At 33.8% G+C, this 144,179-nt stretch overlaps 7 protein-coding genes, 5 long non-coding RNA genes and 1 pseudogene across 18 annotated transcripts in view; 8 read left to right on the top strand and 5 right to left on the bottom strand.

Annotated features, from left to right (window-relative positions):
• LOC18607198 (DExH-box ATP-dependent RNA helicase DExH7, chloroplastic) overlaps positions 1-4,656 on the bottom strand; it is a 19,472-nt gene extending 14,816 nt beyond the window's left edge. For 4 of the 5 annotated variants that reach the window (XR_001926748.1, XM_018116018.1, XM_018116019.1 and 1 more), the window contains exons 1-9: positions 4,284-4,656; positions 4,054-4,159; positions 3,771-3,961; positions 3,543-3,596; positions 2,792-2,942; positions 2,292-2,707; positions 1,803-2,021; positions 755-866; positions 252-443 (exon numbers count right to left, since the gene is read on the bottom strand). Coding sequence is in view for 4 of the 5 variants with exons in the window: in XM_018116018.1 (XP_017971507.1) it covers positions 252-443; positions 755-866; positions 1,803-2,021; positions 2,292-2,707; positions 2,792-2,942; positions 3,543-3,596; positions 3,771-3,961; positions 4,054-4,159; positions 4,284-4,580 (1,738 nt within the window). In the remaining variant the exon portion in view is untranslated. The remainder of the gene's footprint in view (positions 1-251; positions 444-754; positions 867-1,802; positions 2,022-2,291; positions 2,708-2,791; positions 2,943-3,542; positions 3,597-3,770; positions 3,962-4,053; positions 4,160-4,283) is intronic. The other variant, XM_018116020.1, reaches the window with a different exon arrangement.
• LOC18607196 (WEB family protein At1g75720) lies at positions 9,145-10,121 on the top strand. Its single transcript, XM_018115092.1, has one exon. The coding sequence runs from the start codon at positions 9,252-9,254 to the stop codon at positions 9,963-9,965; it is 714 nt and encodes a 237-aa protein (XP_017970581.1). The 5' UTR covers positions 9,145-9,251; the 3' UTR covers positions 9,966-10,121.
• On the top strand, positions 11,111-14,006 carry LOC18607195 (nifU-like protein 2, chloroplastic). Its single transcript, XM_007041228.2, has 4 exons — positions 11,111-11,462; positions 11,542-11,653; positions 12,149-12,459; positions 13,605-14,006. The coding sequence occupies exons 1-4, from the start codon at positions 11,376-11,378 to the stop codon at positions 13,791-13,793; spliced, it is 699 nt and encodes a 232-aa protein (XP_007041290.2). The 5' UTR covers positions 11,111-11,375; the 3' UTR covers positions 13,794-14,006.
• LOC108660977 lies at positions 29,105-35,077 on the bottom strand. Its single transcript, XR_001926813.1, has 2 exons — positions 34,843-35,077; positions 29,105-33,708 (listed from the first exon to the last, which is right to left on the bottom strand). It is a non-coding gene; the product is annotated as an uncharacterized LOC108660977 (long non-coding RNA).
• LOC18607179 (integumentary mucin B.1) lies at positions 79,457-80,925 on the bottom strand. Its single transcript, XM_018114817.1, has 3 exons — positions 80,715-80,925; positions 79,793-80,581; positions 79,457-79,725 (listed from the first exon to the last, which is right to left on the bottom strand). The coding sequence occupies exons 1-3, from the start codon at positions 80,923-80,925 to the stop codon at positions 79,457-79,459; spliced, it is 1,269 nt and encodes a 422-aa protein (XP_017970306.1).
• LOC108660461 lies at positions 80,943-83,325 on the bottom strand (annotated as a pseudogene).
• LOC18607177 lies at positions 88,593-89,886 on the top strand. Its single transcript, XM_018115188.1, has 2 exons — positions 88,593-89,013; positions 89,101-89,886. The coding sequence occupies exons 1-2, from the start codon at positions 88,639-88,641 to the stop codon at positions 89,587-89,589; spliced, it is 864 nt and encodes a 287-aa protein (XP_017970677.1). The 5' UTR covers positions 88,593-88,638; the 3' UTR covers positions 89,590-89,886.
• Positions 90,531-92,388, top strand: LOC18607176. 2 transcript variants are annotated; one of them, XR_001926641.1, is made up of 4 exons: positions 90,531-90,884; positions 91,507-91,575; positions 91,787-91,986; positions 92,073-92,388. It is a non-coding gene; the product is annotated as an uncharacterized LOC18607176 (long non-coding RNA). The 2 variants fall into 2 exon arrangements; XR_001926640.1 differs by having other exon boundaries at positions 90,531-90,941.
• LOC18607172 lies at positions 109,889-111,018 on the top strand. The gene is made up of 3 exons (XR_001926639.1): positions 109,889-110,174; positions 110,649-110,724; positions 110,820-111,018. It is a non-coding gene; the product is annotated as an uncharacterized LOC18607172 (long non-coding RNA).
• Positions 111,788-123,723, top strand: LOC18607171. 2 transcript variants are annotated; one of them, XM_018115345.1, is made up of 7 exons: positions 111,788-112,474; positions 113,185-113,292; positions 116,226-116,408; positions 116,495-116,677; positions 116,764-116,946; positions 122,697-122,870; positions 122,957-123,723. In XM_018115345.1, the coding sequence occupies exons 1-7, from the start codon at positions 112,373-112,375 to the stop codon at positions 123,419-123,421; spliced, it is 1,398 nt and encodes a 465-aa protein (XP_017970834.1). In that variant the 5' UTR covers positions 111,788-112,372; the 3' UTR covers positions 123,422-123,723. The 2 variants fall into 2 exon arrangements, with proteins under 2 accessions (XP_017970834.1, XP_017970835.1); XM_018115346.1 differs by lacking the exons at positions 122,697-122,870; positions 122,957-123,723 and adding an exon at positions 117,033-117,689.
• On the bottom strand, positions 118,257-136,870 carry LOC18607165. Its single transcript, XR_001926637.1, has 3 exons — positions 136,842-136,870; positions 136,448-136,511; positions 118,257-118,355 (listed from the first exon to the last, which is right to left on the bottom strand). It is a non-coding gene; the product is annotated as an uncharacterized LOC18607165 (long non-coding RNA).
• Positions 129,828-130,052, top strand: LOC108660925. The gene is made up of 2 exons (XR_001926636.1): positions 129,828-129,858; positions 129,953-130,052. It is a non-coding gene; the product is annotated as an uncharacterized LOC108660925 (long non-coding RNA).
• Positions 133,078-135,619, top strand: LOC18607166. The gene is made up of 4 exons (XM_007041197.2): positions 133,078-133,338; positions 134,175-134,357; positions 134,444-134,602; positions 134,967-135,619. The coding sequence occupies exons 1-4, from the start codon at positions 133,243-133,245 to the stop codon at positions 135,132-135,134; spliced, it is 606 nt and encodes a 201-aa protein (XP_007041259.2). The 5' UTR covers positions 133,078-133,242; the 3' UTR covers positions 135,135-135,619.

Below are 144,179 nucleotides of genomic sequence, written 5' to 3'. Positions count from 1 at the left end.
TCAATTCTAACTACTCTGCATAGATTCTTTCAGGAATGGATAAAAAAAAAAGGCACTTCCATTGGAGGAAAGAACAGAAAGAATGAACATAAACTTTCAAGAAAAAGAGAAAAAGAAGAGACCATGCTATGCAAAGACAGGACAATAAAAGAAAAGGTTAAAATGCCTAAACCATTTTATATTCCCTATCAGCAGCAAATCTGACCAAAATAATTCAAAGTAAATGACCAAATTAGAATACAAGAACATACTTTCAGCTATTGGATCAGCTACAGCAGAACTCAAGGTTTTATTTTCTTCAATGTAGGGCTTTTGGAACTCATCTAAAGCAGATTTATTATCACTAGGAGCCTTTAATCTGGAATCATCAGCATTCAACAACCAATCCACAAAACCAGCCCTTCGATCTTCCTCACTGTCTTCTATTTTGGTCAAAGATTCCCCTGAAAGTATTCAAATATTTTAAGAAACGTTAACAGCAGCAGCAACTTGGTTTCAGCAATCTGATACATATCCTTTGTTTTACTACTATTTTTTTTCTTTAAAAGTAAAAGTCCTTATGTGGTATTGATAGAAAACATCAACACAAACAAACTTTTTTTTGCTAACAACACAAACAAACTAAACCAGTAGAATGGAAGAGGATACAGCACAACATTGAAAAAGATGCCATAATAACATTTGCATAAATAAGACAAATTATAACAGAGTTCTTTTGCATTTCTGAATACAACATAGTTGTCTAAACCATCACCTTCTTTCCATCGAAAACTGAGAGAAGAATAAGGCTCAGTGACTACAAGTTGAATGGGTAGATCTGGAAACAGCTGACAAAGAGCATATGCTGCAACTCTATTTTGTGCATCCTGTAACAGAAAAATACAAGCAGCAGCTAAATAAACATTATTACATATTTTATCCATAAGTCACACATAATTGACTGGATAAGAAAGAAAAAGGAACAAGTTCACATTCAGTCATATACCCATTCTATGAGAACTAACATATGAACACAGCCTTAAAAGAACAGAGGCACCATAGATGGAGGAAATGAGGCAAAGGGACACAAATAAGCCTGGGAATGGTCAGTCCAAAAAAAGCAGGATATAACCTAAAATCATATTCGCGGTTATCAGCTTAAATTATAAGAACACTGTTGGTAACGCCCTCCCATGCATCATGCTCATAAGAAGTTATTTAACAAATCAGTAACAAAATAGTTTTCACAATAATAAATAAATATTGAAAAAGAACAAGAGAAAGTGGTGACTGCTACTAACGTGAAATTAGTATGTCTACTAAGCATCTGAGACCATTTATTCATCAAAACATCATAGAAGGGCGTAATAAAATGAGTTTTAGTGCCTGCCTTATATCCAATTAAAAACCAATAAATGCTGTCAATCCATAGACAATCTAGAAAAGAACATTTCAAATCCATTGCTATAATCACTATTCTTGAAGAGAAGTGCCTAAAAATATGGTTGATCGTCCTGAGGACCAGACACCACCAAACACAGTAAAAAAGTCTTAATTCACCATTAACTTAATGGGAAAAAACATGTTTTTTATTTGTTACATTTGCATGCTGCATAAGTCTGTATATCTGCATTAAAAGATAGCTAGTTATTTATCCAAGTTTCTAGGATCTAGAATTGAATGTAAGAACTAAGTACTTTCCTCAAAAAGTTCTCCAAGAATGTTCATCTTCTAATTTGTTTGACACCAGTGGCATTGTACTGAACATTCTTAACCACAGTATCTCAAATTATCAGCATGAAGCCATAAGGACAAACGAGTACCTCAGCTGATTCAAAAGCTTCTTGCTCATGAGGAAGCTGAAGGGTTATCAGCCCCCCAGCTTTTCGACTCTTGCCCCTCCCACTAGCTTTACGCAACACGCTAACAGAATAGGCAAAAGTTTTACCTTTCCCAGGCATTTTATTAAATTTTGGTGCTTCCCACCCTGATCTTTGACATAATTGATGAAGAACAGCCTTAGGAATCTTTTTTGGTTCCCCCTATTATATCAAAAAAGAAGTCAGAACATATTCCAATAAAACAAGGGCCAAAATTAAATATTTAAAGTTTGGAAGTGGATCAATGATGGCACTAAAAATTGAAAACTACAAATAAATAATCATACTGAGCAGCTTTCTAAATAAGTCACACTGCAATTTGACACTCAGATATATAAAGTTATGGGAGATACATGCTAAGTCCCAGAAAATGCATTATTATCAACAACCGGTAATATTAGCCTCACAAGATCATCACAAAATGGATATTACCTTCTTCCAGATTCCATCCAATTTCTCCAAATTTTTCTCACTGTATAATTCTTTCATCTTTTCTTTCTTCTGCAATTTTAGTACTTCAGAAAGCAGAGCATCATTAGTTGAATCATCCTCTAAGAAGAAATCACCAATCTCCACATCTTCTGACATGTTTTCAGAGACAACTTCTTGAGCAGGTAACAAAGAAGGAATAGATTTGGTGGAAAACTCTTCAGAGGACTCTGTATCATTCACATCATCTGTTGCTTCACCAAAAAACATAACAGAAGCTGCTGAATCACCTTCTTCATCACCTAAAGATATTACCTCAGGGTGCTCTGCAGGGATGGACCTAGTTAACATGCCCTCAGACACACAAGCAGATGCACGTTCATACAAAAAATCTGATGCTAAGATATCATCTGATAATCCTGTTTAGTAAATTAAACAACTCATTATGAAAATATCAAGTGACAAATCTTTTAAAATAAATCATAAAAGGAACTAAAGTTGACCTAAAGCAGACAGCTCCTGCTTGAGTTTGCGGATTATATTGCCTGCCTTTTCCTGGCCCTTTTTATCCCCCCTTTCCTTGGCATTTGTAGCTTCTAATCGTGCTGCATGGTATTCTTTTGCGATAACATCATAAGGCCTTGGTCCAGAGACCTATTAACAAAAAGAACAACATAAGAATGAAAATGAGCCTTGTCTAAGGAAGTACCTAAGCTTAAATGTAGCACTTACCATGAAAAAAAAAAAAAGAGTAAATAGATTTCCAAGTCTAAACTTACAAATAAATTGCCAGTTTACCATCCCTATATAAAAGGGTAAAGTTTTACAACAAAGACAACAAACCAGTGCACAACAAATTCTAGAAGCTGCAACAAGAATATTAGATGATTGAAATGTTATTCATCAAGTGGGACTCCTTAACCATATTAAGCAATTGAGATTAGTTTTCTATCCCCCAACAAGATATATTAAACACATGCATCATCTAAAAAAGAAAGAGAATGAAAAACGAGTCATATTTAATCCCTGGTGCTAATATGTGAAGGCCAGTGCATCCAAAGCTCTCCTTTCAAAGCCACACAGAGAAATTTGCACAATCCTTTCACTATTCATTACATCCCTACTACCTTCATCACAACCAAACAACAAAAACACACACAAACAAAGAGAGAAAAAATCTCATGCACCTTTGATTATTTTCTATATTCTAAAACTGAGAGATCGAGAAAAAATTGAATAAGATGTTTGCAATACCTCCTTGACAGAATCCTCATCACTTGTTTCATCTTCCCAAGTTTTAGATTCATCCTGCAAGACAAAAACTATTTGCTAAAACCATTTTAAACAAATTTCAAAAAAAAAAAAAGCATTATCATCAAAGGTAAATATATTTCAATAAAAGAAATCCTTAAATCCAAACAGCAGAGAATAGACTAAAGTCAGTGAATACTATGCCATAAACAGTTCATTCTATTAGCTTACCTCTTCCTGCTGTTCCATATATTGCCGAATCCAATCAGCTTGCGATGGTTGGCATGTATTTAGAGAATTCTCATCCGCACTCCCCTTGGTTCTAACAGAAAGTCCTTGTAAGTTTTCCTTAATCCTCGTCGAAGCGTCCACAGAAGGAGTCCAATCTTCATGTTTAAATGATATAACACTGATAGGCCCTACTAACAGAATACATCACATGATACAAACATCAGTTCCCAGAAACACCAAGCATTGCATTTGATCGTTAAATTTATTAGAAATTCATATGTACCTCCATCTGATTGAAAAGAAGTTCCACTAGAAAACTTCAAAGGAAGCTCGTTTTGAGGTAAGTTCAAGCATAACCAATCAAGAGCCGCCTCAAAAGTAGCGCCATCCTACTCAATATAAGGATGCCAACTGCTCGATCAATATATTCATAACAAAATACGATAATATTGAAAATAAACTCAAATTTCATTTCCTATTTTTTTTTAAATAATAAGAATTAAATGATATAACCTTGAGAGAAGAGAGAGCGAATTCAATTTGATCATTAGAGAAACCTTCGCAAGAAAGCTTCTCGTAAACGGCTTTAAGCTTCTTCGCCTTTTGGGGCTTTGAGAGAGAATCTTGGACCGGATTCGAATCGGTTTGGGATTGGGCAGAGTGGCCGGAATTGAGTAAGAGTCGACGAAGGCGGTTCTCGTTCTCCGCCGATATCTGGAGGCGCGGAGCCGACGATGACGCTTGGCTGGCTTTCGATGATGAATTAGGTTTCCTGTTGCTTTGCTTCTGTGGCTTCTTTTTAGGAGCCATTTTTTTCCCTTCCCTTCCCCTTTTTGAAGGTTTCCCCCCTGAGAACCAGAGATGGCGTTTTATTGCCGTGAAAGAGAGTGGGAAATAGGCTAGTCATTTTTTTTTACAAATAATAAATAACAAATGATAATAATATCTAAAACATTTAATTCAAAATTACTATTAATCAGTCATGAGGTGCTAATTTATTAACCACTTAATTACCAATTAATTAGCCTTCTCACGCACGAGAAAATGAGCAAATGAATTATCTCATAATCTTTCGCGTTCAACCAAAGTATAATCTCGGTCATGATTAAGGTCAAGCTCAGTACAAACCAGTTAAGCAACATAAATGAGGGCTTTAAAATTTAAAAAAATATATTAAAATAAACCATAGTAGATTAGTTCTCCCTCTGTTTTTTTCTTTAAATGTTTATATTTTTAATTTTTATAAAAATTAATATTTTTTAATATAAAATTTTTCAAAATTTATAAAAAAAATTATAATATAAAAATAAAAATATTAGATATTTAAATATTTAAGAAAAAATTAAATTGCCAATATCAACAAAAGAAGATGAATAAAAAAGAAGTAAGGAAAGAAGTACAATTTTGTACATTCATAGCTAAATTATAAAATATTAAACACAAATGGTTTATTCTTTGTCATGATTTACATTTGAAATCATAGCAACAATATAGATACGTACGTACTTCCCTCTAAATAAATTAACAAAAAATTTTAAATAAATTTTTATCTTTAATTATATTTAATAAATTTTTTTATGAATAAAATAAAATTTTTATTATTAATAATTTATTAATTATTATTAATCAAAATATCAACTCATGTGATATGCTATCGTATTGTAACAGATGCTAATATGATGTAATAGCCACTACGTCATATTAAAATGTTACTCAACTCTGTGTGATTTGGGGATTTTCACCCACGTAATATTAAAGTGTTGCCTAACCTTATGTCCGTGCAGCTTAAACTCTAAAATATAATTTAAGTAAGTATACAAATCACGTATTATGGATCGAAACTTAAATTTAATTTCGTATTGCTTAAACTTTAAAAATAGAGTTATCTTATCTTTCATGGATAAAATTCATACTCATATGGTCATAAGTTTAAAAATAGAATTTAAGTAAGCTTATAAATTACGAATTTATATTTTTAACTCAAAATACATATATGATAGACTATAAAAAATTTATATTTATATATTTAATATTTATCTTATTTTTTACTGATATAATATTCGTATATGGATATAAAATAATAATAATATTTTAATTAAATTATTAATCATAAAAAACATATTTCATCAAAATAAAAATACATCAGCTTAATTAAATACGATAGAAAAACAAAAATTTATGGGACAGGTGCCTTTCTGTGTTTTGTCACATTTGGGGGTGGGTGAGTGTGGATGTTTTCTTTACGGGGTGGACGGAACGGCCTTTTTCTCTCCTTATCAATGGCTCCTTCTGTCGGTCTTGGGACGCTCCTTTTTCGGGTTGTAAGGGTTCTCCTTTTCGGGCTGTAAGGGCTCATTCCTTTTTTGAGCTTTTTTTTTTTTTGGTGAAGGGGTGGGGGATCTTTCTCTCTTGAAGGGGTGAGTGGGGGGCATGGGAACTGGATTGTCGCGTTCCTGCTCAAGGGGGTATTCCTTGCAATGGGGTTCTGTTTGCGAGATCCTTTTTGTTTGCTCTTCTCCTTTGTCACCTGTAGTTTGGTCAAGGAAGTTAAGGGAATTTTAGTTATCCCCTCAGGTCTTTCCTTTAGGTTTGTCTTCCTTCTTTCTACGTTTAGGACTATGCTGTCTATGCTTTGTTAAATTTAATGGATTTAATTATATTAATTTATAAAAAAAAAAGAAAAAGAAAAGTGAAAAAGAGTAAAAAACAAAAGAGAAAAGAAAAGAAGAAAAAAAAAAGGACTATGCTGTCTACGTTTAGGCTGTGCCGGGGTTTCGACTGGAATGATTCAGTTGTTGGATTGGAAGTTTTTCGGTCTGGGCAACATAGGCTCCTCACTTATTTTATCACTCTGACTCATCTTTCAAAAAAAAAGAAAAAAAAATTTATTTAATTTTTTTTAAATAGTTTAAGAATTTTAAGTAAGATTTACACAGAGTAGAAGTCACGATTTACACAAACAGTAGACACTTAATCATTAACACGGCTTTAACATAGAAATCATGGTTATTTATTTACATGGAAATGAACAGAAAGCTCCAAGCATCATCTTCATCCGTGAGCGGGTGCATAACCAATGATAGCTCCAAATACCTTGACAGGTTTCTTCACTTTAATCATGTACTCTCCTCCTGGTTCACCGTAAAACTTGATCTTATCACTCACTTCAAGCTTATTGCTCCTCACAAATTCAACCCAACCTCTAAAAACAACAGGCTTCAGATATTTTCCTTTTCGGATGGAGCACTGAAGAGGCCACACTTTCCCACTTTCATCTATAGCCCGAAAGTTCACTGCATGGCCACCTTGGAAGCACGGGAAGGACTTCAGATGCTTAGTGGGAATCGACAATCTCTTCTCTACGTCGGTCTTAGTAAGAATTTTGGAGAAGATAATCGCCATTGATACTACTGTTTTCTTCTCTGCAAATGAATCTGATTTTATAAGTGGCATGGGAAAGCATTCTGAGCTCAAAAGGAGACAAGTTTGTAGTTTGTCCTTAATGTTTCCTACAGCCAAACATCTGGATTTGTCTCGATTCAGGGAGGATATTCTGTTCTTCTGCATGAACAAATTTTTAGTATAAACACATCGGAGTCGTTAAAAGACTGGTCAAAACCATTTTGTCGTTTGATCATCATATGAATTTGTTTGAAGCTTTTGTATTTTACCCAGGAAGAAGGAAAGCCCAAAACGCACATCTTATCGTGAAAAGGATTGGTTGTAAGCATCTCAAAGTTATTGATGGAACTATACATAAAGAAAATATATAGCAATGCTATTGTTAATTTAAAACTAGTGTAACTACTTGAAAGATAAGACAAGCTTGAGAATATTAGTCTTCCAAATTCTTTGCGACCGGCCGCGTTTCTAAACGGATAATAAGTACTTGACGAAAGCCAGCTTAAGATTAAAACTATTATAATAAATTTAAGGCATAATGATAAAATAAAATAAACCATCTAAAATTCTTACTATTTTATTTAAAAGAGTCCATGAATGATGGGAACTTTGAAGGAAAAATATAATTAATTCAATGTAATGGTATCGACGTTTGTCATATCATAGTACGTGATTGTTCCAAAATCAAGTTATTATTTTAAAAAAATATAAAGAATTAAGGGTTTAATTATTTTTAATAAAAAATGAAAATTTAATTATATTTCAACGACCTACTTTATATGTTTAAAATTAAGAATTTTTTATCCTTTGATCCGCCTTGGTAGCTTTCGGTAAGTGTAAAAGGTTGGTCAATGGATTAGAATTTACTTTGTTATAAAAGCTGCAATTAAGTTGGATGCTCTGGACATTATAAAAAAAAGGGCTTTAATGCTAATAGCCATCCCATTACTCCAATGGCAGAATGAAAATTACCCTTTTTTTTGGCATGCTTACTGCTTGGGGGTTTTTTACTACCAAAGATTGTCAAATGGAAGAGCTTGTTAAGCTATGCAGTACCAGTTAGTAAGCAAAATTATTTAGATTTTAATTTAAATTTATCTCGAATTTATAATAAAAATATCTAAAATTAATCTTGTACAGGGATCCTTATTTGTAAGTAAACACTAATTAAGCTGCTTAATACGTACACCAAACCACACTTCAAGTTCACCTTCGTGAGAAGCATGCAAACCACACTTCAAAGTACTCCAAACCACACCAAACCAAACGTTGAAATTTATATTATAAAAAACATTTCAATATATTAAACTTACCTTATATATGATGCATGATATGATAGTATGTAATTTTGGAAATTAATACCATAGTTTCAGTGAGTTACTTATAAATCAAAATCTGTAATATTATTTTTTTCATATATACATCAAATATTATAATATTAATTTTTTTAGTAGTTTAATACTTTGTATTTAGCAATTACATTTCATTAAATTCGTGAAGTGGTAAGACAATAAAGCTCGTCCTTTTACTATTTAAGAGCTCTCTCTCTCATGACATTGCCGACGTTAATCATATCTTTGCCCAAGCAATTGACCTCCATGAACAGATTACAATGGAAGAGGTACTTGTTCAATTAGCAACGACTCTAGTAGTTTTCAACAGTCTTCCTTTTGTGTTTAACTTACAGTTCGGCGTTGTGTTATCTTCTTCCAGGATGTGACACAAACAATGATTCCCTTTAATCTGATTGACTCACTGATCATTGCAAATTACAAAGCACCTAAAAGCAGCTTCAAAGCATGGGGTCAGGGGCCGTCTCCCTGATGCGCCGCACGTGTGGCCGGACGTGACTGTTACCCCTATTGGTTAACCAGTCCACTTCACGTACCCCCTAGGCTTAACCTTCAAACAACAATCTGCTCATTTCCATATCTCCCCTCCTTTACCTTTCTACCTCTCTCTCTGCGTGATATTTTGTAGTAAAAGCAAAGAAATCTCAAACCAAACTCGTTATCAAATATTCCCACTCCCTCTTCTCCATAGTCCCATACGCAAAAACTCTTTCATTCTCTAGGTACTATGGAAACCCAAGCTCCTATTCCGTCTCCAAAGCCACCCAAAGACTATCGCTCCAACGTTGACACTTCGCGCCCTTTTCGCTCTGTCAAAGAAGCGGTCGCAGTTTTTGGTGAGCGCCTTCTCGTTGGGGAGATATACACTCCGAAGTCTTACACTTACAGCCGCCCTCCTAGCCAAGAAATCACCTGGTTTTCACCAAGTCCCCAAAGCCGTAAAGAACATGATCACGAGGAGAGTAACCATCAAGGAGTTCTGGACACCTTGAAGAAACTCGAGGCTGAGCTGCAGGAAACAAAGGCGGACCTGAAGTTGCTGAAGGAGAGAGAATCCGAGACAGAAATAGCGTTGGCTTCTCTTAACGCCGAACTTCACAAGAACATGTCTAAGTTGGCTCAAGCTGAGGCGGCGGCGGCTAAAAGTGCAGCGACGTCGACGTCAATACCAAGAACCGTGAGTTTCGATGTGGGAAACGGAGAAGACATAGCGAGAGAGGAAGAGCGGAGGAGGGAGTTGAAGAAAAGAATGGAGAACAACCCAACGTTGTCTCAGATATTGAGCTTCGGCGAGAAGGAAGGATACTTCGGGGGCAAAAGGGAGAGAAAGATGATGAAGAAGAAGCCCATCGTTCCTCTCGTGGGAGATTGGCTTTTCAAGAAAAAAGGATCGCCTACTACCCTTCACAACCCTCTCTTCTCATCTCCTCAAATGTACTGAATTAAAAGACAAAAGGGTTCGATGTTTTCACAAAGTGTTTGTTTTATTTGGTTTAATTTTCTCTCATATTTCGCTTTTATGGAAGGTTTGTTCGTATTTGTCCAATGTAATTAAACAAATTCATGTTTCATGTTAAAAAATAATGTGCTTCTCTACTTCTTGGTAAACCAGGCAATCCGCCTATGATCTACCAGTATTACGTTTTATCACTACTTGAAAAATTTCGACAAATTTGCAACTAAAATTTGACGAAATAGATATTGATACATTATCGATAGAATTTTGACGAAATTTTATATATACATACAATCAAATCAAAATATAATATTATCAATAAATCAATTATCAAACCAATAAATTGTTTATATACAAGTATAAATTTTTTTTAAAGCATAAAATATTTTTTTTGCGAGGTGAAAATTGAAAGGATAACTCCAATTTATAAATATTCATAAAAAAATCTTTTATTCTAATTTTATTGGCCTTCATTAAAATTTTATTTTCTTAGATACTTGATAGCGAAAATTAGAAAAAAAACGTAAAGATAAATTCCATTAAATGCACATATAATACAAAAAAAAATGATGAATTATATTATAAATTAGGCTTTATCAAAGCATAGCACCAAAAGGAAATAAGAGAATGTTGTTTTTCATTTAAAAAATTTTGAGGTTGAATAAGGATCATCTCGACATAAACTATTTGAATCCAAGGCAAAACTCAAAATTCAATCAAATTGACTAATTAGGTCATATAGCTTTGACTCATATTCAAATTTTGATTTTTTTTTATTTTTTTTAAAAGAATAAGGTTTTTTTTTTATCAAATTTTAAAGTAAATTTCACTTGCTTTTTTGTAATTTTAAATTGTTTTTTACATATCATACGGTATTCTTTTTTTAGTTAATTTTTATAAATAAAATTTTTTTGAATGAGTTATATAGTTAAATTTTTAATAAAATTATTAAAATATTTTTAAATTTGAGTATAAATAAAAAAATTAATTTATAAATTAATGATATTTTGATAATTTTGTTACTAAATAAAATTATTGATTTATAACATTTTTTTGAAACAAAATTTATTATTAAAAGATAAATTAAAAAAAAGAAAAGAAAATGAAGAAGAAAACTTTAATTTGTAGAAGCTAACTAGATGCTGAGCTAAGGGCTCTTGTCAGCTTGCGCTTGGAGGACCGAAAAGCTTCAAATATCCCCCACCGCACAATCACCGCAAACATAAAATTCATTCCTAGATTCCAGCCAAACATCATCTGAAACTCGTTCAAACTAGAAATCCACCAGGAAAATTTTTGAAGTTTAGAAACGAAAGGAGTGATCAATCGCAAATTTGTTTTGATTACTTATCAGCTTTATCCGTCCAAATCAAATATTTTTTGATTGATTTGGAGATGCAAGCCGTGGTTGTTAGTCCAACATATTGCTGCAGGGCCCATCAAACCCTAGAACCTTCCTGCTCTCGTCCCACGACTACCAAGGTTTGTTCTCTCTGCTATCTTTTTCTGAAAATTTGATTCGAATTTTCGAGATTGTGATAATAATTTCTGATATGCCCAGCCCTCGAGCTTCTTTGGCACCAGAGTTTCTCTCGCGAAGGGGCGTAATCCGGCGCGGCGCAGTTCATGGCGTTGTGTGCGGATTCGATCACCTGCTCTCACGCGGAGGACAGGTCAGTTTCTTTCCTTTCCGATTTGTTTGTTCTAATTTTAGATTAATTTTGAAGCCTGTTACCTCTAATTAGTTAGGGAAAAATCATTCGTTACAGCTTGAATGTTGAAATGTTATCTCTCTTCACCTAAAGAGCATAGTTGGAGCTGGCTCTTTTTCATTTATTGTTTTTCAATATTTTATTTTATCAATATATATGTAGATTGCTATTGCTTTATTTATTTATTTTTCTTTTAAATTCCTGCAAATGATTATGTTAAAAACTAGAGTTTATTGCTTTCGACAATTAGATGTTTAGTTTATCTGCATATGCAGTACGTGAACAATTTTTAACATGTTCAGCACATGGTTTATGAATATTTTTTTGAATAATTAAATACCTATTTGATTTAGATGGTCATAGATGCAAATATCTTCTTCCTATTTTTCCCTTTGAATTGTTGGATCGTTTAAGGTGTTCTGAATCTATAGAAGCTTGTTTTGTCGGTTCTTGCAGTTGTCAAGGCTGTAGCTACTCCTGATTCAGCCTTGGAATTGCCACTAACAGCAGAGAATGTCGAAAGTGTGTTGGATGAAGTTCGACCATATCTCATTGCTGATGGGGGGAATGTGGCATTACATGAGATTGATGGCAATGTTGTAAGGTTGAAGCTACAAGGAGCGTGTGGCTCCTGTCCGAGTTCTGTTATGACAATGAAGATGGGTATTGAGAAACGTTTAATGGAAAAGATACCTGAAATTGTTGCAGTGGAACCGATAACTGATGAAGAAACTGGCCTTGAGCTGAATGAAGAAAATATTGAGATGGTAATTGCAGCACAGCCTTATTAGCTCTAAATACTTATATTCTCCTTTCATCTCTACCATATATGGAAACCTGCATCTTGCTTCACATTTTATACTTTTACTAAGAAAGAATGATTGACAGAGTAAGTCAATATGGTGAAAGCATAAGTGATCTGTTGATTTTCTGAAGACCAACTAAATAAATGGAACCGACTGGCTGGGAAAATGAATCTAGAGGATTTGAGGATGCAGACTGGATTTGAGCTCTGTAGTTCAAGACTTGTTACAATTCTTTGATTGTTTTTTTCCCCTTTCTTCTAGTTGAGGGATAATACCTAAGGTTTTGGTATTGAAAAAGAGTACTAATGAAGAAACCTCAATGAAAATTTTCACTGATTCTTAAATCATGTGAACAAGTTTCTAAACCATCCATAAGGTTTTAGAGTTGTAAGGGAAAGAGTACCAATGGAGGAAACTAGGTGAAACTTTGCAGTAATAATCTCATCACTGGCAAACATCTTTTGAATTCATCCCTTGAGTTGACAAACATGAAAAATATGTTTATTGTGTACCGTATCTGGCATTCCAATTTAATCACCATATTAAATCATTTCTGTAGATTAATTAATTGAATTGTGGCAGCCAGGCGAACCTTCTTTTCAATTTTATTGTTTCCTAGTTCAAACTTTCACTGGGTTCCCAATCAACATTATCCTTGTGCTGTTGATTCTTGCAGAACTGAGAGTAATTTAGATTTCTAGGATAACTTTTGATGCCCACTTGCTCTAAGTTTAACATATTTCTGTCCTAGTATATTGCTTGAATTGGCCATCCTCCGTTTCACCTGAATGAGTGTAATTGTGTTTACATATGGTTTAGGCTTTTTGTCCTCTGTTTAATTTTCTCATTCCTTCCATTTGGCTTAAATCCTTAGTCAAAGTATGGCATTGTTTTTTATTGTTGATTGGCCCTATTTTCACTTCTATTTATGGACATATATTCTTCTAGCTATGTGGCTGCATCTTTGCCACTATTTACCGTCATATAGAACCCAAAATTGAAGTGTAATCATTGGTATTAATAATAAGATATCGTGCACTTGCATATCATGTTGTGAAGAAATTAGAAATACATTGTTAACTTATTGTGCACTTGTTTATGTTCAGGTGCTTGAAGAAATTAGGCCCTACCTTGTCGGGGCAGCGGGTGGTTCTCTTGAATTAGTTGCCATTGAGGAGCCAATAGTGAAAGTTCGAATCACGGGTCCAGCAGCAGGGGTCATGACAGTTAGAGTGGCTGTTACCCAGAAATTGCGAGAGAAAATTCCAGCCATAGCCGCTGTTCAACTTCTATAACTTGCATTCAAGTTCTCATTAACGATATTGCTCTCAAAGAAAAACCTGTATGAATAGTGGAATCCTGGTGTATAGTTTCTGATATATATATTTAGTTGGATGCCAGTGTTAAAATAAAAGTTTTCAGAATTCTGTTACAGGAATATAGGATGAAATGATGAAAACCATTTTTGTCTGAATATCGGACTCTCGGTACCCAGTTTCTATTTTTAATGACACTATATATCATGACACCCCTTATCAGAAAAGAAGAACAGGCAGAAAAATAGTAACAGAGGACCAGGGACAAGATCTTGAGCATTTGCCGATAAGCTTCCAACAAGGACAGCAGTACATTAGTAAATTGCTTATGACTGTTTTGCCAATTTATAGCATTCTAGTGCATGGATGTCTTTATTCTTCTTCTTTGTTTTAATTCCTGCAGTCGGCTCAGCAATATTGTCGACAGAGACCTATCGAAGTTCAACTTTAGCAATACGGACTAACAGGTTTGATGTTAATTAGTACATCTCCGGCTTGCTAGAGGTTTAGGATCCCAATTCCTAACAATGTAAAGCATATATCATGAAGGTGAATGAACCCGAGTTTAAACTTGTGCAATCAGAAGACACTGTCTCAGTCCATTTATCCCGTTCTAATATAAATATGCTCCTAGTTTTGGCTAGGTATGTCATGATCAAAACTTATGACAATTGACAGGCACCAAGAAAAATAACAATTGAAGGAAGCAATATGAGATGTAAATTACAGCTTAAACATCTTTAGTCTTCTAGAGAAAACGAGGCTAAAGAAGTCACTGATCACTGATCAAGATGGGGACTGGGGCACTTAGATTGGAAAAATGTCGCCTACGCGAGGCATATTGGTCTGTATTCATATTGTCTAACATGCTTTAAATGCTCTGAAAGCTTCATGGATTGACTGGTCCTACAAGTTGTCGCACACTCAAAGAGAGAGAGAGAGAGAGAGAGGTGAAACGGTGTTTGACTAATGTGTGGTTTTGTTGTTACCTTCTTTGTTCACATTCGCAACGCTTTTCAGTTTCTTTGTTCATATTTAACGTAATATAAACTAGAGAAACTATAGTAGGGGTACATGGTAGAGGCCCAACTTTTTTCTTTCGCCTTCTTCCCATTCGTTTTCTATGAGAAAGATGACTAGACTCTCTCACCGAAATTTTGTCTATTTCTCACCTAAGATTGTCGAGATGAATTTCCATGGCCTCTGTCTCTGTTTCACAGCTCTCTGACCAGGGGCACGCGGATAGAGCTTCAATATTGATCATTTGTAATTTCTAGCAGATTAAAAGACTTTTAGACTCTTAATTCGCATCTCAATTGCTTGTTTTAATTGTTATCGTTTCTTGGAGCCACTCATACCTTGTTGTACGTGTTTTCGTCAATCACATACGTAAGGTGCATGTACAGTTTGGCGAGGAGCAAAATATAATATATTTTACTCGGAGAATTTCCGTTGAGTAATATAACAAGCATCTACTTTAATGAAGAATCATCTTTGTTGCCCAAAAAGCAAAAAGAAACAAAAACTGTAGACCCTTGGCTCACAAGTTTATATCTTACTCTATTATATGATTTACATCAACAGCGCAATAAAACAAAAAACAGAACCTTAAAGATTAAAAAGCATATTGGATATTAATATTACTCCTATAGTATTCTCCACAATCCTAATCTAGATTAAAAAGTAACGGGAAATAAAAAAAGACGAGACTATACGAAATTGGACCGATCAACACAAGGACTTATTCTGCAGAGTTCACTTTAGACTATGATCCTCGACCGTGGTAGGCTTGGAAAGCTCTAGCACTGCGTGACCAAATACGGTGCTTCATGTCCTCTAGCGAGTATCGACAATGGACTGCACCAAAGTCAAATCTAGATTCACTGCTCAGTTATATGGACTGGGTTGTCCCAGAACCAAGTCCAAGCTAATCCTTCCTGTACTCTTGTAATATGCTTCTCCAGTAGCTTGACTAGTGCCAAATGCGGCCAGTGAACCACTTTCATTGAGATCAAAGGGAGCCTTGATGTCCCTCTCTTCTTTGGTCATATAGCATGCACGGGGCGGTGGTTCACCCATGCCAAAGATCTCCATTTCTGTCTCATGTTCAGGCTTGAAATGAGCCTTGCTAGTCGCTTCACCACTAACACCAGTCCCAAATATCCTGCCAGTTGGTTTGGCAATAACATGATCAACGAAAGGTACTGGCGCATCAGCTGCAGCATCGGCTAGCTCCATGATAGCTCCCTCCTGTTTGACCAGTGCATCAGCCTTAAGCGGTTGCTCTTGCTGGTGCTTAAAGTTGCTGAATTTTTTGGGGCTTGTGACAGTGGTTTCATTGACCTCATGATTCAAAGAGAGAGCCCGAGCAGAAAGAGCGACGGATGGTGTGGCTAGCTTATCCACCTCAACCCTATAGTGGAAAGAGCCCGCTTCATCTTGCACTTTGTACAACGTGAGTTCCTCACCAACATGGAAGTCATTACAAATAACAAAATTTCTCCAACCACCAGAGAAAACAGGTTTCTTGTACCCAGTTTTGCGGATAGAGCAGACAATTGGCCACATCCTTGTTCCATACATAAGGTGAATTGTCACGGCATGGCTTCCATTGAAATATGGTAAGGAAGGCAGGATATTAGCCGGGATCACTAACCTTTTTTTGATGTCAGTTTCAGTCAATGACTTTGAGAAGATTTTTATTGCTTGAGGCATGGTGGATGGTGGGTAAAGGCTGTCTGAAAGTTTTACTACTACTAGGATAGGAAGAGAGAGCGGTACTAAATCCTTTTGATATGAGCTATATATATAGTATGCACAAACCGGATGCATCAAACGTACTTACATTTAGCGTTTCCTTTTAAAGGAATTCATGCTAAATCCAATAAGAGATGGAAGAGTTTTCGAGGGCTAAAACGGCATAAAGAATTCATTATATGTCACATCATCATATCAAATGTCACATCATCAAAATATAACACGTTAACGATAATATCATTATTGACGTCAACGATGATCATGTCATCATTAACGTCATCATTGATGATGTTATAATTGACTTCAACGATGATGTTATCTTTAATAATAAAATTGAATGTCGTTAAGAAAATAGATTAAATTGACGTAATTTTTAAAATTAAAAAAATAAATTATTTTAATTTTGAATAAAGAGATTAAATTGAATAAAATTAAAGAGTGCAGATATAAGAGTGGTCTTTTGACCAATTTTAATTTGGCAAGATAAACGTAATGGGGATGAGAATATCAGAAGAAGAGCACAAGCTGCACTTGATACAACTGCTGCTAGGTCAGCAGAACAGGTATCAAGTGCAGCAATCGGTTCTGCTTGTGATCTTCCTCTTATAGAGAATAGGTGGGTGTTTCAGGCTTTGGAGCGTGGATATGAAAAAAAAAAAACCAGAGCATAGTGTTATATGCTAGCAATACCGTCCAGGTGTCCATTGGTTTGTTTTTGGTTCAAAGTGTGAAAGTGCTAACCTACCAAAAAAAATTGCCCCTCTTTTCTTGTCAGAGGAGGTCGTGAAATCGTTAGGGGTAAGCGTGTAAATCTCATTACAAAGATTCTTTTTTTCTCAAATAAAAGCAATCATTTACAAAGAATTATGCCTATTTTTTTTTTTTGAAAAGCAAAGCATTATGCTTATTAATTTCACATGCTTATTCCAGGTCGACGACCGCCAGCCATTGTCAATTCTTTGTTAAGAGTTGAAAAGGTCAATTTCATTTTTTGTTTAGGAGTCCTAACAATTGATGTCGGGCACCAATTTCCTTTTGGTAGTATTATCTTTTTCCATAACTTGATTTGATATGTTGTTACAATTATTTTATTTTTTTAGCTCAAGACTTGATATGACACCTCTTGTTCTTTTTATAAAAGGTTATCGTTGTGGATTCAGCAGAGTAGGACTTCCGGATGCAATTGCATTCACAAACATAAAACAGAAAATGCCATTTCTCCTCCCAAATTCACATAATTCAACAGAGGAAAAAGACTACTTTTTGAAAGTTGACGGTTAAATTTGTAAAAATCCATTTTCAAACGTCATCCGTATGTACAAAGTCATGACATCGCCTCTATTTGTTTAATATTTTGGAGCTTTGATCAATCAAAAAGGATAATTGGAGAGCTTAGTATACGGAATCTAATTTGCTTCACATTTCAATGCCAAAAAGTTCAAAGAATAACGTACTATCAAGCTCAAAGGCCCATTAAGCACTTGAAAAGTTCAAATGATAATCGAAGAAATTAGGAACAAGAGAGAGGTGGTAAAGGTAGCTACACTTTACGGTGGCAATTGGCAGTATTTTATCTCTGATTCGAGGGTTCAAAGCTACACAATGTATGGCATGTGATTAGTAGAAAGTTTGCTTGCACTAACGACGATGATGATACCATCAATCTGCTAATACCTACTTGCACTAATGCCCCCTTCCTTTCTAAATGCAAGTGGTAAGTGGTAACTAAGTTTATCTACGTCCTCAGGAATCTGGGACTTTACTTCCCATCTGATTTATTCAGGTGTATATATTATATTACTTTGGATGTGTCAATATCCTTCCAAAAGGAACTCATTGCTCAAAAAGAGACTATCAATTGATCCTAACAGTCTACGTTGCAATCCTTTTAATTTGCTTTTGTTTTTTGTTGGTGTCCGGTCTGGTCTTGTTGTCATGGGAAAATTCCATAGTTGCATGCCATTTTTGGCATCTTGTAAATGGAGTACGACAATTCCTCTGGTTATTCATCGTTTCTCTCGCTGTCCAATCGACTGGTTCAAAGCATCGTTTTTTTTTTTTAATATTAGTCTTGAACATATTTTGTCAAATGAAGTTGTTAACTAACTTTACTAAAGGACAGACTAATCAATACAGGATATTAGTATTCTTTTTTCTTTGTTTTATAAGCTAGCTAGATCCCGTTTGAGTTGACAATCAACTAGATTCGTACTTGCTTCCTATAAAAATTATAAGCTTCCTTTTTATATATATCTTTAAAATTTGTCCTTTATAGATGTACTACAATTGCTGCCATTTATAAGGTTGGAACTATTCAAGCAGAAATTGTAGCTATACATACTCCTAGAGAATTAAGATCCTAATTAAAAATGGAAACCCAAGATTCTAGCTAATTTTGTTAGGGCAAGCATTATTTTCCTTTTTAGAACAAAAAGTAAAAAGTTTTATCAGATTTGTCAACAGCTAAGTAATAGTAATTAGATATCTTATTCTCCCAATAGTTTGATGTAAGTAGTTTTAAGTACATAGTAATAGTATTGTTAAGAATTACTTGCACACTACTCTTTTTTTCATTTGATAAACACCATCACAAGAGCTGAATTAGTTTTTGGTTGATTATAATCCAATGAAATCTAGCTTAATTAGAAGACAGTTGAGATATTTCAAGCTAATATTTGAATTTAAAGGTTTATTAATTATTGAATCAGACTCAAAGTTATGATTTCTTGCATATGTGATAAGGGATAAAAGACATGGATTTATCGGTACATATTCAATGAATTTGACTACGGGTTAAAAGAAATTGAGAATTTAGATTTTGTGCACATCTATTAGAAATTAAATATTTTTATCAACTCATATAAAATTTAAAATAAATAGAAATAATCGTATAAAGTTTGTGAATTAACATTTCATGTAAAAAAAGTTATCTTAATCAACTTACTATTCATTGATAAAGACAAGTTCATATCTATGAAATCCACTTCGAGCTTGATATTAGAAATTAAGCAGTTCTTTTATTGTTTATGGTTTTCACAATTCAGATTCTTATACATGTTTACTTATTTATATGTCAAAAATTTCATCTTAATTTACTCTTCTTGGTCTATACAGATGACTTTTTGCATCAGCGTGTAAACAAATTCTCACTTTAAATATTTTGGTACACTAATTTTTTTTTTTTGGATGTTGAGGTTAGATCAACATTACAAGCAAGTTTTTATCACAGCACAAGTACATTAAAGATGTTTGTTTTTCTTTTACAGAAATTAGACGTGGATAATGCTAAAGAAGTCATTACACCAATGACTACCAGTGTCGAATCTCAATTGAAAGATAGTACTGTTGCATTAGATCAAGCTCAGTAGAAGATCAACATCTGACAGAAGTTTAGCAATTGAAATTCAGCAGTAGCAGCAGACAATTCCAAGACTAAATCAACAAATCATGTAGATATGCAGCAAGCTCAGAAGACAAAGTTTAGAACAAGCTAATCACAAGATTTTCAATCTGTTCATATTAGATCATCAAATCATACTTCACATCTTTTTATTGTTTGATGAGAAGGGAGATATGCAAGGATGATAGAACATGGGACAAGGAAATTAGAAATGTCAGGTAGACAAAGCAATACATAATCGGATTTTTTGCCCTTTTTTGTTTAATTTCCTCTTTCCTTCCATTTGGCTTAAATCCCTAGTCAAAATATGGCATTGTTTTTGATTGTTGATGGCCTGTTTTCACTTCTATTTATGGACATTTATCACTTTAGCTATGACCTTTGCTGGGGCAGCAGGCATTTCTCTTGAATTTATTGCCACTAAGGAGCCAATAGTGAAAGTTCGTCCAGCAGCAGGGGTCATGACAGTAAAGAGTGGCTGTTACGCAGAAATTGCGAGAGAAAATTCCAGCCATTGCCGCTGTTCAACTTCTATAATTCGCATTCAAGCTTTCATTAACAATACTGTTCTCAAATTTAAAAAATTGCTTGCTAGGTTTGTTATACCTGTACAAATAGTGGAATCCTGGTGTATAGTTTCTAATATATATATATATATAGTTGGATGCCACTGTCCAAATAATATTTGGGAATTCAATTACAGGACTGTGGGATGAAAAGTTGAACACCATTTTGGTCTGAATATATATTGCACTCCCCTTCTCAGAAAAGAATAATTAACAAGCAGAGAATAAAAAGCAGCGGCCAGGAACACGATCTTGAGCACTTGCCAATAAGCTTCCGATCGAAAAGGAAAGCAGTAGAGTAGTAAATTGTTTATGGCTGTTTTGTCAGTTTATAACATTCTGGTGGATGGATGCCTTTCTTCTTCTTCTTTTCTTCTTTGTTTAAACTTACCCCGCAGTCCGCAGAGCAATATTGCCCACGTAGACCTCTGGGGATTCAACTTTAGCAATACGGACTAACAGGCTGAGGTTAATTGGTCCATACCCGGCTTGTAAAGGTTTAGGCTCCCAAGTACAAACACTAACTGAGATGCTAAAATCCCAAATGGAGAAAGTGAGAGGAGTCAGCTGACTAAAAAATTAAGCCCTGATCGGCCCAAGTTTGTATTTTCCTTGAATGAAGCCCAAGTACATCATGGTAGAGACAGCACACTTCCATCATTGGACTGAATCAAGTGAGTGGAATTAATAGTTTTGTTCAATTTTCAACGGTCAATGTGGGTTTTGATTGGCCACTAAGCACACGTGCAGCGTATTCCCAGTTGCTTACGAACCAATAAAACATCTTCTGCCACAGGCCTCGGATGTTAAGAAGAACATCAGAATCTTCTTTCTTTTCTATTTTTGCTTCGCTTCCAATGTTGAGTGTAACTACTACGCACTTAGCTGTGGAGTGGATCCCCCAGCAGCTGCAAGCTTGCCATGGTTTTGTCCAAATTGGGAATGTTTCGACAGATGGTGTAGGCGACTCGCGTGGGGTAAGGGTCTTTTTGGGGTTCATGTACGCCCATCGCCCCATATAGTTGAATATTAAATAAATGTAAGAGATTGCTAGCTTTGCTCAGTCCATTCGGCCTGTGACTTGCCTTATTCATTTCTCTTTGAAACAATATTTGTTCATTTGATATATATGTTAAGTATGAATTTGTTGTCAGTTAAACTTCTTGACTTTTCTCTTTCGCTTTGAAGCTCTTTCATGCAAATTTGTGAAAGTTCTATTTCTGGCAGAACATGAACCCCAAACCACAACTAATTAACAAAGAATAGAAGAATTAATCCCTAACTTCCAGAAAGATGAACATTCAACCTAGTCTTGACAAAGTACTTAATCGGTCTAAAATAGGCAGCCAAGAAAATGCTATAATTGTAGATCCATTAATTGACCAAATTAACCATTTAAGAAGATAAAAGATTTAATCAATTATAAAAAGAAAAAGAAAAGAAAAGGTAAAAGAAGAGATGGAAATTTTAAACTAGAAAACCTTGTAAGCCTACCATAGTGCAAGTGATTGGCAACATATGTAAGATGCTTCAATATTGGGTTAACTACTTGAATTGTTGACAAATCAAATGACTTTTCTACTAAAATTATATCTCCAAAGTAATTTCTGAAGACAAAAAGAATTGTACATAAAATCGAACTGAACATCAACAAGAGATTAAAATTAAATACGCTCAGCGAGTAACTAATTAGTTGATACTACTGTATTTGGCAAGCTAAACGTAAGGGGATGAGAATATCAGAAGAAGAGAACTAGCTGCACTTGATACAACTGCTGCTAAGTCAGCAGAATAAGTATCAAGTACAGCAATCGGTTATTCTTGTGCTCTTCCTCTGATAGAGAATAGGTGGGTGTTTCATGCTTTGGAGCAAGGATATGAAAAAAAAAAACCAGAATATGGAGCTTTAATCATTCATAGCAAGCATCTAGGAAATTGGGTAGCTGGGTGTTTCCCCAAGAAAACAACCAGAAATAAAGCAAATGCTAATTAATTTACGAAAAACAAAACAAAATCACCTAAAGAACTCACTGATTTGGATGAAACAAGCAGATAGTTAGCTCCATATCATGTTGGAAAGGGTTGAATTTTGCCGACCAACGAATTGGCAGTAGAGTTGGATCTGATTAAACCGCCGGAATCCCTTTGAGGATCAAGGGAGAAGGCAGAAAAGCAGGTCAACGAGGTGAACAACGACTTTGGCTTGAGAAAGACTAAAAAACTAAGTCATATTATATGGGGCTTTTCACTCAAATCAAAAAGTGAAATCAAGCACTACTTTAATGAATCATCTCCACTGGCCAAAAAGGAAATCTATCATCTTTAAAAATACCAAAAAAAAAAAAGAAAAAAAGAGAAACTTAAAAGGAACAAAAACTGGTGACCCTTAATTCACACGTTAATTATTATTACTGTATTATATGATTCATATCAAGAACATATAATAAAACCAAGAACAGAACCCAAAAGATTACAAAGCATATACTACTCGTACAGTTTTCTCCACAATCCAAATCTCCAAAGGTAGCAGGATAAGAAACTCTAGTAGCGGGGAAATAAAATAGACAAGAGAAACGGAGTCGATCGGATTGATCAACACAAGGACTTATTCAGCAGAGTTCACTTTAGACTATGACCCTCGACCATGACAGGTTTGGAAGAGCTCCCGCGCTGTTGTTCTAGCTCTCTTCGGTCTCATAACTTCCTACTGTGGTTTTGAGTGAGCAAATACAGTGCTTGGAGTATCGGCAAGGGCCTGCGCCAAAGTCAAATCTAAATTCACTGCTCCATTATGTGGGTTTCGTTGTCCCAGAACCAAGATAAGCCTTTTTGTGCTTTCGGAACATGCTTCTTCAGTAGCTTGACTAGTGCCAAAGACGGCCAGTGAACCACCCCCATTGAGATCAAAGGGAGCCTTGATGTCTCTCTCTTCTTTGGTTAGATTTGGTTGTCCCAGAACCAAGTCCAAGTTAAGGCTTACCGTACTCTCGGACGCATTGAGATCAAATGGAGCCTTGACGAGCGGTGGTTCAACCAAGCCAATACCCATCGTAACGCCAAAGAACTTCATTTTTGTCTCATGTTCAGGCTTGAAGCTAGTGTTTTTAGTCGCTTCATCACTCACAGCAGTCCCAAATATCATGCCAGGTGGTTTGGCAATGACATGATCAACGAAAGGGACCGGCGCATTGGCTGCAGCATCTGCTTGCTCCATGGTAGCTCCCTCCTGTATGACCGGTGCATCAGCCTTAGGCAGTTGCTCTTGATCGTGCTGAAAGTTGCTGATTTTTGTGCGGCTTGTGCCAGTGGTTTCATCTACCTCATGATTCAAAGAGAGAGCCCGAGCAGAAAGAGCCACGGATGGTGTGGCTAGCTTCTCCACTTCAACCCTATAGTGGAAAGAGCCCTCTTCATCTTGCACTTTGTACAACGTGAGTACCTCGCCAACATGGAAATCATTGCAAATAACAAAATTTCTCCAACCATCGGAGAAACAGGTTTCTTGTACCCAGTTTTGCGGACGGAGCAAACAATTGGCCACGTTCTTGTGCCGTACATAAGGTGAATTGTCACGGCATGGCTTCCATTAAAATCTGGTAAGGAAGGCAGGATTTTAGCCGGTATCGCCAACCTTTTTTTGATGTCAGTGTCAGTCAGTGACTTTGAGAAGATCTTTGTTGCTTGAGGCATGGTGGCTGGTGGGTGAAGGCTGTCTGAAAATTTTAGTACTACTAGCTTAGGAAGAGATAGTTGTACTAAATCCTTTCGAAATCAGCTGATATATATAGATACAGAAAGGAGATGCATCTACTGTACTTAGCGTGTATTTTATTTGGCGTAAGTCGGCTCCAAGCGATCAGTATTATGTAAGTCGGCTCCAAGCGTGCATTTTATTTGGCGTAAGTCGGCTCCAAGCGTTCATTATGAGGTGTAAGTAGGGAAGAGTTTCTGTTATTTAATTGACCTCTTTTTTTTGAAAGTTAGTATTTTAATTGACTTAATGTGCTCGCAGTTTGGTTTGTAAAAGAACATTCTTGTATTGTCCACTTTTACCTTTAGCCCTTTCTCTTTCAAGGAATTCGTGCTAAATTCCATAGATGGAAGAGTTTAAAATGTAAAAATGGTAAAACGATTCCCATCCGCGGAATTGACATTTGGTACAAGAATTGAAAAAGCTTTTGTTTTGTTGGTGTGCAGTCGGCCCTTGTTGTTGTCATGGGAAAATTCCTTGCAAAATCTTATAGTTGCTTGTCATTTTTGGCACCTTGTAAGTGGATTAAGACAGTTCCTCTGGTTATTCATCGTTTCTTTCACTGTTCAATAGCCATGTTCAAAAGCTTCGTTTCTTTTTAATTTTGGTCTTGATTTATTTTGTCAAGTGTAGTTGTTAACTAACTTTTCAAAAGGATAGGCTAATCAACTTGATTTATTCTCTATGACCAGAGAATAAGAACCGTTCCAATTTGATGCAGAAAACATCATGAAGGCCTGTTTGATAGCCAGCACTTCTGCTAGGTTAGAATCTCCCATCCCTATTGACTTGGAAAACATCATTTTGGTCTCACCTGCAGAGTTTCTAAGGATCCCACCAATTCCAGCTTCTCCTGGGCATCCACTAGCTGCCCCATCCACGTTAAACTTCATAGAACCATCAGCAGGATTCGTCCACTCGACCTTAGGTCTCGTCTTTTAGATTTTCTGTTATTTAATTGACCTCTTTTTTTTTTAAGTTAGTATTTTAATTGACTTAATGTGCTCGCAGTTTGGTTTGTAAAAGAACATTCTTGTATTGTCCACTTTTACCTTTAGCCCTTTCTTTTTCAAGGAATTCGTGCTAAATTCCATAGATGGAAGAGTTTAAAATGTAAAAATGGTAAAACGATTCCCATCCGCGGAATTGACATTTGGTACAAGAATTGAAAAAGCTTTTGTTTTGTTGAGTTGACAATATTGTTGTTCCCATTCAGCTAAATTCATTTTTGCTTCCTATCAAAATTCTAAGCTTCCTTTTTATATATAAATATCTTTAAAATATTTGCTTTTTATGGATGTACTATAATTGCTTCCATTGATAGAGTTGGAGCTATTCAGGGAGATATACGTTCACCCAGAAAATTAAGATCTTAGTTAAAAATGGAAAACCCAAGATCCTAGCTAATTTAATTAAGGTAAGCATTATTTTCCTTTTTAGAACAAAAAGCAAGAAGTTTTATCCAATTTGTCAACAGTTTAATTAGCAGTTTTGTGAGCTCAGATAGAGATTTTACTGAGCCAAAAAAAAAAAAGGATATGGTAATGATAATGGTAATCCTTTGGAACACACAAGAACATATTAACAGTATTGCCAAGAATTACTTGCACTATTCCTTTTCATCTGATAAAATACCATGGAATGATAAAAGACTTAATCAAGCTTAATTAGAAGACTGTTGAGGTATTATGAGCTAATATATGGATTTAAAGGTTGATTATTGAATTATTAGACTCTTAAGCTACGATTTCTTGGATCTGTGATAAGGGATAAAGGTCATGGATTTATTGTCAAATGTTCAATAAAATCGACTGCTGTTTTAAAGAAATTGAGAATTCAGATTTTGTGTATCTATTGGAAAGTAAATGTTTTTATAGACTCACTTATCAAATTTAAAGTGAACAGAACTGAAATGATTTTTGCATAATAATAGGAGGGAGTTGTTAAATATTTTACTTCTGTTTTGATATTGAACTGAAATCTGATTGTCTTTACCATAGTCTCAATTATATATCACTCCCTGATATCTAATTAGAAGGAATAAAAAACTTAATCAGGATACATGAATGTTCCTAAATTAACGCAAACACCTAAAACTTATTCGGCAGCATTCTCCTAGTAATTAATTGGCTCGGCCTAAGATAATGTAGATATAAATTTTCAAATATCATCCCCATCACACCGTCTTGTTTAAATCCTTCACTCTACACCAATGGCTATTAGTGTCGAATTGCAATTGAAAGATAGTACTGTTGCCTTAGATCAAGCTCAGTAGAAGATTAGTAATTAAAATTCAGCAGTAGCAGCAGACAATTTCCAAGACTAAATCAGCAAATCATCTAGATATGCAGCAAGCTCAGAAGACAAAGTTTAGAACAAGCAAAGCAAGGCAATTCAAATGAAATCCTAAGTCTGCAGCGGCTCAATCTTAACAGATCACAAGATCCTCAATATGTTCAGATCATATTGAAAAATTATACTTCACATTTGTTTATTATTTGATTTCTGTACACAACTGATTGATCAATATGAGGCCAATTCAATAAAACTATCAATTCTCAAATCATGCCAACAAGTTTCTAATCCATCTACAAGGTTTTGAAGTTCTAGGTGAAAAAGTACCATTGGAGGGAGGAGACCAAGTGAAGCTTTACAGAAATAATCTCTGAAGAAAATAATGACTAAAACTTTTGTGTTTGATTTCTGGAAGAATTATTTGAAGAAGCTAAGAGAGCTTAAGCAGGAAAACAGAGAAGTAACTGAGCTTAAATCTTTTGGATCCAAAGGACACAGATCCAAATTCCAAAACTTATATTTATACTGAACAATTACAAACTTTCCTCATAAATCGGATCAAGAGGAAAAATCTCCTTCACGTTTAGCGTCGACAAATTGGATTCGTAGGGCAATGATGCCGTTCAATCAAATTTTTTTCTCTGAGAAAACGTTCTTTTTTCAAAGGCTAAACACATTGCCGAAAAGCAGACATGGCCCTTCCAGAGAGGCCTCTACCATCGTCTATTATTGGACTGAATCAAATAATCCGTTCAAAGGAGTTTCACAGTGTTGTTCAATTCATCATGTTTGATGATTGGGCATTATCCAGTTGCTTTCAAATCCATTTCACCAATTTCACTCCATTATTTTGACCTTTTGACCTCAACTCCATTATTTAGATTTTGTGCATACCTATTGGAAAGTAAATGTTTTTGTAGGCTCACATCAAATTTAAAATGGATATAAATAACCGTATAAATTTTCTGAATAAACATTTCTTGCCAAAAAGATTCACTTAATCAACTCATTATTCATTGATAAAGACAAGCTCATATCTATGAAATCCATTGGGAGCTTGATATCAGGAATTAAGTATTTTTTTTATTGTTTATGGTTTTCGCAATTCAGATTTTAATGCATACTTACTTATTTATATGTCAAGAATTCTATCTTAATTTACTTTTCTTGGCCTATATAGATGACTTTCTGTATCAGCTTGCAAACAGATATTCACTTAAAATATTTTGGTAACACTGTTTTTTTTTTTTTTTTTTGGTGTTGAGGTTGCATCAACATTTAGAAGCACGTTTTTATCACAGCACAAGTTCATTAAAGATGTTTCTTTTTACAGAAATTAGACGTGGATAATACTACGTGTCTACACCGATGGCTACAAGTGTCCAATTTCAATTGAAACATTGTACTGTTGCATTAGATCAAACTCAGTAGAAGATCAACATCTGACAGAAGTTTAGCAATTGAAATTCAGCAGTAGCAGCAGACAATTCCAAGACTAACTCAGCAAATCATGTAGATACGCAGCAAGCTCACAAGACGAAGTTTAGAACAAGCTGATCACAAGATTTTCAATCTGTCCACATTAGATCATCAAATCATACTTCACATGTTTTTGTTATTTGATGAGAAGGGAGATATGCAAGGATGATAAAACATGGGGCAAGGAAATTCGAAATGTCATGCAGACAAAGTAATACATAATTGTATTTTATGCCATTTTTTGTTTAATTTTCCCTTTCCTTCAATTTGGTTTGAATCCTAAATCAAAATAGGGCATTGTTTTTTTATTGTTGATTGGCCTGTTTTCACTTCTATTTATGGACATTTATCACTCTGGCTATGAGATTTGTTGGGGCAGCAGGTGGTTCTCTTGAATTAGTTGTCACTGAGGAGCCAATAGTGAAAGTTCCTCCAGCAGCAGGGGTCATGACAGTTAAGAGTGGCTGTTAGGCAGAAATTGCGAGAAAAATTCCAGCCATTGCCACTGTTCAACTTCTATAATTTGCATTCAAGCTTTCATTAACAATATTGTTCTCCAATAAGAATAAAAAAGAAATTGCTTGCTAGGCTTGTGAAACCTGAATGAATAGTCGAATCCTGGTGTATAGTTGCTAATCTATATAAATAGTTGGATGCCAGTGTTAAAATACTATTTGGGAATGCAATTACAGGAATATAAGATGAAAAGTTGAACACCGTTTCGGTCTGAATATATATTGGACTCCCCTTCTCAGAAAAGAATAACAAGCAGAAAAAGAAAAACAGCGGCCAGGAACAAAATCTTCAGCATTTGCCAATAAGCTTCTGAAAAGGAAAGCAGTAGAGTAGTAAATTGTTTATGGTTGTTTTGTCAGTGTTAGATGAAAGAGATTGCTAAGCTTTGCTTAGTCCCTTACGCCTGTTACTTGCCTTATTCATTTCGTTAATTATTTCTCTTTGAAACATATTTCTTCGTTGATATATAAGGTATGTATGAATTTGTTGTCAGCTTAACTTTTTGATTCTCTCTTTCACTTTTAAGTTTTTTCCATGCAAAGAATCCAACTGATCTATTTTCATCTTTTACCTTAACTCTCATAAATTGTCACATATTTATATTTTTTTTCATTTTTTTAAAAGTATTAATATTTTTATTATTAATTAATACATATTTGATTTTAATTTTTTTTTGTTGGAGTTGAAAAACGAAGATAAATCTGAAGAGTTTTGTGGAAGTTTCAAGCTATTTTTATTAACAAATAAAAGCTGTACACCAGAGTATTTACTCTGTTTTCATCATCTAACTAACTGAAGTAAAAAAAAAAAAAATCACTAATTAACTAATATTTACAATTTAGTAAACACTAAATGTAAAAGTAAAAATAAAAAACACGAGCTTTCTTTTGTTTCTTATAGAGCATGTGATTTACACGTGCTCTCTTTTCTTTTTTTGGATTCCCAAGTTCTTCAACCCAGTCGAGATTTTCTCTCTTGATCCTCAACTATCAGCTCCTTATCAGGTTGATACTCCCCCTGAAGATGTACATGTATGTTAATAATGTGCATCTTGTCAAGCAGTCTATAGAAGTGCCTTGGTCGCATAGCCTTACTCAATAAATCTGCAACTTGTTCATGAGTAGAAATATGGACTGGCTCGATTATCTTTGCAAGCACTTTCTCCCTAACAAAATGACAGTCAATCTCTATGTGTTTAATACACTCATGGAATATAGAATTCCTAAAAATATAAATCGCTGATTGATTGTCACATGTAGTTTTACTAGAGTGTCTTGAGGAAATCCAAGATCTATCAAAAGATTTCTTATCCAAATGATTTCACAGGTTGTTGAAGCCATTGACTTGTACTCAACTTCAGGTGAACTCCTTGCAACATTCTGTTGTTTCTTGGATTCCAACCTGCTAGAGAATTACCAAGAAAAACACTCTATCTTGTTACAAACTTTCTTATATCTGGGCAACTTGACCAATCATTGTCACAATAGGCAATGAGTTTCAAATTTGAATCAGAACTCATTAATATCCCTTGCCTTGGAGATGTTTTCAAATATTTTAACACCCTGTGAGCTGCATCTACGTGATTTTCAGTTGGTGCATCCATGAATTGAGACAATATTTGAACAGCATATGAAATATCAAGCCTTGTAAAGGTCAAATAAAGTAATTTCCCTATCAGTTGCCTGTATCCTGTGGCATCAACATCAACCAACAGGGCAACAAATTCACCTTTGTCTGTAATTAAAACCACATTCCAAAAGTGTAGAAGTGAACTTTGAATTTCATTGTCTTGAAGCTTGTTTGAGTCCATATAGGGATTTATGCAGTTTGCATACCAGTTGCTGCTTACCAAGTTGATGATACTCCCCCTTAATAGAAAACCTTGATACTCCCCCAATACGCTCATGTGACAGCTTGATTGTAGGATGAAGGTTCAAATGTTTGAGACAAGGCAGAAATGAAGGCTTTATATTTGGGTGACAATTGATTACTAAACAAATAATGAGTGATAGGATATGTTGTAACATGACTTATGGAAGAAGGAAGATTTACTTGATAAGCTTCTAAGTACTTAGGAGTATGTTTAACTTTAATACTTTTCCTAAGATTAGAATTAAGATTAGCAAAATGCAGTGAAACTGAAAAAGCAGAATCTGAAACAGAATGGGAAACAGGTGAATTTTGCAAGGAAATAAGAGTTTCTGATGTAAAAGCAATGTCATTATGTAAAGAAGGTTGAGAAACAGGTGACTCAACAGATAATGAAGCAAGTGAAGAAGAATTAACATAATTGAAATAAAAAAAAATCAAACATTGGATCATGCATACCAATTATTTGAGGAAATGTAAAATGATATGTGGTATGCTTTATATGTTGAAAAGAAAGGATGTGCTCATGGCAGATTACATTCTTGGAAATGAGTACTTTATTTGCATCAATATCATAGACCTCAAAACCTTTTGTGCCATTTGGATAACCTAAAACGACACATTTACTAGCCCTTTTATCAAACTTAGTTCTATGTTGTACTAAAGTTGATGCATAACACAAATTACCAAATACCCTTAAATAGTTATAGCAAGGTGGTTTATTATAAAGACATTCATACGGGGATTTATCATGAAGAAGCCTAGAGGGTGTTCGATTTATAATGTGTGCTATTATAAGAACTGCATTTCCCTAGAATTTTAAGTGATAAACTTGACTGATGTAAAAGAGCTCTGGCTACAACAAGAAGATGTTGATGTTTACGTTCAACAACACCATTTTGTTTAAGAGTTTCATTACAAGACAAATGATGAACAATACCTGTGGAATTAAAAAAATCACTAAGCCTAAATTTATTACCATTGTCTGACCTAATGCACCTGATTTTAGTTGAAAACTAATTCTTAACAAGATTGTAAAAATACTGAACAATGACAGATACTTCAGATTTATTCCTCATAAAAAAATCCAAGTGAATCTTCTGAAATCATTAACTGAAGTAAAAAAATAATGATGACCATCAAGAGTAGGAATGCTATATGGTTCCCAGATATCAAAATGAACAATTTCAAACGCAGAACTAGTATTGGTAACATGAATAGGAAATGGTAATTTTTTTTTTGTTTAGCTAAAGGATAGACATCTCATATCAAAGTATCAGAACAATGAATCTCAAGATATTTTTGATGTAACACATTTATTCTGTTTGTAGGTATATGATCAAGTCTAAAGTACCAAAGATCAAATTGAGTTTGAATTGTTTTACAATGATTTGCAAAAACAATAGAAGAAAAATTTACAATTTTATCAAGACTAAACTTTGACAAATATTGATCATCTTGATTGTCTTGTATGAAATATAGGCTAGAAGAGACTTTAGCAACCGTAGTCACTTTCCAAGATGTGAGGTCTTGAACAACACAACACTCATCAGTGAAAATGACACAATTCTTCCTAGAACTTGTTAGTTCGCTCACTGAAACAAGATTGAATTGAAAAGAGGGTGCACAAAACACATTATGCAATACAACAAGAATGTTAATTCGACAGTTCTTATATGCGTGACAATAGCTTGAAGATTGTTAGCTAGTTGAACAAAGAAATTATAAACAGGATAAGCATGAGTGAAAGTTTTTAAGGAACATGAAATATGATCAGTTGTTCCTGTATCCATTATCCAGGAATTTGGTTTAACCAGGATGCTATGAGTGCATTTATCTTTAGTGGAAGTATTCTGAGCTATACAAGAACAAAAGTGGTCAGAAAAAATACCTGCAACAGTGGAATTGACTGATGAAGAAGTTTGCTAAGCGTTTGACAGAATACCTCAATTAATTTCAGAATTGTCAACATTAAGGAGCGCCATTTTCTTTTGAAGTTGTTGCTTTATGATAGACATCTGGGACATAGAATTAGAACCACCAAACTCCTCTTCTTGGCTTGGCTATGTTGTTCCTTTTGCAGATGAAGTTGAACTAGTAATAGCAAAAACAGTATTCACAAAAGAATTCTATTTCTCAAAGCTTCCTTTGTCCTTATCCTTTGTAAACTTAAAGTCGTTAGGAAAACCTATCAGTCTAAAACATTTTTCCTTTATGTGTCCCTTTTTGCCAGTGGTTGCAAGTTATATTTGGTTTTCCTTTCCTCTTATTATCAGCAGTCACTACCATTGCAGATGACTCAATCAAAGGATTAGATTGCAACAAAAAACTCCTCTAGTTTTCTACTCATAGAACTAAATTGTACACCTTATCTAAAGTGGGGAAAGGTTTCATGACAGTGATTTGAGTTCTGAAAGCTGAAAATGTATCATTTAGCCCATTGATAAACCTGACGACCATATCTTTCTTGTACTAGTCAAAATACTTTTTATTACATGCTGAGTTGCATTTCCCACACTCACTTTGTAGCAAGGGCCTGTAATTCTTCAACTTTTCCCAAATACCTTTAAGCTCAGTGAATTATGAATCTACATATCTATTGCCTTGAGAAACATTACCAAAATTATATTGGAGGTCACAAACCCTCGTGTCATCTGGTTGAGTAAAATTTAGCTTTAAAGTATTTCAAAATTCGGCAATTGAATCCATGTAAAACACAATGGAAGCAATAAGAGGTGTTATTGATTCTAGGAGCCACGCTGAAATTAACAACAAATCTATGGCCTAAACAATGGATCAATGGTATTTGGTTTAGGATTGGTTCCATCTATAACCTTACTTTATTCTAATCGAAAGAGCAAGTATGAACGATCTACTCCAAGCTACATAGTTGTTACATGTGAGTTTAAGAGTAATCACAACCGATCCGTGATGATCAGTGTGATGTAAGAAATAGGGAGATTGTGAATCTTCAATGGCAGATGTGGTATTTTGTTGAATAGTCAAACTATTCATTTCTCAAAAAGCAATCAAGAATCTCAACAAAAATAAGCAAGAATCACCAGAAATCAACAAGAAATGATACTAAACAGGAATTAAACCTACCTTAACCGAACTTTCAATCATCAATTAAAGAAAGGGATCAAGAACTCATACCAGAAACCCCAGTTCCTGCTCTGATACCATGTTGGAGTTGAAAAACGAAGATAAATCTGAAGAGCTTTGTGGAAGCTTCAAGCTATTTTGATTAAGAAATAAAAGCTGTACGCCAGTGTATTTATACTTTATTTTCATCAACTAACTAATTGAAGTAAAAAGAATATTTAACTAACTAATATTTACAGTTTAGTAAACAGTAAATGTAAAAGTCAAAATAAATAACACATGTGCTTTCTTTCTATACTTATAGAGCATGTGATTTGCTCGTGCTCTCTTTTCTTTTCTTGAATTCTTAAGTTCTTCAACCCAATTGAGACTTTCTCTCTTGATCTTCAACTATCAGCTCCTTATCAGGTTGATTTTTTTTTTCGAAATATGGCAGGAAATGAGAGCATATAAAGAAGTAATCCTAACTTTTGCAAAGAAAACATTCAACCTAGTTTCGACAAGGTACTCAATGAGTACGAAATAGGCAGTCAAGAAAATACTCGTATTATTAGATTCATCAATTGACTAAATTAACCACTTAAGTGATAAAAGATTTAATCAATTATAAAAAAAAAAAGGAAAAGAAAAGAATAAGTAGAACAGATGGAGATTTTAAACTAGAAAACCTGTCAGCCCACCATAGTGCAAATGATTGGCTACATATCTACTTGAATTGTTGACAAATCAGATGAATTTTCGATTAAAATTATCTCCAAAGTAATTAATGGAGGCAGAAAGAATTGTACATAAAATCGAATTCAACATTAATAAGAGATTAAAATTAAATAAGGTCAGTGAGTAGTTAATTTATTCAAAAATAGATAAAAGATAAATTATGTTGAAATTCAATCATTCAACAAAACTCTAATAGTAATTAATTAATTAGTTGATACTTTTGCATAATTTGAATTTGGTAAGATAAGCGTAAGGGATGATGAAAATATCAGAAGAAGAGCACAAGCTCCACTCGATACAACTGCTGCTAAGTAAGTAGAACAAGTATCAAGTGCAGCAATCGGTTCTTCTTGTGATCTTCCTCTGATAGAGAATAGGTGGGCTTTTCCTGCTTTGGAGCATTGATTTGAAAAAAAAACAGAATATAGAGTTTTAATCATCTATAGCGAGCAACTAGGAACTTGGGTAGCTAGGTATTTCCCCATGAAAACAACAAGATCTTAGATCTGGCTAAAACCAAGAAATAATACCAAATCCTAATTAGTTTAACAATAAACAAAAAAAAAAACTCACTGATTAGGATGAGACAAGCAGATAGTTAGCTACATATCTTGTTGGAAAAGGTTGAATTTTGCCGACCGACGAATTGGCTTTAGAGCTGGATCTGATTAACCCACCGGAATCCCTTTGAGGATCAAGGGAGAAGGCAGAAGAGCAGGTCAAGGAGGTGGCCAACGACTTTGGCTTTAGAAAGACTAAAAAACCAGTCTTATTATATGGGGCTTTGCCCCTAAGGGCTTTAATCAAATGAAAAAAAGTGAAATCGTGCAGCTACTTTAATGAATTATCTCCATTGACTAAAAAGGAATCTATCATCTTTAAAAATACCAAAAAAAAAAAGAAAACTTAAAAGGAACCAAAACTGGAGACGTTCAACTCACACGTTTATAATTATTACTATAATTATATGATTAACATGAACAACATAATAAAACCAAGAACAGAACCCAAAAGATTAAAAAGGATATACTAGTACAGTGTTCTCCATAATCCAAATCCCAAAAAACTGTCAAGCTCGTTAAAAAGTACTGGAAAATAAAATAAGACAAGAGAAACGAAAGTGGACTGATCAACGCAAGGACTTATTCAGCAGAGTTCAGTTTAGACTATGACCCTCGACCATGATAGGCTTCGAAAAGCTCCCGCACTGCTGTTCTAGCTCTCTTCGATCTTGTAAATTCCTACTATGGTTTTGAGTGAGCAAATACGGTGCTTCGAGTATCGGCAAGGGGCTGCGCCAAAATCTAAATTCACTGCTCCGTTATATGGATTTGGTTGTCCCATAACCAAGTCCAAGTTAAGCCTTCCAGTACTCTCGGAATATGCTTCCTCAGTAGCTTGACTAGTGCCAAAGACGGCCAGTGAACCACCCCCATCGAGATCAAAGGGAGCCTTGATGTCTCTCTCTTCTTTGGTTAGATTTGGTTGTCCCAGAACCAAGTCCAAGTTAAGCCTTCCCGTACTCTCGGACTCATTCAGATCAAATGGAGCCTTGATGACCGGTGGTTCACCCATGCCAATACCCATCGTAATGCCAAATAACTTCATTTCTGTCTCATGTTCAGGCTTGAAGTGAGCCTTGCTAGTCGCTTCATCACTCACAGCAGTCCCAAATATCAGGCCAGGTGGTTTGGCAATAACATTATCAACGAAAGGGATCGGCGCATTAGCTGCAGGATAGGCTAGCTCCATGTTAGCTCCCTCCTGTTTGACCGGTGCATCAGCCTTAGGCAGTTGCTCTTGCTCGCGCTCAAAGTTGCTGATTTCATTGCGGCTTGCGCCAGTGGTTTCATTAACCCCATGATTCAAAGAGAGAACTCGAGCAGAAAGAGCCACGGATGGTCGGGGTAGCTTCTCCACTTCAACCGTATAGTGGAAAGGGCCCTCTTCATCTTGCACTATGTACATGGTGAGTTTGTCACCAACACGGAAGTCATTGAAAATAACAAACCTTCTCCAACCCCCGGCGAAAACAGGTTTCTTGTGCCCATTTTTGCGGATAGAGCAGACAATTGGCCACATCTTTGTCCCATACATAAGGTGAATTGTCACGGCATGGTTTCCATTGAAATCTGGTAAGGAAGGTAGGGATTTAACCGGGACCGCCAACCTTTTTTTGATGTCAGTTTCAGTCAGTAACTTTGAGAACATCTGTATTGCTTGAGGCATGGTGGCTGCGGGTAAAGGCTGCCTGAAAATTTTCTATACGCTGCACAATGAGAAACTAATTTCGAAACAGGCTCATGTGCATATATACAGAAAAGAGATGCACTGTTTAGTCCACGTGGACCGCCAAAAACCCAAGAACCGTCCATCTCTTCTTAAGAAATTCGTTTTCTCACGAGAATGATGATATCTCAATCATGATATCGTTAGGGTTAACATGTCATCTACCAACCCTAAAACAGGCGAGCGCAAAAATGTCGACTATACTTCCATGAGTTTTAAGTATTTTATTATCTAGAAGAAGGAAAAAAAAAAAGTACATTTTTCAACCGTTTCACAGAAGAAGGATTGGACCACGGAGAAGAAAAAAAAAAGGCCGCTCAAAATTAAGAAAGAAAGGTGCGTTTGAGAACTTGTACAACTAATCAAAATCTTTACTATCTTGACAAATAATTTCTTTCATTAAAAATTAATAAATATATTGAAAATATAATTAATAAAATTATTAATGTAATGATATTAATATATATAAATTAAAAATTATTAAATTATTAATTATATTTAAATAATATAAATATCATATTATATTATAAAAATATATAATTACTATTATATATATTTTTAATATAAATGTATTTACTTTTTATTTTATATTAACATTACAAAAATTATAACTTATAATATATATACTTAAAGAGAGTCTTCGAGTTTAGAATAGTTTTAGAATGTAACTATTTTTTTAATTTCATGTAATTAAAAACAAACTCTTATAGTTAATTAAATTAATTCATTAAACTATGATCATTAATTAATTTGAAATATTTTTAAATATATATACATTATATATATTGAGTTCATTTATAAGAAATATAATTACTATATTATGTATATAATACTTTTATTATATATATACTTTAAATATAAATATATTTACTGTCTGTTTTATATTAACATTCAAAAATTATAACTTGTAAAATTATTAATTATAATATATATATATATATAGACACTTTATAGTATATAACTTATAATGTCTTTTAACACATACACTTTATATTATAAATTACGTTCATTTATGAAGAAAATAATTACTATTATATAAATTAATTACTAAATAATATATATTCCTTTGTTTATATAAAATTTATAATGGAATAAACTTAATTATCTAAAAAGAAGTTATGAGATTGAATAGTTTTGAAATTTAGCTATTTTTTTTATTTCATGTAATTAAAGACAAATCTACATAATTAATTAAATTAATTAATGAAATTATGATTATTAATTAAATTGTAATGTCTTTTAATATCTATACTTTATATATATTNACACACACACTTTATAGTATATAACTTGTAATATGTTTTAACACATACACTTTATATTATAAATTATGTTCATTTATAAAGAATATAATTATTATTGTATAAATTAATTACTAAATAATATATATACTTTTGTTTATATAAACTTATAGCATATAAATCTAAAAGAAAGTTATGAGATTGAATAGTTTTGAAATTTAGCTATTTTTTAAAATTTTATGTAGTTAAGGACAAACTCATATAATTAATTAAATAAATTAAATGAAATAATAATTATTAATTAACTTGTAATGTCTTTTAATGTATTTACTTTATATATATTGAGTTTAGTTATAAGGAATATAATTACTGTTATATATACTAAAATACTTTTAGTGTATATACACTTTAAATATAAATATTTTTATTTTTTATTTATATATATATATATTATAAAACTGATATCATTTCAATAAAATTAATATGAAGAAACTTTTCTTTTATATATATATATACACACATTTTATAGTTACTATAACTTGTAATATCTTTTAACACACACACTTTCTATTATATATTATGTTTATTTATATTATATACACTAGTTGTTTGGATATTTATTTTTAGTTATTTAAGTTTATTTTGTTGTTGTTTGGATATATGTGTTTGGTTATTTAACCTTATGTTATTTGTTTGGATCTTTGTGTTTAGTTATTTAAGTTTATGTTATTGTTTGGATATGTGTGTATAATTATTTAAGTTTACGTCATTGTATGGATATTTGGTTTTAGTTATTTAAGTTTATGTTTAAGATTTTTATTTTTGATTATTTAAATTTAAAATTTATTTTTTGTGTTTTTATTAATTTAATTAATAATAAATTTTATGAAATACTTAGAAAAATATTATTATATATGTATATGGTTCAGTTGAGGTAATTGAATACTCATGAAAAAAATTTTAATAATTTTTTTATCTAATCGAGTTTTTAAATGGATTACAGTAATTATAAGATAATAAAAATGTAATGTAGTTAAGATTAAGATAATAATTTTTAAAATTATTCAGATAATTAATATAATTTAAATAATTATTTTTTATAAAATCAAAATTTAAATATCTCAAAATTAATGAGTATCTTACCGTTGATAATCTTACGCGCAATCCAACTAAAAACCAACCCAGAGGTCCCAAGGACTCCATTCCACGTGCTTATCTCTAACCATACTTATTTAACTTTTTATTAAAATTTATTTATTTCGGGGGAGAAAGCCAGTCAAATTTCAACGTAATTAGCACTGGTAAAACGACCCCAGTGGGAGTGACTACGTGGTTCAATCGCATCCGTTTATACAAATCCACATCACACGAAACTTAGTGCTGCTTTTCTCCCCAAACATCTCACACGATATTTTCACGAAAAAACCTCAGCCCCAATATCTGGTAAAAAAAGACCCCACAAATCTCCAGACCACGCGACAACTCGACGCTATTAATTGTTACCAAAGGAATCTTGGACCCGAAAATAAATGTTAAAACTCAATAAACTAAAACTAGTTCAAAAAAGAGAAAATTTTCTTTTTTATTTTTTTTTAGTGTAACGAAAATTGAGAAATTGACAAGATATTTGTGCGGGTGACCAAAGTCAGAGCCCGCAGTCCAAATACGCCCGCAAAACGTCCTATCGATAACTATTTTTAATGGAAACTTCTTTACTTGACACTTGGCAAGCAAGAAAAGAAAGTAAGGATAACGTTGCCATTGGCCATTGCCACTTCTCTATCCTAGGCGTCATCTTCACGCTCCCTACCTCCTCAACCACAAATCTCATATTCTTTCAATTCAATTTTTCTTTTCTTTTTTGTCTTTTTCTCCCTCCATGTTTTCTTTCCCCTTTTTCAACATGTAATTTAAATCTGATCACATCTGCATAAGTTTATTACCACTAAATTACTACAAAGTTTTTTACAATTATTAACATATTCAAAATTTTAACATGTTAAACAATTATTAACATATTCAAAATTTTAACATGCCAAGAGCCAATTATTTTGTGAGAGGTTCACTTCTAGATGAAATGATATTTATACTAATTTAACTATTTTGAGCCTTGTCAATCTTATTTCCTAAATTTATTAATAATATAAAAAAATTCTCGACAACCAAATAAATGAAATTCAACTAAATCTAAAACATGAACTTGTTTACTTACATGTCAATTTTTTCTTTTATGATAGTTATTTAAAGATACACGAATAGCATAAAATTTTTAAAGTGAGTGTTTTCAAAGTTTTTTACTTCATTCAATAGCTAAAAAATATATTTCCTCTTAAACACAACATTACTGGAATAAACCATTTCAAATCTATCTTATCATAAAAATTTATGAGCATAAACAAGAAGAAAAAGTTAAGAGAAAAATGAGTAGTAAAAAAAAGTATTATAATTTGTGCAATTACATTCTTTTGCTTTAGCATCAACAAACAAGTACATAGCTGATTATACAGCTTTAAATCACTAAATTAATTTGACTATGAAAAAAAATAAAATACTCACATGCATTTTAGATCACTAAATCAACTTGACTATGGAAAAAAAACACTTACATGCATGTGGGTGCCTTATTTAAGCTAATAAATAATTTAAGGTAAGCTTTTTATAGCAAATTGGAAATTGAAAGTTATGACTAACAATTTGTTATGTTTAAAGGGAAATCCCAAAGGGTTTTTGGCTTGACATTTGATAAGGTTCTTGATTCGACACGTGGTTGATGATGTGGGCTTGAGGTCTAATGGGACTGGTTTGTGGTTTGGTTTTTGGGCGTGAGCTTGAGGTATAAGGCTAAGTTTGGATTAGATTTTTTTCCTCTCACGATTGATATTATAGATTTTCTTTTACTTTTTATATATGAGTATTTGTAAAAAATAATTTTTCTTTATTCCATTATTTATTACTCTCATATCATTTTTCAGTGTTAAATATAACTAATGTAAATGGATATATATCAGCTAACTAAAAATAAGGTTTTGAGAGAGATTAAATTATCACATATTCTATTTTTAAAGTGTTAAATATAACTAATGTAAAATGGCATATTAGCTAACTAAAGATAGGGTTTTGAAAGAGATTGATTTACTATCTATTCTATTTTTTAGTGTTAAATGTAACTAATGAAAAGCGGTGTACATCAAGTAATTAAAGATAGAATTTTAAGAGAGATTGAGTTATTACATATTTTAAGGTGTGTTTTTGTATGGAAGCACTATCACAAATACCACAATGATGGCTATTACAACAATAGTTATATATTTTATAAAATAATATTTTGTATATGTTAATGTACATCAATTATAGATATGATAATATAATTACTATTGTACATCTATTTCATAAAAATTTTCTTGATTTAATTAAAAAAAATTTACCATCTTGAACATTTCGCACGAGTAACAAAACTCGTATAAAGTAAAGGAGCATCTCTGTTCCTGTGCTAACTTCCACCATCATTAACGTCTTCTTTGAAGATAACACCCAAACCCTAATTGTCTTCCGATTTTCCTCCTCCTCCGAGAAAAATCAATTTCTTTCGTCTTCCTCATTCAATCAATTTCATTTACTTTCCTCTTCCTTGAATCTCTTTTCTTAAATTTTCTTTTTTTCGTTTTAAGATCTGCATGGTGAAGTTCTTTTTCGCAACATGAATTTTGCTGCATTAAATTAACAAGAAAAGAAATTTTAAATTTTAAATCTGTTAAAAAAAATCTTCTTCTGAAGGGTCGGCTGGAAATTTCGAAGTTTAGGGTAAAAAGAGGGTGTTACTCCGGTTTTGATTAGGGTCTTCTCCTGCTTCTTTTTCTTTTTCAAATCTACTTTTAGGCTCCCAAGTGCTAACACTGACTGAGATGCTAAAATCCCCATTGGAAAAAGTAGGTTGGGTCAGCGGAATGGAAAAATTAGACCCCTATCGGCCCAAGTTTGTGTTTTTCTTGAATGAAGCCCAAGTATCACGGTAGAGAAAACACACTTCCATCATTGGACTGAACCGAATGAGTGGAGTTAATAGTTTTGTTCAATTTTCAACAGTCAACGTGGGTTTTGACTGGCACGGACCGCACCTGCAACGTATTCCCATTTGCATTCAAGCCTACTTCACCACCATTTGCTTATATATATACACATTTGAACGAACATATGATCCATGTGGTTGTGGTGCTCTCCTTGGGTTTCTTCAATACTTTTCAATTACTTTATCTTGTGAATTCTGTTGTTTTATTAGTTACTATGCATAAGATTTTGAGATTTAGGGTCTAAAAGTTTTTGATTGGTTTTATGTTTTTGTCGTCCTAGAGCTCTATAGTTGAATAATGTATGTACTTAATGGTTTAATTTAGATTTGTGATTAGAACAATCATGTGCCAGAACCTTGCATTTATTTTGGATTCTAGAGTGATACTTGTGGAAATCTTTGTTGATTAATGTATGTCCCTAACTAGGCGTACGCATTTAAGACAAGCAACGTACGAAATGGCATGTAGGGTAACGAATTTGCTTTGAGTATTTGATCAGATTATCAGAAAAACATAAAAAAGAACCAATAAAACATGTTCTGCCACAAGCCCTCGGATGTTAAGGAGAACATCAGAATCTTGTTCTTTTCTATTTTTGCTCTGCTTCCAATGATGAGTTTAACTACGTACTTAGCTGTAGAGTGGGCCCCCCAGCAGCTGCAAGCGTGCCATGGTTTTGTTCAAACTGGGGATGTTTCGACTGATGGTGTAGGTGACTCGTGCGGGGTAAGGGTCGTTTTGGGGTTCAGGTACGCCCATCGCCCGACAGAGCTGAATATTATATAGATGAAAGAGATTGCCAGCTTTGCCTAGTCCATTCGGCCTGTTACGTTCCTTATTCATTTCTCTTTCAAACATATTTGTTCATTGGATATATATGGTAATTATGAATTTGTTGAATATTAAGTATGACTTTTCTCTTTCACTTTAAAGTTTTTTTTTATGCAAATTTGTGAAAATTTTATTTGTGGCAGAACATGAACCCCAAACCACAACTAATTAATTAAAAATAGAAGAATTAATCCATAATTTCTACAAAGATGAACATTCAACCTAGTCTTGACAAAGTACTCAATCGGTCCAAACTATGGTAATTATAGATCCATTAATTGACAAAATTAACCATTTAAGAAAATCAAAGATTTAATCAATTATAAAAAAGAGGAAAAGAAAAGAAAAAATATCGAATGGAGATTTTAAATGAGAAAACTTGTAATTCCACCGTAGGGCAAGTGATTGGCAATATAATTACTGGAATTGTTGATAAATCAGATGACTTTTCTATTAATATTATCTCAAAAGTAATATTTATAAAAAAAAAGAATTATATACAAAATCAAACTAAACATCTATAAGAGATTAAAATTATACAATCTCAATGAGTAGTTAATATATTCCGAAAAAGAGAAAAAATAAACGGTTGAAACCCAATCATTCAACAAAACTCTAATAGTAATTAATTAGTTGATATTTTTGCATAATTTTAATTTAGCAAGATAAACCTAAGGGGGATGAAAATATTAGAAGAAGAGCACAAGAAGCACCAATTGCTGCACTTGATACTTGTCCTGCTGACTTCGGTCCTTCTTGTGATCTTCCACTGAAAGAGAATATATAGGTGGGCTCTTCATGCTTTGGAGCATGGATATGAAAAAAAAACCCAGAGTATAGCGTTTTAATCATCTATAGCAAGCAACAAGGAACTTGGATAGCTAGGTATTTCCCCATGAAAGCGACAAGATCTGGCTGCAACCAATAAATAATATAATAGCAAATCCTAATTATTCGACCAACCCAAAAAAAAAAAAACTCACATATAGAACTCACTGATTAGGATGAAACAAGCAGATAGCTAGCTCCATATCCTGTTGGGAAGGGTTGAATTTTGCCGAGCGACGAATTGGCATTCGAGTTGGATCTGATTAACCCAGCGGAATCCCTTTGAAGATCAAGGGAGAAGGCAGAAAAGCAGGTCAACGAGGTGAACGACGACTTTGGCTTGAGAAAGACTAAAAACCAAGTCTTATTATTTGGGCCTTTTCTTTAATCAAATCAAAAGTGAAATCATTCAGCTACTTTAATGAATAATCTCCATTGCCCAAAAAGGAAATCTATCATCTTTAAAAGTACCAGAAAAAAAAAAAAGAGAAACGCAAAAGGAACCAAAACTGTAGACCCTCAACTCACACGTTATAATTATTACTATAATATATGATTAACATGAACAACATAATAAAACCAAGAACAGAACCCAAAAGATTAAAAAGCATATACTACTCGTACAGTATTCTCCACAATCCAAATCCCCAAAATCTGTCAACCTAGCAGGATAAGAAAAATAGTTAAAAAGTACTGGGAAATAAAATAAGACAAGAGAAAGGAAATTGGACTTATCCACGCAAGGACTTATTCAGCAGAGTTCAGTTTAGACTATGACCCTCGACCACGATAGGATTCGAAAAGCTCCAGCACTGCTGTTCTAGCTCTCTTCGATCTTGTGACTTCCTACTATGGTTTTGAGTGAGCAAATACGGTACGTCGAGTATCGGCAAGGGGCTGCGCCAAAGTCAAATCTAAATTCACTGCTCCGTTATATGGATTTGGTTGTCCTAGAACCAAGTCCAAGTTAAGCCTTCCAGCACTCTCGGAATACGCTTCTTCAGTAGCTTGACTAGTGCCAAAGACGGCCAGTGAACCACCCCCATTGAGATCAAAGGGAGCCTTGATGTCTCTCTCTTCTTTGGTTAGATTTGGTTGTCCCAGAACCAAGTCCAAGTTAAGCCTTCCCGTTCTCTCAGACTCATTCGGATCAAATGGAGCCTTGATCAGCTGTGGTTCACCCATGTCAATACGCATCGTAATGCCGAAGAGCTTCATTTCTGTCTCACGTTCAGGCTTGAAGCGAGCCTTGCTAGTCACTTCATCACTCACAGCAGTCCCAAATATCATGCCAGGTGGTTTGGGAATAACATGATCAACGAAAGGGACCGGCGCATTAGCTGCAGCATCGGCTAGCTCCATGGTAGCTCCCTCCTGTATGACCGGTGCATCAGCCTTAGGCAGTTGCTCTTGATCGTGTTGAAAGTTGCTGATTTTTGTGTGGCTTGTGCCAGTGGTTTCATCTACCTTAGGATTCAAAGAGAAAGACCGAGCAGAAAGAGCCACGGATGGTCTGGCTAGCTTCTCCACTTCAACCTTATAATGGAAAGAGCCCTCTTCATCTTGCACTTTGTACATCGTGAGTACCTCGCCAACATGGAAATCATTGCAAATAACAAACTTTCTCCAACCACCGGAGAAAACAGGTTTCTTGTACCCAATTTTGCGGACAGAGCAAATAATTGGCCACGTCCTTGTGCCGTACATAAGATGAATTGTCACGGCGTGGCTTCCATTGAAATCTGGTAAGGAAGGCAGGATTTTAGCCGGGATCGCCAACCTTTTGTTGATGTCAGTGTCAGTCAGTGACTTTGAGAACATCTTTTTAGCTTGAGGCATGGTGGCTGCTGGGTGAAGGCTGTCTGAAAATTTTAGTACTACTACTTAGGAAGAGATAGTGGTCATAAATCCTTATGAAATCAGCTGATATATATAGATACAGAAAGGCAATGCATCCCAAGAACTTATTGTATTGTCCACTTTTACCTTTAGCCCTTTCTTGTTAAGGAATTGATGCTAAATTCCATAGGAGATGGAAGAATTTCAAGGGCTAAAATGGTAAAACGATTTCCATCGGCGCAATTGGCATTTTATAGAATTAAATGCGGATATTTTCCACGGTCAATAAAATCATTACTTTTTACCTACACCGTCCAGTCGGTGTTTTGTTGATCCAAAGTGTGAAATCCAAACCCACCAAAAAACTATTTACCCCTCTCTTAATTCCTTCACTTATCACATGCTTGTTCCACGTTGACTATTGCCGGCACGTCGTCATTTTCAATTCAGCAGAAATGCCCCTTCTGGGCGTCAAATTCGTAGGATATGACAAAAAAAAAAGATTAATTTATGGAAGTTTTGTTGTACACAAGTCATCACACGCCGCATTAAATCCTTCTTTGCAAGGCAAACTGGCTTTGCTCGCCTCATTAAGCCGCTTTTGTCAACAATTTCTATTTGTTTATTAGGGTGGAGCTAGCTAACTTTGCATGTGCACATGTTTGCAGAATCTAATTTTCTTCACTTTTCAATCCCAAAAAGCTCAAAGAATAATAAGCACTAGAAAACTAAGTTCAAATGATTATATATTGAAGAAATTAGCAACAAGAAAGCTGGTAATTGGTAAAGCTACCTAAACTTTAGTCTTGCCGGTTGCAATTTGGCAGTATTCTCCTTTTGTTTTTGAAGAGTAGTTTTTTATCAAGCATTCGATCGTTCAAAGCAACTCAATGTATGGCGTGTGATTAGTACAATGTTTGCTTGCACTATAACGAGGATGATGATGATTCTATTAATCTGTTAACCATGGGCGGACCAATGTTGAAGAGAGTGCAAAAAGATTTAGTTTTAATAATATTTATCTATGGTTTAGGGTAGTTAATACATTAATGAACTCATTTTTTTTATAATTTTATAAGGAGTGAGGTCAAAGACTTCAAATAAAAGTGATTTATTAAAAAGTAATTTATATATTAATAGTTAAACACTACGTTGAAAGATAAAATTTTATTTTTATAATTTAAGATTTTATTAGAAAAGTCAAAATTTAAACTACTCTTTTTGTTAAAAAATTCAAATTATTCCTCTTCTTGGTCTTTAGTTGTGTTTTTCACTCTCTTAAAACAACTTATCTAGGCTTCAATTGTAAGTAATTTTAACCTAAATTAAGTTTTTAAATGCTTCATATCTAAATATTTTTTGATTAATTTTATATTTTAGGTTCATAATTATAATTTAGCTAATAAAAAATAGTATTGCATGTCAAATAATATATTAAAATTATGATTCTTTCTTTTTTTTAATTTATTTAGTAAATATATTGTTTTATTATTTAATTTTTCTATTTAACTTTATGTGGTTTATGAATGCCTATATTTAGTTTTGATAATGAATAGAAAAGTGACATATTATTAATTAGTTGTTGAACCTGATAATTTGCTATGTAAAATAATATTTTATTTAATTTTAATATTTTAGTAGTAATTTTAGATGAATGATTGTTTGATGACATATATAGAAAAAGATGTATTTAATAATGTTTTTACTAATGATATCATGCACTGTTTTCAAAATATGAAAAATAATTGTGGACAATTATAGTTTTTTTTTTTTTGCTAAGCGGACAATTATAGTTATCTTAGATATTTTTATTTTTAAGTATTAAATGAATGTACTGAATTTACATTTTTTAATTTAATATTAAAACTTATAGTTTATGAATTTTAGCATATTTATATTTTTTAATTATTATTATTTTAATTATGACATCATTAAAATAAATTTTTGGATCGGCACCTGCTACTAACACCTACTTGCACTGATGCCTTTTTACCGTGCTATCATGAGGTAAAGTTACTCTAATTACAACTGTTTGCTTAATTGGGTAATGTTGGATTGATTGTGAGAGTTTTTTTTTTTTTGCTCAAAATTGTGTTTAACTCTGTGTTTAGATCATTGGAATTATATTACTTTTTACGTCATTGAAATTATTTTTATTGTTTTTAATAAGATGTGATTCAAGTTATGACTCAAATCTGATGCAACAAACATTGGTGGATTTCTAATTCAAGTATCTTTCAATTTGGCTGCCCAACTAATAGAAAATTTTTATGGTTACACATCATATAAAGTTTTTGAGCTAACAAATCAAAAATATAATCTACTTCCTTTTCATAATGTTTTAACTAGGACAAGCATTATTTTCCTTTGTGGAACAAAAAGCAAGAAGTTTCATCAGATTTGTGAGCAGTTAAGGAGTACTAATCAGATAGCTTATTCTCCCCATAGTTTAATGTAAGCAGTTTTGTGTGAGCTCAGATAAAAAAAAATGATATGGTAATGATAATGATAATCCTTTGGAACACACAATTAAATGCAAAGTAATAGTATTGCTGAGAATATTTGCACTATTCCTTTTTCTCATATGATAAATACCATCACAAGAACCGAATTAGTTTTTAGTTGATTTTCATCCAATGATAAAAGATTTAACCAAGCTTAATTTAAAGATTGTTGAGATGTTTCGAATTGATATTTGTATTTAAAAGTTGATTATTGAATTAGACTCATTAGCTATGATTCCTTGGATATATGATGAGGAACAAAGGTCACGGATTTATTGACACATGTTCAACGAAATCAACTGCTGTTAATTTAAAAAAAATTGAGAATTTACATTTTGTGCATATCTATCGGAAAGAAATGTTTTTGTAGATTCACTTGTCAATTTTAAAATGAACAAAATTCATATAATTTTTGCATAATAAAAGAAGGGGTTTATTAATATTAAACTCAAATCTGATTAGTAGTCACAATTATATGTCACTTCCTAATATTTAATAAAATTTATCTGATTAATTAAAAGAAAAAAAAAGACTTAATCAGGATACGACATGAATGTTTCTAAATTAACACAAACACCTAAAACTTATTCGGCAGCATTTTCTTAGTACTTAATTGGTTCGGCCTAAGGTAATGTAGATATAAATTTGCAATTAAATCAATTTCAAATGTCGTCACGCCGCCTTGTTTAAATCCTTCTTGCAACCGCCAACCCGGTCAGACGTTGAAAAATATTATATATAAGCCGCTGTTGTCAACGATTTCTATTTGTTTAATATTTTGAGGTTTGATCCATTTGAAAGAATATTAGAGCTTTCAACACGGAAGCATCCGGCATCTAAATTGCTTCACATTTATACAACATTTCACGCCAAAAAGTTCAATTTGTTTAACGCAGTCTTCACTGATGAAGACAAGCTTCGTCATGTGTGCAAGTGACACAGACACAAGGTTAATTATCTATGACATCCACTTCCAGCTTGATATGATCCGACAATTGCAAGACTAAATCAGCAAATCATCTAGGCATGCAGCAAGCTCAGAAGACAAAGTTTGGAAGAAGCTGATCCCAAGATTTTCACTCTGTCCAGATCAGATCATCAAATCATTGTTTTTTTTTTTTTTGAAAATCATCAGTTAAATTATATTAGGGTCAAAAAGGTCCAAAAACAAGCATGATGGCTGCACAAAAAAAGCCATTGCCCGTACGGGGCTACCAAGTACAAGCTTATATACACAATCAAGCACCGCGAGAACACAATCCACCAGGAGTTCTGGAATGTACAGTTCAAAAAACCAGAGGAATAAAAGGGAAGACGTAAAACCAGTAAGCACAAACCAGTCGCATCATTTTTTGTGCACAAACCCCGAGAGAACATCAAATCATACTTCACATCTTTTTATTGTTTGATCAGAAGGGAGTTACTCAATGCAAGGATGATAGAACATGGGGCAAGAAAATTAGAAATGTCATGCAGACAAAGTAATACATAATTGGATTTTATGTCGTTTTTTGTTTAATTTTCTCTTTCCTTCCATTTGGCTCGAATCCTTAGTCAAAATATGGCATTGTTTTTTATTGCTGAAGGCCTGCTTTCACTTCTATTTATGGACATTAAGTTATCACCCTAGCTATGAGCTTCGTTGGGGCAGCAGGTTGTTCTCTTGAATTAGTTGCGACTGAGGAGCCAATAGTGAAAGTTCGTCCAGCAGCAGGGGTTCATGACAGTTAAGAGTGGCAGTTACGCAGAAATTGCAAGAGAAATTTCCAGCCATTGCCGCTGTTCAACTTCTATAATTTACATTCAAGCTTATATAATTGGATCCTAGTGTTAAAATAATATTTGGGAATTCAATTACAGGAATGTAGGATGAAGAGTTGAACATCATTTTGGTCTGAATATATATTGGACTTCCCTTCTCAGAAAAGAATTGCAAGCAGAAACAGAAAAACAGCGGCTAAGAACAAGATCTTGAGCATTTGCCAGTAAGCTTCCGAAAAGTAAAGTAGTAGAGTAGTAAATTATTTATAGTTGTTTTGTCAGTTTATAGCATTCTGGTGGATGGATGCCTTTTTTCTTCTTCTACTTCTTTGTTTAAACATATCCCGCAGTCCGCAGAGCAACATTGCCCGCATAGACCTTCGGGCATTCAACTTTAGCGATACGGGCTAACAGTAACAGGCTGATGTTAATTAATTAGTCCATACCCGGCTTGTAAAGGTTTAGGCTCCCAAGTAGTATCACTAACTGATACCCCAATTGGAGAAAGTGGGCTGGGTCAGTGTGGTGCTCTCCTTGGGTTTCTTCAGTACTTTTCAATTATTTTATCTTGTGAATTCTGCTGTTTTATTAGTAATTATACATAAGATTTTTAGGGGTCTAAAGTTTTTGATTGGTTTTATTCTTTGTTTTCGTAGATCTCCAAAGTTAAACTATTGTATGTACCTAACCAGGCCTTTACAGCAAAGACAAACAACGTATGGAAGCGAATGTCGAGTTTCCAATAAGGATATGATGAATGTGTTTCACCAATAAAACATGTCCTGCCACAAGCCACGGATGTTAAGGAGAACATCAGAATCTTCTTTCTTTTCTTTTTGTGCTTCTTTTGCTTCCAATGATGAGTATAACTACGTACTTTACCTGCGGAGTGGATCCCCAGCAGCAGCGCGCGTTCCATCGACAGATGGTGTGAGTGACTCGCAAGGGGCAAAGGTTCTGTTTTGGGGTCCACATACGCCATCGCCCGATCGAGTTGAATGTGAAATAAATGAAAGAGATTGCTAGCTTTGGCTAGTCCCTTAGGCCTGTTACTTGCCTTATTCGTTTCATTAATTATTTCTCTTTGAAACATATTTCTTCATGGATAAGTTATGTCTGAATTTGTTGTCAGCTTAACTTCTTGATTTTTCTCTTCCACTTTAAGTTTTTTTCATGCAAAGAATCCAAATTATTTGTTCTCATTTCTTGCCTCATTTCGTATTTTAACTCTCATAAATTATCATGTGTTTATATTTTTATAATTGATTAATAGATGTTTGATTTTAATTTTTTTTCTTTCCAAATGTGACAGGAAATGAGAGCATAAAAGAATTAATCCCTAACTTCTGCAAAGATGAACATTCAACATAGTTTTGACAAGTTACTCAATCGGTCCAAAATAAGCAGCCAAGAAAATACTCTTATTGTTAGATCTATTAATTAACCAAATTAACCATTTAAGAAGATAAAAGATTTATAATCAATTACAAAAAAAAAAAGGAAAAGAAAGAAAAAGAAGAACAGATGGAGATTTTAAACTAGAAATCTATAAGCCCACCATAGTGCAAATGATTGGCAACATAACTACTTGAATTGTTGACAAATCATATGACTTTTCTATTAAAATTATCTCCAAAGTAATTAATGGAGGCAAGAAGAATTGTACACAAAATCGAATTGAACATTAATAAGAGATTAAAATTAAATAAGGTGAGTGAGTAGTTAATTTATTCAAAAATAGATAAAAGATAAATTATGTTGAAATTCAATCATTTAACAAAACTCTAATGATAATTAATTAATTAGTTGATACTTTTGCATAATTTTAATTTGGCAAGATAAACGTAAGGGAGGATGAGAATATCAATAGACGAGCACAAGCTGCACTCGATACGACTGCTGCTAAGCAAGCAGAACAAGTATCAAGTGCAGCAATCGGTTCTTCTTGTCATCTTCCTCTGATAGAGAATAGGTGGGTGTTTCATGCTTTGGAGCAAGGATATGAAAAAAAAACAGAATGTAGAGTTTTAATCATCTATAGCGAGCAACTAGGAACTTGGGTAGCTAGGTTTTTCTCCATGATAACAACAAGATCTTAGATCTGGCTGCAACCAAGAAATAATACCAAATCCTAATTAGTTTACCAATAAACAAAAAAATAAAAACTCACTGATTAGGATGAGACAAGCAGATGGTTAGCTCCATATCTTGTTGGAAAGGGTTGAATTTTGCCGACCGACGAATTGGCATTAGAGTCGGATCTGATTAACCCACCGGAATCCCTTTGAGGATCAAGGGAGAAGGAAGAAAAGCAGGTCAACGAGGGACAACAACTCTGGCGAAAGAAAGACTAAAAAAACAAGTCTTATTATATGGGGCTTTTCAGTGACCCTAAGGATTAATCAAATCAAAAATTGAAATCAAGCGGCTACTTTAGTTAATAAAACCAAGAACAGAACCCAAAACATTAAAAAGCACATACTACGCGTACAATATTCTCCACAATCCAAAACTCCCAAATACTGTCAAGCTAGAAGGATAAGAAACTCTAGTTAAAAAGTGGCCGGAAATAATATAGAAAAGAGAAACAAAATTGGAGTGATCAACACAAGGGCTTATTCAGCAGATTTCACTTTAGACTATGATCCTCGACCATGACAGGCTTCGAAAAGCTCCCGCACTGCTGTTCTAGCTCTCTTTCGGTCTTGTAACTTCCTACTATGGTTTCAAGTGAGCAAATACGGTGCTTCGAGTATCGGCAAGGGGCTGCGCCAAAGTTAAATCTAAATTCACTGCTCCGTTATATGGACTTGGTTGTCCCAGAACCAAGTCCAAGTTAAGCCTTCCCGTACTGTCGAATATGCTTCTTCAGTAGCTGGACTAGTGCCAAAAACGGCCAGTGAAGCACCCCCATTGAGATCAAAGGGAGCCTCAATGTCTCTCTCTTCTTTGGTTAGATTTGGTTGTCCCAGAACCAAGTCCAAATTAAGCCTTCCCGTACTCTCGGAACCATTGAGATCAAATGGAGCCTTGATGAGCGGTGTTTCACCCAAGCCAATAGCCATGGTAATGCCAAAGAACTTCATTTCTGTCTCATGTTCAGGCTTGAAGTGAGCCTTGCTAGTCGCTTCATCACTCACAGCTGTCCCAAATATCATGCCAGGTGGTTTGGCAATAACATGATCAACGAAAGGTACCGGCGCATTAGCTATAGCATCGACTTGCTCCATGGTAGCTCCCTCATGTATGACCGGTGCATCAGCTTTAGGCAGTTGCTCTTGATCCTGTTGAAAGTTGTTGAGTTTTGTGCAGCTTGTGCCAGTGGTTCCATCTACCTCATGATTCAAAGAGAGAGCCCGAGCAGAAAGAGTCACGGATGGTGTGGCTAGCTTCTCCACTTCAACCCTATAGTGGAAAGAGCCCTCTTCATCTTGCACTTTGTACATGGTGAATTCGTCGCCAACATGGAAGTCATTGCAAATAACAAAATTTCTCCAACCACCGGAGAAAACAGGTTTTTTGTACCCAGTTTTGCGGACAGAGCAGACAATTGGCCACATCCTTGTGCCATACAAAAGGTGAATTGTCACGGCATGGCTTGCATTGAAAGGTGGCAAGGAAGGCAGGATTTTAGCGGGGATCGCCAACCTTTTTTTGATGTCAGTGTCAGTCAGTGACTTTGAGAAGATCTTCTTTGCTTGACGCATGGTGACAGGTGGGTGAAGGCCGTCTGAAAATTTTAGTACTACTAGCTTAAGAAGTGATAGTGGTACTAAATCCTTTTGAAATCAGCTGATATATATAGATACAGAAAGGAGATGCATCCAAAGTACTTGTTATGTTGTCCACTTTTACCTTTTAGCCCTCTCTTTTTCAATTCATGCTAAATTTCATAAGAGATAGAAGAGTTTCGAGGGCTAAAGTGGTAAAACGCTTTCCATCGGCGGAATTGACATTTGGTAGAATGAAATGAGGCAAGTTTCCACGTCAACAAAATCATTATCTTCTTAGCTATACCGTCCATTGGTTTTTTGTTGGTCCAAAAGTGCAAACCTACCAAAAAAAAATTGCCCCTCTCTTCTTCAGAAATTCCTTCACTTATCATATGAAGTTGTGATATCGTTAGGGGTAACTCATTCCCATGCATTTATGCATATTTCACGTGCTTATTCCACGTCGACGACCGCCCACCTCGTTGTTAAGTCTTTTCTGCGACCGAAGTTATCGTTGTCAATTCAGTACAGTAGGACTTCTGGATGCAATTTCAGTCACAAACACAGAGCAGGAAATTCCCTTTCTGGCCCCAAAATTCATACGATTGGAAAGAGAAAAAGACTACTTTTTGCAAGTTTTGAGGGTTAAATTTGTAAAAATTCATTTTCAAACGTCATCCCACACCGCCTCGTTAAACATTGGAAAGACATATGAGCCGCTTTTGTCAACCATTTCTATTTGTTTAATATTTTGGAGCTTTGATCAATCAAAAAGGATGATTGGAGAGCTTTGCATGTGCACAAGTATCCAGAAACTAATTGCTTCACATTTCAATGCCAAAAAGTTCAAAGAATAGCGCGCTATCAAGTGTAAAGGCCCATTAAGCACTTGAAAAGTTTAAATGATTATGGAAGAAATTAGGAACAAGAGAAGTGGTAAAGGTGGGGTTTGGGTGACTTTATGGTATAGCCGACCCTAGAAGTGATAAAGGTAACTACACTTTAACCTTGCCGGTGGTAATCGGCGGTAGTTTATCATCTGATTCGATGGTTCAAAGCGACTCAATGTATGGCATGTGATTAGTAGAAAGTTGCTTGCACTGGTGAGGATGGATGATGATACTATCAATCTGCTAATGCCTACTTGCACTAATGCCCCCTTCCTTTCTAAATGCTAGTAGTAACTAAGTAGAACCATAAAGGACATAACATACATAAAATTGAGTTATCTACTTCCTGAGGAAATTGGGACTTTACTTCCCACCAGATTTAATAAGTTGTATGTATATTATATAACCTTGTGTTATCAATGTCCTGCAAAATGAACTCATTGCTCAAAACGAGACAATCAATTGATCGTAAAAGTCTACATTTCAATCCTTTTACTTTGCTTTAGTTTTTTGTTGGTGTCCGGTCAGGTCTTGCTGTTGTCATCGGAATATTCCTTGCAAAATCCTATAGCCGCATGCCATTTTTGGCATTTGTAAATGGATCTAGACAATCCCTCTGGTTATTCGTTGTTTCTTTCACTGTCCAATCACCTGGTACAAAGCATCGTTTCTTTTTAATTTTAGACTTGAATATATTTTTTCAAATAAAGTTGTCAACTAATTTTACTCAAGGACAAGCTAATCAATTGGAGTTGACAATATTCTTGTTTCCATCAGAGACGGTCTAATAAATTCAAAGATTTAAAACGAAATATTCAAATGAGGTTTTTTTTTTTTGAAATTAAAAAAATATTATTAAAATTTTAATTTTTTAACTTTTTGAGATGCAAAATTTTTAATTAAACTTTTATCATTAAGTTTTTTTAATATTTCTTTTTCAATTGATAATATAGTCAATCTATTTAATTTTTCTTGAGACATTATTGATATTAAATAAAAGTTTATTAATTTTAATTTTGAAAAACTTCTTTCTCCTGAAGTAACACTTATTGGAATTGTTAACATTATTCTAGAAGCAATATATGCATTTGAAAAAGAATCGAGTCTTCTTGTATGATTAAGTATGCCAATTGGACTGTTTTCTTCCTATATAATTTCTTTTAAAATTTTTAACTCTGAAAATAAATCTAAACCATTAATATCAGAATAGTTATTATATTTTAAGGAATATTCAAGATTAAGGCAATATTCTTTCAAAATATTATCGTATAATGACTTCAACTTTTTACTGCTATATAGAAAACAAAAAAAATAATTGATTTTATAAATAGGAAAAAAATAGCTATTGGAAATCATTAAATGAGTTGATTGAAAATAACAAAAATAAGTGAGAAAAAAATAGCTTTTGGAGATAATTAAGTACATATGACCGTTAGTTGATTGAAAATAAGAGAATATAGTTGAGAATTAATAACATTCTAGAAATAAGAAAGTGATAGAAAATTGAGATTTATTAAGCACATAATTAAAAAAATGAGAGAACAAAAAATTTTATTAATTATTTTTTACTTTTATATATTATTTTAATATAATTAATTATATTATAATTATTATAAAATTATAAATCCTCCTTAAATTTGGCACCTCTTTAAATTGGGGGCCTAAAGCCCTTACTTGGGTGGCGTCACCCAAGGGCTGGCTGTGGTTCCCATTCAACTAAATTCATATTGGCTTCCTATCAAAATTATAAGCTTCCTTTTTATATGTAAATATCTTTAAAGTTTGCCTTTTATGGATATTCTACAATTGCTTCCATTGATAAGGTTGGAACTATTCAAGCAAATAAAGTAGTTATACATACACCCAGAGAATTAAGATCCTATTTAAAAATAGAAAACCCAAGATCCTAGCTAATTTAGTCAGGGCAAGCATTATTTTCCTTTTGATAACAAAAAGTAAGAAGTTTTATCAAATTTGTCAATAGTTATGTAGTACTAATCAGATATCTTATTCTCGTAATAGTTTGATGTAAGCAGAATTAAGTACATAATAATAATATTGCTAAGAATTACTTGCACAGTATTCCTTTTTTCATTTGATAAATACCATCAGAGGAACCGAATTAGTTTTTGGTTGATTTTAATCCAATGAAATCGAGCTTAATTAGAAGACTATTGAAATATTTCGAGTTGATATCTGGATTTAAAGGTTTATTATTGAATTGGACTCAAAAACTAAGATTTTTTGAATATGCGATGATGGACAAAAGTCATAGACTTATCGATACATGTTCAATGAATTCTATTGCAATTTGAAAGAAATGGAGAATTTAGATTTTGTATTCAATCAACGGGAGAAAGGAAATCTTGTGGATACAATCAGAACTTGCTTAGTAAAACAGACAACCAACCAAACCAAGCAAGAAAACGAAATCAACAGAAGGACCAAAAAACCAGAAGCAAAATAATAAACACCAAAGACAAAGAACAACAAGCAACAACAGTGAAGAAGACACATCAACAGAACACTCTATTTTTGTAGACTCACTTATGAAATTTAAAATAGATAGAAATAACCGTATAAATTTTGTGAATAAACATTTCATGCCAAAAAAGTTCACATAATCAACTCGCTATTCATTGATAAAGACAAGCTCATATCTATGAAATCCACTTCGAGCTTGATCTTAGGAATTAAGCACTTCTTTTATTGTTTATGGTTTTCACAATTCAGATTATGATGCATGCTTACTTATTTATACGTCAAGAATTCTATCTTAATTTACTTTTCTTGGTCTATATAGGTGACTTTTTGCATCAGCTTGTAAACAGATTCTCACTTAAAATATTTTGGTACATTGATCTTTTTTTTTGGGTGTTGAGTTTAGATCAATATTACAAGCATGTTTTTATCACAATATAAGTACATTAAAGATGGTTTTTTTTTTTCAGAAATTAGACGTGGATAATACTAAGTCATTACACCAATGGTTACCAGTGTCGAATTTCAATTGAAAGATAGTACTATTGCATTAGATAAGCTCAGTAGAAGATCAACATCTGACAGAAGTTTAGCAATTGAAATTCCGCAGTAGCAGCAGACAATTCCAAGACTAAATAAGCAAATCATGTAGATGTGCACCAAGCTCAGAAGACAAAGTTTAGAACAAGCTGATCACAAGAGTTTCAATCTGTCCAGATTAGATCATCAAATCATACTTCACATCTTTTTATTATTTGATGAGAAGGGAGATATGCAAGGATGATAGAACATGGTGCAAGGAAATTCGAAATGTCATGCAGACAAAGTAATACATACTTGGATTTTATGCCCTTTTTTGTTTAATTTTCTCTTTCGTTCCATTTGGCTTGAATCCTTAGTCAAAATATGGCACTGTTTTTTTATTGTTGAAGGCCTGCTTTCACTTCTATTTATGGACATTAATTATCATTCTAGCTATGAGCTTCGTTGGGGCAGCAGGTGGTTCTCTTGGATTAGTTGCCACTGAGGTGGCTCTCCTCTTCTTCGCTTAAACTTACCCCGCTGTCCGCAGAGCAATATTGCCCACATAGACCTTTGGGGATTCAACTTTTAGCAATACGGGCTAACAGTAACAGGCTGATGTCAATTAATTAGTCCACACCCAGTTTGTAAAGGTTTAGGCTCCCAAGATGTAACACTAACTGAAACCCCAATTAGAGAACGTGGGCTGGGTCAGTGTGGTGCTCGCCTTGGGTTTCTTCAATACTTTTCAATTATTTTATCTTTTTAGGGGTCTAAAGTTTTTGATTGGTTTTATTCTTTGTTTTCGTAGATCTCTATAGTTAAATTAATGTGTGTACCTAACTAGGCCTCTGCAGCAAGGACAAACAACGTACGGAAACGCATGTCAGAGTTTTCGAGTAAGGATATGATGAATTTGTTTCAGCAACAAAACATGTCCTGCCATAGGCCCCGGATGTTAAGGAGAACATCAGAATCTTCTTTCTTTTCTTTTTGTGCTGCTTTTGCTTCCAATGATGAGTATAACCACGTACTTTCCCTGCGGAGTGGATCCCCAGCAGCGGCGCGCGTTCCATCGACAGATGATGTGAGTGACTCGCGAGGGGCAAAGGTTCTGTTTTGGGGTCCACATACTTCATCGCCCGATAGAGTTGAATGTGAAATAAATGAAAGAGACTGCTAGCTTTGCCTAGTCCCTTAGGCCTGTTATGTGCCTTATTCATTTCATTAATTATTTTCCTTTGAAACATATTTCTTCATTGATAAGTTATGTCTGAATTTGTTGTCAGCTTAACTTCTTGATTTATCTCTTTCACTCTAAGTTTTTTTTCATGCAAAGAATCCAAATTATTTGTTCTCATTTCTTGCCTCATTTCGTATTTAAACGCTCATAAATTATCATGTGTTTTTATTTTTATAATTGATTAATATATGTTTGATTTTAAGTTTTTTTCTTTCCAAATGTGACAGGAAATGAGAGCATAAAAGAATTAATCCCTAACTTCTGCAAAGATGAACATTCAACATAGTTTTGACAAGTTACTCATTCGGTCCAAAATAAGCAGCCAAGAAAATACTCTTATTATTAGATCTATTAATTGACCAAATGAACCATTTAAGCAGATAAAAGTTTTAATAATCAATTATAAAAAAAAAAGGAAAAGAAAAGAAAAAGAAGGACAGATGGAGATTTTAAACTAGATAACCTGTAAGCCCACCATAGTGCAAATGATTGGCAACATAACTACTTGAATTGTTGACAAATCATATGACTTTTCTATTAAAATTATCTCCAAAGTAATTAATGAAAGCAAGAAGAATTGTACACAAAATCGAATTGAACATTAATAAGAGATTAAAATTAAATAAGGTGAGTGAGTAGTTAATTTATTCAAAAATAGATAAAAGATAAATTATGTTGAAATTCAATCATTCAACAAAACTCTAATGATAATTAATTAATTAGTTAATACTTTTGCATAATTTTAATTTGGCAAGATAAACGTAAGGGAGGATGAGAATATCAAAAGAAAAGCACAAGCTGCACTCGATACAACCGCTGCTAAGTATGCAGAACAAGTATCAAGTGCAGCAATCGGTTCTTCTTGTGATCTTCCTCTGATAGAGAATAGGTGGGTGTTTCATGCTTTGGAGCAAGGATATGAAAAAAACAAAACAGAAAATAGAGTTTTAATCAGCTATAGCGCGCAACTAGGAACTTGGGTAGCTAGGTTTTTCCCCATGAAAACAACAAGATCTTAGATCTGGCTGCAACCAAGAAATAATACCAAATCCTAATTAGTTTACCAATAAACAAAAAAAAAAAAAACTCACTGATTAGGATGAGACAAGCAGATAGTTAGCTCCATATCTTGTTGGAAAGGGTTGAATTTTGCCGACCGACGAATTGGCATTAGAGTTGGATCTGATTAACCCACCGGAATCCCTTTGAGGATCAAGGGAGAAGGAAGAAAAGCAGGTCAACGAGGGACAACAATTCTGGCGAGAGAAAGACTTAAAAAACAAGTCTTATTATATTGGGCTTTTCAGTGACCCTAAGGGATTAATCAAATCAAAAATTGAAATCAAGCAGCTACTTTAGTTAATAAAACCAAGGAAAGAACCCAAAAGATTAAAAAGCATATATTACGCGTACAGTATTCTCCACAATCCAAAACTCCAAAAAATTGTCAAGCTAGCAGGATAAGAAACTCTAGATAAAAGTAGCCGGAAATAATATAAAAAAGAGAAACAAAATTGCAGTGATCAACACGAGGACTTATTCAGCAGAGTTCACTTTAGACTATGACCCTCGACAATGACAGGCTTCGGAAAGCTCCCGCACTGCTGTTCTTGCTCTCTTCGGTCTTGTAACTTCCTACTATGGTTTTGAGTGAGCAAATACGGTGCCTCGAGTATCGCCCAGGGGCTGCGCCAAAGTTAAATCTAAATTCACTGCTCCGTTATATGGACTTGGTTGTCCCAGAACCAAGTCCAAGTTCAGCCTTCCGGTACTGTCGGAATATGCTTCTTCAGTAGCTTGACTAGTGCCAAAAACAGCCAGTGAACCACCCCCACTGAGATCAAAGGGAGCCTTGATGTCTCCCTCTTCTTTGGTTAGATTTGGTTGTCCCAGAACCAAGTCCAAGATGAGCCTTCCCGTACTCAGGGACCCATTGAGATCAACTGGAGCCTTGATGTCTCTCTCTTCTTTGGTTATATAGCACGCATGGAGCATTGGTTCACCCAAGCCAATAGCCATGGTAATGCCAAAGAACTTCATTTCTGTCTCATGTTCAGGCTTGAAGTGAGCCTTGCTGGTCGCTTCATCGCTCACAACGGTCCCAAATATCATGCCAGGTGGTTTGGCAATAACATGATTAACGAAAGGGTCCGGCGCATTAGCTGCAGCATCGGCTAGCTCCATGGTAGCTCCCTTCTGTATGACCGGTGCATCAGCCTTTGGCAGTTGCTCTTGATCGTGTTGAAAGTTGCTGATTTTTGTGCGGCTTGTGCCAGTGGTTTCATCTACCTCATGATTCAAAGAGAAAGCCCGAGCTGAAAGAGCTACGGATGGTGTGGCTGGCTTCTCCACTTCAACCCTATAGTGGAAAGAGCCCGCTTCATCTTTCACTTTGTACATGGTGAGTCTGTCACCAACATGGAAATCATTGCAAATAACAAAATTTCTCCAACCACCGGAGAAAACAGATTTCTTGTAATCAGTTTTGCGGACAGAGCAAACAATTGGCCACGTCCTTGTGCCGTACATAAGGGGAATTGTCACGGCATGGCTTCCATTGAAATGTGGTAAGGAAGGCAGGATTTTAGCGGGGATCGCCAACCTTTTCTTGATGTCAGTCTCAGTCAGTGACTTTGAGAACATCTTTGTTGCTTGAGGCATGGTGGCTGGGGGGGTGAAGGTTGTCTGAAAATTTTAGTACTACTAGCTTAGGAAGTGATAGAGGTACTAAATCCTTTTGAAATGAGCTATATATATAGGATACACAAACTGGATGCACCCAACGTACTTACATTTAGCCCTTTCTTTTTAAGGAATCCATGCTAAATCCCGTAAGAGATGGGAAGAGTTTCAAGGCCCAGAATGGAAAAACGATTTCCATCGGGGGAATTCTGCTATGGTCGGTTAGTTTCCACCTCAATAAAATCATTTTCTTCTCAACAATACCGTCCATTGGTTTTTTGTTGGTTCAAAGTGTGAAAGTGCTAACCGACCAAAAAAAATTGCCCCTCTCTTCTTATGAAATTCCTTCACTTATCATATAGAGTCGTGATATCGGTTAGGGCTAAGGGTGTAAATCTCTTTATAAAGCAATTTTTTTTGGCTCAAACAATCATTTACAACGTGATTTCGTTGTCAATTCTTTTTTCCGACCGAGGTTGTCGTTGTCAATTCAGCACAGGAGGACTTCCGGATACAGTTGCAATCGCAAACATAAAGCAGTAATGCCCCTTTCTGCCCCCCAAATTCATATGATTTAACAGAGAAAAAACACTAGTTTTTCCAAGTTTTGAGGGTTAAATTTGTAAAAATCCATTTTCAAATGTCATATGTAGTTGCAAGTCATGACACCACCTTGTTAAACATCGAAAAGACATATGAGCCGCTTTTGTCAACGATTTCTATTTGTTTAATATTTTGGAGCTTTGATCAATTAAAAAGGATGATTGGAGAGCATTGCATGTGCACAAGTATCCGGAATCTAATTTGCTTCACATTTCAATGCCAAAAAGTTCAAAGAATAACGCACTATCAAGCACAAAGGCCTATTAAGCACTTGAAAAGTTCAAATGACAATCGAAGAAATCAGGAACAAGAGAGGTGGTAAAGGTAGCTACACTTTATGGTGGCAATTGGCAGTATTTTGTCATCTGATTCGAGGGTTCAAAACTACTCAATGTATGGCGTGTGATTAGTAGAAAGTTTGCTTGCACTAATGAGGATGATGATACCATCAATCTGCTAATACCTACTTGCACTAATGCCCCCTTCCTTTCAAAATGAAAGTGGCAAGAGGTAACTAAGTTTATCTACTTCCTCAGGAAATTGGGACTTTACTTCCATCAGATTTATTCAGGTGCATATATTATATTACCTTGGATGTTGTCAATATCCTTCCAAAATGAACTCATTGCTGAAAAGAGACTATCAATTGATCCTAACAGTCTACGTTTCAATCCTTTTAATTTGCTTTTGGTTTTGGTTGTTGTCCGGTCTGGTCTTGTTGTCATGGGAAAATTCCATAGTTGCATGCCATTTTTGGCATCTAGTAGATGGAGTACGGCAATTCCTCTGGTTATTCATCGTTTCTCTCACTGTCCAATCGCCTGGTTCAAAGCATCCTTTCTTTGTAATATTAGTCTTGAATATATGTTGCCAAATGAAGTTGTTAACTAACTTTACTAAAGGACAAGTTAATCAATTCAGGATATTAGTATTCTTTTTTCTTTGTTTTATAAGCTAGCTAGATCCCGTTTGAGTTGACAAATATTCTTGTTCCCGTTCAGCTAGATTCATATTTGCTTCCTATAAAAATTATAAGCTTCCTTTTTATATATATCTTTAAAGTTTGCCTTTTGTGGACGTACTACAATTGCTTCCATTGATAATGTTGGAACTATTCAAGCAGATATTGTAGCAATACATACACCCAGAGAATTAAGATCCTAATTAAAAATGGAAAACCCAAGATCCTAGCTAATTTTGTTAGGGCAGGGCAATCATTATTTTTCTTTTTAGAACAAAAAACAAAAAATTTTATCAGATTTGTCAACAGCTAAGTAGTAGTAATTAAATATCTTATTCTCCCAATAGTTTGATGTAAGTAGTTTTAAGTACACAGTAATAGTATTGCTAAGAATTACTTGCACACTATTCCTTCTTTCATTTGATAAACACCATCACAGGAACTGAATTAGTTTTTGGTTGATTTTAATCCAATGAAATCAAGCTTAATTATAAGATTGTTGAGATATTTCAAGCTGATATCTGAATTTAAAAGTTTATTATTGAATCGGACTCAAAAGCTACGATTTCTTGAATATGTGATAAGGGGCAAAGGCCATGGATTTATTGGCACATGTTCAATGAATTTGACTACGAGTTGAAAGAAATTGAGAATTTAGATTTTGTGCACATCTATTGAAAATTAAATGTTTTTGTTGACTCATATCAAATTTAAAATGAATAGAAATAATCGTATAAAGTTCGTGAATTAACATTTCATGCCAAAAAAGTTCACTTAATAAACTCACTATTCATTGATAAAGACAAGCTCATATCTATGAAATCCACTTCAAGATTGATATTAGGAATTAAGCAGTTCTTTTATTGTTTATGGTTTTCACAATTCAGATTCTGATGCATGCTTACTTATTTATATGTCAAGAATTTTATCTTAGTTTAACTTTCTTGGTCTATATAGATGACTTTCTACACCAGCTTGTAAACAAATTCTCACTTAAAATATTTCAGTACACTGGATTTTTTTTTTTTGGTGTTGAGGTTAGATCAACATTACAAGCAAGTTTTTATCACAGCACAAGTACATTAAAGATTTTTTTTTTTTACAGAAATTAGACGTGGATAATACTAAGGAAGTCATTACACCAATGGTTACCAGTGTCGAATCTCAATTGAAAGATGGTACTGTTGCATTAGATCAAGCTCAGTAGAAGATCAACATCTGACAGAAGTTTAGCAATTGAAATTCAGCAGTAGCAGCAGACAATTCCAAGACTAAATCAACAAATCATCTAGATATGCAGCAAGCTCGGAAGACAAAGTTTAGAACAAGCTAATCACAAGATTTTCAATCTGTCCATATTAGATCATCAAATCATACTTCACATCTTTTATTGTTTGATGAGAAGGGAGACATGCAAGGATGATAGAACATGGGGCAAGGAAATTAGAAATGTCAGGTAGACGAAGTAATACATAATTGGATATTTTGCCCTTATTTGTTTAATTTTCTCTTTCCTTCCATTTGGCTTAAATCCTTAGTCAAAATATGGCATTGTTTTTGATTGTTGATTGGACTGTTTTCACTTCTATTTATGGACATTTATCACTCTAGCTATGACCTTTGCTGGGGCAGCAGGCGTTTCTCTTGAATTAATTGCCACTAAGGAGCCAATAGTGAAGTTCGTCCAGCAGCAGGGGTCATGACAGTAAAGAGTGGCTGTTACGCAGAAATTGCGAGAGAAAATTCCAGCCATTGCCGCTGTTCAACTTCTATAATTTGCATTTAAGCTTTCATTAACAATACTGTTCTCAAATTTAAAAAATTGCCTGCTAGGTTTGTTATACCTGTACAAATAGTGGAACCCTGGTGTATAGTTTCTAATATATATATAGTTGGATGCCAGTGTCAAAATAATATTTGGGAATTCAATTACCGGAATGTAGGATGAAAAGTTGAACACCATTTTGGTCTGAATATATATTGCACGCCCCTTCTAAGAAATGAATAATTAACAAGCACAGAGTAAAAAACAGCGGCCAGGAGCAAGATCTTGAGCATTTGCCAATACGCTTCCGATCAAAAAGGAAAGCAGTAGAGTAGTAAATTGTTTATGGCTGTTTTGTCAGTTTATAACATTCTGGTGGATGGATGCCTTTCTTCTTCTTCTTCTTCTTCTTTGTTTAAACTGACACCGCAGTCCGCGGAGCAATATTGCCCACGTTAAACTCTGGCGATTCAACTTTAGCAATACGGACTAACAGGCTGAGGTTAATTGGTCCATACTCGGCTTGTAAAGGTTTAGGCTCCCAAGTACAAACACTAACTGAGATGCTAAAATCCCAAATGGAGAAAGTGAGCTGAGTCAGCTGACTGAAAAATTAAGCCCTGATCGGGCCAAGTTTGTACTTTTCTTGAATGAAGCACAAGTACATCATGGTAGAGACAACACACTTCCATCATTGGACTGAATCAAATGAGTGGAATTAATATTTTTGTTCAAGTTTCAACGGTCAATGTGGGTTTTGATTGGCTACTAACTACACGTGCAACGTATTCCCAGTTGCTTTCGAACCAATAAAACATCTTCTACCACAGGCCTCGGATGTTAAGAAGAAGATCAGAATCTTCTTTCTGTTCTATTTTTGCTTTGCTTCCAATGTTGAGTGTAACTACGACGTACTTAGCTGTGGAGTGGATCCCCCAGCAGCTGCAAGCTTGCCATGGTTTTGTCCAAATTGGGAATGTTTCGACAGATGGTGTGGGTGAATCGCGTGGGGTAAGGGTCTTTTTGGGGTTCACGTACGCCCATCGCTCCATAGAGTTGAATATTAAATAAATGTATGAGATTGCTAGCTTTGCTCAGTCCATTCGCCCGGTGGCTTGCCTTATTCATTTCTCTTCGAAACAATATTTGTTCATTTGATATATATGGTAAGTATGAATTTGTTGTCAGCTAAAGTTCTTGACTTTTCTCTTTCACTTTGAAGTTTTTTCATGCAAATTTGTGAAAGTTCTATTTCTGGCAGAACATGAACCCCAAACCACAACTAATTAACGAAAAATCGAAGAATTAATCCCTAACTTCCAGAAAGACCTAGTCTTGACAAGGTACTCAATCGGTCTAAAATAGGCAGCCAAGAAAATAATATAATTATAGACCCNGTCAATACAAATTATAGAAAAAAAAAGAAAAGAAAAGGTAAAAGAAGAGATGGAAATTTTAAACTAGAAAACCTTGTAAGCCTACCATAGTGCAAGTGATTGGCAACATATGTAAGATGCTTCAATATTGGGTTAACTACTTGAATTGTTGACAAATCAAATGACTTTTCTACTAAAATTATATCTCCAAAGTAATTTCTGAAGACAAAAAGAATTGTACATAAAATCGAACTGAACATCAACAAGAGATTAAAATTAAATACGCTCAGCGAGTAACTAATTAGTTGATACTACTGTATTTGGCAAGCTAAACGTAAGGGGATGAGAATATCAGAAGAAGAGAACTAGCTGCACTTGATACAACTGCTGCTAAGTCAGCAGAACAAGTATCAAGTGCAGCCATCGGTTCTTCTTGTGCTCTTCCTCTGATAGAGAACAGGTGGGTGTTTCATGCTTTGGAGCAAGGACATGAAAAAATAAAAACCAGAATGTAGAGTTTTAACCATCCATAGCAAGCATCTAGGAAATTGGGTAGCTAGGTATTTCCCCAGGAAAACAACAAGATCTGGCTGCAACCAGAAATAAAGCAAATGCTAATTAATTTACTAAAAACAAAAAAAATTACCTAAAGAACTCACTGATTAGGATGAAACAAGCAGATAGTTAGCTCCATATCCTGTTGGAAAGGGTTGAATTTTGCCGACCAACGAATTGGCAGTAGAGTTGGAGCTGATTAACCCACCGGAACCCTTTAAGGATCAAGGGAGAAGGCAGAAAGGCAGGTCAACAAGGTGGACAGCGACTTCGGCTTAAGAACGACTAAAAAACCAAGTCATATTATATGGGGCTTTTCACTCAAATCAAAAAGTAATATCAAGCAGCTACTTTAACGAGTCATCTCCATTGGCCAAAAAGGATATCTATCATCTTTAAAAATACCAAAAAAAAAAAAGAGAAACTTAAAATGAACAAAAACTGGAGACCCTTAACTCACACGTTAATTGTTATTACTATATTATATGATTTACATCAAGAACATATAATAAACCCAAGAACAGAACCCAAAAGGTTAAAAAGCATATACTACTCGTACAGTATTCTCCACAATCCAAATCCCCAAAAACTGTCAAGCTAGCAGGATAAGCAACTCTAGTTAAAAAGTACTGGAAAATAAAATAAGACGAGAAACAAAATTGGACTGATCCACGCAAGGACTTGTTCAGCGGAGTTCAGTTTAGACTATGACCCTCGACCATGATAGGCTTCGAAAAGCTCCCGCACTGCTGTTCTAGCTCTCTTTGATCTTGTAACTTCCTACTATGGTTTTGAGTGAGCAAAGACGGTGCTTCGATTATCGGCAAGGGGCTGCGCCAAAGTCAAATCAATATTCACTGCTCTGTTATATGGATTTGGTTGTCCCAGAACCAAGTCTAAGTTAAGCCTTCCAGTACTCTCGGAATATGCTTCCTCAGTAGCTTGACTAGTGCCAAAGACGGCCAGTGAACCACCCCCATTGAGATCAAAGGGAGCCTTGGTGTCTCTCTCTTCTTTGGTTAGATTTGGTTGTCCCAGAACCAAGTCCAAGTTAAGCCTTTCCGTACTTACGGACTCATTCAGATCACATTGAGCCTTGATGAGCGGTGGTTCACCCATGCCAATACCCCTCGTAATGCCAAAGAACTTCATTTCTGTCTCATGTTCGGGCTTGACGCAAGCCTTGCTAGTCGCTTCATCACTCACAGCAGTCCCAAATATCATGCCAGATAGTTTGGCAATAAAATGATCAACGAAAGGGACCGGCGCATTAGCTGCAGCATCGGCTAGCTCCATGGTAGCTCCCTCCTGTATGACCGGTGCATCAGCCTTAGGCAGTTGCTCTTGATCGTGTTGAAAGTTGTTGATTTTTGGGTGGCTTGTGCCAGTGGTTTCATCTACCTCAGGATTCAAAGAGACAGCCCGAGTGGAAAGAGCCACGGATGGTGTGGCTAGCTTCTCCACTTCAACCTTATAATGGAAAGAGCCCTCTTCATCTTGCACTTTGTACATCGTGAGGACCTCGCCAACATGGAAATCATTGAAAATAACAAAATTTCTCCAACCACCGGAGAAAACAGGTTTCTTGTACCCAGTTTTGCGGATAGAACAAATAATTGGCCACGTCTTTGTGCCGTACATAAGGTGAATTGTCACGGTATGGCTTCCATTGAAATCTGGCAAGGAAGGCAGGATTTTAGCCGGTATCGCCAACCTTTTGTTGATGTCAGTGTCAGTAAGTGACTTTGAGAACATCTTTTTTGCTTGAGGCATGGTGGCTGGTGGGTGAAGGCTGTCTGAAAATTTTAGTACTACTACTTAGGAAGGGACAGTGGTAATAAATCCTTATGAAATCAGCTGCTATATATAGATACAGAAAGGCAATGCATCCCAAGAACTTATTATATTGTCCACTTTTACCTTTAGCCCTTTCTTGTTAGGAATTGGTGCTAAATTCTATAGGAGATGTAGGAATTCCGAGGGCTAAAAAGGGCTAAAATGGTAAAACTATTTCCGTCGGCGCAAATGGCATTTAACAGAGTTAAATGCGGAATTTTCCACGGTCAATAAAATCATTACCTTTTCAGCTGTACCCTCCTTCGGTGTTTTGTTGATCCAAAGTGTGAAGTCCAAACCCACCAAAAAACTATTTGCCCCTCTCTTCTTAAGAAATTCCTTCACTTATCGCATGAATGTTCCACGTCGACGACCGCAGCCTCGTTTCCTTTGACAACTCAGCACAGTAGGATTACCCAATGCAGCACAGCAGAAATGCCCCTTTCCGCCGTCAAATTTGTGGAAGTTTTGTTGTATAAACGTCATCAAACGCCTCATTAAATCCTTCTTTGCAAGGCAAACCGGATTTGCCCGCCTCATTAAGCCGCTTTTGTCAACGATTTCTATTGTTTATTAGGTTGTAATTGGTAAAGCTTGCAAAACTTTACTCCTGCCCGTTGCAATTTGGCAGTATTTTCTTTTCTTTTTTTTTTTTGAAAAGCTATTCTTCGTTGATAAAAACTCAAGTGGTGAAGAGTAATATTTTATCAAACATTCGATGGTTCAAAGTAACTCAATGTATGGCGTGTGATTAGTAGAATGTTTGCTTGCACTATAACGAGGATGATGATGGTTCTATCAGTCTGTTAACCACGGGCCGACCCATGTTGAAGAGAGTGTAAAAGGATTTAGTTTTTATAATATTTATCTATGGTTTAGGGTAGTTAATATATTAATAAATTTATTTTTTTTATAATTTTATAAAAAGTGAGGTCAAAAACTTCAAATAAAAGTGATTTATATATTAATAGTTAAATACTACGTGAAAAGATAAAATAATTTTTTCTTATAATTTAAGATTTTATTAAAAAAATAAAAACTTAAACTACTCTCCTTATTCAAAAATTCAAGTCATTCCTCTTCTTGGTCTTTGGTTATATTTTTCACTCTTTTAAAATAACTCATATAGATTTCAATTATAAGTAATTTTTAACCCAAATTAAGTTTTTAAATATTTCATGTCTAAATATTTTTTGATTAATTTGATAGTTTGAATTTATAATTATAATCTAGTTAATAAAAAATAATATTACATGTCAAATAATATATTAAAATAAAATTGACAATGGAGCAAAAAGAAAGATTGCAGCGTTAAGAGTCATACAGCAACTTACGGGTTTACCACCAAGCAGAGAAGGAAGCACCTACTTGTACTAATGCCTTTTTGCCGTGCTAAAATGGGGCAGAAAGGTACCTCCAATTACAACTGTTTGCTTTAATTGGGTAATGTCTGATTGATAGTGTTTAACTCTGTGTTTGAATCATTGGAATTACACTACTTTTTACATCATCTAAATTATTTTTATTGTTGCTTTTAATAAGGAGTGATTCAAGTTATGACTCAAATCTGATGTAACAAACATTGGTGGATTTCTAATTCAAGTGTCTTTCTATTTGGCTGCCAAACTAGAAAATTTTTATGGTTACACATCATATAAAGTTTTTGAGCTAACAAATTAAAAATATAATCTATTTCCTTTTCATAATGTTTTAATTAGGATAAGCATTATTTTCCTTTTTGAGGCAAAAAGCAGGAAGTTTCATCAGATTTGTCAATAGTTAACTAGTACTAATCAGATAGTTTATTCTTCCGATAGTTTAATGTAAGCAGTTTTGTATGAGCTCAGATGAAAAAAAAATGATATGGTAATAATAATGATAATCCTTTGGAACACACAATTAAGTATAAAGTAATAGTATTCCTAAGAATATTTGCACTATTCCTTTTTTTCATCTGATAAATATCATCATAGGAACCGAATTAGTTTTTGGTTGATTTTCATCCAATGATAAAAGACTTAGCCAAGCTTAATCAGAAGACTGTTGAGATGTTTCCAACTGATATTTGGATTTAAAGGTTGATTACTGAATTAGACTCATTAGTTACAATTTCTTGGATATATGATGAGGAACAAAGGTCACGGATTTATTGATGCATGTTCAATGAAATCAACCGCTGTTAATTTAAAAGAAATTGAGAATTTAGATTTTATGCATATCTATGGGAAAGAAAATATTTTTATAGACTCATTTGTCAAATTTAAAGTAGACAGAACTCAGACAATTTTTGCTTAATAATAAAAGGGGGTTGTTAATATTAAGCTCAAATCTGATCAATAGTCTCAATTATATGTCATTTCCTGATACCTAATAAAATTCATTTGATTAATTAAAAGGAAAAAAAAGACTTAATCAGGATAATACATGAATGTTTCTAAATTAACACAAACACCTAAACCTTATTCAGCAGCATTTTCTTAGTAATTGCAACCGCCAACCCTCTCAGACGTTGGAATATATATAGCTGCAGTTGTGAACGATTTCTATCTATAACATATATAAAAGGAAGATCCAAAGTGGCTTCTTCATTTAGCCACGTGGAAGGTATAGGAAAAAAGAAAAAATTGAAAGAAAAAACGAGATAAAAAGAGAAAGAAACAAACAAATAGAAAGAGGCCTGTGTGCAACCCACGGGCCATAATCTAGTTTGTTTAATATTTGGAACACAATCTCCTTCACACATAGCGTGGACAAGTATCATGGTAGGCTCTTTCCAATTTCCATGGAACATAAGCAAACTTATAGCGCATTAGCTCTAGACAAGTGCGACTTTACTCGGGCTAGGCGTTGCTTTTCAACACAAATTTCCTTCGCATTTAGCGTGGACAAATTGGATTCGTAGGGCAATGATGCCGTTCAATCAAACTTTTTCTCTGAGAAAACGTGCATATTCCAAAAGGTGAACACATCGCAGAAAAGCAGACATGGCTCTTCCCGAAAGGCCTCGACCATCGTCTATCATCGAACTGAATCAAATAATCCGTTCAAAGGAGCTTAACAGATGATTGGGTCGCTTTCAAATCCATTTCACCAATTCTACTTCATTATTTTGACCTTTTGACCTCAACTGTACCTTCCCTAGCAAGTTACGTTTTTCTGTTTTGAAGCAAGCTACTATCACTTAATCGCAACAGAGATAATGTTTACATCCAGAAAAGTCCCTCTTTGCTGCATAAATTTTACATTTTTCTGCAGAGCTGATTAAAGATTCAGTTTCCATTTGGATATAAAGATTCTTGATTAATCCATTGGTGATGGGCATGCTATTAATTTAGATTTGACCCTTGGCTCCACCAATATTAAATAAGATTCATCAACTAAATATATATGTTCCAGTCTCGAAGTAGAGCAAGACAACCAACATATGGAAGCGCATGTCGAGTTTCGGATAAGGATGATGCATCCGTCCTGCCACAAGCCCCGGGTGTTAAGGAGAACATCAGAATCTTCTTCTTTTCTGTTTTTACTTTGCTTCCAATGATGAGTAACTACGTACTTGCTGCGGATTGGATCCCCCAGCACCTGCGAGCGTGCCATCCTTCCGTCCACAGAGAGTCAAACTGGCGATGTTTACACAAATCGTGTGGGTGACTCGCGAGGGGCGAGGGTCTTTTCGGGGTTCACGTACGCCCATCGCCCGATGGAGTTGAATATTAAATAAACTAAAAAGATTGCTAGCTTTGCTTAGTCCATTGGGCCTGTTACTTGCCTTTTTTATTTCTCTCCCAAACATATTTGTTCATTGGATATGGTAGGCATGAATTTGTTGTCAGCTTTAACTTCTTGATTCTTCTCTTTCACTAGAAGTTTTTTTCGTGTAAATTTGTGAAATGCCAATCTATAATAAAATGTTATGACTTAGTAAACAAAATAAAAATAAAAGCGGCTTTCACCACAACTAATTAATGAAAAATAGAAGAATTAATCCCTATCTTCTACAAATTAGATGCACATTCAACGAAGTCTTGACAAGTTATTCAATGGGTCCAAAATGGAGAGCCAAGAAATAAGAGAGAAATTTAGAAACATGACATTATAATCAAAACAGCCCACAGCTAGCCAAGTAAATTTTGGTTTCTTGCTTGTTTCAAGTGTCAAATATTGTTTAGGTTATGATTTTGTTTCCTACTACCTTTCCCTTCTGTTTTATAGAAAATTTTGAAAACCCACAATGTAAATAATGAAAAATTAAGTAACAAAAAGGTATTAATCAAACAAATATTACAGAATCTTTAATCTTAAAAAAATACTTTAAAATTTGGTCAAAAACAAAGGTACTAGTAAAGACAAACAACAAAAGCATACAATATATATACAAATCCACTAATTTCATATTTGCCTTGTGCTTATGGAAAAAATTATTTTTACCTCAATGAGAACTAGGAAATGACTCAAATTGGAAAACAAAGCAAAAATCGAACTGATCATTAATAAGAGATTAAAATTTAATTTTATAAGCTCAGAAAGAAATTAATTTATTTAGAAAAAGATAAAAGAGAAACTATTGAAATTCAAACATTTAGCAAAATTCTACTTAGAATTGATTAGTCAAATTAATTAGTTGATCCTACTAGATAATTTTAATTTGGTCCTTTCTACAAAAAAGGATAATTTTAATTTGGCAAGGTTAAACTTTGGGGATGAGAATATGAGAAGAAGAGCACAAGAAGCTATTCTGATAGAGAATAGGTGGGTGCTTCAGGCCTTGGAGCAAGGATATGACAAAAACCCAGAATATAGTGTCTTAATCATCTATAGCAAGCAACTAGGAACTTGGGTAGCTAGGTATTACCTCATGAAAACAACAAGATCTGGCTGCAACCAAGAAATAATATTAGCCAATCCTAATTAGTTTAACAAAAAAAAAATCACCTAAAGAACTCACTGATTGGGGTGAAATAACCAGATAGTTAGCTCCATATCCTGTGGAAAGGGTTGAGTTTCACCGGCCGACGAACTGGCACTAGAGTTGGATCTGATTAAGCCACCGGAATCTCTTTAAGGATCAAGGGAGGAGGCAGAAAAGCAGGTCAACGAGGTGAACAATGACTTTGGCGAGAGAAAGACTAAAAAAACAAGTCCTGCTATACTGGGCTTTTCCAGTGCCCCTATGGGCTTAATCAAATCAAAAATTGAAATCAAGCAGCTACTTTAATGAATCATCTCCATTGGCCAAAAAAGAACTCAATCATCTTCAAAAAAAATCTATAAAAGAAACTCAAAAGTAACAGCACTGTAGATCCTTAACTCAAGTTTATAATTATTACTATATTATATGAACATCGAGAAAACTAAAAACAGTACCCATAGATAAAAAAAAAAGGCATATATAAAAATATATATTAGTAGTACTCCGACAGTGTTCTCCTTATTCTCCACATCCCAAATCTCTAAAAAGCTTCCAAGCTAGCAGGATAAGAAACTCTAATTAAAAAGTAGTGGGAAAGCTCTACCATGACAGGCTTCAAAAAGCTTCCGTGCCGTTGTTCTAAATGTCTTCGAAGTTCGAACTTGTAACTTCCTACCATAGTTTTGAGTGACCAAATACTGCCCTCTATCGAGTATCAGGCAATGGGCGGCGCCAAAGTCAACTCTAAGTTCACTGCTCCGTTATATGGACTGGGTTGTCTCATAACCAAGTCCAAGCTAAGCCTTCCAGTACTCTTGGGATATGCTTCTACAGCAGCTTGACTAGTGGCATAGGTGGCCAGTGAACCACCCCCATTGAGATCAAAGGGTGCCTCGATGTCTCTCTCTACTTTGGTCACATAGCATGCATGGAGCGATGGTTCACCCATGGTAATGCCAATACCCAACTTCTTTTCTGTCTCATGTTCAGGCTTGAAGTGAGGCTTCGCTTCATCACTCACACCAGTGCCAAAAATCCTACCAGATGATATGGCAACAGCATGATCAACGAAAGGGACCGACGCATCAGCTAGCTCCATGATAGCTCCCTTCTGTTTGACCCGTGCATCAGCCTTAGGCAGTTGCTCTTGCTCGTGCTCCAAGTAGCTGATTTTCGTGCGGCTTATGCCAGTGGTTTCATCTACCTCATGATTCAAAGAGAGAGCTCGAGCAGAAAGAGCCACGGATGGTGTGGCTAGCTTCTCCACTTCAACCGGATAGTGGAAGGAGCCCGCTTCATCTTGCACTTTGTACATGGTGAGTTTGTCACCAACACGGAAGTCATTGCAAATAACAAAATTTCTCCAACCACCGGAGAAAACAGGTTTCTTGTACCCAGTTCTGCGGACAGAGCAGACAATTGGCCACATCCTTGTCCCATACATAAGGCGAATTGTCACGGTATTGCTTCCATTGAAATCTGCCAAGGAAGAGAGGATTTTACCCGGGATCGCCAACCTTTTTTTGATGTCAGTGTCAGTCAGTGACTTTGAGAACATCTTTATTGCTTGAGGCATGGTAGCTGCCGGGCAAAGGCTGTCTGAAAATTTTAGTACAACTAGGATAGTATCAGATTGCAATAGGAAATTCGTTTAACCCACCTCATATATATATACACAAAAGAGATGAAATAGCACCCATTGGCTTTCGTAGTTGCCCCTGTTCTTAAAAAAATTTGATTACTTGTCATATGAAAAACAGATTCCACGTCAATGACCGCCATATATCGTTGTCGTTGTGACATTTTCTATCTTTTTTGGAAATTTTCAAATGTCGCTTATGCCTGCTGTCGTTGGTTCTACTTTTTTTTTCAGTGTTTTCTTTTTATTTTCATAGAGTTTTAGATAAAATTTTAATTTTAATGTATTTTATATTAAAATTTAGTTTTTAGAAAATCATAAAAAATAAATTTATAGTATAAAAAATAATATTAAGTGTTTAAAATAATTTTCATTTAAGGATATCCCAAAAAATTATGAAGAAAAAAAAGGAGTCAAAAGAAGTATTAATATCTGTTCTTTAAATTCATAATTTAAGTGTTTTACTTCTAACATTGTTTAGTTTGATATGAAATTTTGTGGTTGTAATTGTTGTAATTTGACTAGTCTTCTCTAATTCAACAGAAAAAAAAAAAAAAGAGGCCGTCTTGCCACCGCCAACCCTCTCAGACAATGGAAAAAAAAAAGTTGTCTAGATTCAACTGGGCTACTGTCCAATTGGGTAATGGGCAGTGTTTAGGGAATGAATGGCGTGGTGTGATTAGTTAAAAGGTTGCTTGCACTTACGACGACGATGGTTTTTTTAATCTAACTGGCACCTACTCTCTGGAAAAATGTCTCTGGAAAATCAGATGACAGTATGACAATTTTTTTTTGCTCGACGAGAGTATGGCAATTGACTATGATGCAAGCAATCATGCTGTTGCATCGTTTATATTCTTCGTTTGAAGAGAAAATGGCAATTAACCAACTTTTGCTATAAGACATGCTGATCCGATCAGGATATAATATTATTTTTTTTCTTTGTTTTATAAGCTAGCTTGATCCCGTTTGATTTTGACAATATTCTTGTTGCCATTTCATAGTTGCTTCCTATCAAAACTATAAGTACCCTTTCATGAGAACAAAAAACAAGAAGTTTCCATCGTCGGTTTTATCTTCACATTTTGTCAGATATCTTATACTCCCAATATCTAGTATGATGTAAGCAGTTTTGTCAGGTCAGATAGAGAGTTTATTAAACACACACACATATATATATATATATATGTGTGTGTTAATGGTTATCCTTTGGAACAGACAAGTACCATATTGCTAAGAATTACTAGCATATATTCCTGCCTTTCTTTCGTCTGATAAACACCATCAGAGGAACCCAATTAGTTTTTGGTGGATTCTAATCCATTGGTAAAAGACTTAATCAAGTTTAATCAGGAGATTTTTGAGATGTTTTGAGCTGGTATCTAGACTTAAAAGGTTGGTTATTGAATCATACTCAAAAGTCTGGATTTCACGAGTATGTGATGAAGGACATGAGTCATGGACTTACTGTCACGTATTCAATGAAATCAATACCGTTTGGAAGAAATTGGAAATTTCAGCTTTGTGCGTATCTACTAACAAGTAAATGTTTTTGCATACTCACTTGTCAAATTTAATCAAGATGTTTTTTACAAGAAGGGGATGAATTTAGATGATTATGTATTTTTATTTCTTATGGTGCTTATTGAATCTTTACTTTGTTTTGATATTAAACTCAAACCCGATTGTCTCTACATATATATCAGTTCCAGATACCTATGCCTAATAAAAAAAATAATTAACTAAGATATATGAATGTTTCCAAATTGACACACACACACACCTAAAACTTATACAGCATTCTCTTAGTAATTAATTAGTTTGGCCTAAGTCTAAAGCTTTCAGGGTTGGGGTTGTATATAATGTCCAAATATAAATTAATTTGTATAAAATCATTTTCAAATGTCACCCGTATATATGTACAAGTCAATCCCACCGCCTTCTAGGCAATCACATTGTAAACATATGTAAGCCGCTAAGGATTTCTATTTGTTTAATATTTGGAGCTTCGATCCATCAGAAAGAATATTGGAGCTTTGAAAAAAGGTCAATTAATTAACACACTATTCACTGATAAGGACATGCTTCGTCATGTATGTATGCTACACAAGGTTATCTATGACCTCACTTCGAGCTTGTATGGTTTTCACAACTCAGTGTTCATCATGCTTATACTTATTTATTTACGTCAAGAATTATATCTTAGCTTACTTTTCTTGGTCTAGATTGATAATTTATTAGTGACAGGAAATAACAATGCAATAATGAATGACTTTCTGCATAAATTTGCAAACAGATTTGCACTTAAATTTTGGTACATTGACATCCACATCTCCAAACATGTTTTTACCATAGCACAAGAACATTAATGATGTGTTTTTACAGAAATTTGACATGGATAATACTAAGGAAGTCACTACACCAATGGCTACCAGTGTCGAATTGCACTTGAAAGAAGGTACTAATGCATTAGATCAACTGCACAAAGAAGTTTAGCAATCAAAATTCATATTATTGAATACAAATCTGGCTTTTCAAAAAAAAAAAAAACCTTCTAGAATTTGCATTCAAGTTTCCATTAACAGTACTGTTCTCAAATAAAAAAAATTTCTTGCTAGGCTTGTAAAACCTGTGTGAATAGTGGAATTTAGTGTGTGGTTTCTGATATAATTCGAGCCTGTTGCAGCCTCATTGTAACTGATGAGAGTTACAGTCAGAACTGAATAATAGCCTAAGGACCAGCTCCGATTACAACCCCCATTTTACTTCGGGTTACTAGCAGACTAGCCCCCCTGCAAACACCTGTTAGAACTGAAAACAGGGCAAATATTATGTTCCTGTTTCAAGTTCATACAAACTCACGATCCCTACTATAACCTGGCCCAAAAATAAGATAAAGCCAAATTCCTCCACAGCTGAAAAACAGAAAAAAAAAATTATAACTATATGAGTCACCCCAACAACAACCATCAAATAACACAATAGCAACATCCCTACTGAACTGCAGGACAAAGGCGAATGCAACAGCAGCAAGCTGAGCGTGTTATTTCGAGACCTGGCAGCAATCAATATTTCAAGTCCTATGGTTAAACCAGATATATCTACTATCATTCCATTAATATTCACCCAAAGTTAGGTCCACTCCAGAGTCCTCCCCCACACTCTTGAGTAGGCAAGCTTGTTACTCTCACAGAAACATACTCCTCCCCCCCCCCCCCCCCCCTCTGCGTTTGGTACCCCGTGACTCTGCATGAACAGAAATCATCAATCCTCCACCTCCAGCTCATCTTCTCCAAATCATTAAATCATTCTGCCTTAGCATCCCTGTTTTAGCCAGATTATCCGCCACATCATTTGCTTCTCTTTTTATGTGAATCACCTGCCAACCTTTCAAACACCCTTTAATCGACTTTGGGTAGGATGATGTTCCTCATCTGCCACGGAGCCTGTAAGGGATTTCTGGTACATTGAACGTCGTGAATATTGCAAACGCTTCCTGGACAGTCAATATTTCTGCGGATCGGCATCTCCCACTCTGATTGCTTTGGAAAAGATCAACTTGATCGTTCGCCTATCATCCCCCAATACCTCTCCAATCCCACTTCATCTAAATTAAAAATAAAATCTTAACATTATTATCAATTGTTTTTAGATCGATTTTTAATTAAAATATGAGATTAAATTCATTAAAATTGAAAGAAAACACTAAAATTATCATATTTAAATAATAAAAAGCCCAAAATTATAGTTTAAGGTAGAAGAATAAACCTGCATGGCCGGGTGGCAAGTGGTTACATCCACCCTTATCAAAATAAAGATGTCCTTTCCCTTCAAATTTCACCATCCTACTCATCCTTCCCTGTCGCCACGGGCACCGTGTATATCTTCTCTCTTCTTCCGCGTTTCCTTACTTTCTCTCTTTTTTGTTCAGTAAACTGTGTTTCTCTCCCATTTTAATGGACAAAATTTTCCAGGAAAGTTGCTGAAAAAAGCAACAGGAACCTATATTTCTCTTCGATTCTCGGGCTTTTAGTTGCATTTGGCTCCCAACGCATTCTTTTACCTCGATTTTGAAGTTGTAGCAAGACAACGATCGCCGTGGACCGGGATTTGATTGGTGATATCCTCGCCAACGAGACACAACACTCTCTTCCTGAAACCGGTTGTCTTGACAGCCTCTCTGACGAAGCGGAGAGGATATTGCAAAAATGGAAGGATGGTCTCCAATTTCAACATAACACCTACAATTGGGAAGATTTTCTGAGGCTGCTTGAGAACGTTGAGAAAGCACATGTTGGCAGCGTCTATTACGAGAAACTTCAAGAAGTTTTTCAAGTAATTGCTTTTTTTTTTTTGGAATTTAAGCATCATGCCCTACTAATCAAAGATACAAATTTTCTCAGGCCTGGAAAAACTCGGATGAGGAACCAAAGCCTAAGCTGGGGCTGCAATTTCAATACATGCATGATAAAGAGGCATAAAAAACAGATAGGCAGCTTGATTCTACAATGCAATTCTCCTAGTCCTCAAGGATAGCATCCATGAAAAGGTCATCATCTAAAAAGCTATTATATTACACTAGCCGGAGCATGTGGATAAACGCCATGCAGCTTATAGCATAATTTAAGAAAGAAAGAATCCGAGCTGAAGATTCAAGTTGCACCAATGGAGCTGTCTGTCTGGTTGCCTTCTTCAGTGGCAAGTTGAATCAACCCTACCAGCACCATACCAACATCAGAACTTAAGGATGTGTTCTCGCCTTCAGCCACAGCAGGGGGCAAAGTCTCCATCCCCATAGTTGTGGAAACAGTTGATGTTTCCTCACCTGTAGCTGTGAGAACAGTCGAAGCTTCCAAACCCAAGGTTGTGGGAATAGTCGAAGTTTCCTCAGTCACGGTTGTCGGAGTAGTTGGAATTTCCTCTGCCGAGGTTGTGAATAGTCAAAGTTTCCTCTCCCAAGGTTGTAGAATTAGTTGAAGTTTCCTCACCCAAGGTTTTGGGAATATTTGCAGTTTCCTCGCCCAAGGTGGTGGGAATAGTCGCAGTTTCCTCGCCCAAGGTTGTGGGAATAGTTGGAGTTTCCTCAGCCAAGGTTGTGGGAACAGCAAGAGTTTCTTCATGCAAGGTTGTGGGAATAGTTGTAGTTTCCTCAACCAAGGTTGCAGGAACGGTTGTAGTTTCCTCACCCATGGTTGTAGGAATGGTCGGAGTTTCCTTACCCAGGGTTGCAATGATGGTTGAAGTTTCGTCGCTAAAGGTTGGAGGAATGGCAGGAGTTTCTTCACCCAAGGTTGGAGGAATGACTGGAGTTTCTTCACCCAATGTTGTGCGTAGGTTAGGAGTTTCTTGGCCCAAGGTTATGGGAATGATAGGGGTTTCTTCTGCCAAGGTCACTGGATAGAAAGGAGTTTCTTCACCCAAGGTTGTGGGAACGCTAGTCGTTTCTTCAGCCAAGGTTGGGAGAACGCTAGGCGTTTCTTCATCCAAGGTTGTGAGAATGCTAGGAGTTTCTTCACCCAAGCTTGTAGGAATGCTAGGAGTTTCTTCACCCAAGCTTGTGGGAATGCTAGGAGTTTCATGACCTAAGGTAGCCATGCTTGAAGTTTCCTCACCTAGACTTATATTAACCATTGAGGTTTCCTCACCCAAGGTTGTGGTGATGGTTGAAGTTTCTTTGCTCAAGGTTGTGGCAATAAATGAATCTTCCTCACCCATGGTTGTGGCAACTGTTGAGGTTTGCTCACTAATAGTTGTAACAACTGTTGAAAATTGTTCACCTACAGTTGTGGGCAACCATAAAAGATTGGTCACCAATAGTTGTAGCAACACCCATAGTTCCCTCACCTGTAGTAGAGGCAATGGGCAATGTTTCCTCTTACATGGTTGTGTCAATGACTGAAGTTCCATCACCTAAGGTTGTGGGAATGGCCCAAGTGTATACACCAAAGGATGAGGCTATCATTGAAGATTCCTCATGGAAAGTTGTAGCAATGGATAAAGTTTCCTCACCAAGGGTTGAAACCATGAAAGAAGCTTCCTCTCCTAGGCTTCCGGAAATGAGTGAACTTTCACTCAGTGATGAGGCAACAAGTCCATGGTCCCCACCTAGGGCTGAAGCCATGAGTGGACTCTCCTCAGCTAGGGTCGGAGCATACAATTGAATGATTCAGATATAGTGTAGGTGAGTTGATAATTTACAGCCACCGACCCAAAGATGTTGAACTTTCCAGCACTATTGTAGGCAACTTCTGCATCCGATGATCTTCTAAAAACAACTCTGGCACAGCAGGTTTCACGATCAACTTCTGTCTCAGATTCCTTTAATGGTCCAAAGTGCTTGAACATCTTATTTAGCTTTGTTTCTGAAGGAACAGAAGTAATCTCAGAGAAGTTCATTACAAGTTCTGCTGGGGCCCTCTCATCAACACAGCCAGGGGGTTTTTCTGCTGTCAGATCATGATTGACATCAGAATATCGTTTCCGTGACTTACGGCCTTTTTGAAGTGGTTTCTTTAATTCAACAGGCACAATTTGATATTGTCCCCTTCCATTTCCATGTAATGGGTGCTCTTCGGAACGATTTTGGACTATTCTGTCTGTCCAATAAGTGTCATTCATGTCCTCAAACTCAAAAGTTCCTGGGGGCCCAAAGATAGAATTGGGTGACTTCTTCCTTTTGCCACCTGCTTTGTCCCCAGGAAGCTGATCCACAACCAATGAGTCTCTGAAATCAGAAAAAAAGCTAATAAAATTATTGAAAGAACTGTAACTTGTGATCGGCTCACTTGCTGCCAAGTGAAGTTGTGGTAGCAACTCATCCAGTGATGAGTATTCAGTTGTAACATTCATCCTCTTTCGCTGGGCATCTTCAGAATTGTCAAAGGGAACATCATATCCATCTGCAGCAGGATTTTCACTGCCTCCATCAAGCTTACCCTTTGGAATCAACGGAGATCCAGTCATTGGGCTAGTAGCTCTATGGATACATTCACCAATTTTGAAGGATGGCTTTGGGGAATGAGATGTGGTTGAAGACACTTTGGCAAGGGAAATTGTCTTCCTCCCTTCCAGCACCACTGAGTCGCCGAAGGAATCAACAGCCTTTCTTTTCTTGCCAGATGATGAAGAAGGGAGCCTATTAGCTATCCCATCAGTCCCATTTTCAATATCAGGACAATAAAATGTCTCACCCATCAATTCAGACAAGGTTCTTTCCATTTTACTAGGATATAATCCATCCCTCAGATTATGCTTACGTTTAAGGAAAAAGCTTCTCTGAGATTTTGAAGTCTCCTGGCCAGTGGAAATTTGCTCCGCAACTGTATCCATAGGAGTTGTATGCTCAATTTCCTCGCCAAAGTACATATTCTCTTCAGAATGTGCGGTATTTGCTTCGTTTTCATTTAACCCTCCACAGAATTGGAATTCGGGCGGTTGATGATAACCTTTTAAACGATAGAATGCCAACAATTGGGCTTTCAGCAACTACAAGGTCAAGCCAATCACCCCCACCAGATGGAGACTCTGCTAAGGCTTTCATGTAGTCAACTAATTTGTCAGGTTCAAAAGAACTAGCACTCAAAGACACATCAACACCATCTCTTATACTTGATTAGCTGAAATCCCGTATTCTCAACTTTTTGAAATGTTATGTTGTCATAGGCGTCCTGCGGCATGCAAGAGCAAGCCAAACCTAGCTCTACCCGTCTTGAGACTTATTCGAAATCACAATTGACCGCATTCTGGAATGACTCTGAATTACTCTGCTTCTCTATCTGAGAGATATGAGTTCGAAATGGCTTCAAAAAGGATGCTTCATTCCAAGCAAAAGTTCGATCCCCAAAGTAGGCAACCAAAAAGCAATCCTCCTTATGATACTTCACCGCCTTCTCGGAAGCATCTGATGGATCAAATATCTGTCCTGGCCACCATGGATGGCTCCTCACCTTACCCCAGATTAAACAAGGCACAGAAAACTCACCTTCTTCCTCTGACATCAGCCGGTACTTAGCTTGATGGACCTTTACTGCACTCGCAGACTTTAGAGCTGTCCGTTTGACAGTCTTTTCATCAATGTTAGTCGGCTGTTCAGAATCAGTATCATGTTCTTCAACTTCCATTTCTTGCACTTGGTCTAAACCATCTTGTTCAGCACAAGTAACTTGTTCGTCAACACACATATCTTGCCCTACACCTGAATCATCCTCAGAAGCTGAACTCTTAGCTAGCTGATCTTCATTTCCCGAGGAATGTAAGACCTTATCTGAAGCAACAGAGGTAGATATTTGGTTTGAAACATTGTTATTGACCTTCAATACTTCACCTCCATCACTACTAACAAATGCATCTTTATGGTGACCCAACAATTCTGAACCTTCACATGCATTTTTGTGATTTTCAGTGCCAACGCCCACTGTCTCAACTTTAATAGAATCTCTTGAACTTTAACATCTTGCTCTGCATCACAACCAACAATTTTGGCATCAGAATTCTGGTTTTCAACATCCATTGCTTCCACCATACTTAAATCAACTTCCTCTCCCCTGTCAATATCTGTGCCAGCCCTTAAGCTTTGGTCATTTACCGTAGCATGATTTTCAATGATCTAGCGCCTGGTAATTTTGTCTAAGCAGATTTGGGCAGACAAGAAATTCAGATGAGGAATGGTAATGCTGGCTACCTTCTTCCAAGAAAAAGAAAGAGGATAATACCTGGTGGTGATGATGTATTTGAGCAAGACCAACTTCGTTTAAACAGAGCCGGTAACAATCACGATCGCTCGAGTTTAAAGGTCAAAATTTAATCCGAACCAGAAGTACTTTTATATTAGTTATAATGTCTAGTCTTCTAACATTAAATAACCAATTCTTTCACTGCAGGATGCTTAATCATGGGTTTTCCTCATCACCAACTTTACTCTGGAATTCCATTCATTGGTTTTGGACCATCTTTCCTCCAAAACTCACCCTCATTACTCGCTCATTGCGATACATGTGCTTTGCCAATCGGCTTGCTTTCGGTTTGTTTGTGCTCTAAATATTTGGAGAAGCAAGATAGGAACAGACGAGGAAACCCCACGGGTCAATATGGGGGCAGTGCCGGTAGCCTTGATCAAGTTCATGTGGTACCATAGCTTGCCACAATCACAATCAGGTTTTAGCCGCCAAATTTTGCTGTACTACCTTGACAATGCTTTCTATCGTTATCAATGTATCCATGGTTGTGAGTTTAAGCGCAGTTTGCTATAGACAGTAAAGTCAGCTGGTATAAAGCATGTGATTATTGGGGTTAGAAATTACTCTGGAGGAATTAATTAGCTTGTTTTTTTTTTTTTTTGCTCAGCATTTAATTAGTTAGGTTACTAAGAGGAAAAGGGGGTGACTATAAAGATGGTTGAGTATATATTTCAAAAATTATTTTCTGGTACAACAATCGATGAATCATTACTGATTTCCTCCAAATTCTGTCATCATACATAGAATTCAGCTCTCCCTGATGCCAGCCATATGGCTGGCATGATTCGCTTAGTGGCTTTTGTACCATACCACACCAATTTAACTGGGCAGGGCAAGCTCAGCTCACAGGTGGGTCAGCTGGAAGTTACTTTATTGTATCAAATATACAATGTCAATTTGATAATGTTCTTAAAATTGTGCATTACTTTTCTTTACTTCCTATTGCAGGCTCAATCCAAAAATGAAGCAGCTAGAGTGAAGGCTCCTCAAGAGGCATACAAAGAACTTTAAAATGCTAGGCAAGAAGCCTTGCAGAAAAAGAAGGCAGAAAGGAAACAGATGCTAGAGGAGGCTGATCGCAAAGCTCAGTACAGAAGCGGTTCGCAAGAAAGAAGCAAAAGATCGTGCTCGTCAGATGAAGAGAGCAATGCCAAGAATGAAGATGATCCGTGGGCATTAGATGTTTTCATTTTTCAATAGGCACCCGACTGCACTCTATGAATATGAATCCTCACTGTAGTTAGGCGTTATTGGCTTTTGCAGGCTATTAGTTCCTGGGTTTCAGTTTCCTCACAGCAATGTATTTTTTAGTTCTGACAACATTAGCTGCTCTCCAACATCACAACATTGTGGGTTTTGAATGTAGCAGAAGACGATGCTTCAGAAACACGATGAAATTTTCCTCCATGGATGACATTTCACCATTGTTTGCTTCAATTCTGAAGGAATGATAATGATGTTCTTGATTATTTCCTTGGTTTCCCTCTTGCTACTAGTTTACAAAAGCCAATCTTAGATATCTTTGTGATCAGTTGGGCACTCAATTTTTCAGACAAGTCTAATGATTGTTCTAGAAAGGCTTTCGATCGGAATCATCAAAAATTTCATTCTGATATGATAGTTTTCTTTCTAGAAGGGGACAACCAACTCCCATCGTTGGACAGAATCAAAATATTCCGTTTAAAGCACCTACCAATGAGTAAACTTCATAGTTATGTTCAATTTCACTGTCAAGGTGGGTCTGACTGGGCACAGACCACACACACAAGCCATTCCCAGTCCATCATCTTGAAGTCCTTTCGACCTCAATTGAACAAACGTGCCTCTCATGGACTTGACTCTTCGCTACATAAATTCCATAAAAAATTACATTCTCGTATTTTTATGTTCTTTTTGAATTATTTAACGGGCACCGACTAAAAGAATTCCCCTTTTTGAGGTCCAGGAAACTGTAGGCGAAACATCCTTTATGGTTTAATCGGAAACTCATGCGATTCACTTCTTTTCCATCGTAAAGCTGATAAAGCGGTTCTAGGAACGAAAGCCATTTGAAACGTCGTAAAATAAATGGAGAATTGTTTTTATTTTTAATAAAAATATTTAAAATTGTTTTTGAAAATTTAAAAAACTTAAATTTACTTTGTTTTGATCTTATAGTTTAAATTTCCTTCCTTATATTTATATTTTTTTTTTGGATTTTACATTATACTATATTATGTTACTTTAATTATATATGTTTGTTATTTTTTTAGGGGCCGGATGAGTACGAATATCGTGGATCAGAACACTTTGAGGTATCATATTTCACTTACTTCAACCATTCGAGCTATTTTTTTGAAGAGACAATTTTTGTGTGAAAATGATTATTGGAGCAATCTAAATGCCATACCCATACAATTAGGGACATGTGTTATATAGCTAATAATACAGCAGGAATGATTTCGCACTGTTGGGACATGTCATATATAGCTAAGAATCAGCTGATATTTATAGATTCACAAAAGAGATGTATCCACAATACGTACTTTTCATTATCATGCTTCTAGATTTTTTCCTCTTCAGGTTTCTCCGCCCTCTCTCATTGCTTACTTACTCTATTCATTTCATCTTCTTCTCCTCTTTTTTCCACTGCTCTTTTTTTTTTTTTTTGAATTTTGTTTTTGTTTTGTTTCTTTCTTCTGGTGCCTTTTTATTCATTCTTTATTCATTGATTTGCGAGGTGATGTTCTTCTTGATTTCTTTATCTTTTGTATTTTCTTTTACATTTTTTTCTTATTTCATGTGATTTGACTGTTTTTAACTTTTGTGAATTTAACTTTTTTTTTTGCTTTACAGATTGATTTGGTTTGTTATTTGTTTTAACTTGATTATTTACTTGATGTTCAAGATTTAGTTTAGTTTAATTTGTTCTTTTGCATTGTTTTTTATTTTTTGTATGTTTGATTTCCATTATGTAAGATGTTTTATCTCCACCGTAAAAGAATTGATTGACTAGAAATTTAGTGCCAACACCAAGAAACTTTAAGTCAACAATCAACATTGTTTTTTTATGGTAAAAATAAATTCATGATATTATTTTTTTTGAAACCATGATATCATATTATTTTATTACTTCATTCATTGTGCTTTCAACTATCATGATTATTGGTTTATAACTTTCATGTGCTTTCTTCGTGAAAAAAATTCCACATAATGTACATTCTTAAAAAATATTTTATTTACAATTTCTTTACTAATTTTTAAATTTATTGCTTTCAATTGAAAAGTTGTAATCTTTGATTTTCCATGCGACCTTTGCTGCTCTTATCAGTCATATATACCTCAATCGCTTGTTAATTTTGTGTATTTAGTAGTTAATGTGATATGTCCAGCCAATATAAATAGATATCATGCATTTTGTCCGTGATTTGCCTGGACAAGATAAATAGATATAAATAGTGATTGGCAACATAACTATTTGAATTTTTGACAAATCAAGTGACTTTTCTATTAAAATTTGCATTCAGGTTTTCATTAACAATATTGTTCTCAATTAATAAAACCTGTATGCATAGTGGAATATTTGTGTAGAATTTCTGAGATATTTATACATATATATAGAGGGAGAGAGTTGGATTTTAGTGTTAAAATAATATATTAATTTTCCTTAACGAGTTAGATGGTCACTAAATGGTGTCATCCAGATTAAAGATAAAATTTTATTGTAAATTACTCTTAAATTAATTTTTAATTAAAATGTGAGATTAAATTAATTAAAATTAATATGAGAAAAACTAAAACATCCGTACTTAAATTATTAAACCAAGTGACAAAGAGGTTACATAGTTAGGAAATGATCACCTTTATAAAAATAAATAGACATAATATCTAGAAAAGATCTTAAATTATTTTTAAAAAATTAAATAAATTTTTATATTTTTATATTTTTATTTTGAATCAAATAAATTTTTATATTTTTATTTTAAGTCAAATAAACCACTATAACTAATGATTGACTTAATTAAAATATCATTTGTTATTTTATATTACGTGATATTAACGTGATATATTGACATATTATAATTAGTGATGATATGACATGTTGATATATTATAATTGATAATGATATGATATATTAATTTGATATAATAACATAATTATGTAGTATTTTTTACTTTTTTTATTAATATCATATCAGTAATATATAAATATAAAATGATAAAATATATTTTAATTAATAGTAATTAATTATTAATTATAAAAAATTTATTTGATTTAAAATAAAAATATAAAATTTATTTAATTAAATATAATAAAAATAAAAATTTATTTAACATTTTTAAATAATTTAAAAAATTTATTTAAACATTATGTGAAATAAATATATAGGATAATAATCCTTTCCTTTCGAATCTCAACACTCCTACTTTCTTAGTCATGCTTCCCTCGAGCCACGTGGCACCGCGTGTACCTTCTCTTCCTACAGGGTTTCTTAACTCTGTTAGAAATCTCTCTCTTTTTCATTTTCCGGGAAATTAGTAAAAGCACTAACCTTTACGGGCAAATTCTCTTTTCCCTAGCGTGATCTCAGGTGCTTTTCTCTTTTGTTAAAAAACACGTAACTTAGTCAAAGTTTGAAACGTCATGCTAAGAAAAAACAGAATAGCAATTACCGCAATAGTTATATAGTACATCAGAATATTTAATTTATTATTTAGAATATAATTGTTAAAAAAAATATTAAATTCAAATATTTCTTTTTCAAATAAAAAAAAAAACTTACAGTATAATAGATCAAATCAACGTCATCATGGTGTGTACTAAAGTCAATTTTACGTAGAATTCATCATCATTTACATATTTTTTTTCCCTACTTATCCTTCCCTCGCGCCACGGCGTTTACTCACAAGTCTCTTCCATGTATTTTTTTCCAGTTAACTGAGTTTTGCTGTAAAAGAATTTCCATGAAAGTTAGTGAAAAAAAACAAATTCATTTTTCTTTTTTAATCATTTGATACGTCGAGAACCTATATGTCTCGGGATTTTAGGTTCATTTTGCTCCCTACGCATTCTAATTTTACCTCGACTCTTTAATTAAAGCAAGACAACGATCGCCGCCCATGGACCGGGACTTGATTAGTGGCAGCCTCGTTAAGGAGACACAACACTCGCTACCTGAAACCAGTTGTCTTGACAGCCTCTCTGACGAAGCAGAGAAGATACTGCAAAATAGGAAGTACGGTCTTCAATTTCAACAACCAGATAATAACTACAATTGGGAAGATTTGCGGGGGCCATTCAAGAATGTTGATCTTTTTGATGCAGTTTCTGTCGAAGCCAATTTTGGCAGACAAGAAATTCAAGTGGCTTATGGTCATGCTAGCTACCTTCGTCCAAGAAAAAGGAAGAGGCTAAGAATTGGTGATGACGTTGTATTTGAGCAAGACCAACTTCATTTTGAAGCAAACAAAGGCAGTAATGGCTCGAATTTAAAGGTCAAAATTGAATCTGAACCAACAGTTCTATTTTAGTGATAATGTCTAGTCTTGTAACATCTAAATAACCAAATTCTTTTAGTGCAGGATGCTTTAGCATGGGTTTTCCTCATCAACAACTTTACCCTGGAACTCCCCTCAGTGGTTTTCGATCAGCTTTCCTCCAAACATCACCCTGTGTACGCGCTCATTTTGATGTTGATATCGTCCATAACATTAATGGCTTGCATTGGTGAGCTCATTTACAAAGGTAAAAAGGAAAGAGTTATTTGGCAGTGGAGAGACAGAGTACCTTGGTTTTATTGTCCAAGAACTGGCAAGCCTTTTGGTACCCTCTGGGAGATGATCGGATTGGCTTGTGCTGTCCTTCAGTGTATTCCTACAATCATCAATTATTCTTATATTCACCGACATGGTGACGGCCCTATCAAAACATGTGCTTTGCCAATCCTGTTTGCATTCGGTTTGTTGTGCTCTAAATATTTGGAGAAGCCACACAGGAACAGTGGAGGAAACCCTACTGGTCAATATGGGGGCAGCACCGGTGGCCTTAATCAAGTTCGTGTGGTACCGTAGCTTTCCACAATCACAACCAAGGCTTTTGGCCCCTAAATTTTGTTCTATCGTCTTGTAAATTGTTCTCACATGCTTTCAGCATAAACCAATTGTGTTTTCTTTATGCTTCTACCATTAGTAATGAATCCATGGCAGTGAGTTTAAGAGGAAGAGGAGGTGACTGTAAAGATGGTTGAGACAAGGCTCCATCGATTGATTTACCTCATTTGATGATTATACCGAAAGTTCGACTGTCATTCCATCCTCATTAGAGAGAATGCAAGATTGAACTCTATTTGAAGAATAAGATAGAATAGAAAGAAAGGGAAATTATATTTCAAGAATTACTTGTACAATAATGGATGTATCATTATTCATTTCCTCCAAATTTTACATTATACATCTTTATTGTCCCTCAAAAAGGGACTAATAATCATGATTGAGCAAAATTCTGTACAGTAAAAATATTCTATTTTCTGAATAATGTAGCCGGTACAAAAGTTTTGAACCTGATTGATCGCCTACTCCGGCGAGAAAGCTAATCAATGCATGCGTTTTTGGACTGGTACATTATCAAATCCTTGACATTTGGCTCTGCTTGCTGCATGATGCACTTGTTAGAGTACAGTTTGTCTGTCCAGTCAACGCTGGTTCCTTTATCAGCCCAATCAATCAAAGCCCATCTCCACTCATTAGTCCGCCAATTAAATGGTCTTCATCGGACCGTTCAATGCTCTTTTTGGTTAGCCCAGCTTCCCTTTAAACTACTCTCTTTCTCTCGGCTTTCCTATCCCTTTTAAACTACTCTCCTTCCTTCCCTTGGCTTTCCTATCCCCTTTTGTCTTTCCCTCTTGGTAGTTAAGATGTGATGGTTTGCCAGTTGGACACTCAAAAGAAAATGAAAACCCTTCAGAGAAAGTATAATAATCTTTTAACTATTCTTCTTTTTGGCATGCATTTTTCTCTCTGAAACATCCATCTCCTTTCCGAGTACGACTCGCTTTATGTTTCTGTTCTTCTTTTTAGGTTACTTGATGGTCTTCCGCGTAGTTTCCAGATATTTTTCTCCTATCTAAGTGAACGAATGCAATTTGAAAGCGTCGAAAAAAGAAATTGAAAAAAAGAAAAGAACGGAGAGTCATTTGAATGAGGACGCTGAAGTGAAGGAGAAGCACTCGTCGGAGGAAAAATGGAGTAAATCGATGAGAGTTAGTGGTGACCTCTGGCAGCGGAGAGGGAGGATTCCCAACGTCAGGAAGCGGAAAGTGAGGCTTCCCGTTTACAAGTTTGCTGCTACGCGCCGCCACATCAGTCAGGTCCGTCGGATTTTAAATCCCAGTTCCTGATTTCGAAACTTCCTATTGCTTTATCACGTGAGTTCGCATTGAAAGTAGACTTTTTATTTTAAAAATACATATTTTGTCAGACACATAAAAATTATTATATTTTTTTTCTCTTGCATTTAAAAAAATATATTTCTATCTTCCCTCTTACCCGCCGGTTACCCCATATTTAATCTTGGGAGTTCAAAGTGTTTTATCTTTTTTTATTATCATTTTGAATTTAATAAAGATGAAATTTTGTTATTATTATTGTCTTATAATTGTGAGACGTTTGGAAATTAACAAAAATTTTTGAGGGAATGTAAGGATTTTGAATCTAATTAAAAATAAAATTCTTTTAATGTTAATCTGAAGTTTTTAGATCTTATAGTTCACATTAGTGTAAAAAATATTTTATTTTTAATAAAAATATTTAACTTTGGTTTTTAGAATTTAAAAATATTATTATTCAATTAAAATAAGTGATTTTTTTAAAGTAAAAGTAGTAAAAAAAGTCATAAATGCAAGAGAAAAAACATGATAACAGAAAAAAGGCTAAAAAACATTAAAAGAAAATCTCAAAAAAATTGAAATATTCAAATTCTTTTATTTGCAGGATTTTGTTAAGGCAATTGTTGAAGACATATATAAACCGATAACAGGCTGTCGTCTCGAAGTCATTTCGGTATTATATTTCACTTACTTCAATCATTCAAACTATTTTTTAAAAAAATAATTCTTTATTTTATTGTAATTATAAATAGAAATAATGTTGATATATGAAGCAAATAGAGGCAGTAACAATCAGGATTCAAAATTGAATCCAAACCAACAGTTTTACTTTGGTTACAATGTCTAGCCTCTAACATCTAAATAATCGAATTTTTTTAATGCAGGGTGCTTTACAGGAGCGGTACCGATTGCTAATGATAACGAACCAAATTTGGTCCGTCGAGAAATTGCTAATTATGATGAACCAAATTTGGTCCACCAAGAAATTCAAATGCTAGAGACTGCTGATGATGGTCCACTGTTAACGATTGCTGATGGTGTTGTATACCAACTTCCTAACAATCAAGATGACTGGCGTTTAAAGGTTAAACTTGAATCCAAATCAACAGTTTTAGTTTAGTTATAATGTCTAGTCTCTAACATCTAAGTAATCAAATTCTTTTAATGCAGGATGTTTTAGCATGGGTTTTCCCCATCTGCAACTTTACCCTGGAACTCCCTTCAACGGTTTTTGATCAGCTTTCCTCCAAAGATCACCCTCAATATGCACTCATTGCGATGTTATTTTCGTTCATAGCACTGATGTCTTGCATTGCTGAGCTTATTTTCAATGGTAAAATGGAAAGAGTTACTTGGCAGTGGAGAGACACAGTACCTTGGTTTTATTGTCGACCAACCGACAAGCTTTTTGGTACCCTGTAGGAGATCATTGGATTTGCTTGTGCTTTCCTTCAATGTGTTATTGCAGCCATCAATTATTCATTTATTTCTCGACATCTTGACGGCCCTATCAAAACATCTGCTTTGCCAATCCTCTTTGCATTCGGTTTGTTGTGCTCTAAATACTTCGAGAAGCCTGACCGAAACAGAGGAGGCAACCCCACGGATTAATATGGGGGCAGTGCCGATGGCCTTGATCAGGTTCTTGCGGTCCCGTGGCTGACCCCAAACACAATCAAAATAATTTCAAAGCTTTTTAAAAATAAAGTTATTTGTTGCGTCAATCTGAACTTTTTATCTAATAAGAAAACATTTAAAAATGTTTTTTTAGAATTTAAAAATATTAATTATTATTCAATTAAAATAAAAATGTAATATTTTTTAAATTATTATGTGTCATATAATTAAAAATTAATCTACAACAAGGCCACAATCCTAATAATTTAAAAAGGGATTATGGCATTTTGAAAAAAAAAAAACAGAGAAGGGATTATGGAAAGAAATCCATATCCTACTAATAATACAACAAAAAATCTATCTAAATTCAAAGGATCATGAAACTATGAAAGAAAGTTCCGGCCGTTTTTACTCTTCCGACTTCTAGAACCTTATCTCTTCCTACCGCATTTACTTAGAAGCCTCCCTTCTCTCTTTTCCTGAAAGCTGAGTGTTGCTACCACTTTGTTGAATATAACTTTTTGAGAAAGTTAGTGAAATAAAACAACAAACAAACAAAATCATTTTGCATCCGAACATTTGACTTATTAGTTAGTATATGATCTTTTTATTTAAATAACAAAATTCGAATCTCCCTTCTATTAATAACAAAAACTTACAAAAAAATGAACAAATTCATTTTTCTTTTGTTATTGAATACTTCAAGATATTTCCTCTGATTCTTGTGATTTATATGCCTTTGTGTCGTTTAAATAACGGAATAATCTTAAAAGAATCATTTTAGCTCTTACATAATTAATAAAATTTTAAAAAATTTATGCATTCTCACAATAATATAAGAAATTTACAATTCGACCTTTTGATGATTTACGTTCATTTATTAAAAAAAGAAAAAATTGTGAGAAATAACATTCCTTATAAGCTCAATTCAAAAATATTATTTTTTATAATTTTAATTATTTTTTGTCAATTTTTTGTATGACTTGACAATAATACCCTTTAAACAATTTCAGACAAATTAAAATGGTTTCAGTTTTCTCTCTCCCGCCATCCAGATAAAAATTTTAAAATTAAATATCGATTTCTCTCTCTACTCAAATATGTCTATCTTGTCATCCAATTCGCAAATATGACATCAAGCTCTTTCTTATTTTATTTTATTTTTTTGGATGGTGGATCTTGGGGTTCTTAAGGGCGATGAACAGCGATTTTGCTCTTTGCAGGCAGCGATTTTACTTAGGGAGAAAGAACAACTAAAGCATGTTTGATGAGTTTTATGGTGGTTCATGATTTTGTTGTGTCTGAGATTGGGATTATTGTTAAGCATGTGTGTTAGAGATTTTAATTTTTTTTATGAGATTTGAGTTGAAATTATTCAGAGAATATTTTGTAAAGAGAGTATATTTGTTTTTGTATAAGAGGAGTGAGCAATACCTCCCGATAGGGATATATTTTGTCTTGCTTTGGAAGGTTATGGAGTTTTGTAACCTATCTTTTATGAAATGCACAATTTCATGGTTTAACAAAAAAAAATATGTGTTTTAGGTTCTTGAGTTTATTGGTTTATTCATAGAACCCCAAAATTGAGTTTATTAGTTTTTAGGTATTACGTTACTTAATTATCGTGTGATTAGTTTTTAGTCATTACGTGATTGGTTTTAAGCATTACATGACTAGTTTTTATATATTGCGTGACTGATTTTTAGGCAATGCTTAAGTCACACAATGCTTTACATAATTCTATATTATTTAATTATTTTATAATTCTATTATAAATAGAAAAAATATATTTAATTATTTTATATTATTTTATTCCAACATAATGAAAATTATTCATCCAAATATAGCTTTAGATATGAAATTTTTGTCCTAGAAGAAGAATTTAAACTTAATTTTTACAAATAAGATAAATTAATTTACATATTTTATAATCAAATAATCAAATAAATAAATATATTTTAACATCATAAATATTTTATACTTAAATATTTAACTTCTTAATAAGCATATCTATTATCTACTTAAATATTTATATTTTTTAAATATAATCTCTCAATATTTTAATTTTATTCAATTTAATCTCTATACAATATATTTTTATTTAATTTAATCTCCATAACATAGTATAATTTTTTTAAAAACTCTTTTAATAATAAAATTAGATATTATTAAAAAAATTAAATTAAAGTAATTTTAAAAATTAAAAAAATAAATTATTTTAATTTTAAATAAAAAATAAAAATAAAATATATAAATACAAAAACTTAAAAGATATTTGGACTCTTTTTGATTGGCTCATCTCCCATTTTAAACAAATCTCTTTCCCTCGGCTTTCCTATTCCCTTTTGGTCTTTCACTTGCACTCGTTCGCCTGCTCTACCTTGCTGTAGAATTCACCCAACAGTCACGTGATGTCCTTTCGTTACGCGGCATTATTTCGTCATTCCTGTCAGCTCTTTTCCACCGAAAACTGAGCCATTTTTCTGTTCACTCTGATGTCGACCCTATCCCCACGTAATCGAAGGGTCTATATCTTGACAACTCAACCCACAATTATCTTCTGGTACATTCAAAACTCACAATGTTGTGCGTGAGAAACCCTATCTTAGATGGTTTGTCAGTTGCGCACTCATAGGAAATGAAAACTTTTCAGAGAAAAGCCTAATGATCTTTTAACTTGGAGAAGTCAGTCTCTGACATTATTTTTACAACAATGGGCCGGCATTTTTTCATGGATTTGTGGGTGTAATTAATTTAATCTTCTTGCGGATTCGCATTAAAAAAATCAGATCATCTTTGTTAAATAATATTATGGAAACAACTTTTCATCATTGAAAGTTAAGGACCGTGATTAGTTTAAGTTTAAGCTGAGAAAAAAATTTTTAAAAAAAGAAATCTAAAAAATATCCTATTTACAATTTAACAACCATCAAAATGAAAAAAAAATAAAATCTCCAAAAAATGAAATAATCAAATTCTTTTAATATAGAAAATTTTTTAAAATTTACTATGGATTCACTTTCGATTTCTCAAATTCCTTATCAAGGTAAAAAAAATTATTTCGAATCGACGTCGTGCCAGCGAAAGTGATTGAGAAAGTGATCAGGAAAGTTATCCAGCAAGATGCTGTTTTCTAGAAGAAATTCCGGTATTATAGAAAAATACTTTCCTATAACTATATATTTTTTATTTTACATTGTCCCTCTTATTATGTTATTATAAGTATCTTTATTTATTAAATAATCAAATTCGTTTAATATAGAATTTTTTTTCTCAAATTTACTGCCAACTCACTTCTGATTTCGCAAATTCCTTCTCAAGACAATAAAAACTACTTCAGATCGACGCCGTGACAACGAAAGTGATACTTCATACCGACTTAATGACAGCAAAAGTCATTGGGAAAAAGGTTGGAAAAGTGATCCGGAAAATGATCAGGTAAGATGCTGTTTTCTGGAAGAAATTCCGGTATTATAGAAAAATATTTTCTTATTGTTTTATTTTTTTATTTTACATTATCCTTTTATTATATTATTATAATGATCTTTCCTATAATTATATTTTTTTTACTTTACATTATCCTCTTATTATATTATTATAATAATCTTTGTTTGTTATGTTTTCAGGTACCTTTACTTGTTCGAATACGTCGGGTATTATGTTTCACTCACTTCCATCATTCAAATTATTTTTATTCAAGAAATAATATTTTTTATTGTAATTATAAATGGAAACAATATCTATATATAATTTACTCATTTGTATGTTCATAATGCAAATAAAGACAGTAACATTTAGGATGGCTAAAGTTTAAAGTTCAAAATTAAATCTAAAGCAACAGTTGTATTTTAGTTATGACATCTATTCTCTAACATCTAAATAATCAAATTATGATGATGATGTATTTGAGCAAGACCAACTTCATTAGTGGTCATTTTTAATATATTGTTCCTGATTGTCGACTTTTCTTTTATTCATGACAATTTTTGAGCCTTTTACGTTTAAAATTTACTTTCCTATAGATATATATTTTTTATTTTATATTAAATATATTTTGTNATTCGAGTTTAAAGTTCAAAATTGAATCCAAACCAACAGCTTTGTTTTAGTTATGATATTTACTCTCTAATATTTAAATAATCAAATTATGATGATGATGTATTTGAGCAAGACCAACTTCATTAGTGGTCATTTTTAATATATTGTTCCTGATTGTCGACTTTTCTTTTATTCATGACAATTTTTGAGCCTTTTACGTTTAAAATTTACTTTCCTATAGATATATATTTTTTATTTTATATTATTATAATTATCTTTGTTTGTTATTTTTTCAGGAAGGTTTACGTTGTAAAAGGGCCCCTCGGGTATCATATTTCAATCACTTTGATAATTTAAATTACTTTTTTTGAAGAAATAATATTTTTTATTGTAATCATAAATGGAAACAAATGTTGATGTATAATTTACTCATTTGTCTGTTGATAAAGCAAACAGAGATAGTAACAATCAGGATGGTTAGAGTTTAAAGGTCAAAATTCAATTCAAATTAACAGTTTTATGTTAGTTATGATATCTAATCTCTAACATCTAAATAATCAAATTATGATGATGTTGTATTTGACCAAGACCAACTTCATCAGTGGTCAGTTTTGGTATATTGTTCCTGATTGCCTACTTTTCTTTTGTTCTTGACGATTTTCGATCATTTTACGTATTAAATTTACTTTCCTATAGTTATATTTTCTTATATTTTACATTATTCTCTTATTATATTATTATAATTATCTTTGTTGTTATTTTTTCAGATTGTGTTACATTCTGCACAAGGCACTCAGGTATTGTATTTAACTCCAATCATTCAAATTATTTATTTTCCAGAAATAATATTTTTTATTATAAATGAAAACAATGTTGACGTATAATTTACTCATTTGTATGTTGATAAAACAAATAGAGACAGTAACATTCAGGATGGATTAAGTTTAAAGTTCAAATTGAATCCAAACCAACAGTTTTATTTAAGTTATAATATTTAGTCTCTAACATCTAAATAATCAAATTTTGATGTTGTATTCGAGCAAGACCAACTTCATTAGTGTTAAGTTTTGATGTATTGTTCCTGATTACCTACTTTTCTTTTGTTCATGACAATTTTCGATCCTTTTACGTTCTGAATTTACATTCTATAGTTATATATATATTTATATATTATTTTATTTTACAATATCCTCTTATTATATCATAATTATCTTTCTTTGTTTTTTTTTTCAGTTACCTAATATAAGTCGTCTACGACTCCGTCGGGTATTATATTTCACTTACTTCTATCATTCACATTACTTTTTCAAGAAACAATATTTTTTATTGTAATTATAAATGGAAACAATATTGATGTATAATTTACTCATTTGTATGTTGATAACGCAAATAGAGACAATAACATTCAGGATGGATTGAGTTTAAAGCTCAAAATTGAATCCAAACCAATAATTTCATTTTAGTTATGATATCTAGTCTGTAGCATCTAAATAATCAAAATCTGATAATGTTGTATTTGAGCAAGACCAACTTCATTAGTGTTCAGTTTTGATGTATTGTTATTGATTGCCTACTTTTCTTTTGTTCATGACAATTTTGGATCCTTTTACATTTTGAATTTACTTTCCTATAGTTATATATATTTTTTATTTTACATTATCATATCGTTATACTATAATTATATTTGTTTGTTATTTTTTCAGGACTCTTTACATCTTCTACAATTGTCTCGGGTATTATATGTCACTTACTTCCATCATTCGAATTACTTTTTTTCAAGAAACAATATTTTTTATTGTAATTATAAATGGAAACAATATTGTTGTATAATTTACTTATTTATATGTTCGATAAAGCAAATAGACAGTAACATTCAAGATGGTCCAAGTTTAAAGTTCAAAATCGAATCCAAACCAACAATTTTATTTTAGTTATGATATCTAGTCTCTAACATCTAAATAATCATATTCTAATGATGCTATATTTGAGCAAGACCAACTTCATTAGTGTTCTGTTTTGACAAATTATTCCTGATTGCCGACTCTTCTTTTATTCATGACAATTTTGGATCCTTTTACATTTTAAACTTACTTTTCTATAGTTATATTTTTTTCTTTTAAATTATCCTCTTATTATATTTTAATTATCTTTGTTTGTTATTTTTTCAGATACCTGGTTTATGTCGTCTACAACTTTATCGGGTATTATATTTCACTTGCGTTGATCAGTCAAATTACTTTTTTTCAAGAAATAATAATTTTTTATTATAATTATAAATGAAAACAATATTGATGTATAATTTACTCATTTGTATGTTTGATAAAAGAAATAGAGACAGTAACATTCAGGATGGATTGAGTTTAAAATTCAAAATTGAATCCATACCAACAGTTTTATTTTAATTACGATATCTAGTCTCTAACATCTAAATAATCAAATTCTTTTAATTTAGAGTGCTTTGCGAGAACAGCTACCGATTGCTAATGATGAGATCAGCCTGGAAATTATTTCTTATGATGCACACGATGAACACGAAGAAATTCGTTTGGCAAATTGTGATGATGAACTCCAAGAAATTCCTTGGATAGAGAATTGTTCTCATGATGGAGCGATTGCAGATAATATTATATTTAAGCCAGACCAACTCCTTGACAATCACGATGACTGGCGATCAAAGGTTATACTTGAATCCAAACCAACAGTTTTATTTTAGTTATAATGTGTCTGGTCTCTAACATCTAATTAATCAAATTCTTTTAGTACAGGATATTTTGGGATGGGTTTTCCTCATTACCAACTTTACCCTGGAACTCTTTTCGGCGGTTTTCGATCAGCTTTCCTCCAAAAATCACCCTCATTACGCGCTCATTGTGATGTTATGTTCGTTCATAGCATTGATGTCTTGCATTGCTGAGCTTATTTACAAAGGTCAAAAAGAAAGAGTTATTTGGAAGTGGAGAGGCACAGTACCTTGGTTTTATCGACCGACTAACAAGCCTTTTGGTACCCTCTGGGATATCATCGGATTTGCTTGTGCTTTCCTCCAGTGTGTTGTTACAGCCATCAATTATTCTTTTATTTCTCGACGTCATGACGACCCTATCCAAATATCTGCTTTGCCGATCCTCTTTGCATTCGGTTTGTTGTTGTCTAAATATTGGGAGAAGCCAGACAGGAACATTGGAGGAAACCCCACGGCTCAAAATGGGGCCAGTACCGGTTCCCTTACGAACTTATCGAGGTCTCTTAGCATTCCATAATCACAATCAAATATAGCATGGTAGGAGAAGTAGCTGTTGGTTGGATTGATATTGTTACCAAGTGGGACATGGAGACTTTTAGACGTGGAGATACTCTGTAAATAAAGTAAACTCTGAAGAGACAAAGTTAAGGGAATGCCTTGGTTCCATTAAGGAGGTTGAGAGGATTGCTGTGTGCACCAGTGAATGGGTGCTTTCTGTGTACTGGGGGGATTTTATATTGATTTTTGATAATATAAATAGTGCTGATCATAGAAATAGGGATTGGGGTTTTCTTCTTGTTAATGTTAGGTAATGAATGGGGTTGTTTGCTTTTCTGGTTGACTAGGTGGTCTGAGATTAAAATGTGTCTCTTGCTATCACATAGTAGTCTCAAACTATTTTTTCTTACCATCAGGGAGTTATGCTTCCATTTCAATCAATGAAATCACCTTTCAAAATAAAAAACAATCAAATATAGCAGAAATTTGTCAGGGAGTTTAATGATTTCAAAGCTTATTAAAAATAAAATAAACTTCACATATATCTTTTTTATTTTATTTTTCAAAAAAATAATTATGTTAAGTTTTCAGTTAGATTACTAAAAAGAGATAATAAGATTTTTTTATTTGTTCTTATTTAATTAAAAAAATTGAATATTTTATGGATTTCTGTTTTATTTTTCTCTCACTTTCTCACTCTTATTTAACAAATCAAGTGAGTAATTTTTTTAAAAATGAAATCAAATGAGTATTTTATATAAAAATAATAATTAGATTCGAAGTTCTCTTTCTTGAACTTCCTAAAACTGTAAATGAAACAAATTTTTATTTAGAAAAAACTCTGTAATAAATTCATTATTGATAAAAGATTTGTAAAAAGCTATCATGGTAGCATAGCAGAACAAAATCAGCAGGATTAAAAAAATCCCTGTCATGACTTGTTCCCCGTATAAACAAGAAATCCATGAGACTTGGTTGCCATTTGGATTGCCCGCAAAACCCATCATCAATATTAATTACACCACTATGCTTCAATCTTAATCAAGACAAGTAATTGAAAGATTTTTTTTATCATTGTTATGAAGCCAAAAATTGCAAGAGAAATTTCAACTTGTTTAAATTGCATTCAGGTTTTCATTAACAATATTGTTTTTAAATAAATAAATTTATTGGTAGGCTTGTAAAACCTGCATGCAGTGTGGAATTCTTGTGTATAGTTTCTGATATATATATGCTTTCCTTTCAAGTCTCACCATTGCTACTTTCTTAGTCATCCTTCCCTTTGAGCCACGTGGCACCGCGTGTACCTTCTCTCTTCCAAACTCGTTTCTTAATCCTTGCCTCTGTTTTTCTTTTTCCAGGAAAGTTAGAAAAAGAACAACATACGGACAAATTCACTTTTCCTTACCGTGATTTGAGGTGCTTTTCCCTTTTGTTAAAGTTTGAAACTTCACGCTAACTGGAAAAGGCAAGAGTTACTTGGGAGTGGAGAGACAGAGTACCTTGGTTTTATTATCGACCAACTGGAAAGCATTTTGGTAACCACTGGGAGGTCGTCGGATTTGCTTGTGTTTTCCTTCAGTGTGTTATTACAGCCATCAATTATTCTTTTATTTCTCGACATCTCGACGGCCCTATCAAAATATCTGCTTTGCCAATCCTCTTTGCATTCGGTTTGTTGTGCTCTAAATATTTCGAGAAGCCAGACAGGAACAGAGGAGGAAACCCCAACGGGGCATTGCCGCTGACCTCATTCAACTTCGTCTGTTACCGTAGCTTACCACAATCACAATCACAATCAGGATCTTGTCCCTAAATTTTGCTATATTATCTTTGTAAATTGTTCTCACATGCTTTCAGCATAAACCCATTGTGCTTCCCTTATGCTTTCGATGATTATAACGAGAGTTTTACTGTCATTCCATCCTCGTAGAGAGGATGCAAAATTGAATTCTACACGAAGAATAAGATAGAATAGAAAGAAGGGGAAATTATTTTCTAATACAACAATGGAGGAATCATTTCTGATTTCCTCCAAAATTTACACTATGCATACTTCTCTATCAAGATGCAGGTAGCATCTTTACTATCCCTCCAAAGGGACTAATAATCATGCTTGAGCAAAATTCTGTGCAGTAGAAGTAACTCTATTTTTCAAATAATGTAGCCGGTACAAAAGTTTTGAACCTTCTCTTGAGAACTGAGATAAGAACAGAACCGACAAACGGCATAGTTGTTATGATGGCAATGTATGCCAGCAACCAGATCGATCGCCTACTCTAGTGAGAAAGCTGATCAACGCGTCTTTGGACAGGGATAATCAAATCCTTGACAACTGTGTTAGTTCAGTTTAAGTATAACAACTGTTTCCTACAAAATAAAACTACTGAAACTTTTTACCTTCTGCCTTCTAAATGGGCTAGTGCGTAGAACACCAAAGAACTCATCAACAGCTCTTACCCACCTGCAATTTCATGAATATAAAACTATGCAATTCAAACACAAATGAACTTTAAATTATAACTTGCTAAGTAATCAGGCACAGTTACTAGTAACTGAAGAAAAAAAAAGAAAATATATTGAGTATTTATATTCATAACATGTCTTATGAGATGCTCAATCATGAAGAGTACTTGTTGATTTTCACTAACAACACCACCAATTATAGTGATCTTTTTTTGCTGATTCTTGTGTAATCATTAACTGGGGAGTTCCAGTCTAAAGTAGAAGCTTGAATATGAGTTTTCTCCAGCAGGTAAAGATGTGTGCTTCTTGTCTATATATATTAAGACACGTTTTAGTGTTAGCAGTTTAGCTTTGACTACTCTGCTCATAACCCACCTTGCTGTGACTGCTGTGTTAATTGTATAAAAAGAGAGATGCGATGTAAGTAATACATAAAAGAGCTCATACAACAAAATAGGTCATGCTTAACTACGAGTAATATTCTAGGGGAACTTTAAATTTAATACATAAAAATCTATAACCAATAATAAGGAATCAAATGGTTTCTGATGACACTTGACTCTACAGGAAATAGAGACAACGTTTATTGGTCTGAGGTACCCAAAAAAAAAATGAGAAAAAGCTTTTAAAGAAGGGTAATCATAGCATCGAAGGTGATTTCTTACTACATTCATCCCATGGAATAGCTTCACTGGTGCACAATGGAACATCCAAGGAACTGACACAGTGGAGAGGCACTGACACATTTTCTACATAATTAATACTACTTGAACGCCAATAATATGTATCCAGAGTCTGGAACACAAGGTAGCCTGTATTAGTAATTGGAAATATGGGAAGGAATTGAAATAATGATTTTTTACCTCAAATTTTCCAAGAACTCGAGTAGCATGGTTGTCAAAGTCCCGAACTGAATTTGACTGTGAAAACAAAAGCAGAAAAGAATTAGGAGATTTTCATCAGGAAAAAAAAAGGAAATTTAACAATTTCATTCAAACACTGTTAGGACTTAAGAAGGATCAAGAAAATGTGAGATGACGCATCGCTGGATTTGGTGCAAGAGTTTATTGCCATTGAGGATCTAGTACGTCTATAACTTTCAATTTCTAAACCTAACTCTCTGTGCCAAAGAAGGTGGCAATTTCACTCTTTAACTTATTTTATTATCCCTCTAAGATGCTTCAGCTACACGATTAGCCTGGTTGCTTTTCATTTCAGATCAAGAAACTATTGAGTACCTTTTTAATGCCTTCCCAATCTGCAAGACGAGACAAGATAGACTAATGTCTGCATGAAAGCACAAAGCATATTATGTATAGACAAACTCTAAATAAGTGAGATGATGCTGCAAAATGAAGTAATTCAGACATACAATTGTCCATAACCTTGCAGGCCAACTGTTAGCAACCTGTCATATATTTTCTGAACAGGTCTACGATTGATGAACCTATCACATATCCATTAAGAAATGCTTACACATTTAAGCTCAAACGACGTACCATCTTTTTAACTGATAACCTGTGTAAGCCAAGGAATTACTTGGTGCTTGGTTATGTCATGCAGCACCAGATCGACCTAATGCCAGTTAACTATCTCTGTTTGTCATTCTAATCTTGAACCTTAGTATGGGGCTTCACGAGCAATTACCCCAACAACAAAATGCAAGCAAGTTTTTTCCCAAAAGGGATAGTTTACACTCCAGTGCAACACAAGGATCCCAGAAGAGCCAAATTCTCTTACTATCAATCCCCCTTTTCTCTCTTTTTTGCCCCATTTTAGGGAAAAAGTAAATGTATTTTCGTTTTACTGAGATAGAACCTAACAGAAAGAGAAGTGGGGAGAGGTGGCAGGAGAAAGAAGAGGATACACAAGATTCAACCCTCTAGAATCCAAAAATGCAGATCAATTGGAGTTCAGAAATTGGTTGTATGATAGAGACAAAGATACTAACCAAGAGGTCCCGAGGAGAGCATACAGCTGGCAGCCCCAACAAGAGGAGTATTAGCCCCATCCTCTTCAAGATGTTTTACCTGAAAGTGGAACTCAGTCTTAATGTGGGAGGAAAATTTACATTTGCTCAAGGTTTGACCCGATCTCGTATATCTGAGTCTACTGTTTTTTCTTCCTTGTAACAAGTTCATAATGAAGCATTCACTTCTTTTAAAACTTTGATAATGTAAGATATTGAAACGTTATGAAATTTCACTGTATGTTCAACAAAACTAACCTTTTTTTATCCATAAAGCTCACCCATTTTTATTGTTCACTCTGCTGTGGACCTGATACCCACTTAATCAAAGGCAGAGGCGGAGGGGAAGGGGAGCCAGTAGGGGCCCCCGCCGCCCCCCCACCCCAACAATTTTACATTTTTTATAATTTAGTTTTATATTTTTGAAATCTTATAATTTTGCTCGTACAAAATTTTTAAAAATTTTTAATATATTTTTATTTTTATAAAATTTTATAATTTTATCTGAATAATAATTTTTTATTTAATGAGATGCCCACAACAATTATTTCAACAATTAATTTTAGTAAGACTATTCAAAACTTCACAACCATCACCTCTAATTTTTTTTCTTTTTATCAAATATTGTAAAAATTAAAAAAATTATTTTTTATAAATATTTTTGCTTATCAGCATTCTCTATGCAGAAAATCTCTGGTTAGTAACTCAATTTTCATGTCATGATAATTGATAAGTTTGATTTATTTATTTATTTTATTTTTAATTTTTTTAATTTTAATTTTTTTATTTAATAATTTCTATTTGTGATTTTGATTTAAGATTTACCGTTTTAGCCAATTTTTTGTTGAAAGCAACAAAATAAGGATTTGATTAAGCACCTAAAGTTAGTTGTTACTTATTTATTTAGGGATTATACTTGATTGCTTTCCTACAAATTCTTTGTGGTTTTTTTTACTTAGATTCTTGTGAACAATTAAGTTTTTTATTTAGGATTGCTCCCTCATTGAATTGTTTATTGATATTGTATTTAAATTTTGCGATTAATTTTAGCAAATTGCTTCCCCATTGAATTATTTATTGATAGCCTTAATATTTTTTAGAAGATTCTTCCCATTTAGATTTTTGTTATTATATTTGTCAATTTTTGTTTATTGTTAAGTTTATTTAGAAATTGAGATTATTATCATTATTAAATTATTTATGATTATGCTAGTTAATTTTTTTAAGTAAATTATTAAAAATAATTCATTTGAATAATTTTTATAATTTATTTATATAATTTTTATATGAATTGTTTTCATTTAAATTGTTTTATATTTTTATCACAATTGAACTTCTAGTATGAATGTTTTATAGGCATTATCTTCAACTCTTCGCCTCCTCAAACGCCAAATCTTAACTCCGCCACTGAACAAAAGCTCTCCGTCTTGACAACTCAACTCACAATCTTTTCTGGTACATTCCAAAACCTGGTAGATTTTTCCTCCATGGATGACATTTCACTATTGGTCGGTGCAATCCTCCAGGATTGATTATGATGTTATTGATTATTTCCTTGGTTTCCCTCCTGCTACTAGTTTACAAAAGCCAATCTTAGATTGTTTTGTCAGTTGGGCACTCATAGGAAATGAAAACTTTTCAGAGAAAGTCTAATGATCTTATAACTTGGCGTAGGGAGTCTCTAACATCATTTTTATAATAATGGACAGGCATTTTTTGCATGAATTTGTGGGTGTAATTAATTTAATCTTCAAGTGGATTCGCATTAAAGAAATGTGATCATCTTTGTTAAATAATATTATGGAGACAACTTTTCATCAGTGGAAGTCCAGGAACCATGATTAGTCTAAGTATAAGCTGATAATCTAAGACTTACCTCATTTTCATCATTTGCCATCATTTTGTCTGTCTGTCCCGATTACTTTTTGCAAATACCACCTGCCAAACATGCTTCCCGCATGGAGGCCATACAGTGTATCCAATTAATCCCAGGAGAAGGAAATGTCAACTTTGGACTCGCTTTATTGTACTCGTTTTCTTCGTGAATTATTTGACGTCCAAGAAATTCTCTGAAACCTCCACCTCCTATCGAGGACGATTCTTATTTTGGATTTTTTGATGGTCATTTCTCCTATTTAAATGAAGCTGAGGACATGCGATTTGAAAACGTCGAAAAAGGTAAAAGGATGAAGAGTCATTTGAAGGAGAATTCTGAAGTGAAGGAGAAGCACTCGTCGGGAGGAAAAATGGAGTAAATCGATGAGAGTTAGTGGTGAACTCAAACAGCGGAAACTTGTAAGGCTGTTGACTCGTAATGATGTTGAAGTAGATTTTGGCAGCCAATTAAGAATATTATGTGGCAAATTATGAGGATGTTGTATTTGAGCAAGACCAACTTCATTGTCTACTTTTCTTTTATTCATGATCATTTTCGATCCTTTTACGTTTTAAATTTACTTTTCTATAGTTATAACTTTTTTATATTTTACATTATCTTTTTATTATATTATTATAATTACCTTTGTTTGTTATTTTTTCATATAGCTTTACATAATTACCTTTGTTTGTTATTTTTTTATATAACTTTACAGGTATGTTTGATTCGTGAAATGAAAAAAAGTTAGAATGAAATAGCCATTTCATGAAAACAAAATAAAAGAATAATAGTTATTATGTAACTTGGTTTATGAAAATGAAATAAGATAATAATTGTTATTATAACTTAACTTAATGTTTGGTTGGTAAAAATAGTATTAGGAATAATTAAAAAATAAATAATAAATGATAATAATATCTTTTATTATAATATGATTATTTTATTTGTAATTTTTAACTTTATTTTTAAAATATTAAAAATTATAATTGAAATTTTAAAATAAAAATATTAACTTTTTAGCTTTTTTTTTTCATTCTTGTATTTTCTTTTTTTTTTTTGGTATTTTCTTTCTTCTCACCAGCCAGCCATTGGAAATGTAGCCATTTAAAGTTCAAAATTGAATTCAAACCAATGGTTTTATTTTAGTTATGATATCTAGTCTTTAACATCTAAATAATCAAATTCTTTTAATGTATTGCTCATTTTACTTTCTTAGTCATCCTTCCCTCGAGCCACGTGGCACCGCCTGTACCTTCTCTCTTCCTGCCTCGTTTCTTGTCGCCCTTTTTCTTTTTCCAGGAAAGTTGGTAAAAAAACAACAAACATACGAATTCACGACTCTTATGGCACTAATACCTAAATCTCTAAAAAAATAATTAAATTGACTAAAAATTAAATATTAATCAATTAATTCAATCAATAATTGAATTAATCAAAAATTTTAAACTCATGAACATGCATTCAAGTTCTGTCATTCCATGATTATATCGAAAGTTTGACTGTCATTCCATCCTCGTAGAGAGAATGCAAGATTGAATTCTACATGAAAAATAAGATAGTATAGAAAGAAGGTTAAGTATATTCAAAAATTATTTTTTGATAATTTTACACTATGCATACTTCTTGATCAAGGTGCAGTTAGCATTTTTATTATCCCTCAAAAGGGACTAATAATCATGATTAAGCAGAGTTCTGTGCACTAAAAGGAACTCTATTATCTAAATAACGTAGCCGGTATAAAAGTTTTGAACTTTCTCTTAAGAACTGAGAAAAGAACAGAACCGACATGAAACACTGGTAAAACATTATGATATTATCATTCAAATGGACTTATTTTTTTAGTTTAACAGAAAACAAAAAAAAGCCGTCTTGCAACCGCCAACCCGCTCAGACAATGGAAAAAAAAAAGTTGTCTAGTTTAAATTGGGCTACCGTCCAATTGGGTATTTGGCAGGATTTAGGGAATGAATGGGGTGTGATTAGTTGATATTCTTCGTATGAAGAGAGAATGGCAATTGACTAACTTTTGCTATAGGACATGCTGATCCGATCACGATATTATATATTTTTTTCTTTGTTTTATTATCTAGCTACATCCCGTTTGAGTTGACAACATTCTTGTTCCCATTTCACATTTGCTTCCTATCAAAACTATAAATATCCTTTGATGAGAACTATAAGTTTTATATATCATCAGTTTTTTTTTTAACTCATAAAAATGCACTCAGGTTCAATTTTCTTAATTTCAATTTTTTATGTTAATTACAAAATATCTATCATTTCACGAAGCCCCTAAAAGTCAGCCCTTGTGTTGATTTTACACCGACTAGACTCGATCATTAGTTAACAAAACTCTAAACGACCACCCCTTTCTCTTCCAGCCCCCAGCGCCCCCTCCCTGCAGGACAACGTGGTCCTTGTATTTCCATTGTGGCTATCATGGACAGCCGATGGCACCCCCCTCATGCAGCGGCACCTTCTTATGTCTAAGCAGCTCGTCTTGTTGAATTTCCATCCCACACTACTGAATCCTGCTCATTCGCAGTTTCACTTAGCTCACCCTATTCAAGACGGTTGTTCCCCTTTGGTTATGTGTGATCCAATCTCTCAAGGTCCCTTGTCACTTCGAAATTTTTGTAGTAGCCTTCCCCTGGTGTCAACTTTCATGCTTTTCCCGAGACGAATTGCTACATCCTGGTTTACGCTGGACTTCGACAAAATACAGAGATAATAGGATCAGTAATCCTTTCATTTCATATTATGCACATTCTTACTTATCCTTCCCTAATTTAAGCCAAATCTTTATTGATACATAAACAGGGCTGTTCATTGCTGACATGATTCGCTTAGCGGCTCTTGTGCCATAGGCCAATTTGATAATGTTCCCATAATTGTGTTTTCTTTTCTTCCTATTTCAGGCTCGATCCAAAACTGAGGCAGCTAGAGTGAAGGCTGCTCAAGAGGCATACAAAGAACTTCAAAATGCTAGACAAGAAGCCTTGCAGAAAAAGAAGGCAGAGAGGGAAAGATGTTAGAGGAGGCTGAGGCATAGCTCAGTGTAGAAGCACACCATATCCACGTTGCTCGGCCCTTAAAAAGCTCCACCATCCGTGGCACATCGATTGGCCCTTAAAAAATCATCTCGTGAGTCACTATATTCCCCAGATACTAAGCCTTCTTCATCATCCATAACGGACTTTATTTGCTAGTTTACAATGGTTAAAGCCGATCTTCGATGGTTTGTCAGTTGGGCACTCATAAGAAATGAAAACTTTTCAGAGATAGTCTAATGATCTTTTAACTTGGAGTAGGGAGTCTCTAATATTCTTTTTATAATAATGGACTGGCTTTTTATGCATGGATTTGTGGGTGTAATTAATTTAGTCTTCAAGTGGATTCGCATTAAAAAAATCTGATCATCTTTGCTAAATGATATTGTGGAAACAACTTTTCAGTATTTGAAGTTGAGGAACTTTAGGTTTAAGCTGATAATCTAATTGGCTTACCTAATTTTCATCACTTGCCATCATTTTCTCTGTCATCTCCAGTTACATTTTTTCAAATCCCACCGACCAAACATGCATTGTATCCAATTAATCCCAGGGGAGAAAAACGTCAATTCACTTAATCCGTACATCCTAAAACGTCCATTCCATCTGTGGCTTTTAACCAGATGATTTGCTTAGCTTAAGCCTTAAGCAGTCCGCGACCCACCGACAACGACTCGCTTTATTTGACGCGTTTTCTTTTTGAATTATTATATGCCCAGGAAATTCTCTGAAACCTTCACCGCTTTAACTCTTTTCGAGGACGACTCTTATTTTGGATTATTTTATATGAACCTGAGGGAATGCGATTTGAAAGCGTCGAAAAAAGAAATTGAAAAAAAAAAAGAAGATGGCGAGTCATTTGAACAATAATTCTGAAGTGGAGGAGGAGCACTCGTCGAAGGAAATAAGAAGTCAATGGATGAGAAATAGGGGTGGACTCTGGAAGCGGAGACGGTTGTCTCTACATTCTGGCACGAGCGGGCCCGAGTTTACTGCTACGACCGGCTTCAGTGAGGTCCGTTGGATTTGGAAACTTCTGAAAATCATTTTCAAAATTCTTCTTTGCTTTTTGTTTCTTTTATTATGAATTTAGTAAAGATAAAATTTTGTTACTATCATTGTCTCATAGTTTTGACGTTTGGGCATTAGTAGAAATTTGTCCTGTTTAAAGATCTCAAATCTAATTAAAAATAAAAGTATCTTTTTATTTCAATCTGAAAATACTTTATTTTTAATAAAAATTTTAAAATTTAAAAAATATTACTATTCAATTAAAATAAAAATGTGATGTTTTTTAAAAGTTAAGGTCATAAAAAAGGTTGGAAATGTAAGAGAAAAAACTTTAAATAAAGAAAGAAGTCTAAAAATTATCCGATCTACAATTTAACAACCATCAAAAATATAAAATAAAATCTCAAAAAAATGAGATAATCAAATGCTTTTAATATAGAAATTTTTCTCAAATCTACTGAGCAAATTCCATCTCCAGGCAAAAACAAATGCTTCAGACCGACGTCATGACAGCGAAAGTGATTGGCAAAGATATTTTCTAGAAAAAAATTAAGGTATTATAGAAAATACTTTCCTATAGTTATATTTTTTATTTTATATTATCCTTTTATTATATTATTATAATTATCTTTGTTTGTTGTTTTTGCAGGAAATTGAAGACATTGCGGTATTGAATTTCACTCAATCCAATTATTCAAATTACTTTTCTTCAAAAAACAATATTTTTTATTGTAATTATAAATGAAAACAATGTTGATGTATTTACATTTTAAATTTACTTTCCTATAGTTGTATTTTTTTTATTTTACATTATCCCCTTATTATATTATAATTATCTTTGTTTGTTACTTTTTGAGGAACATTTTGGTGGATGTGTAGTTGAGGTATTATATTTCATCTACTTCGGTCATTCAAATTGCATTTTTTGAAAAAACAGTATTTTTTTTATTATAATCATAAATGAAAATTATATTGATATATAATTTACTCAATTGTAAAATGATTAAGCAAATAGAGTCAGAAACATTGAAGATGATTCGAGTTTAAATTTTAAAATTGAATCCAAACCAACAGCTTTGTTTTAGTTATGATATTTACTCTCTAATATTTAAATAATCAAATTATGATGATGTTGTATTTGAGCAAGACCAACTTCATTAGTGTTCAGTTTTGGTATATTCTTCCTGATTGCCTACATTTCTTTTGTTCATGACAATTTTCTTTTTCGTTGTATTTGAGTAATCCTTTCCTTTCATATTCTACACATTCCGACTTATCCTTCCCTGGTTTAAACCTAATATTTATTGATACATAAACAGTGCTGTTCATTGGTGACATGATTCGCTTAGCGGCTCTTGTACCATACTACATTGATTTAATTGGGCGGTGCAAGCACAGCTCATAGGTGGGTTAGTCAGCTGGAAGTTACTTTATGGTATCAAATGCACTATGCCAATTTGATAATGTTCCCATAATTGTGTTTTCTTTTCTTCCTATTGCAGGCTCGACCCACAACTGAAGCAGCTAGAGTGAAGGCTGCTCGAGAGGCATACAATGAAGTTCAAAATGCTAGGCAAGAAGCCTTGCAGAAAAAGAAGGCAGAGAGGAAAAGTTGTTGGAAGAGGCTGAGGCATAGGCATAGCTCAGTGTAGAAGCACACCATATCCATGTTGCTCGGCCCTTCAAAAGCTCCACCATCCATGGCACATCGATTGGACCTTAAGAAAATCATCTCGCGGGCCACTATGTTCCCCACATACTAGCTCATCTCCTATTTAAGCCACTCTCCTTCCCTCGGCTGTCCTATCCCCTCTTTGACTGTTACTTTCAGCCGTACGCGTGGTCTACCTTACTATAGAATACACCCAATGTTCACGTCCTTTCTTTACCCGACATTATTTCGTCATTCCTGTCGGCTCCGTCGCATCGAAAGCTGACCCACCTCTACCCGGTCAATGATATTTTTTGAATCTGAAACTTCCACCTCCTTTCCCAGAATGACTGGCTTTAGTTTACTCGTTTTCTTTTTGGGCAATTTGATGGTCTTCTTCATCGTTCCGGGATATATTTCTCCTATTTAAATGAAGCTGAGCAAGCGTGTATAGGTTGTAAACGTCGAAAAAAGAACTTAAAAAAAAAAAAAGGACGCAGATTTATTTGAATGAGAACTCTGAATTAAAGGAGAAGCCCTCGTCGGATGAAATGGATGAAAAACGGAGGGCATGGCCGAGAGGTATGAGTAAGCCGCTCAGGCGGCGGAGAGGCAGGCTTCCCGGTTCCAAGCATGCTGCTAGCAGCAGTCAGGTCCGTTGGATTTTGAATCCCAGTTTATGATTTGGAAACTGCTGAAATCATTTTTAAACTCCTATTTGCATTTTTGTTTCTATTATTTTGAATTTAGTAAAGATAAAATGTTGTTACTATTATTTCCTATAGTTGTGAGATCATATTTTGACATTTGGAAATTAGCATAAATTTGTCTGGGAGTTTAAGGATCTCGAAGCTTATTAAAAATAATTTTTTTATGTCAATCTGAAATTTTTTGATCATATAGTTCACCTTAATATAAAAAAATATTTTATTATTTTAATAAAATATTTAAAATTGTTTTTTAGAATTTCAAAAATATTAATTACTTTTCAATTAAAAAAAATATCATACTTTTTAAAGTCAAGTTAATAAAAAAAGGGTTAGGAGTGTCAGNTAAATAAAAAAATATTTTTATTTTTAATAAAAATATTTAAAATTGTTTTTTAGAATTTCAAAAATATTAATTACTTTTCAATTAAAAAAAATATCATACTTTTTAAAGTCAAGTTAATAAAAAAAGGGTTAGGAGTGTCAGTGAAAAGACATGAAAAGAAAAAAAAAACAAATCTAAAAAATGGGGTAATGTTGTTGAAGCAGATTTGGGCAGCCAAGAAATTGAAGTGGCTAATGGTGATGATGTTGTATTTGAGCAAGATCAACTTCATTATGTTATTTTTAATTATACATGTTTGTTGTCTTTTTAGGTGCCTTCGAGGAAGGGCCCTAAAGGAGAAGAATTTCGACACAAAGACTTACAGCACTACCACTTTCTAAACTGGAGGGTCTTGGAGGAGCAATTATGTAGTTTGCTGGTATTATGTTTCATATCATTCAAATTTTTTTTTTTCAAGAAATAAGTTTTATTTTATTATAAAATATAATACTTAAATACAATCTTAAAGCATAAAAAAATTTAATTTAATTTTTATATTTTTATTACGTTTAATACTTTTAATTTTTGAGTAAAATAAATTCTTATCATTAAAAGTTAACTAACTCTAATTAGTTAAAGTTATAGTTATCAATTTAATATCATACCATGTGTTAATAACGTGACATGTTAACTTGTTAGCTTGGAGAATGACACTGTCACATGACAGAAGATATGGTCAAAGATGTTGCTGACTAGAGTTTTTAGTTGCTAACTTTGTTTTAACATTTTATCCAGTCATATGTCTTGAAATTATTAATTAAAATTTTTAAAATAAAAAAATTTAAAATAACTTGAATCTAATTATTAAACAATCTAATCTGCTTTTAAACAGCATTTAACATTTATGATATTAATAAAATTTCCCAAACCATCCGAGAATACCAGTTTTTTAATTATATCCATCTTTTTAACTCTGAAATAACCCCGAGGGAGGGTCTCTAAAATCTGCTGGGAATTGTTGCTCTACACTGATGATTTCTTATCCTTATACTGTGGATGTTAAATTGCCACAAAAAAAAAAAAAAAACCTTTAAAACTCTGGTCTTGAAGCTATGCTTTTGCTTTGTTTGAAAGAGAGAGGGATGTATTTGGATTGTTGTGGGTGTCGTTGCTTTTTAGACAGAAATTTTGATAGAAAAAATTTTGGGAAAATTTTTTAATTGTAATTTCCAATTTTTTTTGCAAAATTTCCTAAACCACATGTCTTCCTGGATGATTTAGGAAATTTTGTTAATATCATAAACCCTAAATGTTGTTTAAAAATTGATTAAATTGTTTAGCAATTAGATATAGGTTATTTAATTTTTTTTGTTATGAAAATGTTAATCAATGATTTTAAAACGTTGTGACTGGGTAACATGTTAAAACTCAAATCATTAGGTAAAATATCTGATCAATAATAATTTTGATCATTTTTAAAATGACATGTCAACCATCGTGTGATATTAAATTGATAATTGTAATTTTATTAAAAAATAATTAATTAACAATTAGTGATAAATACTTACTTGATTTCAAATAAAAATTTAAAAATTTAATTAAACACAATAAAAACATAAAAATCTTAATTGACTTTTCTTATATAGTTCATGAATTTATTTGAATATTATGTCTTATTATATTATAAATGAGAACAATGTTGACACATAATTTACTCATTTGTACGTTGGTTTTACGGCTAATATTTTTACGTTTAATTTTCAAATTGTTCTATTCCTAACAAGAAAGGTAAACAAACAGAACTTATAATTTATATCAACTATTCCGGTTAATAACAATAAACCTGCGGCAAAGCAAGGGCCCAACACTAGGAATTAAGAAAATAATCTTCTCTGACACGTTGAGTTGTTGTCAAAAAGTCACATCATTCAAATTAAAAAAAAAATTCTAATGTTATTATTATTTTTTTTAATGAGAACACCTTTTCCTTAATTCATCAAATGTCATACAAAGTGAGAATACCAATACTAGACATTGGCATGCCACCCGCCCTTTACCCTTTGGAAAAAACTTATGCTGCGGAAAAAAGATTAGGAATATTACCAGTTCATTTATAAATCCAAACTCTCTTTAAGTATATATATTATAAATTATAATTTTTGTAATATTAATATAAAATAAAAAATAAATATATTTATATTTAAAGTATATATATAAAAGTAATTATATTTTTTGTAATATGATATGATATTAATATTATTTAAAAATAATTAATAATTTAATAATTTTTAAATTTAAATATATTAATGTAATCACATTAATAATTTGAGTAATCATACTTTTTAATATATTTGTCAGCTTTTAATAAATACATTAATGTTGATTATTTTTAATTTAATCATTTAAATAATAATAAAATATATATAAACGGATATTGAGATCGAGTTCAGAGCAAGTACTTCCATAATCCGAATGTTAACATAATCGGATTCGAATAACGGGTATCCAATGGGTAGTATCCAAACTCAATACAAGTAGTGAAATCATTATCCGAATTTATCTCAAAGCTGATTATAAGGTATCTTAATCCGGTATAACTGGATCGAATACCCGCGAATAACTTATAATAAGGTACCTATTACCATCCCAAAACCAGGGCCCGCAACTCAGCTTGCACCATGCTTGCACTGGTCTGTAGTTTCCTTTCTGCTGCAAATAAAAACCCACCATCCGATCTTCTGATTAAAATTGAAATAGAAAAACAAACTTAAATAATAAAAGGATCAAATTAAAAAAATAAACTTGTATAGCCAGGTGGCAAGAGGTTGCACAGTTGGGAAATAAATAGAGTAATTCTTTCCTTTTAAATTTCACCATTACTAGTAAACCGTCCCTCGTGCCATGGGCACTGCGTATGCCTTCTCGTTTCCGGCCGTGTTTGTTTGGAGTATCCTTCTCTCTCTTTTCTTTTTTCCACTAAACCGTGTTTGACTCTCATTTTGCTGGACAACACTGTAATGAAAATAAAACCTATATTTCTCTTTGATTTTCGCTATTTTGGTACGCGTTTGCTTACCCTGATTCTTTAATCATTGCGCCATGCAATTTATGTACAACGAGATCAGAGCCTATTTAGAGATGAAAAAAAAAAAGAAAATCCCAAATATTCCAAAAATTTCGAAGTTAAGGACTATACTGCCACCATGGCGAATATTGGCATAGGCTATTTGATAACGTTGATGAAGCACATAGAGACAGTAACAATTAGGATGGCTTGAGTTGAAAGTTCAAAATTGAATCTAAATTAACAGCATTATTTTAGTTATAATGTCTAGGCTCTAATATTTAAAAAATCAAATTATTTTCATACAGGGTATTGATGGACCACCAGTTATCGGCTCAATTTATCCAGAACATGAAATGCTATCGACTCGTAATGATGTTGAAGCAGATTTGAGCAACCAAGAAATTCAAGTGGCGAATGGTGATGATAATGTATTTGAGCAAGATCAAGCAAACAGAGGCAACAACAATCACGATGGCTTGAGTTTAATGGTCAAACTTGAATCCAAACCAACAGTTTTATTTTAGTTGTAATGCCTAATCTCTAACGTCTAAATAATCAAATTCTTTTAATGCAGGATGTTGTTGAAGCAAATGCTGATAGTGAAAATTATTTGGAACATGAAATTCTATGGACTCGTAATGATGCTGTAGCAAATTTGGGCGGCCAAGAAATTGAAGTGACGACTAGTGATGATTTTGAATTTGAGCAAGCCCAAGCAAACAGTGAAAGCAACAATCATGATGGATCGAGTTTAATGGTCAAACTTGAATCCAAACCAACAGTTTTATTGTAGTTGTAATGCCTAATCTATAACATCTAAATAATCAATTTCTTTCAATGCAGGATGTTGTTGAAGCAAATGCTGATAGTGAAAATTATTTGGAACATGGAATTTTATGGAATCGTAATGATGTTGAAGCAAATTTGGGCGGCCAAGAAAATGAAGTAACGACTAGTGATGATTTTGAATTAGAGCAAGACCAAGCAAACAGAGATAGCTACAATCACGATGGATTGAGTTTAATGGTCAAACTTGAATCCAAACCAATAGTTTTATTTTAGTTGTAATGCTTAATCTCTAACATCTAAATAATCGAATTCTTTTAATGCAGGATGTTTTAGCATGGGTTTTCCTTATCACAAACTTTACCCTGGAACTCCCTTCAGCGGTTTTCGATCAGCTTTCCTCCAAAGATCACCCTCAGTACGCGCTCATTATGATGTTAATTTCGTTCATAGCATTGATGGCTTGCATCGCTGAGCTTACTTACAAAGGTAAAAAGGAAAGAGTTACTTGGCAGTGGAAAGGCCGAGTGCCTTGGTTTTATTGTCCACGAACCGGCAAGCCTTTTTGTAGCCTCTGGGATGTCATCGCATTTGCTTCTGCTTTCCTTCAGTGTGTTGTTATAGCCATCAATTATTCTTTTATTTCTCGACATCTTAACGGCCCTATCAAAACATCTGCTTTGCCAATCGTCTTTGCTCTCGGTTTGTTGTGCTCTAAATATTTCGAGAAGCCAGGCAGGAACAGAGGAGGAAACCCCGATGGGGCCAGTGCCGCTGCACTTGTTCAAGTTCGTGTAGAGCCGTAGCTTACCACGATCACAATCAGGATTGTCCCTAAATTTTGCTTCTTATTTTTTTTTTTTTTTGGAAAAGCTGGAAAACTTTTGCTATATTATCTTGTAAATTGTTCTCACATGCTTTCCTTATAAACCCATTGTGCTTCCCTTATGCTTTCGATGATTATAACGAGAGTTTTACTGTCATTCCATCCTCGTAGAGAGAATGCAAAATTGAATTCTACACGAAGAATAAGATAGAATAGAAAGAAGGGGAAATTATTTTCTGATACAACAATGGAGGAATCATTACTGATTTCCTCCAAAATTTACACTATGCATACTTCTTCATCAAGTTGCAGTTAGCATCTTTATTATCCCTCCAAAGGGACAAATAATCATGATTGAGTAGAATTCTGTGCAGTAGAAGTAACTCTATTTTTTAAATAATGTAGCCGGTACAAAAGTTTTGAACCTTCCCTTAAGAACTGAGATAAGAACAGAACCGACAAACGGCCAAGTTGTTATAATGGCAATGTATGCCAGCAACCAGATTGATCACCTACTCCGGCAAGAAAGCTGATCAATGCGCCTTTGGACAGGGACAATCAAATCCTTGACATTTTGTTCTGCTTGCTTCATGATGTGCTTGTTAGAGTATATTTTGTCTGTCAAGTCAAGACTTGTTCCTTTATCTGAAATTGTGTCCTCTTCTTTCTTACTATGAATCATATGCTCATTTGACATGTCTTCTGGTACAATAACTCTTGGTTCACTGCCCGCTGCTGTCACCATTCCATCTCCCATAACGTTCAAATAAGGCCCCTGATCTATTGAAGATTGCAGTGGCTTGGGCAAGGTAGAACCTTGGATCTGCAACAAAACATAGAAGTCAAGAGAATTTTAATTCTATTACTCAGCTGGTACAAGAGAATTTTAATTCTTAGAACTCTTGCCTTTGGAGAAATGACTAATTTGCTTTTTCACAATATAGAAGTGAAGATATAACTGTGTTTGTTCAGTTTAAGTATAACAACTGTTTCTTACAAAATAAAACTACTGAAACTTTTTACCTTCTGCCTTCTAAATGGGATAGTGCGTAGAACACCAAAGAACTCATCAACAGCTCTTACACACCTACAATTTCATGAATATAAAACTATGCAATTCAAACACAAATGAACTTTAAATTACAACTTGCTATGTAATCAGGCACAGTTACCAGTATCTAAAGAAAAAAATGAAAAATATGTGCAAGTATATATATTCATAACATGTCATATAAGGTCCTCAATCATGAAGAGTACTTGTTGATTTTCACTAACAACCCCACCAATTATAGTGATCTTTTTTGCTGATTCTTGTGTAATCATCAACTGGGAGTTCCAGTCTAAAGTAGATACTTGAATACGAGTTTTTCCCAGCAGGTAAAGATGTATGTCTGTTGTCTATATATATGTATGTATGTATTATCGCTAACCTGGGTGAAAAAAATTTACCATAAGCTAGATGCGATTATCCCTTCATAGAAAGCCAGATGTCCACCATGTGCCGTAGTAGCAAGGATTATATTTTCACTGGCCCTAGAAAAAACCAAATGGAAGGTTAGCTTTTAAAGAAGGACATAAAGTATAATGTTATTACTTGTTAGACAATGATGGAATAGCAGTGGGTTCACTTCAATGCTTGACATGGAACACTGGTAAAAAACCCATTTTAAACTACTCTCCTTCCCTCGGCTTCCCTATTTCCTTTTTGACTTTTACTTTCACCGGTTCGCGTGCCCTACCTTACTATAGAATGCACCCAACGCCCACTTTGTCTCCTTTCTTTATCCGAGATTATTTCGTCATTCCTGTTAGCTCGTTCCCATCGAAAGCTGACCCACCTAACGCTACCCGGTCAATGATATTTTTTGTATTTGAAACTTCCACCTCCTTTCCCAGTACGACTCGCTTTAGTTTACTTGTTTTCTTTTTGGGCAATTTGATGGTCTTCTTCATCGTTTCGGGATATTTTTCTTCTATTAAATGAAGCTGAGGAAGCGTGTATAGGAACGAATGCGATTTGTAAACGTCGAAAAAAGAAATTAAAAAAAAAATGATGGAGAGTCATTTGGATGAGAACCCTGAAATGCGGGCATCGATGATAGGTACGGGTGAGCTCAGCCAGCGGAGAGGCCGGATTCCTGGTTCCGAGTATGCTGCTAGCAGCGGTCAGGTCCGTTGGATTTTGAATCCCAGTTTATGATTTGGAAACTGCTGAAATCATTTTTAAACTCCAATTTGCATTTTTGTTTCTATTATTTTGAATTTAGTAAAGATAAAATGTTGTTACTATTATTTCCTATAGTTGTGAGATCATATTTTGACATTTGGAAATTAGCATAAATTTGTCTGGGAGTTTAAGGATCTCGAAGCTTATTAAAAATAATTTTTTTATGTCAATCTGAAATTTTTTGATCATATAGTTCACCTTAATATAAAAAAAATATTTTATTTTAATAAAATATTTAAAATTGTTTTTTAGAATTTCAAAAATATTAATTACTTTTCAATTAAAAAAAATATCATACTTTTTAAAGTCAAGTTAATAAAAAAAGGGTTAGGAGTGTCAGTGAAAAGACATGAAAAGAAAAAAAAAAAAAAAAAATGGTCGNTATTTAAAATTGTTTTTTAGAATTTCAAAAATATTAATTACTTTTCAATTAAAAAAAATATCATACTTTTTAAAGTCAAGTTAATAAAAAAAGGGTTAGGAGTGTCAGTGAAAAGACATGAAAAGAAAAAAAAAACAAATCTAAAAAAGGGGGTAATGTTGTTGAAGCAGATTTGGGCAGCCAAGAAATTGAAGTGGCTAATGGTGATGATGTTGTATTTGAGCAAGATCAACTTCATTATGTTATTTTTAATTATACATGTTTGTTGTCTTTTTAGGTGCCTTCGAGGAAGGGCCCTAAAGGAGAAGAATTTCGACACAAAGACTTACAGCACTACCACTTTCTAAACTGGAGGGTCTTGGAGGAGCAATTATGTAGTTTGCTGGTATTATGTTTCATATCATTCAAATTTTTTTTTTCAAGAAATAAGTTTTATTTTATTATAAAATATAATACTTAAATACAATCTTAAAGCATAAAAAAATTTTAATTAAGTTTTTATATTTTTATTACGTTTAATACTTTTATTTTTTGAGTAAAATAAATTCTTATCATTAAAAGTTAACTAACTCTAATTAGTTAAAGTTATAGTTATCAATTTAATATCATACCATGTGTTAATAACGTGACATGTTAACTTGTTAGCTTGGAGAATGACACTGTCACATGACAGAAGATATGGTCAAAGATGTTGCTGACTATTATTTCCTATAGTTGTGAGATCATATTTTGACATTTGGAAATTAGCATAAATTTGTCTGGGAGTTTAAGGGTTTCGAAGCTTATTAAAAATAATTTTATGTCAATATGAACTTTTTTGATCATATAGTTCACATTAATATAAAAAAATATTTTATTTTCAATAAAATATTTAAAATTGTTTTCTAGAATTTCAAAAATATTAATTTTTTTCAATTAAAATAAAAATGTGATATTTTTTAAAGTCAAGTTAATAAAAAACGGTTGGGAGTGTAAGAGAAAAGACATGAAAAGAAAAAAAAAAAAAAAGAACTCGAAAAAATGGGGTAATGTTGTTGAAGCAGATTTGGGCAGCCAAGAAATTGAAGTGGCTAATGGTGATGATGTTGTATTTGAGCAAGGTCAACTTCATTATGTTATTTTTAATTATACATGTTTGTTATCTTTTTAGGTGCGTTGGAGGAAGCCCCCTTACCCTAAGCGAGGACAAATTAAACGAACATTCTTGAAGGTCTTGCTGAAACAAATCCTCAGGCCTAAGGTATTATATTTCATATCCTTCAAATTATTTTTTTTCAAGAAATAAGTTTTATTTTATTATAAAATATAATACTTAAATACGATCTTAAAGTATAAAAAAAATTTCAATTAAATTTTTATATTTTTATTGCATTTAATATTTTTATTTTCTTGAGTAAAATAAATTTTTATCATTAAAAGTTAACTAACTCTAATAAGTTAAAGTTGTAGTTATCAATTTAATATCATACCATGTGTTAATGACGTGGCATGTTAACTTATTAGCTTGAAGAATGACATTATCACGTGACAGAAGATATGGCCAAAGATGTTGCTGACTAGAGTTTTTAATTGCTAACTTTGTTTTAACATTTTGTCCAATCACATGTCTTGAAATTATTAATTAAAATTTTTAAAATAAAAAAATTTAAAATAACTTGAGTATAATTATTAAACAATCTAATCTGCTTTTAAACAACATTTAATATTTATGGCATTAATAAAATTTCCCAACCATGCTTGCACTAGCCTGAAGTTTCCTTGCTGCTGCAAATAAAAACCCACCATCCGATCTTCTGATTAAAATTTAAATAGAAAAACGAACTTAACTAATAAAAGGATCAAATTGTAAAAATAAACTTGTATAACCAGGTGGCAAGAGGTTGCACGGTTGGGAAATAAATAGAGTAATCCCTTCGCGCCATGGGCACTGCGTATACCTTCTCTTTTCCTACCGTGTCTGTTTGGAGCAGCCCCCTCTCTCTTTTCTTTTTTCCACTAAACCGTGTTTGACTCTCATTTTGCTGGACGACACTGTAGTGAAAATAAACGAAATGAGAAAAAAAACGAAAAATCCCAAATATTCCAAAAATTTTGAAAATAAGGACTATACTGCCACCATGGCGAATATTGGCATAGGCTATTTGATAACGTTGATGAAGCACATAGAGACAGTAACAATTAGGATGGCTTGAGTTGAAAGTTCAAAATTGAATCTAAATTAACAGCTTTATTTTAGTTCTAATGTCTAGTCTCTAACATCTAAATAATCAAATTATTTTTATACAGAATATTTTTGAAGCAGATGCTCACGGTGAAACTGATTTAGAATACGAAATGCTATCGACTCCTAATGATGTTGAAGCAGATTTGAGCAACCAAGAAATTCAAGTGGCGAATAGTGATGATGACGTATTTGAGCAAGATCAAGCAAACAGAGGCAACAACATTCACGATGGCTTCAGTTTAATGGTCAAAATTGAATCCAAACCAACAGTTTTATTTTAGTTGTAATGCCGAATCTCTAACATCTAAATAATCAAATTCTTTCAATGCAGGATGTTGTTGAAGCAAATGCTGATAGTGAAAATTATTCGGAACATGAAATTTTATGGAATAGTAATGATGTTGAAGCAAATTTGGGCGGCCAAGAAAATGAAGTGACGACTGGTGATCATTTTGAATTTGAGCGAAACAGAGATAGCAACAATCACGATGGATCGAGTTTAATGGTCAAACTTGAATCCAAACCAATAGTTTTATTTTAGTTATAATGTCTAGTCTATAACGTCTAAATAATCGAATTCTTTTAATGCAGGATGTTTTAGCTTGGGTTTTCCCCATCACCAACTTTACCCTGGAACTCCCTTCAGCGGTTCTCGATCAGCTTTCCTCCATAAATAAGCCTCATTACGCCCTCATTTTGATGTTAATTTCGTTCATAGCATTGATGGCTTGCATTGGTGAACTTATTTGCAAAGGTAAAAAGGGAAGAGTTACTTGGCAGTGGAGAGACAGAGTGCCCCGGTTTTCTGGCAAGCCTTTTGATAACCCCTGGGAGATTATCGGATTTGCTTGTGTTTGCCTTCAGTGTGTTGTTACAGCCATCAATTATTCTTTTGTTTCTCGACATGTTGACGGCCCTATCAAAACATCCGCTTTGCCAATCCTCTTTGCTTTTGGTTTATTGTGCTCTAAATATTTCGAGAAACCAGACAGGGACAGAGGAAACCCCGATGGAGACAGTGCCATTAACCTTGTTGGAGTTCGTGTGGAGCCGTAGCTTACCACAATCACAATCAGGATTTTGTCCCTAAATTTTCCTATATTGTCTTGAAAATTGTTCTCACATACTTTCAGCATAAACCCATTGTGCTTCCTTATACTTTCGATGATTATATCGAAAGTTTTACTGTCACTCCGTCCTCGTAGAGAGAATGCAAGATTGAATTCTACATGAAGAATAAGATAGGATAGAAAGAAAGGGAAATTATTTTCTGATACAACAATGGAGGAATCATTACTGATTTCCTCCAAATTTTACACTATGCGTGCTTCTTCATCAAGTTGCAGTTAGCATCTTTATCATCCTTCCAAAGGGACTGATAATCATGATTGAGTAGAATTCTGTCTAGTAAAAGTAACTCCATTTTTTAAACAATGTAGCCAGTACAAATGTTTTGAACCTTCTCTTGAGAACTGATACAAGAACAGAACCGACAAACAGACAAGTTGTTATGATGGCAATGTATGCCATTAACTAGATTGATCGCCTACTCTAGCGAGAAAGCTGATCGACACGTCGGGACAATCAAATCCTTGACATTATGCTCTGCTTGCTGCATGATGTGCTTATTAGAGTATAGTCTGTCTGTCAAGTCAGGATTTGTTCCTTTATCTGAAATCGTGTCTTCTGTAGAGACCTAAAAAATAAATAAAAAATTTAAATTATAATAAAATAAAATAAAATATAAAAAATAAATAAAAAATTAAAAAAAAGTAGGTATGGCTGGCGTACGCCCAGCCATCCCTTCCCCAACCACCATGCGTGATGGGGTTATGGCCACCAATTCTTTGGTGTCAGAACCTCATTATCGGATTGTCCAAATTTTTAAACAACTCAGTTGATAAAAAAAAACCTGCAAAACCAAAAAAGGAGAGAATCACAGATAAAAAAAAATCTACCAGTAACAAACTACCTTAGCCACAATAAAAAAAGATCCATCCACCAAAAAAAATAAAAACACAACGATTAACCCAAAAAAAGCCACAATCAAACATAAAAAAAAACAGAGCAAAAAGAAAAAAAAGAAGAAGGGGGAGAGAGAAGAGGAGAAGAGTGCAATGCCGGCAGGGAGAAAGAAGAGAAAGAGAAGGAGGAAGAAAGAAAGAGATAAAGAAAGGAGAGGCCAGCGGGGGAAAGAAAGGAGAAGAAAGAGAAAAAAAGAAGAAAGAGAAAAGAAAAAGAAAGAGAGAAGAAGGGGGGAGCGGCTAGGAGAGAAAGAAAGAAAGAAAGAAAGAAAAAAGAAAAAAGAGAAAGGAGGTGGGGGGCTCCTCACGGTATTGTTTGGAGAAATTTTTGTATGTTGTTGTACTTTTGGTGACTTGCTTTAGCCCACATAATTTTGTCCTTTTTGAGCTAATCTAAATCTACACAAGATAAGATCTAACTTGCATGTCTTTTTACTTTAATATTTTTTATTTTATTCATTATGATGGTTCAATTATTTATGTTAAAAACATATTATTAAGAGCATAAGGATAATTTAATTAAAATAAAAAATATATTATGTAGAGATTATGTGATATTTCAAAGTAAAAAAATAACAACAAAATATAAAGTGGTAAATGAAAATATGTGTAAATATTTGATAAAAAATAGATATAAACAAATATCCAAAAAAAATATAAAAAAATACTAAAAAGATGATAATGGTTGTAATAGTAAATATATATATATATATATATATATTTGGGATCAATATTTATAGTTAGGAAAGTTTCTAAGTTTGGTCTCAAAAAATAAAAATAAAACAATATATATAATACCAATCACTCCGAAAATCATATAAATTGTTGATGATGGAATGTTCTTTCAGAATGCGAGAAGCCACGATTCTAAATGAAATTTTCTAGGCTAGGAATTTCGATTAACACCCTACCAATACGATAAGAGGGTTTTAATCTTGAGTTTCGATAANATCTGAAGCGTCGGGATAAATCTGAATTCTAAACTCCAATACCCATTAAGTCAAATAGTCATTGTTAAAAAAATAAATTTACATAATGTTGCATCCAAACTTAAATTAGTTAATTAGCTTAAATAAATATTACTAAATAAAGTTAATTTAATCATTTAAATTTTTTTTTTATTTGATAAGTTATATAATCAAGTTAAACGCTAATCAACAATGTTAATTAAAAGATATGGATCTAAATAATAAATAATAAATAATAAATAATAATAATAATAAATAAATAAATAAATAATTCATGAAAAAAAATGACAAAATAAATATATAAATAAGGTGATAAATTTAAATACATAGTTGGGTGAATTATGAACCACCTAATTCAATAAACGCGTGCATGTAGACATCAGCATTTTATCCTGTCATAGCACGTCACATTTATCTTGCAAATGGTGCGGGAATCCCGATGATGAGATTTTCCCGAGGAGTTTGTAGAGACGAGTTCTTCCGGGGATATCTCTAGGTGAGGAAAATTTCGAGACTTCATCAAAACGTTGGGATGGTCTTCAAATGATTTTTCAATAAAAGATTACCGACTCCATTATTTAAAATAAACAAGTCATGACATCATTTTACGCTTGCATCATGTGCATACGTAAAACCAAATAAAAAAACCAAATAAAAGACTCAGTCAGCCAATTTAATAAAAATTTAATAAGTAGGGATTAAATTAAAAGTAGGCTATATTAAGATAACTTAAGATTAAATGGTACCGTTCGTGGAACGGACGCCACGGAAGTACTAACCCTTCTCCGTGCATAACCGCACTTCCGAACCCATCTCTAAAAATGTGGACCAGTTCTCGTTCTTTCGACAAACCTAAAATTAATTTAGGACTTCGTCGATTAGAATCAGATTAATAGGTGACCAATCACACCTATAGAAAAAAAAAAGATTGGTGGCGACTTCTAAACTATTTAATTTTCGCTCGCGTCTAGCGGTCGGATTCCCGGACCCACACGTGTTACGACACTTTCTTACTGTGAATCATATGCTCATTCGACATCTCTTCTGGTACAATGTCTCTTGGTTCACTGCCCGCTGCTGTCACCCTTCCATCTCCCATTTCATTCAAATAAGGCCCCTGATCTATAGAACCTCGCATCTGTAAGAAAACACAGAAGTCAAGAGAATTTTAATTCTATTAGTTAGCTGCTACAAGAGAATTTTAATTCTTAGAACTCTTGCCTTTGGAGAAATGACTAATTTGCTTTATCACAATATGGAAGTGAAGATATAACTGTGTTAGTTCAATTTAAGTTTTTTTTTTTATAATTAGAGACAAGGGATTCGAATTCTATTCTTTAAGCAGGGACATCATACATTAATTATTGAACCCAATACTCATGTGCTAATTCAGTTTAAGTATAACAACTGTTTCCTACAAAATAAAACTACCAAAACTATTCACCTTCTGCCTTCTAAGTGGGCTAGTGCGTAGAACACCAAAGAACTCATCAACAGCTCTTACCCACCTGCAATTTCATGAATATAAAACCATGCAATTCACACACAAATGAACTTTAAATTACAACTTGCTGTGTAATCAGGCACAGTTACTAGTATCTAAAGAAAAAAAAAAGAAAAATATATGCAAGTATATATATTCATAACATGTCTTATGAGGTCCTCAATCATGAAGAGTACTTGTTGATTTTCACTAACAACCCAACTAATTAAAGAGTTTTTTTTTTTTTTTTGCTGATTCTTGTGTAATCATCAACTGGGGAGTTCCAGTCTAAAGTAGAAATTTGAATATGATTTTTCCCCAGCAGGTAAAGATGAGTGCCTGTTGTTTGTATATATGTATGTATGTATTATGGCTAACTGGGTGAAAAATATTTACTATAAGCTAGATGCTGATATCCCTTCATAGAAAGCTAGATGTCCACCATGTGGCGTAGTAGCTAGGATTATATTTTCATTGGCCCTAGAAATAAACCAAGAGGTTTTGGAAGGTTTGCTTTTGGAGAAGGACATAAAGTATAATGTTATTACTTGTTAGACAATGATGGAATATCAGTAGCTTCAGTTTAATGCTTGACATGGAACACTGGTAAAACATTATGATATTATCATTCAAATGGACTTATTTTTTAGTTTAACAGAAAACAAAAAAAGGCCGTCTTGCAACCGCCAACCCACTCAGACAATGGAAAAAAAAAAAGCTGTCTAGTTTCAATTGGGCCACCGTCCAATTGGGTACTTGGCAGTATTTGGGGAATGAATGGCGTGTGATTAGTTGATATTCTTCGAATGAAGAGAGAATGGCAATTAACTAACTTTTGTTATAGGACATGCTGATCCGATCAGGATTTTTTTTTTCTTCGTTTTATAAGCCAGCTACATCCCGTTTGAGTTGACAATATTCTTGTTCCCATTTCATTTTTGCTTCCTATCAAAACTATAAGTATCCTTTCATGAGAATAAAAAACAAGAAGTTTTATATATCGCCAGTTTTTTTTTTTAAACTCATAAGCATGCATTCAAGTTCAATTTTCTTAATTTCATTTTTTTATGTTAATTACAAAATAATTAAATAAAAATTAATTATGAAAAAAAAAATAATTGAAAAGCATTGTTTGTATTGATATCTTTGAATGCTGTGTGGAATACTTGAAGCTCAATGCATGTCTATTGCCTTTATGTGTTGAGGCATGAAGACTTATTTCAGCATAGTAACTTCCATCAACAGCGAGACATACACAACGCATTCACGTACGGAGCCCCTAAAAAGTCAGCCCTTTCGCAGATTTTACACTATACTGGGTCATTAGTTAACAAAACTCCAAACGCAGACCACCTCTTTCTCCTCCAGGCCCCAGCGCCCCTTCCCTCCCGGACAACATGGTCCTTGTATTTCCATTGTGGCTATGATGGACAGCCGATGGCCCCCCTCATACAGTAGCACCTCTTTATGTCTAAGCTGCTTGTCTTGTTGAATTTCCATCCCACACTACTGAATCCTGCTCATTCGCAGTTTCACTTACCTCACCCTATTCAAGACTCCCTCTATGGTTATCTATGATCCACTCTCCAAGGTCCCTTGGTACCTTGAAATTTTGTAGTATCCCTCCCTGGTGTCAATTTTATTTTTTAATTGGAAGAAAGAAAATTCAAATCTTATTTTTTAAATAAAGAATAATGCACCAATTAATGAATCGAATATTCAAATGTCCCATGATGTCAAACTTTCATGCTTATTCTGAGCCGAATTGTTACTCTGGTTTACGCTGGACTTTGACAAAATGCAGAAATGTTGATCAGTAATCCTTTCCTTTCATGTTCTACACATTCCGACTTATCCTTCCCTGGTTTAAGCCTAATCTTTATTGATACATAAACAACGCTGTTCATTGGTGACTGTAAAGGGGGTTCTTGTGATAGGGAGAGGAAGTGTTGCAAACAAGTAAGTGGACGTGCCAGAGGAGGCAGAGAGGAAGATTGAAGCAGTTCTTGAAGTAATAAGTGCTGTGGAAGACAATAAGAAAAGACTTAAAGAGACTTAGAGAGTACAAGATAATTAGAGAGAGAATTTAGAGAGAGAAGCTCTCAAGTTGAGAATGTGTTAGGAGGGGCCAAGAAGAGTCCTCCCAAATGAATTGTGAGGCTCTATATATAGTGCTAAAAGTGACGGTTACATAAGAATAGGCTTTAATGCGCCTAATGAATGATATTATTATGAAAAACATTAATTTAAGTAACCGTTATTGTAATTGAATGTAGTAAGACTTGTTCTCAAGTAAAGGTAATAGAAAATAGGTGTACAAGAATAGGTACAAGAGAATAAACTATACGAGAACAAGTACAAAAGAATAAGCTATACATGAATAAGTATACGAGAATAAGGTAAGAGGGTGAAACACTTGTCCTTCAGGAAAGGGTTAAGAGGAACACCTCTTAACTACATCCATATCTGAGCCACCAAGCCAAACACTTTGGAACATCCCAAGATGAAAGTAACCATGAACCCTGCCACTTANAGAAAGGGTTAAGAGGAACACCTCTTAACTACATCCATATCTGAGCCACCAAGCCAAACTCTCTGAAACATCCCAAGATGAAAGTAACCCATGAACCCTGCCACTTATTCTGAGTTACTTTCACTGTCATCCAAGTGAAGCGGTTATTCTATTCAAAGTGGCTGTTCTACTTGTATTAGTTGTTCCATATGGAGTAATACTTTACTTTTTTCTGATTATTTTGCTTTAAGTAGTACTTCACTTATTCTGCGTGAAGTAGCGCTTCACTTGTTCTGCGTGAAGTAGCTCTTCACTTGTTCTAATTATTCTACGTGAAGTAGCACTTCACTTATTCTGGTCGTTTTGTGTACAGCATTATGTTGTAACATAATTCTTTAAAGTAACAGTATTAACCAAAATCTAATATCTACAGTGACATGATTCGCTTAGCGGCCCTTGTACCGTACTACATTGATTTAATTGGGCGGTGCAAGCTCAGCTCACAGGTGGGTCAGCTGGAAGTTACTTCATGGGATCAAATACACTATGCCAATTTGGTAATGTTGCCATGATTGTGTTTTACTTTTCTTCCTATTGCAGGCTCGATCAAAAACTGAAGCAGCTAGAGTGAAGGCTGCTCAAGAGGCATACAAAGAACTTCAAAATGCTAGGCAAGAAGCCTTGCAGAAAAAGAAGGCAGGGAGGAAAAGATGTTAGAGGAGGCTGAGGCACAGGCATAGCTCAGTGTAGAAGCATACCATATCCATGTTGCTCGGCCCTTCAAAAGCTCCCATGTCACATCGATTGGCCCTTAAGAAAATCATCTCGTGGGCCACCATATTCCCCACATACTAGGTCATCTCCCATTTTAAACTACTCCTTCCCTCGGCTTTCCTATCTCCTTTCTGACTTTTACTTTCACCCGTTCGCGTGCTCTACTTTACTATAGAATACACCCACCGTTCACGTGATCTCCGTTCGTTACCCGACATTAACCCTTTTTTCTGTTCACTTTTCTGCCGACCGTATCCCACAGAGGGTCTAAATCTTGACAACTCAACTGCCACGATCTCTTCTGATACATTCAAAAACTTGGTAGTTTTTCCTCCATGGATCACATTTCATCATTGTTTGGAGCAATTATGAAGGAATGATTTTGATGTTGTTGATTATTTTTCCTTTGATTTCCATCTTGCTACTAGTTTACAATGGTGAAAGCCATTCTTAGATGGTTTGTCAGTTAGGCACTCATGGAAAATGAAAAGTTTTCAGAGAAAGTCTAATGATCTTTTAACTTGGAGTAGGGAGTCTCTAACATTATTTTGAGAAAATTGTAAAAAATAACTTTATTAATAATAATTTTAAAAATAATTATTAAAATAAATTTAATTATTTTAATCAAAATTAGTCATAAAATGATAAAAATATTATTAAAAATATTTCAAACAAATTAAATGCTCTCAATTTTTCTCTCCCGTCACTACCTGTTGTACTCCTCATTTTGCTTCGCTCTCTATTTTTCTCTCTCTTCATCCAATTCTTTTTAATTTTACCTCCATCACCATCTCTTTCTATCTCTTGTCATCTTGTCAAATAGTTATCGATCTGTAGATCAAAGAATATAACATGAAAAATAATAACATATTATTGAATTTATTAATTTACATTCACAAAACCCTTTATAGTTGATCTATAGATAAAAAAATATGGCATGGTGAGTAACAGCAAGTTCTTAGATTTAATGGTGTTCAATTTTTCAACAATTCAAGTCTAGTAGAACATACCTTAGCATGTAATAAAGTGATTCACGCCTTGGCGTGTAACATCAATATGAAGAAGGAAGCTTTGGCATATAACATCTAGTGCTGTAACTTTGGCTTTGGCATATAATATCTGGTGTTGAAATTTTGACCTTAGCATGTAACATCTGCTGCTGAAGTTTTATTGTGTAACATTTTTTGCTTGAGCTTTGGCATGTAACATCTAATGATGAAGCTTTGGCTTTAGCATGTATCATCTAGTGTTGAAACTTTGACCTTGGAGTGTAACATTTGCTACTAAAGTTTTGGTGTGTAACATCTTTTGCTGAAAACGTATGACATATACTTAGGCTTGCAGAGTCTTGTTTTTCTTTTTTGTTATTGAATATGGCATGTAACTTGCTCCTTTGAATTTTATTAAAACATAAACTCTTGGAATTAAAACTTGTAACAACTTCTTTTCAACTGTAACAATATTTTTTAAAAAATTACATGTAATAACAATCTTTTTTAAATATAGCCCATAACTTATTCTCTATCTTTGTATTTTACTGAGACATAAACTTTTAAAGTTTAACACTTTCACGATAAAGATAAAAGTCTAAAATCAAAAAGAAATTTGACATGAAAATGAATATGTATTGAAAAATTATTTAACGTCATTGGAATGAAACGGATTCGGACAAAAAGATATTATCCAAAATCTTCTAATTTGAATCACTAGATTTTTGGTTTTTTTTAATAAAAGAAAATTAAAAAAACTGATATTATAAAGAAAAGAGAGAGAAATCGAATCTATCAAAACAAAATTGAAAATCAACATATTGGAACTTAATTTTACTAATGTTAATGCACTTCTCAAGCCTCCTTATAAATAAAGTACAACTTGCCCATGAGATGGAGAATGGCAACAAAACCAATGAAACCAATGCTCATGATAAGCACAACATTTGGAGAGATCTTGAGCCTTGATCCATCATCTGTGTAAAACTGAAGTATACTCCTAACAATCCCTCCAAATGCTGCACCTCTTGTTGTTCTTCTCTTCCTCATGCGTGCAACTGCATCTGTAGTGTATGTTTGGCTTAACTTTTTTTCAGCTTATCTACTTCTTAAAAGCAAAAATCAGACCAAACATGATTTTTTGATAAGCTCTTAAAAAAAATCAACTTTTTTTTTAAAAAAGAGCTTTAAAAAAATCTCCAATGAGGAGCTTTTTCTTCTCTTCTTTTAAAAATACAAGAGAATTTTTATTTTTATTTCAAAAATATCCTCATTTGTTAAAAATAATTACAATATTACCCTCTAAAAAAATACTTTTTATGATAATTTTAACAAAAATTATAACTTATAAAAATAAATTTACCAAACATCTTTAGCTTAATTTTAAAAGTTATTATTTTTCATAAAAACTTTATAATAACTTTTAAGTTAGAAAAATGTCAGGCAAAACAGGCTCATAGCTGCACTTCCTTTTAATGAAACTGTTTCAGTTGTTATTTTTGAGTCAACTCAAATTTCAGATCATGTAATTTGAATAGAAGAGATTTCATTAAAGATAATGTTGTTTAAAAATCATTCCTCTTAACTAAAAGCAATTAAAATTAAAAAGAATTTTTTTTTAAATGATTTATTTTTTAGGGGTAAAAAAAAATCATCCCCATTATTTTTATAACAATGGGCAGGCTTTTCTTTTATGGATTTGTGGGTGTAATTAATTTAATCTTCAAGTGCACTCGCATTAAAAAAATCTGATCATCTTTATCAAATAATATTATGGACACAAGTATTCATCATTGGAAGTTATTTAACCATATGCCATGACTACATACGACATGACTGGTACAATCATGAGTTAGCATGTTTTCGTCACGTGTCAGCATGTTACTCGTTTTCTTTTTGACTTACTATATGTCCAAGAAAACGTCTCTGAAGCCTCCACCTTCTTTCGACGACTGACTCTCTTATTTTGGATTATTTCATGGTCTTTTTCTCCTATTTAAATGAAGCTGAGGAAGCGATTTTCGCAACGAATGCGAATTGAAAAAAAAAAAAAGGACGAAGAGTCATTTGAATGAGAATTCTGAAGTGGAGGAGAAGCACTCGTCGGAGGAAAAATGGAGTCAATCGATGAGAGTTAGTGGTGAACTCAAGCGACGGAGACGGCCGGCTCCACATTCGGGCACGAACTGGTCCGAGTTTACTGGTACGACCCACATCAGTAAGGTCCGTTGCATTTGGAAACTGCTGAAACTCATTTTTAAAATTGTTCTTTGCTTTTTTGTTTCTATTATTTTGAATTTAGTAAAGATAAAAAATTTTGTTACTGTCCTTGACGTTTGGAAATTAGTAGGAATTTGTTCAGTTTAAGGATCTCAGATCTAATTAAAAATAAAAGTATTTTTTTTTATCAATTTCAACTTTTTTGATCTTATAATTCACATTAATATAAGAAAATATTTTTTGTAATAAAAAATTTACAATTCTTTTTAAGAATTTTAAAAAATTACTATTCAATAAAAATAAAATCTCAAAAAACTAAAATAATCAAATTCTTTTTAATGCAGAAACATTTTTCAAATCTACCACTATGAAGTCACTTCGGATTCCCCAAATTCCTTCTCAAGTTCAAAAAATACTTCAGATCGACGACGCGAGAAATAAGTTTTCATCCATGTCATGATAGTGAAAGTGATTTCGTACCTTACTATTTTCAAGAAGAAATTCAGGTATTATAAAAAAATACTTTCCTATTGTTATATATATATTTATTTACATTAATTTTTTATTATATTATTATAATTATCTTTATTTGTTATTTTGTCAGATACCTTTTCTGATATTATATTTCACTTACTTCAATCATTCAAATTACATTTTTTTCAAGAAACAATATTTTTTTTATTGTAATTATAAATGGAAACAATGTTGAATTATAATTTAGTGATTTGCATGTTGATAAAGCAAATAGAGACAGTAAATTGAATCTAAACCAACAGGTTTTTACTTTAGTTATGATACCTAGTCTCTAACATCTAAATAATCAAATTCTTTTGATGTAGGGTGCTTTTCCAGAACAGCTACCGACTGCTAATGATGATGAACCAGATTTGATCCGCCTAGAAACTGTTAATTATGATGAATTAGATTTGGTCCACCAAGAAAGCCATTTGCTAGAGATTGCTAATGGTATTTTATCTGATCAAAAACAACTCCCTGACAACCAAGATGGCTGGCGTTTAAAGGTTAAACTTGAATCCAAACCAACAGTTTTAATTTAGTTATAATGTCTAGTCTTTAACATCTAAATAATCAAATTCTTTTAATGCAGAAAGTTGGTGAAGCAAATGCTGACAGCGAAAATTATCTCAGACAGACAACGCTAGAAACTGATCATGTTGAAAGAGATTTGGGCAGCCAAAATATTCAAGTGTCGAATGGTGATGAAGAAAATGGAGGCAGTAATAATCACGATGACTCGAGTTTAAAGGTCTACCTTAATCCAAATTAAGAGTTTTATTTTAGTTATAATGTTTAGTCTCTAACATCTAAATAATTAAATTATTTTTTTAAAAAGTGATTTTATTAATCTCAGCGATCCATATGTTATTTTAAGTCTCTTGTTTATTGTAATAGACTTTTCATGACACATTGACATGGTCCAAGCAATGGAAATCTGTGCACTTACAAAAAAAAAAAAAAAACCGCACAAGAAATCATAGGTGAAGATCATGAAACTTAAACTCTTAAACTCGAAAGGCAAGAAAAGCTAAATAACTGCTTGCCCTTGAGCAAAAAGATGAGCATAGCAGTATTATAAAACAATGTCTAATAATCAAATTGTTTTAATGCAGGATGTTTTAACATGGGTTTTCCCTATCACCAACTTTACCCTGGAACTCCCTTCAGCGGTTTTCGATCAGCTTTCCTCCAAAGATCACCCTCATTACGCGCTTATTATGATGTTAATTTCGTTCATAGCATTGATGGCTTGCATCGCTGAGCTTTTTTACAAAGGTTAAAAGGAAAGAGTTACTTGGCAGCGGAGAGGCAGAGTACCTTGGTTTTATTGTCCACAAACCGGCAAGCCTTTTTGTAGCCTCTGGGATATCATCGGATTTGCTTATGCTTTCCTTCAGTGTGTTGTTACAGCCATCAATTATTCTTTTATTTCTCGACATCTTAACGGCCCTATCAAAACATCTGCTTTGCCAACCCTCTTTGCTTGCGGTTTGTTGTGATCTAAATATTTCGAGAAGCCAGGCGGGAACAGAGGAGGGAAGCCGGATGGGGGCAGTGCCGCTGACTTTGTTCAAGTTCGTGTAGTGCCGTAGCTTACCACGATCACAGTCAGGATTTTGTCCTTAAATTTTGTTTTTTTTTTTTGAAAAGCTGGAAAATTTTTGTTGTATTATCTTGTAAATTGTTCTCACATGCTTTCAGCATATGCCCATTGTGCTTCCCTTATACTTTCAATGACTACAACGAAAGTTTGACTGTCATTCCATCCTCTTAGAGAGAAAGCAAGATTGAATTCTACATGAAGAATAAGATAGAATTGATAGAAAGGGAAATTATTTTCTGATACAACAATGGATGAATCATTACTGATTTCCTCCAAAATTTACACTATGCATGCTTCTTCATCAAGATGCAGTTAGCATCTTTATTATCCCTCGAAAGGGACTAATAATCATGATTGAGTAGAATTCTGTGCAATAAAAGTAACTCTATTTTCTAAATAATGTAGCCTGTACAAAAGTTTGGAACCTTCTCTTGAGAACTGAGATAAGAACAGAACCGATAAACGGCCAAGTTGTTATAATGGCAATGTATGCCAGCAACCAGATTGATCGCCTACTCCGGCGAGAAAGCTGATCAACACGTCTTTGGACAGGGACAATCAAATCCTTGACATTTTGTTCTGCTTGCTTCATGATGTGCTTGTTAGAGTATATTTGGTCTGCCAAGTCTGGATTTGTTCCTTTATCTGAAATTGTGTCTTCTTCTTTCTTACTGTGAACCATATGCTCATTCGACATGTCCGCTCGTACAATATCTCTCGGTTCATTGCCTGCTGCGGTCACCATTCCATCTCCCATGACATTTAACTAAGGCCCCTGATCTATTGAAGATTGCAGTGGCTTGGGCAAGGTAGAACCTTGCATCTGCAGCAAAACATTGAAGTCAAGAGAATTTTAATTCTTAAAACTCTTGCCTTTGGAGAAATGACTAATTTGCTTTATCACAATATGGAAGTTAAGATATAACCGTGTTAGTTCAGTTTAAGTATAACAACTGTTTCCTACAAAATAAAACTACTGAAACTTTTTACCTTCTGCCTTCTAAATGGGCTAGTGCGTAGAACACCAAAGAACTCATCAACAGCTCTTACCCACCTGCAATTTCATGAATATAAAACTATGCAATTCAAACACAAATGAACTTTAAATTACAACTTGCTAAGTAATCAGGCACCGTTACTAGTATCTAAAGAATAAAAATGAAAAATATATGCAATGCAAGTATTTATGTTCATAACATGTCTTATGAGATGCTCAATCATGGAGAGCACTTGTTGATTTTCACTAACAACGCCACCAATTGTAGTGATCTTTTTTAGCTGATTCTTGTGTAATCATTAACTGGGGAGTTCCAGTCTAAAGTAGAAACTTGAATATGAGTTTTCTCCAGCAGGTAAAGATGTGTGTCTGTGAAAAAAAAAGTACCATAAGCTAGATGCTGATATCCCTTCATAGAAAGCCAGATATCCACCATGTGGCGTAGTGGCTAGGATTATATTTTCATTGGCCCTAGAAAAAACCAAATGGAAGGTTAGCTTTTAAAGAAGGACATAAAGTATAACGTTATTACTTGTCAGACCCGGATGGAATATCAGTGGCTTCAGTTTAATGATTGACACTGGTAAAATATTATGATATTATCACTCAAATGGAGAAAATTATCAAGCATATGGCAACACCAGCAGGGAATACTACCAATATATTAAGACACATTTTAGTGTTAGCAGTTTAGCTTTTTGTTAATGTCAGAATAAATATACTCTGCCCATAACCCCACCTAGCTGTGACTGCTGTGTTAATTGTATAAAAAGAGAGATGCAATGTAAGCAATACATAAAAGAGCTCATACAACCAAATAGGTCATGCTTAACTAAGAATGATATTCTAGTGGAACTTCAAATTTAATACATATAGTTACTGCTTGAACGCCTATAATTTTTTTTTACAGTCTGGAACATAAGAGGGCCTTTGTTCGTATTTGGAAATATAAGAAGGAATTGAAATAATGATTTTTTACCTCAAATTTTCCAAGAACTCGAGTAGCATGGTTGTCAAAGTCCCGAACTGAATTTGACTGTGAAAACACAAGCAGAAAAGAATTAGGGGATTTTTCATTAGGAAAAAGAAGGAAATTTAACAATTTCATTCAAACACTGCCAGGACTAAAGAAGGATGAAGAAAAAAATGTGAGATGACGCATCGCTGGATTTGGTGCAAGAGTTTATTGCAATTGAGGATCTAGTACGTCTATAACTTTCAGTTTCTAAACCCAACTCTCTGTGCCAAAGAAGGTGGCAATTTCACTCTTAACTTATTTTATTATCCCTCTAAAATGCTTCAGCTACACGATCAGCCTGGTTGCTTTTCATTTCAGACCAAGAAACATTTGAGTACCTTTTTAATGCCTTCCCAATCTGCCAGACGAGACATGATAGACTGACGCCATGAAATCGAAAATTATTATATAATTCTTTTTCTTTTGAAAAGCGTAATGATATTCATCTGTCATCATTAAATGCCACAACAACAAGACAAAGCTAACCAAATTTTATTAAGAGGTCAAATACAGTTGAATAAAAATTAAAAATTTTTAAAAATTAATATATTAAATTTGATTAATAATAAAAATATTAATAATAGAAATATGAAATTAAATATAAAATTATATTTTGTAAAATATAAATAGTTAAAAATAATATATAAAATTAATAGTTTTTTTTATATAATTAGAATTATTTAAATATTATAGATTCAAGATAATTTCATTTCAATTAAATATAAAACGTAAAACATATAAAAAAATATACTCAAGTTAATTTTTTCTTATATAATCAGGATTAATAAAAAAATGATACATTAATAAAATTTTAAATAACAATGTAACATTACAATTTATATTTGAGAATTATATAATAATTTATTAATTTTTAAATATTAAAATCATATAAAATAAAATTTATGTAATATAAAAAAGAAGAATATAATAAGTAGAAGGTAGATACCACATATTATATAACAAAAAATATATATTGTTAATAGTTTGTAGAAATTTAAAAAAAATTATAAAAACTTATAACATATGAATAAATAAAATAGAAATAAATAAAATAAATAATAATAATAATAATAATTGAGAAAAAAATTAAAATTGAGTGAGATATGTGAAATTATTTTATTATTTTATTATTTATATTAATTATTAAATAATTTTTTTTTGAAAAGGTTATTAATAAAATATATTAAAAAATTTAAAATTTTTTATATTATGAAATAATTTTAAAAGTTTTGGGGGGCTAGCCCCCCCCCCCCCGCCCCCCATCACATAAGGAGGCTCCGCCCCTGCCTATATACTAAAAATTTTAAACATGATCAAATTACTGATACCTTTTTATTATATTATTTTAATAATATTCGATTGATGATATTATCATCACCTTACAAACAATAAGATCAACATAAAATACCATACTGCACACCTTCCTCATTAATACTACTCATAATATTTTCATTACAAATTTTTATTATTTAAAATTTTATTTTTAATTTATTTTTCCTTTATTATTAATTATGTCATTCATGTTTATACTTATTGCTCACACTGTCCAGTCGCTTTCAAGTCCATCTCCATTACTTTGACCTTTTGACCTCAATTGTACCTTCACTAGTAAGTTACATTTTTCTGTTGTGAAGCAATATATTATCACTTAATAGCTACAAAGATATTGTCACATCCAGGAAAATGCTTCTTTGCTGCGTAAATTTGACATTTTTATGCAGAACTGATTAAAGATTCAGTTTTCCAATTGAATATGAAGATTCTTGATTAATCCATTGGTGATGGGCATGCTATTAATTTAGATTTGACCCTTGGCTCCACCAATATACTTAATTAAGATTCATCGATTAAATATATTTGTTCCAGTTTAAAAGTAGAGCAAGACAAACAACAGAAGAAAGCGCATGTCCAGTTTCGAATAAGGATGATAAATCTGTTCTGCCATAAGGCCCGGCTGCTAAGGAGAACATCAGAATCTTGTTCTTTTCTATTTTTGCTTTGCCTCCAATGATGAGTATAACTACGTACTCGCTGTGGAGTGGATCCCCCAGCAGCTGTGAGCGTGCCTTCGTTTTGTCCAAAGAGATAAAAAAGGGAGATCAGCTAACCGAAAAGAGAAGGCCGCAGGTTGCATTGAATGGGTTTGTGAAGACCATTTAATTGGCAGACTAATGAGTGGAAATGGGCTTCAGCAAATAAAGGCCATTATGGATTTCGAAAAAGGCCTAGATCTGGGGAATATAGTGGCCCATGAGGTTTTTTTAAGGGCCAATCGATGTGCCACGGATGGTGGAGCTTTTGAAGAGCCGAGCAACATGGATGTGGTGTGCTTCGACGCTAAGCTATGCCTCAGCCTCCTCTAACCTCTTTTCCTCTCTGCAAGGCTTCATGCCTAGCATTTTGAAGTTCTTTGTATGCCTATCTACATCTTAATTAAATAAAATAATAATATAAATTAAAAAAAATTAAAATTAAGTCAAGCATATGAAATTATTTTATAATTAATTTTTTATTAATTATTAAATAAAAAATTATTTTAGAGAGACCATTAAGAAACTTTATAAAAAAATTAAAAAAATTTATTTAATATGTAAAAAAATTTTAAAAGTTTGGGGGGCCATGGCCCCTCATGCCATAAGGAGGTTCCACGCTTGATTATTAGACCTGTCAAAATGGGCTTGGCCCATTGGGTCGGTCCATTTTTATTAAATATAGGGTAGGTGGGTTGAAAAAAATTTTGGCCCATATTTAAACCAAGCCTAAATGGGCTAGCCTGGTTGCTTAGGGGGCTGACCCGGATTGGGGTGGGCCAGCCCGATGGGCCACAAAAAAAAACCTACGGGTTATGGGTAAAGTGACTAATCCTTCTAGTACCCCTCTTGATCCTGAGCTTGGCTATTGCAGTACGTAACTTGACTAAGAAAGAGTAGCTTATTACTACACACTTTCTTACCTGTTTTGAGGGGTGAATTGGTGGTTTCATCAGTTAGTTGAGAAGAACAGTCATATTTTTTGTTTCATTTCCCTTTAACGTTTGTGTGTGTGTCTTAAAACCGAGTAGTGGTTCGTAATATGGTCCATTGTCGAAGACAATACTATATTGAGCATCTTTGAGAACCCATTTATGTCAGCCAGGAGACAAGAAGATGTTTAATTTTCTAGGAATTTATGAGCAGGAGCATGTGTTTTTTTCCCCTTTGTGTACACCTACAGTTTTTGTTCTTCAGCTGGAAATCAATTACTGTATATCTCCCTCCCTCTTCAAAATATTTATGATGATCTAACACACGAGTTGTACCATTTTATGGGCTGTTAAAGAGCATTTTCGCCTTGTGATAATGGTGGAGGTGCATCCCAATGCATTACAAGATTAATAAAAAGTAAAAAAAAATTAAAAAATATGGGTTGGCCTAGCCAGGCCCATGGGCTAGGAAGGGCTGGGCTGGCCCAGCTATGAATTTACCAACCCATATAAAATATGGACTGGCCCGACCCAACCTATATTTTTCAACCCGCAAGGGCTGGGTCGAGCTAGCCCATATTGACAGGTCTACTGATTATAAGAACACATAGATCTAGATGTTCACCAAACTCTCTTGGACCAAGTATGCTAATCTTATCATAGTATAATTGGAATATGTTATCATAGTTTAATAAAAAGTAAAGACAGAAAAAAAGGGATTTTTGGGTTTTTGAGATTTGTTTTTGTTGAGTTTCAATTTTGCTTTGATCTAAGAAAATCTAAGCTTTTCTTTGAAAAAAATCCAATTGAAAGCAAAAAAAAGGTTGAAACCAAAAAAATATAGAATGAAAGAGAGAGAGCTTTTTTGTTTAAGTTTCTCTAAACCCATTAAGCTAAGCTTTTAGTTTTAGGTTAGTAAGATTTTTCCTTTATGTTTTATGTTTGTTTACCTTTTTTATTAGTAATCAACCAATTTGAATATTAATTGTAAAAATAACTTACTAATAAGTTGTTAGGATAGTTTTGAATTGTAGTATGATTAAGATTGTTTAATTCTAATTAAACTAGTATACCTTGTTAAGATAGTATTTAAATCTAGTTAGACTAGAACAACATATCCTAATTATATTAGGATAAAATTATTGTATTTAGCACTATAAAAGGATTCCATGGGGTTGAAAATAGTCATCACCTAAATTTAGAGAGAGTGATTTAGGTATACGTAGGATAGGGGTTGTGAGTTTGAGACTGTTCTTATAATCTCCTGAGTTTTCTTTTAGTGAATCTTTCTCTGTTGCTGTGCTCATGGACATAGGTAATCAAAAGACCAAACCACGTAAATTCTTATATTTTTGTGGGTGTGCTTGATATCTGTCTTTCTTTATTCTATTAATTGGGTAAGATTTTAGGCAACTGTTTAGAGATAATTCTGCAATTTTCATAACAAACTAGTATCAGAGCTTCAAGGTTTTCAATCAATCTGAATCTCACTATGGTAACTTCGTCGACTAAGTACAAGATTGAAAAGTTTAATGAAAGAAACAATTTCAGCTTGTGGCATGTTAAGATATGTGCATTGTTAGTGCAATAAGGATTGTTGAAGCCATTGAAGGGAAAAGACAGTCTTCTCTTGAATTTACATGATGGTGAGAAAAATGCCCTTATGAAAAAAGCACATAGTGCTATTCTCCTAGCTTTGTCTGATGAGGTGTTAAGAGAAGTCACGGATAAAGAATCTACTGTTGCAGTGTGGCTTAAACTTGAGAGTATTTATGTGACCAAATCCCTGACAAATCAACTTTACATGAAACAACCGTTGTATACTCTCAAGATGAGTGAAGGTATGTTCGTTAATACCCACATTGATGAGTTTAATAAAGTTATTCTTGATTTAAAGATTATTAATGCTAAAATTGAGGATGAAGACTTAGCTCTAATTTTTCTATGTTCTTTGCCTCCATTGTATGAAAACTTCGTGGATACTATGTAATATAGCCGAGACACTCATTTTCGAGGATATAAGGGCATCTTTAAATTTCAATGAATTGAAGAAGAAAGTTGGATGTATCCGGAATGAAAATCAAGCAGAAGGCCTGATTGTGAATAAAGGAAAAGATAGGGAGAAGGTTATAGACAGAAAAGATAAATCTAAAACAAAAAGGAAAACTTGCTGAAATTGTGGTAAAAAAGGGTACTTCCGTTAAGATTGTATCAAATTCAAATATGATGAAAAGATCAATAAATTTGAAAGTAGTGTAAACGTGGTTGGAAATGACTTTGATACTTTTGAAGAAGTTGATAATGTTTTTGCAATAACCAACAATAACCCAATGGATACATGGATCTTGGATTCAGCTTGCTGCTTTCATATATGTCCTAAGCGTGATTGGTTTACAACTTATCAATCTATTGATATGGCCATTGTATAATTAGGAAATGATTTCTCTCTCTTAATTACTGAGATTGACACAATTTGAATCAAGATGTTTGATTGTATGGTAAGGACACTTGAGATGAAACATGTCCCTGACATTAAAAAGAATTTGATATCTTTGAGTTTGTTTGATAAAAAAGGCTATAAATATAGAGCCAATATGGTGTCTATAATGTATCTAAAGGAGCCTTAACTATCATGAAAGGCAAGTTATCCGGTGACCTTTATCATCCGGTAGGAAACACGGTCATTGAAACTATTTTCATGGTCTCATCCAATAATCCTAAAGATGATCTAACATGTTTATGGCAAATGAGATTGGGTCATATGAACACGAGAGGGATTAAAAAACTGAGGAAGCGTAGTTTGTTGTATAGTTAAAAGACTGGGAAGCTAGATTTTTGTGAGTAACATATAACGAAATTTAACACTACAACTCATCGAACCAAGAGTGCAGTAAACTACATCCATTTAGATTTTTGGAGTACTTCACTGGTGGCATCAAAAAATAGATCATTATACATATGAATTGTTATTGATGTTTTTTCAAGAAAGATGTGAACGTATTTTCTGAAGGCTATGAGTGAAGTGTTGACCACCTTTTTGTATTGGAAGGCATTGATCGAGAAGCAAACTAAGAAAAGAATCGATAATTTTCAAACAAACAAAGGTTTGAAATTTTACAAAGGTGAGTTTGGTCTGTTCTGCAAGAATGAGGACATCGTTAGACATCGCACTGTCGTCATAACATCACATCAAAATGATGTTGCATAATGGATAAAGAAAACACTTCTAGAGAAAGCAAAATACATGTTCTCTAATGTTGGTCTAACTAAAGTATTCTAGATAGAAGCTATCAACATGGCTTGCTACTTGGTAAATTGATCTCCATCAACTACAATTGAATTTAAAACTCTCGATGAAGTTTGGTCTGGTAAGCCTGTTGATTACTTTATATTAAAAGTATTTGATTGTCCTGTTCATGCTCTTGTGAGTGATGGTAAACTTGAGTTAAGGGTGACAGAGTGCATATTCTTAGGTTATGCATATGGGGTGAAAGGTTATCGATGTGGTGTATTGATTGTATGTTCCCCAAGTTTATGGTGAGTGGGGATGTTACCTTTAACAAGTCTACATTACTTCATGGGATAAAGTCTAGAATTGCAAATACATCATACCAATGTAGACACACAAATTAAAAAATAAAAGAAATATAAATAAATATAAATAAAATAAATAAATAAAATAAAAAAAAAATCGGGATGGCTGGGCGTACCTGTTGTGAGATAGGACAAGCCTAGATTAAGTCTA

This window comes from Theobroma cacao, chromosome 2 (assembly GCF_000208745.1).
Source record: "Theobroma cacao cultivar B97-61/B2 chromosome 2, Criollo_cocoa_genome_V2, whole genome shotgun sequence".
NCBI lineage: Eukaryota > Viridiplantae > Streptophyta > Magnoliopsida > Malvales > Malvaceae > Theobroma > Theobroma cacao.
This window is presented reverse-complemented; position numbering and strand designations above follow the sequence as displayed.

What these genes read in the sequence shown, in the direction of transcription:
- LOC18607195 (XM_007041228.2), top strand. Translation starts at nt 11,376, where the DNA reads ATGCAAGCCGTGGTTGTTAGTCCAACATATTGCTGCAGGGCCCATCAA. An exon ending in CTCGTCCCACGACTACCAAG is followed by an intron (nt 11,463 to 11,541) that starts GTTTGTTCTCTC and finishes TGATATGCCCAG; the next exon opens with CCCTCGAGCTTCTTTGGCAC. An exon ending in ATGAAGAAAATATTGAGATG is followed by an intron (nt 12,460 to 13,604) that starts GTAATTGCAGCA and finishes GTTTATGTTCAG; the next exon opens with GTGCTTGAAGAAATTAGGCC.
- LOC18607196 (XM_018115092.1), top strand. Translation starts at nt 9,252, where the DNA reads ATGGAAACCCAAGCTCCTATTCCGTCTCCAAAGCCACCCAAAGACTAT.
- LOC18607177 (XM_018115188.1), top strand. Translation starts at nt 88,639, where the DNA reads ATGGACCGGGACTTGATTAGTGGCAGCCTCGTTAAGGAGACACAACAC. An exon ending in GTAATGGCTCGAATTTAAAG is followed by an intron (nt 89,014 to 89,100) that starts GTCAAAATTGAA and finishes CTTTTAGTGCAG; the next exon opens with GATGCTTTAGCATGGGTTTT.
- LOC18607171 (XM_018115345.1), top strand. Translation starts at nt 112,373, where the DNA reads ATGGATGAAAAACGGAGGGCATGGCCGAGAGGTATGAGTAAGCCGCTC. An exon ending in ATGCTGCTAGCAGCAGTCAG is followed by an intron (nt 112,475 to 113,184) that starts GTCCGTTGGATT and finishes TTGTCTTTTTAG; the next exon opens with GTGCCTTCGAGGAAGGGCCC. An exon ending in AGCAATTATGTAGTTTGCTG is followed by an intron (nt 113,293 to 116,225) that starts GTATTATGTTTC and finishes ATTTTCATACAG; the next exon opens with GGTATTGATGGACCACCAGT.
- LOC18607179 (XM_018114817.1), bottom strand. Translation starts at nt 80,925, where the DNA reads ATGGCTTCAGCCCTAGGTGGGGACCATGGACTTGTTGCCTCATCACTG. An exon ending in GGCCATTCCCACAACCTTAG is followed by an intron (nt 80,582 to 80,714) that starts GTGATGGAACTT and finishes CCACAACTGTAG; the next exon opens with GTGAACAATTTTCAACAGTT. An exon ending in AAATATTCCCAAAACCTTGG is followed by an intron (nt 79,726 to 79,792) that starts GTGAGGAAACTT and finishes CAACCTCGGCAG; the next exon opens with AGGAAATTCCAACTACTCCG.
- LOC18607166 (XM_007041197.2), top strand. Translation starts at nt 133,243, where the DNA reads ATGAGAGTTAGTGGTGAACTCAAGCGACGGAGACGGCCGGCTCCACAT. An exon ending in GTACGACCCACATCAGTAAG is followed by an intron (nt 133,339 to 134,174) that starts GTCCGTTGCATT and finishes CTTTTGATGTAG; the next exon opens with GGTGCTTTTCCAGAACAGCT. An exon ending in ACGATGACTCGAGTTTAAAG is followed by an intron (nt 134,603 to 134,966) that starts GTCTACCTTAAT and finishes GTTTTAATGCAG; the next exon opens with GATGTTTTAACATGGGTTTT.